Raw genomic sequence first — 144,179 nt, forward strand, 5'->3', positions numbered from 1 at the left:
CCACCACTCCCGTTGTCTCTCCAGCATCCTTGCATCAGGGTGATACTTGAGTCCTGAAACTAATGCACCTCCCCCGGGATGAAAACTGAGTCAAATTGCTCTGTTTCTCCATGTCCGAAGATTAACCAACACGCTGCAATGACCTTTCAGTCCCGTAATGTAAAAACGCTGTATTGCCTCTGAACGTGGGGAATGATACTGTTGTAGAGGCATGAATGCTAAAAGAGGGTCATGGAAACTAATTCCGGGCCCTTTATTGGTCTGCGTTTATATTAGAGATAGCATGCAGTACAGACAGCCTTCCCTTCATCACCTGGATGTCAAAGACGCCTGCAAAGGGGAACTACGAAGCGTCTGCTTTTCGTGTGTTTGCCATGTGCCGCAGACACCCAAGTTGTTACGGAGACGGACTTGTGACCGTTAGGTTGCTGGTACAAGTCTCTGGAGAGTGGGACCAAAATGCTGAGAGCACTCGACATGTAACCGTTACTGGTCCATATCGCAGTGCAACGTACCTGCCTTTGCGCACATTGCTAGTCTGAACCATAAATGAGGGGCACGGGTGCAATAAATCCCCTCCGCACTTTCCCAGCTGATATGACTTTATTTACTATTTGTTTACTGTGATGAAAACATACTCATTTCTCACTCGTGAGCCAGTAACTCTGAATTCTTTTAATTCCATTTGTCATCTCATATCTGCAGAGGGCCCTAAACAGAGGCTTTCAGTGCATTAGATTAAAGGAGGCCAATAAATCATGCATCTGTTTAAAGTCCTCCCTCGTTTTAGTGTTACTGTAAGAGGGGGGTTTAAAAGGAATGAAACAGCACATTGCTCTTTGGTGCCGCTTTAACGCTTTTCCTGTAAAAAGTGCACAGCGGCATCCATCTGCGCAACACCGAGGACCTCACGGCCGAAAACGGGGATCACATCTTTCGCAGGCTGCTGTACACCTGGGGCACAGAAAGGCTGTTCAATAAACCACCTTAAACACACGGTGTAACCAGAGCAAATCCCAGGTGTCAGCTTGGATCACAGTGCTGCACTTCAGAGTAAACACTTGTACGGTGCACATGGCTGGGAGCCCCGCCGCACTGCCGAAATGTGCAAATGGGATTCCTGACCAACGCACGTAATCGCAGGAATCGTGTGCGAGAAGCTGAGGCGCAAGCGGTATATACACAGCGTGTGAACGTCACTCTTCATCTTGTGTATACAGTGCTGCTTGAAATTATGCAAACCGTATAAGGATGGTCATCATCCTTGTATAGAATAGTAAAATAAACTCATGAAATTAATAAACGATTATGATTTACACGCCTCATTCTACGTACCTACTTGGTTCAACCAAAGCAACTTTGGCTTCACTTATTCTCACACCTGCACTACTTGCGTGTTTCTACTACGCACGTGGTTTCCTCTAAATCTATATATGGAACTGATAATTAGACACTTATTTTGTAACATGAGAAAGACTGGTTCTCATGAAATAATGATTTTATGGTAAAACTAAGGGACACAAGGGGTTCACACACTTTCAGGCAGGGCTATGAATGTAGGCTCCATGCAACATTTTTGTATAGTGTGGTGTTGAGCAGAGTTTACATTTAATCATTTAGCTGCCAGTTTTCTCCAAGCAGCTTTCAGTGATTTACCCATTTATGCAGCTGGCTCTTTTACCGGAGTAATTCCTGGTAAGGACCTTGTTCAGAGGTACTACGGCAGGAGGTGGGGCACAAACCTGGGTCCTTCGGCTGCAAAGTTGTAGCTCTAACCATAACGCCACCTGCCGCCTCCTACATACAGCTTTACTTATCTAACCTTGTTCTCCATCAAGCTGTCAAGGTGCCAGTTGTCTATTGAGACAGTAGGTGATGCCCTGATCAGGCCATCCTCTTGCAGACTGAAGGCACTTTTTGAACGCCCTCTCTAGCTAAGTACCCTTGAGCAAGGTACATACCCTGAATGCTCCAGTAAAACATTCACCTCCATAGGTAAATCCTAGCAAACTGCCTTGGACTAAGGAATCAGCTGAATAACAACAAGTGGGTGGATCTTGTGGACAACCCAGGTTGCACAGTAGTTAAGAACTTTCAGAAGGTTTAAAAATCCAAACTGGTACACTAAATATCCAGCTGTATGAACAGATAAAACTACAAGGTGCTTTGGATGAAAGAGTCTGTTGAGGAATAACCGATTTTATGTTGCTGAGTCCAGATGACTTCCATCCATCCATCTTCAAGCTGCTTATCACGGTGAGGTTCACTGCTGGAACAGGCTGGGCCGGACTCAACATACCTCCCATTTCACAGCAACAATTTCCAGCTCCTCCTGAGGGAAACCAAGGTGTGGAGATGTAATCTCTCCATTTTGTCCCAGGTCTGCCCTGAGGCTTCCTCCTTCCTCCTGGCACGCCTCCTAGTGGGCATTCTATCTCCATGTCCAAACCACCATAAGCAGCTCTTCTCAATGAGGAGAAGCAGCAACACTACTCCATGGGCCTCCGAAACCGTGGAGCTTCTCACTTTCACGTAGCATGATCTCTGCAGGATATCTGCGGCTGTCATTTAATATTTCACCCTCATAGACTTAGATAGATCCAGTGGGAAATGATGGAGAATAGCCCGGGAGTCACCTCCTTTTAGTTTTAGTAGCCAATTCATCAGAGAAGAGCACCATCATGTCAGGCTCAACCATCATTTAAGCTTTTCCTCAAAATAAATATAAAACGCTCAGGCGTCCCACTCACGCTGGACGTTATAATGAATGTGCAGTTCGACCAGAAAGAATTGCTCTTGTCAAGAGTTTGGATTTTCCACATGCCAACATTTTCAGATGGATTTTTCTTCTCCCCCACCAAAAGCTCATTTAAATGTTTACAGACTGTGCAGTTTCTGCAGGAGGAGTCTTCCCCAGGGCGAACATCACAGTACCTTCAGGAAGGTGAGAGCGCAGGACCCGAGCGGCTGGGGACACGTTAAGCACGGGATGCAAAGTCAAGGTCCCAGTGATGTGCTACTGCGGTGAGATTAGAGGAGGAGGAGGAGGATAGCAGCGGGGACCTCTTTAAAAGCGGGAAACTGCTGCCTCTCAGCTTTTTATTCAGCACAGGTCTGCATTTATCGTGCCGTATTTGTCTACGGGTTAGAAACCAAGAGTGCCTCTTCTATTCCACCCCATGCAGCAGCTAATTGGATTATTTATTAAGCCAGACGTTTGTGTAACGTCCTCACCGGCTAATCCGACGACTCGGAAATTTTAGGCTCTGGAGGTGAGCAATCCGAGTTTACTTTAGTAAACAAATCAGTCCTTTACGAGGGAAAATGATATAGCGTGTTTGGTTTTACCAGAGTCCAGTGATGGTGACCACTGTTAGAAAGTCATTGTTATCTTTATTATAGATGATGAATATTCTGCATACACTTCTTGTTTGATAAGGAGCAGTTTGCCCCACATTGTAGAAAACACTGCCCTGGATTCAACCTAATGGTTTCATATTTGTCTGGTGCTTTTCTCTAAAGTGACTTACAGTGTCAGTCTACCTACCATTACTTACCTGTTTATACAGAGGGATAATTTCACTGGAGTATCTTCTGAGGGTAAGTAGCTTGCTCATGGGTACTACAGCCAGAAGCAGGGATCAAACTTGCAACCTTTGTGTCCAAAGACTGTAGCGCTAACCACTACACTACCAACAGCCTCTGGTAGTTTGATCATGGTGTATGTTAACATTATGACATTTTGCTGTATTTCTGGAAATGACAGCGTTCATCAGATTTTTGCTTGAATAGCAATGCAATGAAATACAAATATGGATTTTTAAGGAGAAACGAGATGAGCTTTGGGACTTGGGTGCAGCTGGGTGCGATGCCGCTGTAAGAGCACCTCCTGATGGTTGGCTGTTATAAATCCACACCTGTCACTTAAGCTCCCCCATCTGACCTTTTCTGTGTGCAATGTGCGTGAGCTCCGACAAAAGGCCACCGGGCCCCGTGAGAAGCTGAAATAATCACTCAGACTATGTTTAAATATCATATCTTGTGAAAGCTCAGTCACCCAGAGGTCAGTCACCTTCACACGTCACCCGGTAGGGGGTGCGCCGAGGAGCCCTCTGGGGAGAGCGCGGTTCCTTCAAGACTGTGTAACACAATCTGTTGACATCACTTTGCATTTATTTGAAAAAGCACAGCTGGAATCCAGCTTAAGAAGCAAACTTTTTCTTTGCCTGTTTTTATCATTTATCAGAGGTGTTCAGTACGCAGATGAATAATTTGTTATAGATACATGAAAAAAGGGGAACAACAGGCCAGTATGAATTCTACCAAAACAACAGAAAGCCCTGGATTTAATTTCAGTGGCACAAAACGCTCCACAGCTGAATGTTTATGTGAAGAACAAAAAGTTGAAGTACGTTTGACATGCTCTCCAAACCCCTTGAAGGGTGGGAGAGGGGGGGAGGAAAAAAAAAGATACTACATTATCCATATTCAATAACTGAAACTATTTGATTCTGTGGGGAAGACATTTTTTAAATTTAGGAATTGTTTTTGCACAATTACTATGTGAAAACATTTGAAATATGCTGAAAAGATTAATTTTTTTGTATCCCCGTGTCAGCATTGATAATGCAGTGGGAGAACAAGGCCGAACGTTGCCGCCTAGAAGCACGTTGAATGTGTCCCGATTGAATAGGAAGGATGAGTCACTGCTCATGTTTGCAGAAGCCCCGACTCCAAGCGAGGTCTGCTTTGTGTCAAAGAGAAAAGGCGGCTCAGCAATTCAGAGCATGCCGACATAGTGCCTCAGGGCGAAACGCCATCGGCCGCGTTCAGATCCGGTCCTGCTGAGTTCGCACCTTCCCGTTTCCATCCCAGACCCGGAGACCTGTAGCCGGAGAGTCCCAGCAGAGCCCCGGGTCACTGTGCGAACTAGATCAGGTCCATGTATGGAAGGAGGGACAATCAGCTGGGGTTTGCTCCTCAGCTGAGACTCACCACATGTCCTTCAGGTCCCTCCAAGTTACTGTACATGGTGAACATGCTTTATGTTGTCTTTGATTGCTCTTTTACTGCCTGGACAGGAATTGGTCATTTAGGACTAATCTCAGTTGCTACTTGTGCTGAGAACGAGAAGGGAATCTAGAAGAACGTCTTCGGACCCCTTAAGGGTACAACGTCGGAGAACTTGGCTGCAGAGTTTATGTGAGCACACCGTAAGAACTTCCTCATATTTTCCTTTGGGGAACAATTTGCCAGGCAATGCTCACTGTTGAGAGCACCTGAAGGAGAAATCCCTCAACTTCCTTCTCCAGTAAAACAAGAGACTCCTGAAGTCCACATATTAAATCACATAACAGAGCAACACAGCAGTGAAATCCTGTGTAAAATGAGTGTGGAAAAAAGATTTTTGTGGAATTTCAGCATGAAGTACTGAAATCAAACCCTCAACCATCTAATTCACTTCCGTTCTATCCCTTAAACACAATCCCCAAAAGTTCAAAGTTGTGCTTCCAAATGCTTGTCTCTCCAGCCACACAGCAGTGGACAAGAAGAGATCACACGCACACTCACACACAGTCTGAACCGCTTGTCCCATATGGGTCGTGGGGAGCCGGAGCCTAACCCGGCAACACAGGGCAAAAGGCTGGAGGGGGAGGGGACGCACCCAGGACAGGACACCAGTCCACCACAAGGCACCCCAAGCAGGACTCAAACCCCTGACCCCCCGGAGAGCAGGACCCGGTCCAACCCACTGCACCACCGCACCCCCTGACAAGGAGAAATGGTATATATAATTAATAAATAAATAAAAAAAAGAAATACAAAACCAGAGTCAAACCTCCAGTTTGTCTTTTAAAGGTTCTCCTTACTGAGAACTGGCCACACCTGGTGCTCCTTTCTTCCCAACAAGCCCATCCCAGGTGTAGCAGTCACTCCCAGCAGGGTGTAAATGTAACCGTGTCGTTTTTTCCCTTTATAGCACACATGCCTCCTTTTGTGGGTACGTACCAGGGTGTATAAGTGCCTGCGCAGCTATTTCCCAGTGACCAGAGCTGTGTCTCATAGCACTAATGGCTAATTTAGCATCTAATAAGCAGAGCCTTTGTTTTCTGACCACGCTAATGTTTTAAAGACAGCGCATGTGAAGCTAAGCTGGGGTTGCAGGTCGACCTGGAGTAATTTTATAGCTCACGTAGATTGTGCTGATTTGTGCTGTCTTGCCTCAGCCAAGTTAAGTCGCTGGGGCAAAGGCTGGAGTGGAGGGGGATGAGTTGTCTGAGAGCGACGTGCGCTCTCGTCGCGCAGCTTCCTCAGCCATGTGCTGAAAAACTAGCCATTGTTTTCTAGTGACAGATCAGTGTGCGGAGTTAATATGCATCACTGAGCAAACCTGTAGCATTGTGCTAACTTGGACACATCCATCCATCCATCCATCCATCCATCCACCTTGTGTGGTCCAGATCCTATCCTGGGAAATTTAGGGTATGAAGCAGGGTACATCCCGGAAAGGGCACACATAGACACACCCCTCATGGCAACCTTAACTGACAGGACATTACACACACACACACACACACACACACGCACACACAACAGGAAATTTACCAATTCACTTGAAACATTTACACTGTGGGAGGACACAATAACTCCACGCAGACTAAACCACATTCGAACCCGTGTCCAGACCTTGAGCCTGGAAGCTGTGAGACATCAGCGCTACCAGCCGCACCACCCGATGAAAAACGGACTGTTTCAGAGTCATGCACATGTTTTGTTGAAACTGAGTAGGTGTCACTTTTCTTCTCCATGTGGCGTAGATTCGATATCAAATATTTCATAGAGAAGCCTTTTCCAGCAAACTTCCAGCGAACATCTCCACCCTAGAGGTGCTTAGCAGTGGAATGTCTACAGCTTTCTAAGTAACACCACAGAGGATTAAACGCTGGTTGAAATCTAAATCTAAATTCTTTCAGTTTGTCATAATGTTAAAATGAGCATCTGCAACAGCAACTGACATGCAGTGATGATGTAAATTCCTGGAGATTCAGAAAAAAGGGTTCAAACAAGCACAGACAAAGTGTCTCTGCTGTTCTAGGCATTTATTTTTCAACATCTTCAGTATTTTTCAGTCAGCATTTGCAGATATGACAGAAAAACCACTGATAATAATTAGTAACATCAAATGGCATTAAGACTTTAATTTTTCATACATAAGCATAATTTAAATGGGGACATCCAGACTCATACATTGATACGGCTCATTTTGAATAACCACACTGTAGACATCTCAAGTGGTATCTTTTTGATGACATATCCCATACATTTTTTTTTTTTTTTTGCACAAAAATGATCATGACAGCTTTTCAAAGCAGAAGAGACTGCTTCAGCTATGCAAGAGAGATGTTAATGAAACACAAATGACATCAACCATGAGTCAAAAAAAAATCAAAATATGAGAAACCTTCTGGCACTGACATTCCGTCATCAAAAATATTCAAAATTATTTGTCTCGATAACATGTGATGTACAATAATGTTTTAATAAACATTTGAAGGCATTGCAGTTCATTCAGTTCACTCATAATGACCTTTTTACAATACATGTGAAACTGTTCCAAGATGAAATTGCCAGGTGTGTAAAACTCCTTCCTCCGCACCAGTTATGCCAGAAGCTCTTATCAGTCCATAACTTCTCTCATTCTGGGGCTGGAGAAATTAATTGTGTCTTAAGGGAATGGGCTGAGAGCCACATGAATAGGAGCAATTTCAGTGACCCCCTTCCACCAGGACACGCACCTGCATACACACATACGGTATACACACACCCTCACACACAATCACAAGCTCTCAGACACACACAGACACTTCACCATACGGAATGTCACGCGTTTTCGTCAATGACCTAGACACCAACAGCACAAACCTGGGTCCAGAAAACTTACGCGGCGCAGGAGGAAACGCGACAATTACAGAAAGGCCAGTGCTGTGTAATGACAGGTTTGAAAGATCACGTCATATCAGTTTTACGCTTATGGAATGGCACACATACTTAAATAGACACATGGCCTCTGCATTTTAAAGATGAAGATGATTAAAAGAAAACTGGAGAGCCGAGAAAAATAAAAACAGAAAAACAAGTGTCGAGACATGAATAATTGAATGGCATCGCAGTGGAATCGGTAAGACACAATGTTCTCGTTGTTCTCCACTCCTTTCCTTTCCTTTCCTCTGGGCTCCCAGAGCCTGACCTGAGTGAAGGAACGCACCACTTACACCACACACCACAGGGTGCCGCAGCTCAACAACCGGCGCCTTTCTTTTATGACCCCGTCTGTCCTGTGAGAATAAATACGGTAAATAAAAGAAACTCATGACGTGCTATTTCTATAACTCCTAAGCAGTCAAAATTTCGTATTTTGTGGAAGTGTTGACTTCGTTTCGGCAACTGAATCCCGGGGTCTCTGTGACGTGTGGTCACCCGAAATAAGCAAAGCTGTCGAGTGTGACCAAGGTGAAAATGGCATGAATCTGATTCCACGTCAACTGGTAGGTAATGCTTACCGTCCGGCTTCCCTGCAGTTTCAAACTTAAGATGCATTATTCATAGCTGCACTTTCTTGACAAATTCAGAGGCTTAGCTGAAAACGAGGGACCCAAAGTCCAAAGTGTTCTCTGCAACCTTCAGATTACAAATGGAAAAAAAAAAAAAAAAAAAAAATTATGAGTTTTGCATCAGGTTGGTGTGCTCCAGTGCACGGTCCCTGGTTCCTCCACGGTCCTCCTTGATTGACTTCTCATACTAAATCCCAGGAGACCTGGTGTGGGGGGAGCGCACTGTGCACTGTGAACAGCCATGGTCTGAAGTGTCGCATCCTGGAAGAGACACAGAGCGGCAGGTCTTCCACACACCTTCTCCTACAGGTTCTGCAGATGTCTAGATGAGGCATATGACATTTCACTCAAGTGTATGGAACACAGATAATACAATCATATCATCACACAAAGGCTAAAGGTGTTTTTTTTTATTCACTCGCTAACAAGTTGCACACTACCAGCATTGTACATGCAGTTTGATTCAAACCGTTTTGCATTTTAAAAGGATAAAAGGCCTTCTGCGAAAACAATTGTGAGCGGTTCTAATGTTTAAATGGAACTGTGTCAAAATATCACTGCATTTTTTTCCCTTCTCGTTTCCCGACAATCTGCAAATATCGATATTCTTGTTTTCGTAGATGCCTTGAGTCAAACAAAAAAAAGGTTTATGTGACATGGTACAATAACATACCCATCTCTGCTTTGCTCCCCCACGTGTGTATTACACGCAGCAGCCCAAGTCAGTGTAAGGAGCTGGATTCCAAACCCATTTCCCAAACCAAAGCATAATAATAATAATAATAATAATAATAATAATGTGTGCGGGAAAACTGTGCACAACGTGGTGTGTGTCTTCAGGTGATCAAAGGCTTGCGGGAAACTGACAGAGATGGTGGGAGTCCAGAGCTTCCCGCGGTCTCACAGCTGACACTAAGCACCTGATATGCCAAATGCATCATCAACGGGGGAGGCAAGGCAAGGAGGGGGAACTGGCTCTGCTTTTAACGCCTACGTCAAACTTAACTTCCTAGCTGTCGTTCCTCAGTCTTTATTTTTCTATATTTCAGCTTCGCTGCTGTTCTCTGATTCCCCGCCGTCCGGCTGTGAGCCATCAACCGCGCGTCCGCCGATCGATAAAACGGCGAAATGGCTCTTGGTGAAATCGATGCTTTGACTCGAGAGCCCGCAGACACAGGGCATGCCGAACACGCCGAAAGTAGGTCTTCATTTACTCGTCTGCCTGTCTTCTCGCCAGGTGGACGCGGGCTCCCGTCCTCCCCGACGCGCTGCTACACGTGTCAGCAGCCACTTTGCTGTGTCATTTTGATTTGAGATAATGGGGCCTTGTCACAGAGAGAGATTTTCCAGAGTGTTGATTGATATCCACCCACAGGCCGTCACAAATTCTTATTATAAAAATCAATATGCTTGACTTATTTTTTCGTGTCACCTTTAGGCTTCATTTACCCGCTATGAGGAGACTCTGTGATATGCATAATGATAATAGCCATGATGGAGAGCAGGTGGAGGTGCTACCCAGAAGCTAAAAATAAGGAATAAATTCAATAAATACAACTGTCACAGACAAGCGCCATTGCAAGAACAGCATCCGTTCGAATATTTAAGACACCGAAGGATACTCCAAGGCATTGCTGCGTAGAGAGTCACAGGCTTGGCAATTTCATGACAGAAAACATTACATTAGACCAGATTACATTAAAGCTGAGAGAGAAATGGAGATGAAAAAGAGAGAGAGAGAGAGAGATGCTGGTCTCTTTGTCCCTTTCTTCCAGATGTTCCCTCCTGGTGTGCTCATACCGATGACATCATCACCAGCGTGCCACCTGGCTGGTGTAGTCCTCAGTGGTGACCACCGTCTCCTCGTCCTCCTCGTTCTCCCGCCGTTGCTGGGACAGGAAGGCCCTCTGCTCTCGCAGCCGGCGTCGCTCCTGCCGCCTCCTGAGCCGCTCCTGCTGGCGCTCCTGCTGCCGGACGTACTGGAAGCGCTGCAGGAACAGGTCCTTGGCGTACTCGTACAGCTGCACGTCCAGCATGTTGAGCGCCTCGATGCGTTGGCGCACGTCCTCGCCCACGTCCACGCCGGCGGCGCGCGTGCTGTTGATCTGCGTGAAGGCGGAGATGAAGCGCAGGCGGAACGTCCGCTCGAACAGGTACTGGGTCTTGCGCTGGAACTCGGTGAGGCCGAAGAAGGCCATGTTCCTCAGGTTGGTCTTGGCGCTGCTCAGCAGGATGTGGCTGCGCTCGCTCTCGCTCATGAAGGACAGGTTGTAGCAGCCCACCAGGCTCAGGTCGGCCAGCATGCGCACCTGCCGGTTGTTGGCCAGGTTCGAAGAGCAGTCCATGAAATCGTGCAGAGACACGCCCGACCAGTCCTCCCCCGGATAACAGGCAGGCAGCTCGTCCTGCGTGGGCGACCGCCCGTCGCACATGTGCAGCGAGGTCTTCCAGGTAGCGCCTCGCTGTACGTGTTTCCATTCGCTCAGGTAGCGCGACACGGGGTCCCTTAGCAGCGTGATGTAATAGAAGTTCCTGCAGCGGGACACACACAGAGCAGACAGGTACAGGGCTCAGCACAAACGCGATGGCTGACGGATCTCCCGCTCCCTCGCTCAGATCAATGACAGGAAGCGCTGCAGATCACAATCAAACAGCGAGAGAGGAACAGACTGGAAACTGCCAAACTCTGGTTAAAACACACACACACACAGAAATAAATATCGCTTTCGGCCCAAGATAAAAGAGGCTTCAGTCCACACTCCGTACAGTTCCTCAATAACATTTTATTACATGGCTTAATGTTAAAACGCTATTACTGCTTGCCCTGTGATCAGGAAGTCAAGGGATCATATAATCAAACGATTTAGTGCTCTGTCCCTCATATTCCATCATCGCATAAATGTAGGTGCTCGTCATCCTGCCGGATAATTTCCATTGGAAAAAAAAAGATTTGGTGGACATTTTCTCAGGGAGGAGGCTGCTGAATGAAACATGGCATCTCACGCACATCAGTAGCTCTCTACTGGGCTTGTCTCCTTAATCCCAGAATGCTCGAGCACAGCAACTCAACTCAGAAGGGTGGGGGAGGGGTGTTCCAGGTCCCATATTTTTGTAGCATAATACTATAGTAATACCGCAACAGCTGTAGTAACTGTGAGCACTAACATGTAGTGGCTCCTTGCAGTTCACCTCCCTGCTGACAGAGGGAAGTGAAGAGAAATGGCGATTGTGCAAACAGTTTCCTGTCAGCAATCTCCTTCATATACTGTAACTAAAGCACGCTCGCACATGCATACACTCGGCCCGTTCTTCTCTCACACATCAATCTTCACAGTGTTATTCCCACACAAGCTACAACCATTTTACTGTTCTCTCCAGTAACACAATTCAAAAGACCTGAAGCTGCCTTGCAGCACAGCTTGAAAGACCTTGAATGCTGTGGTAATACGTGCTAAAAGGATCTCCACGGTAACATGTCTGAAAGACCTGTACCTCCACAGTAGCAGTGTGAAAGACCTGGATCTCCACGGTGGCACCTTTGAAAGACCTGGACCTCCACAGTAACAGTGTGAAATGCCTGGACCTCCATGGTGATATGTTTGAAAGACCTGGACCTCCAGGGAGGGATGTGTGAAAGACCTGGACCTCCACAGTAATAGTTGTGAAATGCTTGGACTTCCGTGGTGACATGTTTGAAAGACCTGGATCTCTATGATGATCCTTTTGTAAGACCTGTACCTCCACAGTAACAGTGTGAAATGCCTGGACCTTCACGGTGTTATGTTTAAAAGACATGGACCTCCATGGAAGCATGTGTGAAAGACCTGGACCTCCGCAGTAGCAGCGTGAAAGACCTGAATCTCCACGGTGGCACCTTTGAAAGACCTGGACCTCCACAGTAACAGTGTGAAATGCCTGGACTTCCATGGTGACATGTTTGAAAGACCTGGTTCTCTATGGTGATCCCTTTGTAAGAGCTGGACCTCCACAGTAGCAGTGTGAAAGACCTGGATCTCCACAGTGGCACCTTTGAAAGACCTGGGCCTCCACAGTAACAGTGTCAAACACCTGGACCTCCATAGTGATTTATCTGAAAGACCTGGCTCTCCATGGTGACGCATTTGAAAGACGTGGACCTCCAAGGTGACATGTCCAAAAGACCTGGAGCAGTCATGTTCAGAGTGTGAACCACTGTCCCTGAATGCTTTCACTTCCTGCTCAAGATTACCGTAAAATCTTAATCAGGATTATGAAACTTTGAGTTTTTCGCTGATTTAAATATGTACCATTTTCTAAATAGTTTTCAACTTTGACACTCACGCTGTGAAATGCAGGCTTTGGTGATAGAAAATGCCATATTGCGGTACTAAAAAAGTAAAAAAAAAAAAAAGTTTCAGATGCAAAACACAGACTGCACTCTATTTTTCAGGGACTGGGGGAGCCTGTCTTGTATCCCTGTAGACACCAGGTCAATCTCTAGTAAAAAGAACCACATGTTGGCAGTGATATAATTACCACATAATGATATATAAGTGACACGCAGAAAGACACTGAGTGTTAGACAAGGCCTAGGAAAGGTAGCAGCGTGGCAAGAGGACATCACTGGAAATGATGTTAAAATGGAACAAAAGATACAACTTCAATACTGACTGACATTTTAAATGAATATGATAATTGCAAAGAGTCTGGGAACAGGGTCTGTAACAACTGAACCGCCATCAGCAGCTATGAACTGACCTTATCAACGTGCATTTACTATGCATAAGAATGAAGTAACTTCTGACACTGATATTCCACAAATGACATCCTGTCTCTGATTTGTACGTCTTTGCTTTCACAGGGGAAAACGGGATAATGGCTTGTGTCAGAAGGCATGTCAAAGGTATCCTTCAGGGATTCGCCCAAACCAGTGGCGGATCAGGGCTCCAGCCGACGCCTACATCACTTCCTCTGCTGACGACATCAGCAAACAACTTCCTGTGGCCGCCCAATCAGAACTCTGCACCTGAGGTCACACAAAGACCTTACAGGGTTGTGACAATGACAAACCTGGATAAGTGTCCAACTTGCAAATTCTTACAAACACTCCTAGACGTGACCTTTTTTTTGGTTCAAAACGCAGTTTTTCCTTTCCTATGTGTAACAGATGATTCACTTTCACACTCCCACATGCTACAAAGTTTATCCCTTAAATAACTGCTTACAGGGGGTGCGGTGGTGCAGTGGGTTGGACCGGGTCCTGCTCTCCGGTGGGTCTGGGGTTCGAGTCCCACTTGGGGTGCCTTGTGATGGACTGGCGTCCCCCTCCAGCCTTACGCCCTGAGTTGCTGGGTTAGGCTCCGGTTCCCCGCGACCCCGTATGGGACAAGCGGTTCAGAGAATGTGTGTGTGTGTGTGTGTAACTGCTTACACGCATCTTTGTACCCCGTTGGACTGGATTTTGATCAGGTGAGAGTCATAGAGCTCATATTTAGATGTCCAGCGTTCAGCTTGGGCGGACTGATTTCAGATCGACTGACAGTGATGGAGCACATATTCGTACATCCATATGGTCTCCGCTGCGCTGAATTTAGAGCTTGTGATGTTCATGCAGTGTGTGCAGCTGTCTGGCATCCGCCGGTGTACACAAGCCCCGGAGGCTAATGTTTCTCCAAAGCCCTGGTTTGAGTAAATTCTACCACCTACAGTCCACAAAGCAGAGGTGGGAGGCCCTCGGAAGGGCGTGACCAACAGGAGGAAGCTGTCTGAGACGCCTCCAAATGAGTTTGATGAGGCCAGCTGCCAAAGGCGCTAATGGAGAGCTGGCGGTGAAACAGCCAGTGATGTGCAGCACCAAGTTGTTTGCCTAAAAACCATTTTATTACTATTTTTCTTTGCATGGCTGGTACTGGAGAAATTCAGGTTAGGTACCTTACCTAAGGGTACTGCAGCAGTCAACAGTCAACCTTAAGGTCATGGGGCTACAATGTCTGTGTCCTTAGCTTAATGCTCCCTGCTGACTCAACCAAACAGGGCGATGGAGACCCCCCGTGTCCACACCTGTCTTTGCGACATCACGGCCTAGCTCTTCGAAAGAACTGTGACTCCCCAGCAAATGTCGGTCGACCTTTGGGTACAAGCCCGGTTAGGAAGGAACAGCGTCCTGGGGTACTGCAGACTGACACAGGGGAATGCGGGCGGTCACCAGTCACCATGGCGATGACTGCGGGCGGCGGAGCACGTGCTCGTTCTCTGTGGCTGTCTCAGATGATGAAGCACACGCACACGTAGAGACACGGCCGTATGCAAAAGCACTCAAAAAGTGCTGCGTTAGATGCTTCTCCTCCTGGCACTGTTATTCATTAGAGCTGTGTGGTATTAGCACAAGTTCACATTTTCTGAACATGATGGAATCTCGTACACAGTCCAGCCACATTGTAATATGCGTAATATATTTTCACCTGTGGTTAATCTCATATACTAATTAAACTGTCTATATGTTAAAAATACGCTGTCTCTACTTAATATGAAATACACTGAGTCAAAAAGAGTTTAAGGTCACACTGGGAGAAACAAGGAAAACGTTTCTATTTGATCTATTTGTATGCCAGGTGGCGATCTAGACTTACCTAATGCGTTTCTGGAAAGATGTTTACATGTTGAGCATCCAGTGGGACATATAAGGCTAACACCATATGGGTGATTAATCATGTTTACATGTACAACCTGGGTGAAAGTTTGCTCAACACCCAGGTGTGCAACCCGTGTTTAACGTCTCACTTCCAGTAGCCGGATCCAGCCGTCCTCCTGGAGCGAGTGGATGGGAGACAGAGAATGAGCAGAGGGGGCCATAGATCCCCCTCCTAAAATCTGCAGATAGGGACGTAGACTGGAACGCAGACCCCCTACACTGGCAGAGTAGAGGGGAGCTGATTCCTCCCTCACTGGCCTGACAGAGGAGCCACATGCTGGAACCGCAGCTGGCATGGACTCCGTCCAGAAAGCAGGTAGCTTCCATCCTGGAACTCCATCTCCTGCATGTGGATGTCTGGTACTGCTGATGGGGTGTCTGGGAGCACGGATTTATAAACCTGGAGATGACTGTTTCTGGAAATTAATGTGCAGGATCCCTCCACTATTAAGGGCTCCCGACAGCACAGCAACATGCGATACCTGGTGCTGTAAACATGTATCGCTCATACAAAGTACTCACATCTGGCAGCACTGTTTTTACTTAGAAACACAACAAATCTGGATCTCAGGATGCAATGAGACGATCGTCGCAACTTCAGAACAGGTTATAAAGCCTCCATTAAACTGTATCTCCTAATATTCCTGTTAATTTTCTTGCTAAATTATGTTTACGTTCACATTACCTCAATTTGACCAGTCAAGCTCATAGTGTTTTCTTTCTAGATACAAGGAATACAGAAAGGAGAACAAATGTCATTGTTTAAAAATCAGCTTTGAAATCAGCAGACAGGGTTCAATGTCACAAGTGAAAGTTCTGGAAGCGTTCAGTTTCTAAATTCCTGCCGATTTTGGTAAATCACAAATTAATAACGAATACGAGCCATATTGCGTCTCTCTGGGTTTCCGAGCGCTCATTCCAGCTCACAGGACTCAAGTGGGGTTTGCGCAGAAGACAGTGGGTTTGATTAAAACGCACAGCCTCCCCCACCCCCCCTCCCACACAACAAACTAATTGGACGTGATTTTGATTAATTTGCCACATTGCACTGTGTACAGAAACGACACATTAACATAATTTTTCATGTGAGGGCTTTCAATAATTATGTTGCTCACAAGTTATTTCAGAGTAATTAAACCAGTTTGAAAATGGCATACATTTTTGTGTGTGTGTGTGTGTGTGTGTGTGTGTGTGTGGGGGGGGGGGGGGGGGGGGGGGGCGTCAAATGCGAAGCTGGACTTGCATTTTTCACCTTGTAAAACTGAATGAGGGATTAAACTGTTCGGAGACCCCCCTTCAGTGAACAGAGTCCTCACATCACTCCTCTTCTGCAACAACTGCGTTCAGCTTCTGTGCAATGGTTAAAAACATGGTCAACACTGTGAAGAATGACCCACACAAACTCTTTTAAAATTCCAAGTCCTCCCAATTTTTTCCACTATGGAAGTAAACCAGGGGGGCGCGGTGGCGTAGTGGGTTGAACCGGGTCCTGCTCTTCAGTAGGTCTGGGGTTCAAGTCCTGCTTGGGGTGCCTTGTAATGGACTGGTGTCCTGTCCTGGGTGTGTCCCCTCCCCCTCTGGCCTTATGCCCTGAGCTGCTAGGTTAGGCTCTGGCTCCCCATGACCCTGTATAGGACAAGTGGTTCAGAAAGTGTGTGTGTGTGTGTGTATAAGTGACCAGTCCAGCCTAGTGCATAATCCCTCTGACTGGGGACGCTCTCAGCTTTCTGTCCTTCAGCTGTCTCATTCTTGATTCTGGAGCATTCTGCAGGAAACCTGGTAAAAATACTTCAGTTTTACTCTGGTCAAAGTCAACAGTGAACCTGATTTCTCAGGAAACCAGATTTCAGTTAAAGTACTACACTGTGTGTTTGTGTGAATGCTTAGTGCACTAATCAGGTTTGCTCAGTGCTTGTGAGAAAGCTTGTACTTTCTGTCCATCAAGGCTTTTGACCCAACCCCTTGTGACACCATTCTAGGTTGCGGTGGGGCGCTGGTGGCTTTATGCTTTGCTATGCTCCACCACCTCTGGCTGTGTTTGTGGTCTCATGCAGTAGAGGTCCAAATTCAGATGTCCAGATGTTCTCAGTTCTGGCTCCATTGTGCTGGAATGGATTCCCTCTGACCCTCAGAACTGCTGAAACCTTCTGAACTTTCAAGAAATGTCAAAACACATCTCTTTCATACCCACTTCTCTCTTGATCGCCTATCCTCGCCATCAACTGTTAATAAATCTGCTAAATGAATTAATGTAAGTGTAGAAGTGGAAAACAAAGCATGTGGGGGCGTCAAGGTTGGTGGGTATTTATACACGTTTTACATAACAGACAGCTGGGTGTGTCCAAAAAGTTGTTTACACAAAACTCCAATTAAACATAGATAATTAGCATTTAAAAACTGGCACGGTTTTTGGTCACAATACATAAAATGTTTGCCAAATGGACTGCAACTATATAACCTTTATGGAGAATTGTGTGTGTTACAGCCAATAAGTTGTGCTTGCAAGTTGTCAGTAATAAGAGGTCAACAGCATCACTCAGAGGCCAGGATGGAGGTGTTGGGGGTCCAAGGCTTCTAATTATTGTGTTAAATATTTAATTTCTGCTTGTGGTCATCTGGTAGGACATTTTGTTTTCATTTTCTCAGCTCCTAGGGCACCTTCTTTTTTGCAGTGTCCACACACACACACACATTGGCTGAAGCCGATTGTCCCAAGCAGGATCGCGGTGAACCAGAATCTAACCCAGCGCCACAGGGTGCAAGGCTGGAGGGGGAGGGGACACACCCAGGAAAGGATGCCAGTCTGTCACAAGGCACTCCAAGCAGGACTCAAATCCCAGACCCGCCAAAGAGCACGACCTGGCCAAACCTGCTGTGCCACCATGCCCTCACTGCGGTGTCTAGGATAGAGTTAGTTTGTGTGTAGTGCTAAAAGAGAAGGGCAGACTTCTGGGCTGTGGGTTTAGATGCGGGTTCAGATCCAGCGGAGACAGTGTGGGGTTCCCTCTGTGTTCACATGGGTATCCTCCAGGTGCTCTGGTTTCCTCTCACTGTCCAAAGATGATGTACTTCAAATGAGTTGGTGACTGTAAATTGCCCTTGGTGTATGAGTGAATGAATGAGTGTGTGTGTGTGAGACTTAATGAATGAATAACTTGCGTGTAATTATTGTTATTTATATGGACTGCAAGGGGGGCGCGGTGGTGCAGTGGGTTGGACCACAGTCCTGCTCTCCGGTGGGCCTGGGGTTTGAGTCCCGCTTGGGGTGCCTTGCGACGGACTGGCGTCCCGTCCTGGGTGTGTCCCCTCCCCCTCCGGCCTTACGCCCTGTGTTACCGGGTAGGCTCTGGTTCCCCGCGACCCCGTATGGGACAAGCGGTTCTGAAAATGTGTGTGTGTGTGTATATGTACTGCATATTAAATAAAAACTACCAGTTGATGCCTTGTTTCCGTTCACTGCCAGACATACCAAGGAGTGTCACAGTACTGCTGGGAGCAGAAGTATGTTTTCCAGCTTTGAAATACTGCGAATAGCTCGTTTCCCTTGTGGGAGCAGACTGCTAACACTAGATGCGAAAAAATCTCCTAATGTAGATTAATCTGCATATGACTCGTTCAGCGCTTTGTTTTCTGTGAAACACAACATTTTATACTAAGGAAAATGAGCAGTAAATAAGTTTTGGGGAACTCTGGTATCCTATACTATTTTGTCACAAGCCAGGGTTATAGATGGGGGCTTCGAATGTATATTAAACCTTGGAGGCGGACCTTCCATACGCTCATTTACATTTATTCGTTCAACTAACGCTTTTCTCCACACAACTTACACTGTTAGGCTACTTTCACCGATTTTCCCAAACATACAACAAGGTCATTTTTCCGAAGGAATTTAGGGTTAGGACCTTTCTCATGAGCACTACAGCAGAAGCATGGTTGGAACTTGCAACCTCCACATCCCAAGGCAGCAGCCCTATCCACTGCATTATCAGCTGCCCGCCACTCCTCACACAACTGTTAGACGCTGCCTCTTTAATCCTTTTTCAACACTTCTGGCACAAGCCTCTTCCCCGGACACTGGCCTTTTGTCCCAACAGCTCAAGAAGCCACGGACACCGAGGGCTGTGGTGCGATCGCAGCAATGGGGAGACAAACGAAGGAGGTACTGTTCTCCTGCCGACCCGGAGCAGCGATCTCAGCGCTCTAATTATTGCCCATCTTCCCTCAGTCTGCCTGTCACTTCCTCAAACCCCACCCACAAAGGCAGTTAATGGCAGAGTGAGATGTTGGAGGGGACATATGAGTCTGCTCACCGTGGCCCAGGGGGCCCGCTCTCCTCCCAGGTCAGCAGAGGTGGCGTGGGTCGGCAGCGGACGGAGAGCCGTCCCTACCCTCACGCCCAGCACAGCTCCCTGCCACATAATTGTCCATAATTATCCTTAATGACACAATTCCAGGTCGCTGGCCTTCACACAATTGCATGCTGCCAAAGGGGAAACCGCAAATTTAGCCTCGGCGAACGAGCGAGAGGAGACGCTTCGGCAGCCCGGCATGAGCCGGAGATCCATGTCCAAGGTTGAGGAAGGAGATCTTTGCGGGGGCCTTATGACTGATTCCCCCATGAGCGGTTCCCTCGCTGGCAGCTGGGCAACTAGCAGGAGGAACACATCTAACAATGCATCAAGATGCAGGAAGTTGCGGGACCGCTTTAATTGATTAATGACAGGCGTAAGTAAAACTGACATATTGCATCTCTATGGGTTCCAGGGAGCTCATTCCAGCTCAGAGGACTCAACTGGGGTTTTGCTCAGAAGACAGTGAGTTTGATTAAAACGCACAGCCCCCCGCCCAGAACGACCGCGTGTGATGCTGATAGGCTTAGCACACTGCGCTACATACATTAGCGCAACATTAAAGTAACTCCGAGTCAGACGGCAGCACTAAAGCCGCGCCGTCTGGAGGATGATGCGTGTCCTCAGTCGGATTTTCGGGACGCTAAGACTCATTTTCTGTGGCTCGCCGCACTTTCCATTCAGGCTCGCCCAGAGGAGAGGAGGCACTTTCTCTTGGCATAACACAGCCTTTCCAAATGCTCCTCTGGGTCTTCCGTACACCTGTAAGGTTAGTTAAAGTTCATTAAGTTAATTTCCCCAGTCTGCCGTCACAGCGACTCTTGAGATGTTCAGAAGACTACGTGAGCGATAGAGCTGAGTGATCGAGAACGGTTCAGCGGTAGGTTTCAGCGCAGGTCTCGGCAGCCTCTCTCTGTCATACCATCTCCACGTCAGCCTCACGAACTGCCTTCGACTTCCTTCAGCTCTGAAAAGGCTTCTTTGGAGATCAGCCCTAATCCTAGGAGCCGCACAGTGACAGCATCTCTCCGACGTTCACCCTACGGCGAGGTGTGAAGCGGGAAATCCACGCCTTTGCGTCCGCTCATTACACCATAGAGCTCAGTCAGAGATTCACGATGTTTCCTGCCTCCATAAAAATACTACACAGAAAAAAAGGATGGTACTGTATATTTGATCTTAATCTGAACTCATCAGTGCTTCGCATGTGACCCCCATGTTAAAGTCACACTTTTTAACATTACATAACAAAAGAAATGGCAACGATTACTCAGTGCATGTCACATTACAATATCATATCAATGGACATTTTCTGTCCATATCAACCCACATTTCTAAATATGTGCCAAACAGAATAGACACAGCTCCAGCGAGTATTTCGTTGTGTTTCATTATACTTTATATCACCCTTTATTTCTCCGCCTTTTTTTAAAAATTTTTTTACCATGGCTCCATGGTTTGTACAGTGCAGTTTGGTCCTCACTGAGAATACATCCAGCAGCCCAGACACTAACCTTTCGGGGAGAATTCGGCAGCTGAAGCGAGCTGCAAACACCACCTCATGCTTCTTTTGTTCTGCCTTCAATGTGACATTTTAATTGTGACGGGGCATGATGAGATGAGCATAGACCTTCACCTCACCTTCACCCCTGAAGAAATCCCATTTCGGACACTGGAAGTATCGCAAAGCTGTGACACGTTATTAATGTATACTATTTATCCTGCTAATGGGCATGGCTGTGTCATAAGGCAGTATTAGGTGGGAATGATATCGCATTTAATTAAACCGTGCATCAAACAGCAATTTAAGTTCAAAAGAAACGTTCATCTTTGCGAGTCCCTGGTGCACGCTTTCATAAAAGGGCAGAGAGTCTGACTGAATCGCCGATGTGATAATTCACTAACATCGCACCCCTGCAAAAAGATGAGAGTTTCGCAAGCGCTTGAAGGCAGGGGATTCTGGGTACTTTATCTGGGTATTTCTTTCTTGAGCAGGTCGCTGCTCGGCAGATGAGCCGGCAGGGAGACAAGGCGACGCTGCCGGCTAAGCCCCCGAGAGCCCCTCCCCCACGTCCCCGTGGCCCCGCTGTGACAGACAGCCAGCAGGATCCTTTGGACGCTTTGGACAGGAGGAGGAGTTCAGGTGACTCAAAGCGCAACACACTTGTCACACTTCCACTGTGTTAAGCTCGGTCACTATAGCATCTCTCGCTCTTTATTTATGAGTTAAAAGCAAGATCCCTGAGACTCAAATATGCACAGAAAAAAAAAAACTTCAAAATGAATGGATACATGTAGAGTTTATGAATTATGCAAAAGGCTTACATTGAAGTTTGGGTTATTTGCCATTTACAGTAGTTTGTTAACCATGCTAAACCCACTGCAGGGTGCTCAAGTAATGTGTTGCCTGTTGTGAGAAGAAGCTAACAGACTCCGTACAGAGCAAATGCATGTGCACATAGTAACACATTTTCAAGACAGCTACCAATACTAATACTAATTAAAGGTAAGGCACAGCTGAATTGACACAAACATGCATAGTGTAAATTGAGATAAATATATATTAGTTCATTTAGCTGACACTTTTCTCCAAAGCAACTTACACTGTTGAGGTTACAATTATTCACCCATTTATAAAGCTGGGTAATTTTACTGGAGCAACTTAGGGTAAGTACCTTGCTCAAGGGTACTACAGCCAGAGGTGAAGCTCAAATCTGCAACCTTTGGATCCAAAGGCAGTAGCTCTAACTGCTATGCTACCTAGCTCTCTAGAAATATACATATATATATATATATATGGTGGTTAGAGCTACTGCCTTTATATACACACACACACACACACACACACACACACACACACACACACACACACACACACACACACATTTTCTGAACCGCTTGTCCCAAACAGGGTCGCGGGGGACCGGAACCTACCCGGCAACACAGGGCGTAAGGCCGGAGGGGGAGGGGACACACCTAGGACGGGACGCCAGTCCGTCGCAAGGCACCCCAAGTGGGACTCGAACCCCAGACCCACTGAAGAGCAGGACCCGGTCCAACCCACTGCGTCACCGCACCCCCCGTGTATATATATATATCTATATACACAAATATATATATATTGCGCAAGTCACCATCAAGTGCGGCATCTACCAAGGAGATGCATTGTCCCCACTGCTGTTCTGCATAGGCCTGAACCCCCTCAGCCAGATCATCACCAAGACTGGCTACGGATACCGACTACGGAATGGAGTAAACATCAGTCACCTCCTCTACATGGGTGACATCAAGCTGTATGCCAAGAGTGAACAAGACATCGACTCCCTGATCCACACCACCAGGATCTACAGCAATGACATCGGAATGTCATTCGGATTGGATAAGTGTAGTCGGATGGTAACAAAGAGAGGGAAGGTAGTCAGAACTGAGGGGATTGTACTACCAGAAGGCAACATAGCAGATGTTGAGGACAACTACAAGTACCTTGGAATCCCGCAGGCGCATGGGAATCATGAAGAGGCCGCAAGGAAAGCAGCAACCGCCAAATACCTGCAGAGAGTAAGACAAGTCCTGAGAAGTCAGCTGAATGGGAAGAACAAGGTCCGGGCTATCAACACCTACGTCCTGCCGGTCATCAGATACCCCGCTGGAATAATAAGCTGGCCAAAAGAGGAAATAGAAGCCACTGACATCAAGACAAGGAAGCTCCTGACAATGCATGGAGGGTTTCACCCCAAATCCAGCACCCTGAGGCTGTATGCTAAGCGGAAAGAAGGAGGCCGAGGACTAGTGACCGTCAGAGCCACTATCCAGGATGAAATAACAAAGATCCTTGACTACATCAGGAAGATGGCCCCTACTGATGAGATGCTTAGTGGATACCTCAGGCAGCAGAAACCCGAGAAGGAGGACGAGGAAGAACAGGAACCATCACGGAAGGACAAACCCCTACACGGTATGTACCACCGGCAGATTGAAGAAGTGGCTGATATCGAAAAATCATACCAGTGGCTGGACAAAGCTGGACTGAAAGACAGCACAGAGGCACTAATTATAGCAGCACAGGAACAAGCTCTAAGTACAAGATCAATAGAGGCCGGGGTCTACCGCACCAGACAGGACCCCAGGTTCAGACTGTGCAAAGATGCCCCTGAGACAATCCAGCACATAACAGCAGGGTGTAAGATACTAGCAGGCAAGGCATACATGGAACGCCATAACCAAGTGGCTGGCATAGCGTACAGAAACATCTGTGCCGAGTATGGGCTGGAAGTCCCAGGATCAAAGTGGGATACACCCCCAAGGGTGGTCGAGAATGACCAAGCTAAGATCCTGTGGGACTTCCAGATCCAGACTGACAAACTGGTAATGGCTAACCAACCGGACATAGTAGTGGTGGACAGAGGAAGAAAGCCGTAGTGATAGATGTCGCCATCCCAAGCGATGGCAACATCAGAAAGAAAGAACATGAGAAGCTTGAGAAATACCAAGGACTGAGAGAGGAGCTAGAAAAGATGTGGAAGGTGAAGGCAACAGTGGTCCCCGTGGTAATCGGAACACTTGGGGCTGTGACCCCTAAGCTGGGAGAGTGGCTCCAGCAGATCCCGGGAACAACATCCGAGATCTCTGTCCAGAAGAGCGCGGTCCTAGGAACAGCTAAGATACCGCGCAGAACCCTCAAGCTCCCAGGCCTCTGGTAGAGGACCCGAGCTTGAAGGAGTAAGACCGCCCGCAAAAAGGGGGCGAGTGGGGAATTATATATTATTATATATAGGGTCCGATAGAGCAAGGAGAAAGGTACTTTAATATCGAACCTGGTACCACACCGCGAAAGAACAGACCTTGTAATGAAAGATCCTCAACGTATTCTGGTGGGAGTGACGCAGTAAATGTGTCATTAACTACAATATTCAGGAAAAAATGTGCAAAGATACAGGATAGCTTTGATTTTGAGAATCAACCCTTTTCAGCTACTTCTTCCCAAACTTTGGGTTTGCATTTGTCTTGGTTTTATCCAAATCAACATGGTTTTAATACAGCTGGATTAGTAATATACAGTACTTTATAGGCCTTGCTCAGTGGTACTACAGCTGGGCAATTCCTGGGCCTTGAACCTGCAACCTTTTGAGAGTTTCAGGTGTACAGTTTTAAAAATCAAATAGGAGAATTTTAATCAGCAACACTACACTGCATTATTAATGGTGCTTTCTTTCATTTGAACTCATAAGATGTTATTTCTCTGTAATTACCTTAGTGCATTTGGATTACATTAAGTTAAAGATGGTAACAGATATTTTGCATGATTAATGAGTTTTTTTACTGCATCATACCATTAAAAAAGAGAAAGCTGCCCCATTATCTAATTGTCACATCTGCAACATAAATGTGCAATATGTATGAAAAATATTATGCATAATATCTAATAACACTGACTACAAATTAAAACCTTTGGAACTAGAGGGGGAAAATGCAGGCAATTATTAAACCTTCCATTTATTAGTATGGTCTGCTTTAGATTAGACTTGCATGGTATGAAAAGATGTTGATACAATTACAAAGCGTAAGGTGTTACCTAATTGTACATGTTTTTTAACTACTTACCATGCACCTGGAAACATGGTACTTATGTTGGTGGCTGGTAACTATTAGCAAGTAGATAGGTAATAAAAATGCATAAATCAACAAACAAAAAAAGTTTCTTATTATACGAACTTTGCATGATACTTCAGGCTAATGACACTACTGCCTAATCCTGCAACTTCTTTAAGCAGTTGCTTAGTGTAGCTTTTTTTTTTTTTAAAAAAAAAAAACATGTTTACTGTTGTTAGGGGGTGTGGTGGTGCAGTGGGTTGGACAAGGTCCTGCTCTCTGGTGGGTCTGGGGTTTGAATCCCGCTTGGGGTGCCTTGCGACGGACTGGCGTCCCATCCTGGGTATGTCCGCTCCCCCTCCAGCCTTATTCCCTGTGTTGCCGGGTTAGGCTCCGGTTCCCCGTGACCCCATATGGGACAAGCAGTTCAGAAAGTGTGTGTGTGTGTGTGTGTGTGTGTGTGTTTACTGTTAAACCCCAGAACATATTTTTACAATGAAATAAAAGTAGTTCAGGTCTGCAGCAAGGTGTTACCTTAATCCTGAGCTGGACTGGACCAATTGTAGCTCTGTACCGCCACGTACATTAGCATATCTTTGCACGCTTTCCACCACAAGCATTAGATTACCAACATCGGAGAGAATGAAAATAAATAGACCCTGTCAGACTTCAGACTACAAAATATCAAACATCTTGATTCATTATGCAACTAAAATGGTAATAGATGTAAATATTAGTCAGAACTGTACAGCATAATGCAGGCATTTGGGGGTCATGTTGAATCATGCCCTGAAGTTTGAAGACATGGTGGTCTCTCCGGGCTTCTGTTAATAACACACTTCTAGAAAGAACGTTTATTAAAGTGTTTCCAGTGTGGCTGTTATCTGGGCTTATGGGTGCAGCAAGATTTCAATGCATTTCAGATTAACTCATTTCGATACGGTTAACTGTTGTTAATTGCAATGAAATTAGTAAAAATAAAACAAAACGAATGCACTTGTGAGAAACAAATGATAACAATCGGGAGAAAATACTAAAAGCACACACCATTTATCTGCAATGTATCCAGCATTTTGGAATATCGTAGTGAGAATGTGGATGAATAAGAAAATCATGGGGCGGCTACTGTGATGTCCATACACTGCCTTCCACAGTTACTTCTTTCTGGAAAGGTCTTGCCTCGTGTGTACTGTATTACACCCACACATATGGGGCTAATCTCCAATGACAACACTGCTGGACACCTAACCGTCCAATCAGCACTCTTCCTGAATCCCAATTTTCCAATCACAACACTGCCGGACACCTAACCGTCCAATCAGCACTCCTCCTGAATCCCAGTTTTCCAATCAGAACACCACCTGACGCCTAACTGTCCAATCAGCACTCCACCTGACTTCCAGTTCTCCAATCAGAACATTTCACGCAACCCACCAATCAAAACTCTTCTTGACATCTGGTCTACACACACACACACACATTTTCTGAACCGCTCGTCCCCTACGGGGTCGCGGGGAACAAGACTGCCCAGCCCCCAGCTATGCAATCAAAAAGCAGCCTGACAAGCCTTCAGATATGGCTCCTCCCTGCCAAATAGCTCTCCAATCAAAACGTTTACCAAACTCCAGCTTGCTATTCTAAATATTGTCTTCCAAAGAGCTACCCACCCAGAATGTTCACTTTTTTCTGAAGTGACAAGAATCAACGTGCAGCGAAATGGGCTTCAGCTGTGTATACAAATACCCAGTGTGGACCAGGGGCAGCGATTCTACAAACCTCCAGGCAGGGTGTACCTTGAAAATCGAACAGCCTGCCCTGCACATTAGTGAATGGAAGGAAATTAAAGTGCTTGCTCTTGGTTTCAGGGCTGCCGCCATGGTATTGTCCCCAGAAGCAGAACACATCTCAGCGTGGGAGCAGCAGCCCCACGCAAAATAGGAGCAGATGTGAGCGTGCAGGAATCACCTCCAGGATGGTGCAAGGAGTGCTTGTCACCTCCGGAGGTGCCCCAGGCCACACTCGACCTCCCCGCTGAACTGTCGAAGGCCTCCAGTCCTCATCGATGGAGTCCCACTTGAGTGCTGGGATTGTGAGAATGCTTTCACTCGAATAAGAATTCTGATTGTAGACCTCTTGTGATGATACTTCCATTAACCACCACAGATATTTAATGTATTTTCAATTACTAAGAGAACATTAAAATTACTCTGCTCTTTAATACAGCTTTGGGGAATCTGTAGAACCAGGTTAAAACCGAGGTCAGCGGCAAAGCTACAGGGAGAACAGTAAAACTCACAGACGAATCTAATAACAAGAAAAGCACCCGATTATGTCCTCATCACCACAAACTTAAGGCTTGGTGCCATGTCCTTCAAGGCCTGCAGGGTGCTTATTCTCCCATGGACCAGGCCTCCCGCTGCTCCACACAGGCCCAAAAGTCGCCGATATAATCATATGCAGTATAATGGGGTCATTCTAAAGATATCTAAAGAAACACAGATTCTGGGAACTTCAACGTGCAGCTTGGAACATCTCCCAGGAAGGGGCTTGGAGGCAGGCCAAGAAACGATTTTGGTATCAATGCAGCCATGTAGCCCAGGGCAAATTACTATAAATACTCACCCAGGCTCTGGTAAATGCTATAGGTCTCACCTCCAAATAGTCATGTGCTGCTTGTCTAGCAGCAGCAATTTCTCCTATTTATTGCTGAAATTAGTCTTTGACTTTCAACTATGGCTTTCTGAAAGACCTTAAAGACCAACTGCAACTCAGAGGAACTTTTGCTGCTGCTGCAACTCTGAGGTGTGACATGTAAGTATTACTCTGTCAGGAGACGTTCAATTATGATTAGGCTCATTTGAATAATTTTAGTAAAAAGCAACAAAGTCATTTTTTCCCCAGAGGTGTCTGCCACTGGTCAAAAATTCATGTCACCGAAGACACACCAACGCCCTGCAGGAAAAAATCCCGTGTATTCAGCTGAGTGAACTGCAAAGCAATATAATAAATAAAAAAAAAAAACAATGCCCTGAAAAACCCAAGTAGACACATTATTATCTTGCTTTTGTTGTGAAAAACCGACTTTAACACAAAGTAAAAGATTAACGCATGCAATCTCATAAAATCACACCGAGGTCCCCAGCGTCTGGACAGTATGAACCATGGAGGGACTGTTATGTATACCCTTCTCCAGAGCAGCAAATTATCTGGTCAACTAAATATAATGGTGGCGGAGGCCATCCGAGTCATGGAGTTTTTGTAAAGCTTGCTGTTTACAACTGATAACAAGAGAGAGGAAGTGCTTGCTTACGCTGAAATGCCCTACCCTGGCAAAAAATCAGTTTCGTATTATTTCATCAATTGCTGTCTGCTGAAATGCCAAGGACAGATCTGTATCAGCGCTTGGTTATTTCATCGCTTGTTTAGAGCAGAGGAACACTGGTCTGCGAGCACTGTGTCACTAAATGTGCTTGCATGCGGTAAAAGCTGGCATGAAAATTCATTACAAAAAACATCTTTGTATGCAAAATACAGAGGGGGTGTTTGCCGTTGGCTGGGAAATCTATCAGACGAGTGAATTCCTGCATCCTGGCCGCTGTTCCGACACTGCTGCAGTATGTTAACAGACGATGAAATGACGATCAAAAAAACCCCCCGCATGCACAAAGATGGAAATCATACAGCTCCCCCCGTCACTCAGAGAAACGATTCGCCATCAGATCTGCTTCCCTCTCCCATTCCCATCCCCAGCAGCCCAACTTCCTTTCATTCATGTTCACACATTTCAATTTTACTCCAAATTACTCACGCAGATTTCGCGAGACAGCTGACTCAACGCTATTGCAAATTAGCCGACGCGCGCTGTGACATTTTACATAATTGTACATTATTAGTTTACACGACATCAATCTGTTTATGCGGCTGATGACTTTGTGGGACCTGTTGGATTTCCGGGACGTCTGAGTGAGCACTTTAACAAACGACCTGCCACCCTGAGGGCACCTTGCCACAGAGGAGCCCTTCAAAAAACAGAGGCCTACGGAGGCCGCTCGGCTCCCGCCGCCCTGCACACAGACGAAGGGAGGAGCTCACCACCCGGCCTAGTCATCAAAAGTGTCTGCCTCTCCATCTTTACTTTTCAGGGCCCTTTCTTTGTGTCCTAACAAGTACTCCAAAGCTGTTACGTCATCTCTTTGTTGAACTAGACATTTTACCATAGCAGTTCAGGTACTTTGGTGAGGGATACTTGAACAGGACCCATTCCATTATTCTGGCTGAACAATACAGATAGTGTACAAAATCTTTGCGACAGAATCAAGAAATAATGGTAACAGGTAGGATGAGTGTTCAAGGGCACAGACTTACAACGTGAAAGTGGTGTGTTCCACTCCCAGCAACGGCCCTGTCGTAGTGCTGTAAGGGCAGAACAGTAACCGTGGACACGTTTGTATTTGGGCAGCAGACAGTGTGTGGAGCCATCATCTGATAATTGAAGGACCTGGGTTCGAGACCTGGGTTCGAAACCTGGCTCCTGCTGCAGTACCCTTGAGCAAGCTAATTACTCTGAACTGACTTTTACTTTATTTAGTTTTATAAATGGGAAAATCATTGTAAGTCGCTCAATGTACAAGCATAAATAACGTGAGTTGCTTTGGAGAAAAAAAAAAAAATCAGCTAAAGAAATAATAATTTCACTACTGGCCATTAGATTAAACAGATGCTGGAGTTATATCCTCATATGACCAGATAAATATGTTTCATCATATTAACCATAATTAGCTTTAACTGATATTAAGTGTACAATGCAACAGAGGCTGGTGATGATGAAAGATGCGAGAGCAATATTAATGCTGTTTTATATAGTGAAGAAAGAATTGGTTTATGGGGAGTTTAGGCAAGGGAATTAAAGATACCACAATATTTTTCTACTGTTTTACTGGGCTTCATTCCAGCTTAAGCCCGACTATTAAGCTTGATGGTGGATATACTCTGCTTAATCTTAATATTGCAATAAATAATTCAGGGAATAAACTTTCATGCCTTCAGAACATCAGTGGTCCAAAGCAGCTCTCTCCTTACAGCTTTGCTGTGTCTGAAAATGTAGCATTTTAAATAAATTTATGACAAACAAATTCAACTAATGGGAAACTGCATTATTCACATTGATCTTTGACTTGCTGCTCTTATGACACGGCACATGATCCACCATGGAGACCTTCCAGCATCCCTGCTACGCCTGTAATGTCAGCTGCAATAACCATCCACCACTTAGCAAAAGTATTCAGTCCTTTAGGTCTGACAGTTACAAATATTTTTTCAATTTGTATTTTTTATTGCAAACTGCATGCTTTAAAAATTTTTAGACAGAAAATTAGCTATCAGAAGGTACTTTGAAGAAAGTCAGAAACAGAAATATACTGTTTCCATAAGTATTCAGACACCAGGTATAAATATTTGGCAGAGCCACCTTTTGCTATAACAGCTTCAGTCTACGATGTTTGTATACTGTTTAAGAGTTATGCTCACCCATACTTCTTCATGGATTTACTGTAGCTCATTCATTTCTTGGAGACCACTGGTGGGCAGTAATTTTTGAGTTCTGCCAGATTCTCAGTGGAGATGAGGTCAGTACTTTGACTGGCCACCTTTTCAATCCCATGCATTCTAATGTTGCTTTGGGCCTGTTCTTGGTTCCTACTGTCCAACCTCCCAAAGGGTCTGAATACTTTTCCCGAGGCAGTGTGTGACAACAAGCACAATGCTGTCGCTTGGAAGGTAAATTCTTGCTGATAAAGCTGTCTTGCGTTCACACTACCTCTTCGCAAAAGGTGCCTATGGAGCCCGGCAACGTGGAACTGTCAGTACCGGCCCTGTTGTCACTTCGAAAAGAAGTGCAGGGAAGTACAGCAACGACGACATGCAGAGCCCATCACGCAGTGCAACTGTTTTAACGCGACGTACTTCTATTAAAACGTTACATATACAATGCCCCCTGGACTCACTACAGCGCCCTCTAGGAGAGTGGGGGTGTAACGGCAGTGGAGCGACAGCACCTTACACACATCACCCTGCCTCTGAGCTTCCATGTTTGCAGACCTAATTTAACTAATGATAGAATTTTACTTACTTGCCTCTCACAAGTCAGAGAAACAGCTGATTGAATCACAATGCTCTTTCTATTAACATGCTGGAAATGCAAACACACTAATTGGATCCAAGTGTGACACTTCCCAAATAATAACTGTGTATTGTGCAAAAGAATTATGTTTATTCACACCCCTTAGAGTACCCTTTAATTACATTTGGGAATAGAAATTTATCTCCATTCAGCTAAAAGGGTGAAGCTATGGAGTCCTGTGTCCTCGGGGCAGATGACACAGACAGTGAAAGTCAGGCGGAATGGGAGGACTCCCAGCCCCGATGGGTGCATTATTGATTTTTATAACAAATGTTTTTTTTTTTCTCCCTGGATCTCACCTACATTACGCTTGGCCTTTAAAAAATCATTTCAGTTACTCTTTGTCACCCCAGCCATTTATCAGATCTTTGTGTCTTTATTGCAAAACACAGGGAATCCGTAAAATGGGATCCTCACTGCGTGAAATCTTTACGCAGGGCAGAAATCCTGGGGAAGAAGTGAGCTGACAGCCTGTCATTTCTTCCACAGTCTTCTCTGATCCGAACATGTTATTAAGAATGTATGTTAGATAACATTTCTAGCCCAGATTTAATATAATAGATTAACCTTCTTCATTCCTTTATCCAGGTAAGCTGTGTGTCCTGTACGGCCTATTAATATGAACTGTGGCTATTTTACAATAATCTTAATCTAAGCCCAACGGCTGGAAGTTCACATGAGTTCAGTACCACTTCAAGGATAGCCTTGCTCTAATTTACTTTAGTAAGGTCAGCCCCTCCACATCACATATGTATCTTTAAATGGATATAACTGTGACTTGTTTTGGAAAGCTGCGTTGCATACAGCAGCAACAACAACAGTAATAGTAGAAATCTCAGACAGACCTGTCTGTTTGCTTTTATTTACACAGTGGTACATTGGATGGCGCTAGTACATAACAGCTCCTGAGTTACGAGTTTGGATGTGGGTTCAAATCTGGCTCCGTCTATGTGAAGCTTGCATGTTCTCCCCACATTCATGTGTGTTTCTGGTATGATCCCATAGGTCAAAGACTTATTTCAGGTGATTCACACACAAATACACATATATTGTCTGAAACCGCTTGTCCCGTGCGGGGTCGCAGTGAGCCAGAGCCTAACAGAACCTAGTCAAACCTGCTGCACCACCGCACCCCCCGTTCAGATGATTTTCTCATGGTAAATTGCTCTTAGTGTAAATGATTACAAGTAAATGAATGTGTGTGATTGCCCTTGGATGGACTGGAATCCCTTCCAGGATGTACCCTGCTTTATGCCCTCCGCCTCCAGGATAGGTCCTGGACCACCACAATCCTGCACTGGAGAATTAGTAATACTTATTATAATGTTTCATTGTAACATACGGACTTTAAAACATTGGCAAATAGTAGGGACACCATACGGGGAGTAATTCTGAAAAACATCATGGAATACAAGAGTTAATTGTCTCCAGCTACTTCTGCTGCTATATTCAACAGCTGAATTCATAATTTAAAATGGTAAAACACAGGCTTGCATGCCAGAAATAAAGATTAAAATGGTCTCCAGTCTTTTTAAGTGCACCATTTCCCATTTACTTGTGAACTCTCAGATGCTGGGCATCTCAACTTCAACTCCAGTTCGTGGTATAAAGGCAATTAAAATATATAAAGGTACATTAAAGCACTCTTCAAACCTGTTCATATTTTTGGACAGACAGTGAACATTTTTCACTAATTTATAACTGTACTGCTTGCATGAAATGCTCTAAATTACCCAGATTTACTCATTTAGCTGATACTTTCCACTGAAGCAATTTACAATGTTGAAGCTGCTTACAGTTTTTAACCATTTGCACCACTAGGTAGCTGGTACTGGGGCTATGTAGGGTAAGTACCTTGCCCAAGGGCTCTACAAATGATTTACATTTATATTCATTTAAGGGGTTGTGGTGGCACAGTGGGTTGGACCAGGTCCTACTCTCCAGTGGGTCTGGGGTTCAAACCCTGCTTGGGGTGACTTGCGAGAGACTGGCATCCCATCCTGAGTGTGCCCCCTCCCCTCAAGTCTTACACCCTGTGTTGCCAGGTTCAGCTCTGGCTGCCCACAACTCCATATGGCATAAGTGCTTTCAGAGGGTGTGTGTTATTTATTTAGCACACACTTTTCACCAAAGCAACTTCCAACAAATTCTATGTAGTGTTATCAGCCCCCTCACCTTATTCACCGCAGTGACTTACACTGCTAGATACACTACTTACACTGGGTCACTCATCCATACATCAGTGGCACACACACTCTGTCACTCACACACCATTTTAATTGATTTGAACCTACAACCTTCAGCTCCAAATGAAACAGCACTAACTACTATGCTACCAGCTGTGTTCACCTACAAGCAAAATGTGACACTATGAAGTAAACATCGTCTTTACACAAGACGCACAAGAGCCTATTATTCAAACAGCAGGACACACTCGTTCTATTTGTGGAGGTCATCTTGTTATTCATTTTCAGGTTCTGCATTGCATCTGTATGCCCAAAACAGAATTAGCAGACCCAGAGGTCTACCCAGAGGTGCGTCCCACGTGTAGCAGGAACAGACCAGCACCATCCTCCGTGAATCATATGTTCTTCTCCCGTCCCAGAATAGCAGGGTACCACAAAGGCTGAAACTCTTCCACACATTTATAAGTCTTTGTTTAACCCACATCTCCTTTGAGCAGTTTGTTGGGATAGTTTATGTGAAGAATGCACCTGTCTGTAGTTTAGGATGTTAGGTTACCTCTTTATCTAATGTTAACTGGGAAAGGGCGTGTCTTGCCATGCCTTGCAGATATATGAGATACATAATCATTTGTAAAACTCCAGAAGTTCAGAGACACCAAGTTTATGTGTCACTGCAGTTTTTCATGGCATTCTTTAACAACACATAGTGTGAATCATAACTTGAAACTTTATTCTTCTTATAAGGCCCATGTGTGTTGGGAGAGGAGGAGGTGGAAGTGTGTTTGGTGAGTTGCAAAGAGAGAAACATTTTTCTATGCCCACCCAGGTGCATCTTTCACTTACCCCCATCTCTAAATGCTGGGGAGAGAACATAAAACACCGTGCAATGTACACTGTTATACTTGTCCAGATTTCAGAGTCCTTCAGCGTCACGGTGGCTCTCATAGGGTCCCTGTCATTATGTGGCATCTCGGGGTGTGTGTTGCGTGTGTGGGCAGTGTCATTAAATGCTCGTAATTGGAGTCTCGGCTCATTTGAGCGGAGTGATATCTGCTGTGCTCCGCTGAAATGGCCCAGAATTCCGTTAACTATCTCTCAACTTGTAGCGCTAAAATAAAATATGCAAATGTAACACACACACACACATTTTCAGAACCGCTCGTCCCATACGGGGTCGCAGAGTCTACCCGGTAACACAGGGCGTAAGGGGAGGGGACACACCAAGGACGGGACACCAGTCCATCGCAAGGCACCCCAAGTGGGACTCAAACCCCAGACCCACCAGAAAGCAGGACTGTGGTCCAACCCACTGCGCCACTGCATCCCCGCAAATGTAACACATCTGAGCAAATTATGCATTGTAACCTTTACAAAGTAATGGCAAGAAAGGGAAAATGTCTATAGACAGCGCATGACTATTCTAAGAGATAAAGTAAAAAAAAAAAAAAAAACATTGACATAACTTTAATTAACATTTTTTACACAGTTTTTAGCTATTAGTATCAAAAGTATAGACAGTAACCGTTCAGTAGTATGTTTGTGTACTTTACGGAATTAGTACTATAGAAGAATTAATTGAATTTTTTATCGTATTTTTGGTTTGTAAGATTTTTGCTATTTTCTGCATGGATTAAAGGGACATTATCTGAACTGACATAATGGCATTGCAACTTTTCCCGCAACTACCACATTTTATTTTGGTACATGCATACATCTGCCTCTTCCACATGCGGGCTGTCAAAGCCATAGCTGTAGAAGTATTGGGCTTGAAGCCTGTTGAGGAACTGCTGTGGGTCTTTTGGGAAATACAGTTAACCTCAGTTGATTGACTAAAATATCCAGATGTATGAATAAGTTACAATGTAAGATATGCAAGTCAGTCTGGTTAAGAGTGCCTGCTAAGCAAATAAATAATGTAACGTAATTAATAAATCATGTGGATTGCCATCACCAAAGCATACAGGACACGTACAGTGTGCAATAAGCATTACAGTCCAACTCCTTTGCACTGATGTAGGAAAGAATCCAGTTCTCAGAAAAAAAAAAAAAAACACTCAGGATGGCAGACTCATTTTTAATAGATACATTTCTAAGAGTAATCATTGTTAAATTGCACTGTGTGTAAAAATCTCTGGTTGTAAAATTGTGCTTTTCCGAGTGCACTCAGGTGTACAGTACATAGTGAAAGAAGCACAAGTTCTTCTAGAAGTTTCAGCACCTTCAATTATGGTGAGAGTCACGATCAATAAGACGGCCGATGCCTCGGGCTGCAGTCCTTATAGCACCAAGCAGACACGAACGTTTGGCCCACTTGACATTCATACCTCAACAGTCTGCAGTCTCGCATTTGCTCAGAATCACTGGGTATAAAGGCAATTTAGCCCCTCTATTAAAAAGACATAAATGCCTCAGAATCTAATGGCATCCCGCAACTGGAACACTCAGCCTTCGTAGTTAAGCGATTAGGTTTCAAGATCATTAGCCACACTTCCAAGGCTGCCGGTGTTATTTTGCACGAACGTTAGCTTTTTTCATTATTACAATATTGAAAAAGATCTCATGCAGTGTAATTATCCTCACAGCGATTTCTCAGTTGTGAACCCACCGTACATTAATAATTACGATTGCGCTAAACTGTCTTTTCGCCAGGTTTTAATGCTCACGTTTGTGTAATGTTCTAATGAGAGCTGTCACTCAGTCATCAAACATACTTTGATCCTGGAAGTTAAAAAAAAAAAATTGCTTTCTTGGAGACGAAATAGCCAAGGTCACCTCCCTATTAGCTTCCATTTACCGAAAATTTTCTCAATATATTCAGAGTACGATGGAATTAACATCCTCTCTGTTCACAAGGGCCCACACAGACAGAGACAGCTGATCGTTCTGACCTCTACATATCGCCCCTCTGTTGAAATTCATAGTACATAAATAATTAAACAGGAAAGTGAATTTATACACATCACACAGTGGACTGAGTGTGGGAATGCCACGGTTTGAGAACTGCAGCTGAAGTCGGGTCGGAGATTTCTCTCCCTTGACGAGAATCTGTGCTTCACTTTTGAGAAGAGTGCTTCACCTGAAACGTGTCTGTAAACACACACAGCTGTACTGTATAAAGTGCAAAGTGAAGTATTTTTGGATGGTAACATCAGCCATGACATGTGTACAAACTTTTCTTAGGTTAGACACAGGCAGCATAAGCGCAGACACATCATTTCCACATTTTTATAACTCCTGGACTCTAAAAATCCTCAGCGCATTATTTTTTACACATAAATAGCTGTTGCTCGAGCACTGTGGCCATGAATCACTTTCTATAACGTCTTTCAAGACAAGCTGAGCATTCTGGAGCATGGTGTGACCTGACTGGACACAGAGGGCATCCCCGGAGTCAGTCTAACATTTGCCACTGGTTTTGTCTGAAGACGCATATCTAATGACAGGCCTCATTCCTCACTCTCTCATTCTGAGTAGTCCTGGAGCCTGTCTGACATCTGCTCGCAGTGTTTTCCAAACACCAGTTGTGAGCCACGTCATCTGCACAACGCAATTAGCAGCCAGAATAAAGAACAACTCATCTGTCAGATCGCTGCCACCCATGGCTCCCAGAAAATACAGCAACACAGGAGTCCACTCCACATGCTAGTACCAGAATTCCGTTATAAAAGGTGGTGCGTAGAGAACCGAGCAAGTCTGTTTAATCGGGAACCGAAGCAATGCGGCCATGAATGACTCAGCTAACAGCACCTGTTCCGCACAGCTTGGCAGTTTGCTGTGCGTGTGTCTTGGTACCAGCAGCAAAACAGACGGCAGCTTGCATTAACATTTATTACCTAGCGAGGGTGTCATTTTTAAAAGGCCTTCGAATGACCCCACTGCCCTCAAAGAGGAACTGAACCCTTATTCTGGAAACTGGCACACAATGCTCAATGTCAGGCCAACCAAGCAACCAACCAATGTCAACAACCGCTTATCCCAAGTGGGATCGCGGTGAGCCGGAGCCTTACCCGGTAACACAGGGCACAAGGCCGAAGGGGGACAATCTGTCCAAACCCATGTCTTAGCAGGAGGTTCTCCAAGCCTTGGAGAACATTTAGTCACATCCTGGTTTCCCAGATAACTCATTGTGGTGTTTACCAGTAGAAGAGAAGGCTGCTCCGCACCATCTCCTGAACGCCTGCATAACTTGTGCCGTGCCTGTTACGGACCGCTCTACGAGAGTGTGCTCGACCGTTCCGCTGTGATGGAATGGGGACAGCGCATCACCTGGGAAGAGACAAATGAGCGACAAGCCTCTTCATTTTCCCTGTCTTGAGGGCTCTTGTGGGGCTTGATGTGACGTGCAGACAGTAGAAGCCCACACTGGCAGGAAGTAACCGACAGAGAACCTCCACTTCAACTACAGAAATACTCTTTATCTCTTCACAGGGGAAATCACTCCATGATGTGAGGACAACTGTTCCACTGTATAAAGAGGGCATAAAGCATTGCTATGACTATGATTATTGCTACGATTATGATTATAATTATTATTCTTAATTTAGCTGACGCCATTGTCAAGGATGACATTAACTAAACCTCCAAATAGACCTTGAACTGTGTGTGGACTAACAGATTCTGGAATTTCGACTTATCCTATTAAATATCATGCTTGTGACGACTACTTTTGAGTGGGAAATTGCAGACGATTCTGACATGATTTTGGGAATACAGGTGCAATACCTGAAACCACGGAAGACAGCAACAGCCGTGGCAACAGCAGTAATACAGGAAAAACTGAAAACCTGCAGCTTTGAGATCAATATTAAGGTCATTCTTGACAGAATGACATGTGAGTCGTCCTCCGGTTGCATTTCATCCCAGGTTCAGGTTGCGTGTGAGAAAGCGCTAGGATTCCCTTTGAGATATGCATCGCATTGCTAGTGTACTTTATCTTTTGAAAGTTGAGAAAATGACAACAGATTTGTCAGAGGTACATCTTTGATCAGAGAACATGCTGACAACACTGCTGAGTGCAGAACGAAGATTCACTCACTCTCAATCAGGCGTGCAAAAAAAATAGATTCTTTAAGTGTAGTTTTGCGAGGCAAGCGGGATCCCTCATGGCAAACATAATTGATAGGACATGACAAACACACACACACACACACACACACACACACACACACACACACACACACACACACACACACACACATCCATGTTGCTAGGGTAACAAGCTATGGCATGGCCAGTAGTGAACCACAAGAACGCAATAACAAAAAGGCTGATCACAGATCCAAACAATGAAGAAGGCAGGAATTGGGTTTGCTCCAAGACATCTAACAAATGCAAGTACTGTTTAGTCTCAGGGAATTACCTAGTTGACCCAAAAGTTAGTGCTTCAGTTGCACCACCTGATGCCTAACCTGTCTCCCTCACATCACCGCTGGCCATCACAATCCTCACCACCTTGTGAATGGAACAGCCCCAATGTGCTGATTAGAGTGGAATCTTAGATTTAATCATTTAGCAAATGCTTCTCTCCAAAGTGGCATACAGCTCAGTGTAAAAAGAGGCATTTCACCAAGACTGAGAGACAAAGATGCTGACATCTGATTCACAAAATGCAGTCAATTAGTCTAATATCATCATTTTACATGATTAACTCTATACAGAACTGATAGGGAGTCAAATTTTTAATGTATTCTTTAAAGAGATAATGTTGCAAAAACTTACAGTGCACAGAGGAAATCAGAACAGAAGTGGGATGTGAGAGATATGTATTGAGACCCTTCCTGAATATTAAGAGAGATTCAACAATTCTGAGTAGGAGAGCAACATTTAATTCTGAACCTCTTGTGTGTAGGATCCCTAAGTGGCCAGAGGTGGAGGAGCAAAACAGTCTATGTGGGGCATAGTGAGTAATCAGATTCTGCAGGTATTGAGGATTAGATCCGTTGATGGTCTTGTAGGCCATAACTGGAGTCTTGAACTTGACACAAGAAGCTGCATGATACCAGTGCAGAGCTATGAGGAGAGAAGGTACATGGGAACACATTGGCAGGTCAAACACAACTCATGCAGCAGTGTACTGGAGCAACTGGAGAGGCAGATCTTGTACAGCAGATGGAGTCTGCAGAAAACAGCTACATCCTTTACACTGCAACCTGGGACTGCTTCTGATTAGTGAGATTATCACCCAACAGTTTGTGATTCAGTTGGTGGTGGTTCAGTTGGTGGTTCTCTCCATGTCAGAGAAACAAAGACAAGTCCTCAATGGGAAAGAAATGGAAGATCATCATACCATTACTCATTTACAGCATTAATAATTTTTTAACTTTATTTGCCCACTTAAAAAGCTATATATTGAACAGAGGTGTGTCACGTGTGCAGCTCAGTGGTACAAAAGCACTTCCCTTGCTGATATTATTTGAAACTATCAGCAAAAAACTAAAAAGTTTTTGGTCAAAAGGTTGGCTTCATAATATCTATGCAACCGAAAATGAGGACCAACTGTAACTAAATTCAAGAACACCTCCCACCCATCGTCAACAACTGCTTGTCCTGAGCGGGGGTTGCGGCAAGACGGCTTTGTCCTTGGACCAGAGTGAAGCCAACTGACATTATTTGTAGTCATCGTTTTATCTAAACAGAAGCAAATCTGGGAAAACAAGAACGTTTCTTGAAGCAATTGCTGCAATTAATAAAACTCAGAGACGAAGCTCAAACCCCCAAAAAGTTGATGTGTTCATATGTGTTTGGTATTCACCCTCTAAAAGAATAGTGGAAAACCTTAGTTTAGCACTGCCATCCATTACAGTGAACAGAAGAGAACAATCAGAGAACGGAAATACAAGGGCACACAGTGAAGGCATTACTCAGACTAAATGGGAAACATTTTCCAGCGTTTGGTGACTCTCATCACCATAACCGACATCTTTAAGTCGACCGCTCATGCAGTTTAAAAGTCATATTAAATTCCAGTTCCGGCCTCACGTAGGTAATTCATACCTATTTAGAAAATGGATGAAAGGGATTAGAGCTGAGGACTGCTGTATAAAAAACTGAAATAGATAAATATATATACATCAAAGAACTCACTTAAGCTTTGCTAGACAGGATACAGTATAGTGCACTAATATCTTTCTTAAAGCACTTTTTATTGTATGACAAAATCATATATCATTGAAATGGACTTAATGGATTTCTACAACCATATCTGTAGTGTTTCGCTATTGTTATACACTTAATATTCAACTTTAGCAGAAAAAAATGGATCATACCCTTAATTTACACATTAAGGTTGAGCCTTAATGTTGTTGTTTATATGGAATGGTGTCCCTGTTCCGACTGCTAACTGGCTTTCCGCTTGCTGCACTCCTTCCCCTTTGTGTTTTCAAAGCAAGACTCAGATACAGTCTGTGTCGGAATAACGGGCAAATGTTACAGCTCTGCGAGAGATGCTGAAGAAGCCAGTTCGTGTACAGGTGTGAGCGGCACTATAAATAGGCTCGGCCTGCTGGTGATAATCTGACTGTGTCTGCACATGTGCTTTCTGCTGCCTGCACCGCATTGCATTTTCACTTATGTTCTGTACAACACACATCCTTCTGGAAACGACATCTGTTAAATAAATAAAGCACGCATGATAAGCGGCAGTGATTGACAAGATGTCAATGTTTCACTTGACTGGGATGAACACTGTAGATACCACAGGTATCTAAATTCAAATAACCTGCAAAATGTCACGCATAGTTTAGCAGGAAGGAGGAAGGAAAAACCGAAAAATGCTAATTATTGAACCAAACGACCCCGCTTTAAGAGAAATTTCCTTCCCACAGTCCTTGACAAAGACATGCCCTATAAATATATAGCAATTTACACACAGTTCCTCAGTGGGCAATCTCACGTCTGAGACAGAATCGCTGGATGACAGCAGCTAACTTGATTTCCACACCTTCTTTATTTACTAAAAGCTCTCTGAGCAGGAACAAAGTCCATCATGTTCACAAGAGCTGAATGCAACAGGTGCTTCAGTGCTTCAATATGCATCTAGGGTATTAGCATCAATATGCATCAATATGCATCTACCTCACACACTCCCATCATAGGAATAATGATGCAGGAACATTCAGCTTATGAGTAAGCGAGTGTAAATACAATGTATTTGAAAAAAATCCTTGCTGGTCTTATATTTAAACATGTCTAATGACAAGGAGCCTGAATCCTGCTGCAGTGGCCTTGATCAGGGTACCTATCTTGAAATGACACAGAAAAATTAAAAAAAAAATTAAAATTTAAAATTAAAAATTACCCAGTTGGATGTGTAAAAAATTTGACAGGATCGTAGTGTACAAACTTTTTATGGCAAGTCATTCTGGAGAAAGACTTCAGCCAAATGAAAAACTAACAACAATAATTTAAGATGATTTGTGTTTGTTTCGATAGTTTTGTCTGTATGCAGTAAAGAGTCCCTTGGAAATGTTTTACCTGCTAGCTTAAAGTCCAGTATGTTTCTTTACTCACTTTTTTACTGTGTGTATTATTGATGCTTTGGACTCCAACAGTCATGGGCTCCAACGTGAACGGAAGTTATGAGTCAGTCTAAGGAAAAATCCTGCTCCGACTCCTTCTCAGCACTGACTCTAAGTGAACAGTATACTTTGGTAAATGAAACCTTTCCTTGAATTCCTGCCACAGTCCTGGAAAGGAAAGAGGAATAACTGCAGCTCCCCTCTGGGTTTCTGGAATATTCCAGGAAAACAAGAGCACGCATTGGTGTGAAATGGGAAGCAAGGTGTCTCTTGATGGTGGTGGGTGGGTCAAGCTGTGTAAAGGTGTTAATTTGTTTATACTACCATTATTTAGCTACTCACATGGCGCAGTTCGCGATGACGCACCACAGGAAGTAGACCTGGAGGAAATCCAAACGGTCCTTTGGTGCAGCTGGTAGTGGTGCGTGACTGTTTATCAATGCCCCCCCCCACAAGCCCATCAGTGAATCCACTCTGAGTCACCTTGCTGGCGCACGTGGTGCGTTCCAGCTGACCTGACTCGAGCAGAAATAGCCTCTGCTGAAAAACTATGGAGAAGGTCCTTCTACCTTCTTAAACTGCTCCTCCAATGTCATCGCTTAGCTCTCGCCTAACCTGCATTATATATAGGTCATAAAAACAGCAGTTTTTCCCTCCGACATTAATCCCCCCACACACACACCCCCGCCTTCCCTTAGCTGTGTCCTGCGCAGGCTTCCCAGTAATATCACTGAAACTAACCAAGCTAATATAACATGATTTATGCTGTTTAGAGTCTGCATTTCAGCAGTTGTTGCTGGTACGCTGCACCTACAATTCCACTGCTGTTGGAAGAAAGCTTCGCACTCAGTCATAAACAATCCCGTGTCCCTTGTTCTGCACACATGGTTCCCTCATACTTCACAGCTAAGATCCCCAGAAAGCAGGCCGACGTCCATGTGGGTAACACACAATGCTCTTTGGCACTGTGAGGAGAACACACTTTTAAACTTGTTAACACCCGATGACTTGTTCAGAATATCCCGGGTTTGGCACCAGTTAAACACGTTGTCTCTATGTAGCCCTCTGCTACTATCATTCACGTTGTTATGTCACCTGTGCTAATTAGCTTAGCTGCAGTTCTCACCGTTCTTGGCTTAAGGATATTGACATATGAGGACTGCAGGTCCACAGTTGACACAGCTTGGTTGTTGAGCGCAGGAAGGCAGAGCCTCGAATCCGGGCTCACGGTCCACAACACAGAACAATCCGTTTTTCAGCACAAACTACAGCGATGATGATAATCATCGATCATGTGACCCTCCAAATGTTCTTTCGTTGATGCAGTGCAAGCAGAAGACAGAGCATCACTTCTGCAAAAGACGCTTTTCATTTAGGAGAATTTTACTTACTAGAATTATGGGGCTTGGACATTTTAACGGTTCGGCTTGTCGGCTCGGGGTCTGCGCACAAAAAACATGCCTTAGACACAGAAAAGGAAGTCGATGGGGTAACAATCAGTAAAATCTCTCTAGCACCTTACCTAAGCACAGAGAATGGCTCCCTTGGTGGGCCAAGTAGCCAATCACTAGAAACCACTCTCTGGCTTTATTTCTGATGGACGATTATCTGTTCGGCAGCGGCGAATTCAGATGACTCAGATGCACAAAATCTTAACGCAGAAGAAGACTGAGAGAGAGGAGGAGCAATTTGCCGCGAATACGACAAGGGGGACCACTTTACGGTGAGTGAATACATTTTAGCACCAACGTTTACCGGCTATGCAGAGTGAGTGTTTAGTGAATAGGACAGACTTACATGACACTTAAGTGCCTGGCCATTCTGAAATGCTCAGTGCATTTCCTTTCCCTGTGACAGAGAGCCCGATGTTGAGGAAAAAGGTGATTTTAAAGGTTAGCCTTGTCAAATGTCAATGTCACATCATGCCCAGTGAAGACAAACAAAAACAGTAACAAATTGAAGCAGCCCTTTTTCATGATTGGTTAAAAATGACATGAATACATTTAAATAGATTGTAAGACACATAAAGGAAAAAAAAATTGCAATGATGCTTTTTTTGTGAAACTAGGTGTAGGTGGAGTGCTCTAGCCTGCAGTATCTTGTGCCTTGTCGAAGTCAACTGCAGACAGTTCACACAAATATGCAGTAACAAGTCAAATTTTTGCTGTCTTCGGTTCCTTTTCATCCTTACCGAGCCATTGGAAAACAATACGAGAAACATTACACTTCCGATCGAACAACGGACTTTTCCAGAGCCATCGGCTCCAGTGACAGCAGAGCTACTCTCAGCATCAGTTCAGAAGTGGATAGAGCTGTGATCAGATCCTATGGATGCGTGAAGAACAGGTCCTTCTATAGATTCTTGTTGTAATGGTGGCATGCCCTTTTTAAATGTATGAAAAACGTCGCATTTGTTAATGAAAGACGGACCTAAGAGACATCAGGCCTGGCGCTTGGCCGTTCTGTTTCCAGGCCTTGGACAGCAGCGCCTCAGATTAATGTCACAGATGGCCTCTTGTGTACTCATTAATAGACAGGCATAAGGCAGGGTGAGTAATAGTGTTAGTATGAAAGATATCTGCTTCGTTCAAGTGAAAGACTTCAAAATATCGACTTTGGCTGCAGTGCTGCTCCCTACAAAGGCGGCCGAGGGCAGGAAGCCACTCTGTTGTACAATATTGCTCAATGAATATGACAATGACATACTGAATATATCTTCAGGAAAAAAAACAATGAAATAAACGGTAATTATCCAAGTAATTTGAAGTTTTACTTTGACCATAAATCCAATTTAGGTCTGAAGGGATTTATCTCATCAAATATGCAATCCTTTATATTGGCTCTCGTCATTACAAAAAACCCCTCAGTAACTCATTATTGTTCTAATTGATCTCCTGTAATTTTAGCCCAAGGATGTATGCTAATGAGACAATGCTAATTCGTACCATCCAGACAGAGCAAAAGCTCCTGTCTAATTATGCCTCCTTCTTCGTTTCGAACAAAAAGATACATCTCCCATGGGCTGGTTTAGACCAACAGTTGCACATTTGCTCTTTGCACTTCATGCACTGCCAAACTAACCACAGCGACAGTGCAATTAACCACGCACAGGATGGGGATGGAACACCCACCGGAGCTTGATGACAGGTGCCCCTTCCTGGGATGATCATGAACTCCTGCTGGCCTCTCGCCAGAACACAAACTGGGACACCCTGGCACCTTTCACCTGGGCAGAATTCCCTCTACCTTCTGTTTCACAGCTATTATTAGAAGCCAGCATTTTATTACAAAACATGACCTCTGTAGACATGAATTTGTCTAAAAAACACATATCATGTCCCTATGGACTGCTTGGATGAATAGGTGCTTCAAAAAGTACTCCACCTTGGTCAGCCTCAAGCAGACAAAGAAGTGGACTAAGCGGCTTTAAGAATTGGCCTGCCTGGGTTTGGGGACCTTCTCAGACCTTTGTATTATGAATAAAAGAATAAAAGGGTAATAACTGCACAGACGCCTCCTGATAGCCACTCTGTGCCCATCTCTGAAGTGTCTCCCATTCGCCAGCCAAGTCCTGCAGTCTTTCCTCTGTATGCATTACAGCTGCTCTCATCCCATGTTGCTGACTAAGCACCGGTGGCTGATTGACCCAACGGTCTCGCTCTCCCTCCAGCTCTAACTCCCTGGGCTACTACTGCACCCCAGATCGCGATATCACGGTTGACATTCTCCTTGATGTCCAGAGCTCTTTGAGACTCCTATGTGAAAGGAAGGACACTGTCAGGACATGAATCTCATGATTCTGCACCCCAGTCTGGTCCCAATCACCAAAGCAGGCTTCCTCCTGACTATCAGCAGATCGCCCTGCTGCACCAACCCAGACTGATTCCTGGGTGACCACCTGACACTCATGATCTCAAACCTCTCATTATATTGGGAGATGGAGCAGTGACAAATTTCAGCTGGTTTAACAGCCGTGGAACAGAAGGCTTGGTGCTCTGTGTTCAAACACACGGAGGCTGTCACCTCTGATTGGACATTTGGCGTGGGAGCCACTCTCTCGTCTCTCAGCACTGATACTCCTCACGGACCTGTTGTGGAGCTACTCCAACAGCAGATATACACTGAGCTCACCACCACCACACAGCTCACAGCACCTTCTGGATACTGATACTCATCACCCAGGAGTACAATAGTGAATCACTTAGCCATAACCTTCTGAGCAACATGTAGGTATACGATGATGCAATGAAACTTTGGGCTGTATGAGTCATTTTTTTGTGCTGAGTTTAATTCTTTCAGTTTCGGTGTTCTCAGTGCTGGAACAGTGAAGTTGAATGAAGAATGCTAAATAGTGAAGAAGTCTTTTTGAATCAAAGGGAGTCACACCTGTTACTCCCGCAAGCCCAACAGCCATACCTGATGCTAATCAAGACCACGGATAAAGGCAACGTCATCCCAGCACCAGGTTGCGGAATCTTGCAACGCTTCGGCTTGCTGATTCAGCGATTCTTCCTGACGTCCTGTTCCTAGTCCTCGTGTTCATCCGGCTTTCGACCTCTGCTCGATTTTTCGTGTACCGAGTATTGTCTCGCCCCAGAAATGACTTTTGCACATCGGAAGACCCACGCCTGTTCTTGACCTTCGAGTTAGTTTGCTTCTGTGTCTTTTGAGTCAGAATAAAAGCACCCGAACTTGGGTCCAAACACCTGCCTCCCGTCTCCTGTCTGCGAGGATGACAACACCATGCGTGGACATGGGTCCTGAAGAGAAGACCTGGCCAACTTAGATACCCCAACCTCAAGTAGCCCATGCAATACCACACTACCAGTATCACACCCCATTCCTCATCCCCAGAACCCCTCTACATCCTCCCCCTACAACACCCCTCTGCATCCAACAAAAGTGATCAAGCCTCTACATATTCTCACGTAAGAAGTACAACTTATTCCTGAATTTTTCTGTGCTGAAGTGCTACACCTGCTCGTCACATATATGATGGACACGTGTTGGTCACAGGGGGTGCGGTGGCGCAGTGGGTTGGACCGGGTCCTGCTCTCCAGTGGGTCTGGGGTTCGAGTCCCGCTTGGGATGCCTTGCGACGGACTGGCATCCCGTCCTGGGTGTGTCCCCTCCCCCTCCGGCCTTACGCCCTGAGTTGCCGGGTAGGCTCCGGTTCCCCGCGACCCCGTCTGGGACAAGCGGTTCTGAAAATGAAACGTGTTGGTCACATATACTGTATGTCACATATTGCAATCCTGCATTACCACAACCTCCCCTGTTATTGGCTAACAGGACCGTACGGTTGACTCTGCTCCATGGAACTGCTGCCGAGAGCATATAGACGACAATCGAATGTAACTTTTACACCAACTGCTCTCAGAAGACAGGAGAAAATTTGCAGCTCAGGCTCAGAGTATCAAAAATCTTTACAAAAGAGTTTAGGTTGTTATTTTCTATCTTAGTGTTAACAGTGACAGGTGGGCTAACTAAATTGTGGAACTTTTTCATTTCACCTTTTCATTTTACTGATAGATTGTTTAAAGTAAAATAAAGTTCTGCTGTCCTTTCACAAAAGGGAATGGAAAAACATCCCTTGTTCCTATCTGTCTAAGTTGCAGTTTTATCTAGACAAATAGACAGTACTAATGTCTTCCCTCTGTTAATATGAATAATAAAAATGTCATTGCCAAAGTCACGCTCTTAGACTCTTCCCCTTTCTTTTCATGGACATCTTCAGGAAAGTTGTACAAAGAACAAGCAGATACACCATGGACCATACAGACGGCAGACATGCGTACCATCTCAACTTCACAGCAGCTTTACAGACTGATGTGAAGGTCTTGACCTCAGTCAGACCCCTGCCAGAGTACTTTTCAGCAGGTGCAGCCGTGATCCTGTCAGTGTGTCTCAGTGGGCGTGTTGCCTGACCTTCATACACAGTTTCATCTCACAGTTGGACTTACAGTTGGATGTCTGGTGTTGATGGAAAACGAGGTACATCCGCATACCAGAGGTCAAATGAGGAGAAAAGCTTGTATTACTTTCCTTTTTGAGGGTTTTGCCATCTCTTTTGTAATTAATATCGCTCTTACTGTAAACAACACTCACTCCTATTTTTTTGGCTGGATTCCGTTGGCCCTGGACCTCCTCCCTGCTTGTCTGTTTGCAACACATTGCACAGACGACATGAAGCACTGAGGACAGAGTGCACGCGCTCCTCTGACAGACGCCCCTGTCAGCAGACGGCTCTTCATCACAGCGCAGCACAGCGCATGTCGAGCGTGCCCACACACCCCTACCGACCCAATCAGCTGAGCCGCTCTGGCCCACTTCAGCCCTGCAATCCAAAGCCTAATGAAGCCAAGCCATAATCCACTGCTGGATAATTCCCAGTCATACTGCTTATTACCCACTCATTTGATTGTCATCATCTTTAAGATACTCGTTCTTAGGTTATCTTTAGGTCTCAATGCCTCTCCCTCAGCACTCAAAGAAAATCGACCAGCAGGCCACATTTCGCACGCCCCCACACACTTAGAACCATCCTTAAATACATAATTCGATTGCAATTATCTCCATGGCTACTTAACTCCATTGTCCCACGTCCTCTGTTGTGTTTGATTGAAAACTGGAATGAGACACATTTTCTTATGCTGTGCACACCTGCAACAACAGGTTTTTTGTTCGTCTGCCTGGCTGCTTTCTTCTCAGTACTTCTTTACCTGTTCAGAAAGGTGTCCTAAAAGCCTGGAATCGCTGTGAACTAGGTGCTCTTTTTCAGTCACTGTGTCTCACCGGCACTACTGCCTTTCGTCATTGTGTGGAATGTTATGAAGGGGGTGTTGAAGGGAGGAAAGCAAATTCCATCCGACGTGATGGAAGAAACATCTCCCGGCGGATAACCCGTCTCTCTCTTTTTGATTCACTGGCTTTTCCCATCCAATCTGGGACCTCAACTCCCTCCTTGCCCTGTGGCAGAGACCCGTCAGGGGTCGGCAGTGCCGTGATGGAGGCTGACCTCCTGACCTTTGAAATGCTGACAGGAGCAGCCACCATGGAGGGAGAAAGAGCACTAGAGAGGAGGAGAAGGAATGTCAGCCTGCAATAACCCATGAGACACAAAGTGATAATTATAACAGCATTTCCATAAACAAGCATAATGGTAACGTGGTTTTTTTTTTCCTCTGTCTGCATATTTGCAATGTAAAAAAAAAATTGCACTGGTAATATGAACAACATGTATTTTCCTCATGATAAGGCAATTTGAATCAGAACGAGAGAGATGGAAGGAGAAAGAAGGAGAGTGTGACAGGGCCTGATGGTGTGGCCCTCATGCTGAGCCGCCACGCCCCAATCAGTCCCCTGTCCGTGGGCGGCCGGTACGCTCTCTCCTCTGGCAGCAATTACCGCGGCGGGGCACCCCATTGCCTCCGAAAGGTCTTCCAAGGCAGGCGCTTAAGACAGGCGTCACAGACCAGGGGATCTGCAGTACCTCGAGAACCCATTAAAGGTAAGCGCCGCAGCACTGGATTCACAGGAAATAACACGTTTCTGATGCGAGACGCAGGTCTGAGGGCCTCTTGAAAGAATCAGGCACTGTTATCTTAAAGTGCCGCCAGTGTAAAATGAAGTGATAAAAATTATATATGATGTTTAATAATTACCTCAGTAAAAATGGCCATTGCTGCAGCTGTACAAGTAAAACAAAGTTGGCTTCCATTATGAATGCTGTAAATCAACTCAACTGTATGCATACTTTTGTATGAAAGGGAAAACTTTTTACCCTAAACCCAATGGGAATGCTTTTGAGAACACCACACAGTACATATGATGTAATTATACTAACAAATCCCCAACAAACTGGCTGAAAAAAACATGTTTGTTTTGAAGGAAAAACACACACCCGTTTGAGTGATTTGTACGAAGAAGCTCGTCTGTCACTTACTGTATGTACCTTTCTGGGAGCCTAACAGTTTAACTAAATTATGGGGTAAAGGCAGCAAACTAATGATACTAATCAAGAGCGCTCAGGGACAGACTTTAGGAGCTCCACAAAGAAGAAAACAACAACAGGAGTAAAGCAGCAGACTAAAGAAGGTCCTCTCACATATATGTGCCTCTCACATCACTTGGTAACAATTGTGAGATACACCTATGGAGCTAAAGACAAGTAAATCACACTCAGAAAATAGACTGTTACTGTAGGACAGCATTAAATGCTGAAAACAAAGAGGGTGAAACTTTAGATAGAAAAGGACACAAAAATATGCACTGATTCTGACTTCATGAAATAATAATTTTTTTAAAAGTAGCTATTTCCAAGAAGCAATAAAATCAAGACAGTAATTGAAGAAAATGTCCAGAGAAGAAGGCATTGTGAGAAATGGCTTGCACACTGTTGCACTTGCAATACTTTCCTTGCAAATATAAGAGACAACCTGTAATAGACTGGTGTCTCGTCTACTGTGTACCCCCCCACCTTGAGTTCAGTGGTTTCGGGATAGTTTCAGGAACGCTGCAACCCAGGCGAGGACAAAAGATTAGTGAAAAAGAGAGCATGACAGCGAGTACAACTGACAAACAGGTGAAGCAACCAGAATTCCAGCTCATTTTTGCGGTCGTCCAGAAATTTCTGATTGTGTGGCGAAGTTTTACGATGCACCCGCAATGACGTGAAACACACGTCTGTGGGAGGAAACCCATGTGAATAGAGGGGAACATAAACATTGCACAGACTGAGCTGGATTTGAACCCATGTCCAAACACAGAGCCCCGGTGCAGAGAGACACCATCACTGCCTGTTGTGGCACAAATGTTAAAATATGCAACACGGCAGCACACAGAGAAGTAAATTCCCTTCACTGCCACATATTGTCTCATCAGTGCAAATTGCAAGCACTGAAAACTAAATGAGTAGATGAAGACAAGGGGAACCCATCTGAAAACAAGAAATAAAACCAGCCCCAAGGCTGTGGCACATTGTTTTAATAAAACTCCTCATTTTTTGAAAATTGTGGCTGGATTAGTGGACTGACTAAAGTGTGTCCATGTCTGACTGTGAAACAGTGGAAAAATCCCTCCTCCCACTTCAGACTTGCATTGTTCAAAATGTTTAACATTTGGAAAATAACTACAGCAGTTGAACTGAATGATAAATGTTGCATGGGTAGGAGAACAAAACCAAGGGATACTTTAATGCAGTGTGTAACATGCACGGGGGGGTGTGGCGGTGCAGTGGGTTTGACTGGGTCCTGCTTTTCAGTGGGTCTGGGGTTCGAGTCCTGCTTGGGGTGCCTTTGCAATGAACTGGCATCCCGTCCTGGGTGTGTCCTCCCCCCCTCCAGCCCCACGCCCTGTGTTGCCGGGTTAGGCTCCGGCTCCCTGCAACCCCCATTTGGGACAAGTGGTTTTAGATGATGTGCATGTGTGATAACATGCATGCCAGTGTTCATCAGTATCTACTGTAAATCACCATCCTGATATCCAGTTGCTTTAAGAAATTACTGTTACTTTCACAATGTCAGCCTAATCTTAATTCTAAATGGGTTTCTTCTGAACTTGAGCAACTCTCTAAGATAATCAGTCATAACAGTAATAATTATGCTCCAATTATTTACTAGAAGATCAGTTACAATGAGTGCATCTCAAATTTTGAACTTAGTATCTCTGATTCTCATTGCTGTTGGCACTGGAATTCTTTTGGCATTAAAATAAGAAAAGTGATTAATAATTCAGAACCGATGGTTTTTCTGATGTTCGTGGAAATGCTTGGACCCTCCCCAGGATGCTTGTTCTCCTAGGCCTCGTTTTTGTGGGACCTTGAAGTTGATACCCAGCTGAACTCACAAACGAGGCAGTCGTCGCTATTGATCGGAAACCAAACTGTGGTCAGCAGAGACAGAGAAATCAATGAAAATAGCTCTGGAAAACTCTGACAATAAAACCGAAAAAGAAAAGCAGGCAGGCAGCGCCGTGGGGAGAAATGGATTATTTGAATGTGATGAATGTTCTGGCTTTTCACATTTCCCGGTGAACGATGTGCAAAAAATATCTTGCCCACATCTCACCAGAATGGCCTCAGATTCCCCAGTGGGGATGACAGCCATCCACAGCCAAGCGTTCCTCAAGGCAACGCTCTCAGCTCTTCACTGAGGATCTATGTGCTGCTCTCATCCCGGAGGGGTTCATCATGCATCAGATATAAATCTTCGGCCACAAATGAACTTGTATGAATTATTCACCACTGAGAAAGACTTCCTGGGGCTGAAAAGGGGTGCGGAGAAGAGAAGGGGATTCTCTCACCTATGTCAGCAAAGCATGATAGTTATCAAGAAGGTGCTGCGTACAAGCAACCCAGTGTGTGCTGGTGAGCTGCTTGAATCCATGTGGAAATGTTTGCTTGTTGTTCACTGCAAAATTTATCAGGCGTGTTTCTCAAGTGCAGTGTGGCAGGGTTAAAGCTGCACAGAAGAGTGCTTATGCTGCTGCCCCATGGCATGCTCAGTCCACTGGTAGTACATCTGCAGATTCATCCAGAAACGCCCTTGTACTCCCCATGCTCAAACCATCAGCAGTCCTATCTTCAAATTTGTCAAAGGCACCTGTGTACCTACGCCACTCTTTTCAGCGAAAAGAAGGAGTTCTTGTCCATTTTCTCAAAGTCAGGAGATCTTTCTTTTCTGCGGCCCATTTACGTATGGGAAGGAACAAAGCCATCTCGCCCGAATGGCTGAATGTCCACCAATTACGGCTGAATGACGAATGAAGCGGGTCGGCTGCAGTCCTGTCTCTGCCCCGTCAGAAGTGCCGTTCAGCCCCATTAGGCAATTGCTTAAATGAGCTTCTGAGCTTGCCTGCAGACTCAGGAGCATGTGGTGCTTTGAGGATGTTCTCTATGCTGCTGGTTTGATGGGGCAGAAGAGAGGACCCGCTCCCTTTGGCATGCACCCTGACTTGGCATGCCCTGGAGGACCTATCCCACCAAGCACAGAGTACCGTAGAGGAGAGTAGCACCATCGATTTCCCTTCAGCCAACCCACAGAATTTACCTTCCAACACCCCATCGATAGAAGAGTGTGACCGTGGTGTAATTACTGCTTGATCTCTCGCGTCCGACCAAACTGTATCAGTCACTGTCCAAAAGTCCTCACTGGCCCCAGGACTTGGCCAGAATCACTGGCTGAACAACCTCAAAGGTGTCCAGGACCGATTTGGAATTGCTTACAAAGAGACCTCATTGGCCTTCGGACAGGCACCTTGCAGAGCGCCCTCATTAGCTGCTTTTCCACCACGCTACACCCCAGCCTACCAGTGGCACCTTCCTGAGGTCTCTTCTGGTACAGTTGCTGACAGTGGCTCTGCCTCAGCTTCAAGGCTGTCTCGGTAAATGTTCTTATCCTGTGGTCTTGCCGGAGGACAGGAGTAAAGATGGGGGTCATTGCAGTAAAAACATGAAGGACACAGATGAACAAACTGCCAACATATATGACTAGTATAAATAAACGTAAAGGGGAAGAATTTTCCTTCACTTGAAGGTGTAGAGCAGCCCTTCGAACAGCATATGTGGTTTATTAGAGCTGAAAGCAAATTGTGATTTAACAAATGTGAACATAGTGCAGCTACATGTACCTACCTTGCTTGCTCAAGAAAAGTCTGCCTGCAGCTACTGAGACCCCTGTAACCCCAGTGACTGGAGCACAGCAGCAAACTCTCTCTTACAAAGGCACAAGACTAAATAAAGAGTTCAGAGAAAGAGTGACCTAAAAAGAAATGATGAGCACAGTCAGTAATGGTTCTACTTGAGTTATCAATACACATTTTCTCCTTGTTTTAACTCTTTTATAATAATAATTATATGTATAGTTTATATTATGATGATTAGCGGGGGGGGGGGGCGGTGGCACAGTGGGCTTGGTCCGGTCCTGCTCTCTGGTGTGTCTGGGGTTCGAGTCTCGCTGGGGTTGCCTTGCGGCGAACTGAGGTCTTGTCCTGGGTGTGTCTCCAGCCCTGCGCCCTGCATTGCGGGGTTAGGCTCTGGTCCACTGTGACCCCACCTGCGACAAGCGGCTTCAGACAGTGTGTGTGTGTTATTATTATTATTATTATTATAGTTTGTCTTAAGGATGTTAGTCAAGGAATATTGTGAGCACCATCTTCAAATGGTTGGTATGGTGGAACAACAAGTAGCATTGCTGTCTCAGAGCGCCCGGGTTGTCTAAGAGGAAACGGGTTCGAGCGCTGCTCAGTCTGTATGGAGTTTCATGTTTTCCCTCGGTCTGTGTGGGTTTCCTCCCACAGTCCAAAGACATGCTGTTCATGTAAATTGGTAACTCTAAAATCACCCAGAGTGTGTGTGTCTGAGTGACAGAGACAAAGAGTGTTTCATTGGAATATGGATGAGTGACTCATTATAAGTTGTGTACCCATCATTGTAGGTCACCTTGGAGGTGTGGGTTCGTCCCACTATATAGTGTTCATTGGATGCTTTGGCCAAAAGCATCTGCTAAAGGAATAAATGTAAATAAGTCTGAATCTATAGCTCTTACACTATGGATCTTTAATATTTTATCATAAATATATCATAACCTATCTTTAATATTTTAAAAATAATATATTTAAAATGATTGTTATCATATGTCCTGTCCATTATGTACCCCCCAAGCCTATGTAAATATTTTTTAATTTTGAAATGCATGTCAAGAGCGTGTGGCTTTCTGCGTTTGTTCAACACAATATCAAAACTAGACATTTAGAAGAGGATAACGTTGTTTCATAAAATCCCTCATAATGCACAATACCACAACAACAGAAAATGTAGACTAAATACGATACACTGACTTTGAAAAACACCTCGTAAATTAACATTTTTGGGTTTGATTTAAGTGTCACTGTGACATTTAGCACCAAAGGAAAGTGGGACATTGTGGAGTATGATTCCTAACCAGGGAAGCAAATGCGGATTCCGTTGTGGCCGAAGGCATGGAGATTACAGTATACAGGGCCTTCATGTTTGTCTCCAGCCTGCGTGTCCGAAAGCAGCTGTTTACCCCAGTACTGGTCCAGGACCACAGTCTGAGGGTGTTCATTAGCCCTGCAACTCCGGAATGTGCCCCCTTATACATCCCACAGTAAAGTCCGTATTAGACAGAGTGGGCTGTTGTCTGAGAGACCCACTGCTTTTTGCATGAAATTAATTAAAAAAGAATGTAACAATAAGTATCTGTGTCAATGCAAAATCAAGTATTAGAACTATTCTGTGATGTTTCATATTGAACATGGGGTGAAACTTGAATTTCCTTTAAAGCAAATCATACAAACCATGTCAAATAAGAAGAAAAAAGAAATGATTTAAAAATGTACAATAGCAAGGACACTGTGAATTCCTTAAAGAGCTTTCGCATCTCTCTGAGGACAGAAAAGCTAAAATCAGTGTGTGATTATGTTTCAACAATCCAACAGTACGACTGAATGCTGCCTGCCTGCCTGGGTGTAGCCTTGGGGTGGAATGCATCTGGTTCGAGTGAACTGTGGGTGTATTTCTCTCTCATTTCTGCCATAAATACAGCTCAATCAGTGAAACACATACAGTTTTAGGCAAACTTATTCTTGCAGATGAAAGCACCATTCTGGGGGAATAAAAATCATTTTCTCTCTGTTTTTCAAAAAGCAAATTGGGAAAGACTCCTGGAAGAGATTATGTCATAATCTCTCTTGTCACACCGCTGCTTCCGCACACGTTGAGAGCACATGTGAAAAAGCACACAGAGCCTCAAAGTGGTAAAATTTCTTCAGCATCACTGAACTCCAGCATCAAACAGTGAGATAAGCTGTGCCAAGCACCTGTGTGTACGGTACACTCCCCTCTTCAATTAGAGCTCTTTGTGTAACATAACAATCGGCTGCCAATCATTAAAAAATACAGGCTGGCAGAAAGTGGGTGGTGACGGCTGCTATCTGCTATGGTATCTAAAGCGCTTTCCATCGAGCCATGTGACACGTGCACTGAGCCCTTTGGAAGGGATTAATTTCCTGGATCGGCAGCAAAATGGGAAAAAGATCGGAAATGATAGGGCCCGGCAGCAGAAGTCGTATTAGGCATAACAAAATGGCATACATCATACAGGTACAGCAGGTAAATGCTGAATGAATGCTCTACCTACCAGCACCAACTGATTTTGCACTTAAAGAAAGAATTTACGTGTGACAGATTAAATCTAAATTCACTAAGTACACATGAAAATGAAATGTGCCTGTTTTTTTCACCAACCCATATAGACCTTGAAGATAAAATATTGGCTTCCGTCTGAATGCTTCGTCGTCATACCGACATTCCAGCCAGAGCACAACGTCTCAAAAGCAACTGTTCCTCTGCGTAAGCCCACAAAGGGCACTTCCACCACCAGCATGTTTTCAGGGAGCTACTGTTTCAGAGGTGATCACTTAAGCCGCATGAATACTACTTAAGGCAAGCCAGCTGGGTGTACAGTGGAGTCTGGCTGCTGTTCCCTTTCCACCCACAGGCTATCTGAGTCATTTAGGGCAGTAGCTCAAGATGGCCTTTCCATGGCTAAATGAACAGAGTCACCTTTATCTACTATGTAAATAGGATCCTATTGATTTCGGCAAGTGTGGAGCAAACCTGACGCCTGTTCTGTCCACCCCTATGAATTTTTTGCTTGCGCAAAGATTCCTGCAAGAGGAAACGAAGACCTGGAAATCAATACGCTCAGATACAATTTTCATTCATTATGATCAAGGACTTTGGGCGTAATTAAGAGCCAATTCCAGGAAAATGGCCATTTTGATAAACATTCCATAGGGATGCTGCATAAATGTAAGCACTTCCAGGGAAATGGGAGCAACCGCGGTGCTGCGAAATTAATCACGACATGTGCTGATGGTTATGCTGACTGGCAGCATCCCAGGCAGACGGTGTAAAAATGCCCCCACATTGTCAGCGTGCCTGGGTCACATGCTGACCTCAGAGTTGGGCTTGTACCGGTCCTGTCAGCTGGCTACATTCACCGATGAGCTGAGCCACTGGCTGAGGGCAAATCCTGGTTCAGGCTCTCTGGGACTTTATGCAATACAGGAGTCCCAACTCCTCTGTGGTTTCAGTCACCTGTGGTCAACCACGGTCCAAAAATATTAAATGGAAAATTCCAGAAATAAAAAATTGATAAGTTTTAAATTGCTCGTCGTTCTGAGTAGTGTGATGAAATCTTGCATCGTCCCACTCGGGACGTGAATCATGCCTTTGTCACTTTACGCTACCTGTCCGTTCGTCACTTAGTAGCGTCTCGGTTATCAGATCGACTGTCGCAGTATCGCAGTGCTTGTGTTCAAGTAACCCCTTTTTTTTAATTAAAAAAAACTTTATTTAAAAAAATCAATACTTATGAGGACCTGGGCATTGGTCCTTAGTTTTCTTTCTTCCTCTTCTGTATAGTAAAAAGCAGTATATAGCGTTCAGTACTATCCACGGTTTCAGGCATCCGCTGGGAGTCTTGGAACATATGCCCCATGGATAAGGGGAGACTACTGTAAAGCATTTCAAATGGAATGCAAACATTTAGCATCCATCTTCAAGTAAACAAAATGCCCATAAAAGTAAATTCTTGAATTCTCCATAATCCGTCATATATTTTTCCGGGTATGTTTTTCGGCCTAAAAAGAGAGCCGTTTACCCTTTTGAAGCAACCTAGTGTAAAAACAGCACCCCAGTGTACTGGGGAGTCAAATTTACAACTATTCACTCACATGCTCACATGTGTGCATACTTAAAATTCATAACACATGAAATGTCAAAAGAAAACATCTTAGGTACATATACAGACACTCGAGGCAGTTGATAACATAGTAATTAGAACTGTTGACTTTGGATTTGAAAATTGCAGGTCTGAATTTCTTGCATTGCTGTAGTACCCTTGAACAAGGTATGTACTCAGAATTGCCCCAGTGAAAATTAACACACTGTATAACTGGGTAAATTGTAAGTAGCTTATGGTTGTAGGTCACTTCGGAGAAAAGTGATGGATAAAATTAACCAAAATTACAGTGTTAACTGTAATAAATGTAATACAGTGTTAACTGTAATAACAATAACTGCAGATTTACATTACATTTATTCACGTAGCTGATACTTTTCTCCAAAGCAATTTACAATAGGTAAGTTATTTACTCATTTATACGGCTGGATAATTTTTACTGGAGCAATTTAGGGCAAGTACCTTGCTCAAGGCTACTACAGTTGGAGGGGAGGCTCAAACCTGCAACCTTTGGGTCCAAAGGCAGCAGTTCTAACCACTACACATCCAACTTCCCAGTGTACAAATTCATAACTTACACATTTGTGGATGCCATTTGAACAAAATTGCAGAAATGGAAGAAATTCGAAAAGAAGTGCAAACCCTTCGTTTTGGAGAGTTGTTTGACCCTCAGATTTATTTATGCCTGAGAACATCTCCATGTGGCTGAGTCGACCTGTTTCCCTGGGAGACGGGCAGCTTCCTGGAGTGGAAATAGAGAGATAATCTGCACCATCCAGGCCGAAGAGTGACAGACAGCATCTGCTGGACCAGTTTAGTAACCCTTTTCCCCCCACACCAGGCATACTCACACACTCACACACAAGTATCTGTTCCCAGTCCCACACACCAGCCTGGCCAGTGGTTGCAAATGCATTTCTCCTGGACTGCAGATGAAGGCGTTGACAGCTAACTCCTCTGAGATACGGGTCAGACGTGTTCTCGGTACAAACAGCGTCCCCCTGGATCTGTAGCTCCTGGATATTGCTGCACCCCCCCAGTCGAAGCCGTGGTGTTTGTCCTGCTCGATCATCGCGTCCTCCTGATTCACAGCTGGCATCAAAAAACTCACAGCTGTGCAGTTTTTCTTTACGAGTCACTTCTACAACAGCAGCACAGGAACACAAATCTGTTATATCAGCCATTTCCTGCATAACTGCAAGACCTTCTCCTGAGATTTTGGGTTATACAGGACTTTTGGAATTTTTTTGTAATATAATCCAGAGAGACGAATGTAAGGTTTCCAGCTCCTAAACAGTATTGTGTCAAGTACTGAGCTGAGATGTGTGAAATTTTGCATAGAAGGACTAGCCTGTATACATTTCAAATGGCAAAGTTTTCATGCTTAAATACATAACATACATATTCTAATCAGACACAGTAAAAAATTCTTTTGGAAATATTTGTCATATTTCTATGGAGTCATCGAAAGATTACCATCAAACGTGTGGTATCATTTAAAGGCACGAAATGGTGTCTACGCTAGCAGTCAGGATATGTACAGTTGGGAGATACTCTTGAAAACATGTGCTCTCTGGAAAGAATAAAAATCACTGTCTGGGTTTCAAGAGGACACATATTTAACAATGATAATTGTAAATATGTCATTTAAAAGTTATGATAATACAATTAACACATTAATTTTTCTTCAAGTCAAACACCACTTTATAATTCACAGAAATTCACAGTCGGTTTTGTAACGTTACAAAGGTGCTATACAATGAAAACCAAACTTTGGAAAAAGTGTGAAAAAACTCTTTTTTGTGTTTCTTTGTATTTTCTACCTTCTAAAAAGTCACAGGAAAACCACAGCAATGCCTCTTGACAAATGTGTCTATAAAAATGGTTGTGTGTCACACTGAACAGCGATGCTTCTTTTGCTTACTGTCATCACGATTCAGAATCTTAAAAGACTGCAATAAACAAATGAAATAGAAGTTAATCATCTTCCTTTGTCTCAGAGCATCTGCATGGATTGTTGCTAATGAACAAAAGAAATCCTGGATTACATTTTCTTCAAAAAGTCAAATTACTACTGAGGTAAATGACTTTTCTTTCTTCTGTTTTTCTTTGCATCAGCCAAGGTCCATTCTGCACAATTATGGCAAAATTTCTTGCCTTGAACTCAAAACTGTTCTCATTCAATGTAATGACCAGCTTTTGAAAAGTAGCACACAGATGTCTGATGGAGTGGATCTGGATCAATAGGAACTAAAAGCTGGTGAATAATTTGTAGTAATCTGAATTCTCAATGTTGCATCTTCCTTTAATGGGGACACATATATCTGGACTCTTTATTACACTTATTAGTCAATGTCTCACAAGGTTTTTAGATCACTCTCTTGCGTATTTATTTGTTCTGTATCTTATTTTGCAATTGTTTTCTGAGGAGTGGAACGTGTAGGCTACACAAAGACACTAGACAGCAGGTGTTTGGCCAAAAAATTGCCTTTTAATAAAGGAATGTTGCTAGAAAACGGGGCCGTGGCACTATTAAAGCCAACACAGGATCAGTCCTCCAAACAAAAAATGAAAATAAGAACAAGAAATGTACAAAAGAGACCAACAAAGTACGTGACATTAAAACCTGCCTTCAGCCTTGCCACTCTTTCGTTACCGTTTTCTGTTTAATCTTACCTGATGTGTTATATACAGTAAGTCTTAACTGTTTCCTTAACCGAAGAGTAGACAGGTAGACAGGTGTATTGTCCAGTCCAAACCCTCCCTGCCTTCTGCCCCGTGCTTCGGGGATAGGCTCTGAGCCACTGTGACCCTGCACAGGATAAGCGGTTGATCTAAATGTCAAGAAAAAGGTGGTCATTACTATTAGAACTGGCACAGGACAGGTATTGGGAGCTATCAATCATGTGTTGCCCTCCCGTGTACCACTGTTTAACCCCCTGCCAGGTCATAATAGATTAACAGTGGCTTAAGGGTGATTAACAGTGGTTGAAAACTGTACATCAACTTTCCAAATACAGTCATCCCAGAGATATAAGATACAAGACTTTTTCAAGAACAAATTAACTTTGTAAGGTAGGGGAACAGAAATATTTTATTATATTTTTTATAATGTTTTATATATCCTATATATAAATGTATACACAGAGTTTTGAAATTATGATAACCCTAGAAAGATATTCATTATTCTTACAAAACTCCCAGTCAGTTCATTATTCTTGTATGAAATATAAAAATATAAAACACTAAAAATAAATGTACAAAATCTAAATCTTAAACTTAAAATTATACATATATATATTTAGATTTAGGGGTGTGTGGTGGCCCAGTGGGTTTGACCGGGTCCTGCTCTCCGGTAGGTCTGGGGTTCGAGTCCTGCTTTGGGTGCCTTGTGACGGACTGGCGTCCTGTCCTGGGTGTGTCCCTTCCCCCTCCTGCATTATGCCCTGTGTTGCCGGGTTGGGATAAGTGGTTTCAGTCAGTGTGTATGTATTTAGAAATGAAAAATAAGTCAACTGGTTGTAACAAACATTTTTTCATTGTTTATCTAGATTATAAATAGGAATATGTACATTGTATTACCTGTTAAAAATTTTCTGAACACAAAGGGATGACGCTGAAATTATTAGAGTGTCAGTGGCTTGTGATTCTCCAGGATAGCTACTTTTTTGAGATGATATCTAAGTCTCTACCCACGTGGACCCTATCTTGACCCTGATGCCACTTTTAGTAGCCATGCAATCAGCTATTGCAATAGCAAAAACTCTTTGGATTCTCCGAACATACCTGAAAAATGTACTCTTAAACAGTCCTGAAAGACTCTGAGACCCGTCATCCCCACATGAACTGTTGCTCTACAACATGCGATGCTTCCATGAGCTCTACAGAGCATCCTGGTGCTGACACCTGCCTTCTTGACCTCCCTCCAGCACAGACAAAAAAAACAAGCTCAAGAATGTTCCCTCAAGCTAGACCAAACCAGCTCTGCACCTACTGGGATAGCGACTGAAAGATGCCTGGAGACAGGCCTCAGTCAGCTGGGTACACTAAGTAACCTCATTGCTATTTCCTTCATCACCACCTCCACAGCAGTGTTATCCAGCTCTCCGCTCTCCCCCCACATCCACCAGCTGTGATTATAGAGCATTACTATCTATTTAAATGCATGAGTGTCTTCAGCAGAATGGCAAATTTCCGTCAGGCTGGTAACCATTCGCTGCCTCACGACGTTTCGTTCGCCGGATGAAAACGTTTCGCCACAATTATATCACGATTGTATGATCCACCACTTGAAGCCATTCAAATACCGGCACAATCGAAAAGACAGCGGCGCCTTGAAAAAAACACGAATGACACGAAGGTGCATTGATGTGATATCCGTTACAGATGGTCAGTGATGCTTTGTCAGTTGTTAAAGTTGTTACCTTACCATCCAGATTCGAATGTAACAACCCCCTGCAGACACTGTAACAATGTACACTGCAATGTCTAATCATTTTCGACATGTAAACACCTGCCTAGTACATTGTTATCAAGCTAATTATGACACACAGTGTACAATTCAATTATGTTTAGAACCCAAAGACAGCTCACTTTCATGCAAATCAACTTACCCCAAACACCCCGTCCTTAATTCTCATCCTTACTCAGAACAAACCACCTTTTTCATATGGATGGCTGTATCATTTTTAAAATCACCGGTGATTCCAAAAGAATACAGCGGCCGCAGTGACACCAGTAACAGTGATAAGTGGCTCCACACTAAGTCAGGCTGAGCCATTCGTCTCCCGGTGTGGACGGACTGCTGCTCTAATCACGCTGGAGGTTTGAGTTATGAGGGGAACAAGCTAGCATGACAACCTTCCATTTGTGGGGGGGGGAAGGGGTGGGGGTGCATTTGAAATACCACCTATATCGACTGCAGTCAAAACACAGCCGCGGCATGTCACAAGTTCATTAAATGTGCTTCTTCATCATTTTGTTTTTGCCTTTATGCATAATCTCTGTCAGCACTTCTCTGAAATGTTCTTTATACTGACTTAGACTGGAATTCGGGCAAAACAAAGAAAAAACTGCCATTTTTAGCGTTGTTGAAAAATCATCCTTTCACAAAGAATTTGCCGAACTCGTGTCATTACAGAAAGTGCTACAAATACAGCATGCTACGGAAAAGATATCTGGTGACGGAAAAATTAGTCATTTCTTCCATGTGTTCCTCCAACAACACATTAAGATATTGCGCCTGTTGATTTTAGCATCATCTGCACTCAAAGAACCCCCCTTGAACAGAAAGAAATACTCCACTGTAAGAGCCATATGATTACGATTGCTCCGGATGGTAACATATCCTGCTGCATTAACTGTCTTCTAATGGAATGACTGAACTTATGCCATGTAAGAAAAAAATGTTCCAACACAATTATGCAAGTACCAGGACCACTTACCCCTGGAAGTAGGAACTCAGGGTGGTGCTGATAAAATGTAAGCACAGATCCATTGTGGCACACGTCTGTGTGGTGCTTTTGTTGTAAATCCAACATACAGTATTTACAACTGTAGATCCAGTATTGCTAATATCCATTATATTTTGCACATTTCTGTGATCACCTTGCAACCATTACTTGTGACCAATATGCTTTTAGTATGAAATTATACTAAATTGTTAGTTAGTCAGTCTCCTTCCCCTTAAACTTGGTGAGGGTTGCAGTTATATTACACTGAATGTAATGAATGAATGAATGAAAATTAAAAATTATTCTGTGCTATTTTTAATGTGGTGACATAAGACATATCGACTAAAACACAGAATAACGAATGGACTGGAAACCGTTTAAAGCAGTAACAATTTGAAAAGAAGAATGTGCCCGTGTCAGCTACTGCTCCTTTATGATGATGTCTTCCTGTACAGACACTCTGGCATTCTACCCGACTTCTCTCACTGAACCACATGCGAAGGTAGCACCTACAATCATTCCTGATTCACAGTCACTAACATCTCCTTGCATGATGGCTCACGCGAAGGCACTAGAAGTGCAGCCTGCTTATATACAGTGTATTTTTGATGAGAGAAGCGCTGAGAGATTTCACACTCAGTCATGCATGTATGATGTACACGTATGACCTCTGTGTGATGGCCTACTTTGTCCCACCTCAAATTACACAGCACTTGCAATAGCTTATTACGTAATAAGAACTTGGGTTCTTGCATGTAGTATGCTAACAATTTCATAATTTTATAATCCGGTCCCGAAATCCATTGTCACAGTAGTTTAGGAAGCTGCAACGGCTTTGAGTCCATGCAGCATCCACATCTTTCGATATGAATTCCCACAGACCACTGTAATACTCTTCCCAGGTGTGCATTTCCACATGGCCTTTTTCTACACCCTTTCTGTCTCTACAAAATGGGTTTTGGATAGGTGTACATGATGCAAAATTCAAATATATCTTTTCAAGCATGCAGGTATAAACCTATAATGGTGGAAGTGGAAGTGATTGCACAGAATTGCACTCCGGACCTTGAATGCCTACTGATCAAATGCCGACCGTTCTACCTGCCCAGGGAGTTCTCAGCTGTGCTCATGGCCGCAGTTTACATCCCACCCCAAGAGAACACACACAGCGCGCTGAACGAACTGTACCAAGTCATCGCTAAGCATGAGAACAAGCACCCAGATGGACTGTTCATTATCTCTGGGGACTTTAACCAAGCCGATTTCAGGAACGTGTACCCCAAGTACCATCAGCACATCTCCTGCCCCACCAGAGGCTCAAACACCCTCGACCACTGCTACACTTCATACGAAGGTACGTACCACTCCCTGCTCCGTCTACACCTCGGGCAGTCAGATCACGCATCGATTCTGCTGCTCTCGGTCAACAAGCAGAAACTCAAGTGAGAGGACCCTGTGACACGCACTGTGCAGCGCTGGACACCAGAAGTGGAGGAAAGGCTCCAGGACTGCTTTGACTCCGCAGATTGAGACATGTTCAGAAACTCATCCTCCAGTCTGGACGAGTATGCCACGGTGGTCACGGACTTCATCCGCTGCTGTGTAAGTGTCTGCATACCCCATAAAACAGTCCGCTCATTCCCCAACCAAAAACTGTGGATAACCACCGAAATCCGAAATAAGATCTGCACACAAACTTGCGCATTTCATTCCGGAGACACGGATGCGTACAAGAAGAGCAAGTATGAGCTCCGTAAAGCCATCGCCAGCGCGAAATGGGAATATAGCAGGAAGGTGGAAACAGAGTTTAACTGCACTCAAGATCCATGTAGGCTGTGGCAGGGAATCCAAACTTTAATAGATTATAAACCACAGAGGCGGTCATTGACAGGTGCCGCTGCGTCTCTCCCTGACGAACTGAATGCGTTTCATGGCTGCTTTGAGTTCGAGAACGAAGACCCCCAGTTGCGAATCCCCACAGTACATGATAACGCCGGTCTCACTGTCTCTGTGGCACAGGTGAGAAAAACTTTTAGCCGAGTCAACATCCGCAAAGCTGCTGGTCCGGACGGAATTTCAGGGAGAGTTTTGAAAACATGCAGTGAGCAACTGGCTACTCTCTTCACGGACATATTTAACACCTCCTTAAAAAGCTCAACTGTACCCACTTGTTTCAAAAAACACCACCATTATCCCTGTTCCTAAGAAAAACAAAGTGAGCTGCCTTAACAACTATCGCCAAGTGGCACTGACCCCCATTGCAATGAAATGCTTTGAGAGGCTGATGCTGGGACACATTAAGGACACCATCCCAGACACTCTGGACCCACTGCAGTTTGCCTACCACCACAACAGATCCACTGAAGATGCGATTTCACACACACTTCACCCCATTCTGTCTCACCTGGATAATAAAAACTGCTATGCAAGGCTATTGTTTGTAGACTATAGCTCAGCATTTAACACTGTCATCCCAACCAAGCTGATCCAGACTACTAGTAGGGCTGGGACTGAGTGCCACACTGTGCAATTGGATCCTGGATTTCCTAACCAATAGACCCCAGTGTGTGCGGATTGGCAGTAATACCTCCTCCCCACTGATCCTCAACACTGGCACTCCACAGGGAAGCGTCCTGGACCCAGTGCTATACTCCCTGTTCACACATGACTGTGTGGCCAGTCACAGCTCCAACACCATCATAAAGTTTGCTGACGATACCACCATTGTGGGTCTGATCACCAACAATAATGAGACGGCCTACAGAGAGGAAGTGAGGCTCCTGGCAGAGTGGTGCCAGGACAACAATCTGTCTCTCAATGTCAGTAAAACTAAGGAGTTGGTGACTGACTTCAGGAAACAGGATACTGTTCAGGCACCCATCTACATAGGAGGGGACATTGTAGAGAGGGTCAACAGCTTCAAATTCTTCGGGGTCACCCTCACTGCCAAACTCACATGGACTGAGCACACGGCATCGACCATCAAAAAGGCCCATCAACGCCTCCACTTCCTCAGGCGTCTGAAGAAAGCCAGGATGTCCACTACAGTCCTCACCACTTTCTACAGGTGTGCTGTGGAGTCCGTCCTCACAGGGTGTATTACATCCTGGGGTGGCAGCTGCTCCGTACAGGACAAGAAAGCCCTACAGAGGGTGGTTAAAACGGCTCAGGAAATCATCGGCACACAGCTACCAGCAGTTGAGGACAACTACACCACACGCTTCCTCAGAAAGACGATGTGCATCATGAGAGATCATAGTCACCCCACAAGGGCACTTTTCTCTTCCCTGCCATCTGCAAAACGGCTTAGGTCTATTCGAACCTGCAGAGCTAGGTACAGGAGCAGCTTTTACCCCACTGCTGTAAGAGTACAGTACAGTATACAACACTAACCAATGTGCCACCTTTAGTAACTAGAGTTGGACTGCTCCACCCAAGCACATCGGTAAATTATACTGCCATTTTAAGCATTCTCATTCTCTTGTTCTGAGTTCTCTGACTGTCAACTGGTATTATTGTTACTACTGTTACCATTATTTATTGCTATTGCTGTTACACTACTCACTATCATTGTCATTGTTTTGTTTGTGCAGTATTTCTATTATCTTTGTCCAAAGTCTGTGGAGAAGCGTTCAGGAAGATTTTCATGATACATGTACATGGTACTTGTATCTATGATAATAAACTTGAAACTTGATAATCTGCTGCATTCAGTTCCTGATTATTGTACTTTAGAGTATGAAGAGCTGGAACTACCTGCAGCTTCTGAAAGAAGTTCACTACAGGGAAGTTGCTGTTCCTGGGGACAGTCACCACAGAGTTGCTAAAAGAACTGGTGATCCATGTATGGGTGGCACCAATCCTAGCTGAAAAAGAATAAGTCCTAACTCCGTTTTCAGCCCATCGTACAAGTAGATGAGCAGCACAGGCCAAAAACAGGTTATTTAATTAGGGTGCTAGTCATCATCTGACTCACAAGTATGCGCTCAATTGATTCCTTGTCAAGACTGAGTGTGCTATACACTCTGAATGCTGGATGTTTCACTGTGGCCTTAACCTCTGATTTGACCTTTCTGGAACCTTATTAAGCAATGTTCACAAGGTCTACAGAGAAATGGCTTCCTATAACTTCTGCCGTAACGGCATTGATATAGCATGTTGAACGTCAGTCCTGCCGAAGACTTACTGTACATGTGGTTGTCTGCTTCCAATTAGTCATAACAACAAATTTTCAAATACTGCATTTTACAAACTATTTGTACGAAATAGCATCGCAGTACATTGTCCAGGGGAACAAAAATGGAAAAAACCCAATTTATCAGTTATGAGTAAACTAAAAAATTATTCTCTGAGCCTTTCATAAAGACAGTTGATAATTTTCTTACAAATGCACTGTCTAGTCATAGGTTAGTTTGCAGAAGGAATATAAGAATTATCAAGAGTGCCATGAGCAAAACTGTTACTGGGTACTGGCTATAATGTTTACTGATCCTTTTGTTGAAAATGGGGCTCACGGGGGCTGGATGCAGCGCACTGGATCATTGCATTTTCTGAGTTCATTGATATTATACTACTGATCTCACACAGGAAGATAATACAATATACAAAATACTTGTTGCTTTTTATTTATACCTCCCTGACATAATATAGGCATTCATTTAAGTACCAGCACAAGAGGCTTCTGCCCTACTTTAAATTTATGACTGATAATCAGTACAAGCCTAGAGTGGAATTGGCTCAGATCTCACCAATAAAATGGGAACTTAAGCAGGAAAAAAAGCTGAATCTGAATACTCTTCTGTACTAGCTGAAGAAAAACTGTTGAACCAGGGAGACATAACTCCCGAAGACTTAAGGACTTAAGCGGGAGCTGTCCAGCACAAAGTCAAAGCTATCCAGTGATGAACCAAGGAGACAGCGCTCCCAAAGACCTAAATGGGAGCTGTCCAGTGCTGAACCAGGAAGACGGCGCACCGAAAGTGGGAACTATCCGGTGCTGAACCAGGATGACAGCTGCAAACATTCGGCTCATCCCCAAGGTGTCTCTCATTTGCTGGTTGCAGAAGGTGTATAAAGAGGTTGAAGCTTTCTTCGAGCAGGCAGCTGACACACATTACACACTGTGTACACTGCATACACTGCAACTAAACTGCAACTAAACTGCTATGCTGCCTCCTTTTGTTTACAGAATGCATGCCTGCACCTGGAAAACCTGGGAAGCAGCTTAACTTTAAAAGAAAGCAAACGCATGATGTTCCCATCTTCTTTGCCCCTTTAGAGAAAAGTTGCTTTTTTGGTAACTCGCAACTGGGAACCCATCCAGGCTGGCTCCCAAGTGCGCCAAGGAGAGTCCCTCTCACCACAGCACAGGCAGTGTCCTTGAGCCAGGCAGGTGTCAGCTCTCTGAGTTTAATTACAAGCGAGCTCTTGCTGCGTGGCCTGACACAGCCCACTGAGTCCAGGGGTCTGCTCAAACCTCCAGTCTCTCCTATTCACCACAGTACAGGCGGATAGCTGAGAGACGGGAAAAATCAATACATTCTTGTGTACAGGATTTGCACAAAATATTTCAAGCTTGCAGTAATCAGAGCAATTTTGTATGCAAAAGCAATTCTGAGCTACCTAACAACAAAAGGATACAATCTTATCTTATATCTTCTGTTCATGGCAGAAATCCCAGAAAAGTTGAAGCCCTTACAGCCTTGAACACACATACTCAGTCCCAATGAAATATGTCAGCATAGCTTTAAATCATGCTGTGATACTAGGGTTTGGTAAGAGCTATTGAGTCAAAGTCAATGCTTGGCGACTACTTCCATGTTATTCATGGTAGGAGATGGTACAGAAATGGTTAACCACTGCCTTCTTTTGCATATGCCTTTGGACTGTGGGAAGAAACCCATGAAATCTCGGGCAAAACATGGGAACTATGCACAGGCTGAGCAAGGGGTACTGGATTTAAACTGAGAACTGAAACCACAGCTGACCAGCACAACCTGCTACAAAAATAACACTTCTGAAACTGGAGTCACATTTGTTAATTCTTGTCAGTGAGAAACACACATTTGAAAACATCTGAAGGGCTTTCACTCAACAGACAGTCAGCAGATTATGGAACCTGGTGGGTCATTGCTGACCTGAAGTCACCTTCACTGCCTTTCAGTTGTCTTTGAAAATGTGGGAGGGACTGACTTTCATCTCCTCGCTGACAATGCGGAGCTGCATATCGTGATAAATGCTGGATAAGTACTTCAGATATCTAAATTAGGATCATATCTCATGGAAATCAAAATGTGTACTCTATCTAAGTTGCTCTTGCTTAACTCCAATAAAACCCGAGTTTTTAATGCCCATGTGATTTCTAAAGCCTTTTCGGACAGATTGTCTGGCTCTATATCTACATTTTGATGGGTGTTCTGCTGCTCCAAATCTGTCTTTATCCTGATCTCTCTCAACAAACACTACAGCGTCCTCCAAAAAGTAACATTTCACCCAGCAAAATACTGCAAAAATTTGTCTTTGGCTAAAGCAGCCAAAAAACTGTGTCCGTGGATTTGCTATATCAACACTGGATTATCACAATGTATTTCTTTCTAAATGGTTTGTTAAACACACTGCTAACTTTAACAAAATGCTGAAGTGTGTTTACTCTACGTCATTAAAAAATAAAAAACAAAAACATCACACTAGTTCTAATGAAACCTTGTGTGCTACCTGCACAGTTCAGGCTTTCCTTAAAATTTCAGAAAGAAAAATATATTTCTATAAGGATGTAATTAGGGCTCTTCTAGCTTCCTAAAAGTGAGATACTTATTCAAAGAGGTTTCTTTTCACAGACCATCAGTGTGTGATTGAGGAATATGTTATAAATCTTACTGCTAGAATAAGACTTAAACGTTCTTAGCTTATCTTGTTGAAAATGAAATAGATGCTGAGTTGCAGAGATTATTAGTTACATGAAACTGGTCTATGAAATTGAGTAACTGAAGGTATCAGTATGATCAGTATGTTTACTCATGTTCCTCGTGTTCACCATCACCACCAGCAATCACTTTCAGATTTTTTTCCACACTATTGGATTGTTTTTTTGTGTTGTTCATTTTTATCTGAAAAGGGTTTTTGGGAAAGTACACGTGCAATACACAGTACACCATAATCAATGTTGCTTACGAATACAGCCCTAGAGTTGTAACCATATATGTACCTGTACAGCCTCATCAACTAATCCGGCCAGCATCTGACTTGAATACCTCAGTACTGTGACTTTGAGACTGCTGCACAGGATATCATTTACTCATCATGCATTCAGCCTGCACTCCATAACAGCGATATGTTATGTGATTCATAATTAGTAAGCGTATGCAGATAAAATCTACACCTGGAGAGGTCCTGGTAGGACTGAAAGCCAAAACATCAGCCCAGGTGACCCCGGCGGTCCTGAGGGAATGAGTGATTTAATTTGAGTTTGATCCACAGGCAAGCAGCTGTAAATGGGATTATTGCTGTTGACTTTGTGGACTGAGGCAAAGCAGTAAAACAGAGCAGTTAACACCAGGATTCAAAGGATTGGCAAGGCAATGCCCTTGGGCGAAGCCCAACAAAGAGGAAACTGGCAGTACAGGGGTACTGCAGTGATGCCATATCATCACTGAAAATCAGGAGAAAGATACAGGGCCAGAAACTAAACATTCGTTATAAATGCTAAATACTAATAAAAGCAACAAATATGAAACAATTACTAATTATTTTGACTTTTTACAGTAACTTAAGTAGTGGTAACACTAGTCATACAACATGAAGCATGGTTTAATGAAGACAGATTTAAATGAGTACAAACACCTTCAACAGAAGGTGGCACTTTACATAATCGTTATTTAACAGTACATCTCCTCTGTGGAACAGCAATTGCTCCTGACTAAATGCACAATAATGTTCCAAATGTGTCTTTTTTCTGAACAAGTTGAAACACAGTAGCGGGCACGGTTGCCTTGGTTTGCTCTTCTGTCTGATTTACTGCAACAAGCCATGACACGTCTGTCCTCCTGTCAGACAGCCGAGCGCTCACACAGAGCCCATCTCGTTTGCAGCAAATGAGATGTCAGACTGGACCCCAAATGACTTGGCCCCCGAGAACGCACCTCACCTGTCTGTCACAGGGTACGGAAGCCATGGCGCCCAGGGAAGGTGGGATGGAGCAATCCCAGGCAAACCGAGGCTAGACATGACAAAGCTGAAGGGGAAGTGGGGGACGTTGGGGTATTATGTGAGTGGACAGCAGTTACAGTCAATCTTACTGCCCGTTCCATTGTTGAACAAATAAAGCACACAATTAAAAGAGCAAAACTCAACCAGGGCAGGTTCCAAGTGCAATTTCATAGGGATAACAAAATGCTGGTATACATAATGTAGGATTTCCCTTCTGAACAATAGGTGCAGAAAACTCTGAGATTTTGCGCAAAAAAAAGCTAAATTGTAAATAGGTGAAATTCATGGTGGGCCTATCTGCATTTGGCAGGGAATTTCTGTTTGTCAAACACAGAGGTTCCCCCTGACCCCTTGGCTGAATATACCAGCAAACAGAGTTGCACATTGCCATGTTTGAACATTGCAGAGGATTGTGTCTCCATTGATTCGTTAGCTATGAATGAGCAGTCCAGCTTTGATGTCATTATATTAGCACTCTATGAAAGATTTCAGATTAAATGAAAAGAAGGTTTAACTCCTAAGCTTGTTATTTCAGGGGATTTATGGGGATGAATTAATATTTTTATTCTTTTTATTTCACAAACCGGATTACTTCTCTCAGTATTTCAATAGCAGCACCAAATATCAATTTAGAGTTTCCATAGTGGGTATGAATTCACTTCGTCCCTGGAGCTGGCCAGTGTCAGTTTCACATTGTGTGCTAGGTTTAAATGGATATTTCTCCATTGTCTCATTGTTCATTTCTAATAGGTTAATGGAACTCATCTATACAAACATTGCTAAGGGGCTACAAAAAACAAATCACTAAAACTGGTTTGTGCATTTTAATGATGTGGACAACAGCTTCAATCACAATGCAACCTTCAGTGTAAAGATGAGATTAGGCAAGACTTAAAATTTGTCATTTGTAAAGTAATATGAAATTTGTTCTGTGATATAAGATTTCCTACATATGCCTAAATAACCAAGGAATTGCACATTATATAAATGTGAATTTCTTGCATCGCGTTATTCAAATATTGGACTAAACGATCAACGAATAACTTCTCAAATGTGTTTCAGCTGATAACACACAACTGTTATCACCTGGGATAATATGTTCATTGCAACAGTACACACATATTTTTTATTACTATAATAATGGAAGAATTGTGTACAGTGACCTTGTGAGTCACTGATTTATGCCCATTTGCTTGTGAATAAAATAAACAGGATCCAGAATATTCTGAAGGTAACCAGTCGACCAGTCACAATCAAAGCCTCACTAGGCTTGCTGGGACCTCAGTGAGAGTAACTTGCAGTGCTGGCAAGTCCATGCTAATGGAAGTCATTTGTGGAACTTCAGTCTCATCTGCATGGCTGTACACAGAGGAGAGGTGTGGGGTGGTGCTCCACACTTAGGGTTAAGGGTGCACCATTCAAGTCTCATTTCCAGTGAGGCACACTATGTGCAGCCCACTTCAACTCATAGATCTGACACACACACACACACTCACTCATCAAACAAAAGGAGTAGGAAATAACATTTTAATTATTTAGTTATTCATTTAACTGACATTTTTCTTCAAAGCAGTTTACAATTATTTACCCATATATCCCGTTGGGTAATTTTTACTGGAACAATTTTGGGTAAGCACTTTGCTGAAGGTTATTACTACAGCACTAACCATTATGCCATCTCCTGCTCATTTTTTCCTTTCCGCCAGACTTCTACCAATTTCACTGAGTCTAATTTGGTATGGCTCAACATTGGCTCTACACACTGTTCCCAAAGTCTACCAGGAGGCAGAGACCAGATGATGTACACTTTCCCGATTAACGTTCCTGCCAGCGCTTTTCTTTTCACTCTGGGTAATCTGACACACTGAGGACGGGATAAGTGCTGGTAGGACGAGGGAGGCACCCCTCACTGTTGGCAGCCAGTAACCAGCCAGCATCTGACTGTGTGAGTGTCCTGAGGGGCAGGTACCAACCTATTATCCCTCCCTCCAAATTGGTTTCATTCTGCTGCTAGGAGACCCTGTCACCCAGTCACCAGGCAAATGGCACAGCTCAGATTCAAACTCTGATGGGACTTCTGTGATCTGTTCTGCTAAAGGGGAATATGCCTCAGCTAACTAAAAACTTGGGAGACCTCATATTTCCTCTAAGACAATTCCTGCTCTCATGCCGTACACGGCAGCTTGACACACTCTGTAATGAAGCCCTGATACTACCAGTTGCTTGCCCATACCACGTGACAATTTTTTACAATGCTTGAAATATACTTTTGGAAAACCTCTTGATTTTTACCTATATTATGGAAGAATAACATTAAAACCTAATAGACATATATTAAATTGTTATTTAGAATTCCTAGCTACACCCCTGCTTCCAAACATCAGGTGTAACTGAACTGCCATGAGAATGGAAATTGAGTCAGATATTATGCATAATTAGCAAAAACATTTACAATGTCAAAATTATGGTAACTTTGAGAGACCACAATTTTTTTAAGGGACGGAATAGTCCTTCATTAGTCTTGTACAACAGAGCCAAATAGCTAAGAAATACAGAATGTGATCAATACGTTTTGCAATATCTTTAAATACTGTAGGGAGTAAGTAAAGGGGTGCGGTGGTGCAGTGGGTTTGGCTGGGTCCTGCTCTCTGGTGGGTCTGGGGTTCAAGTCCTGCTTGGGGTGCCTTGTGATGGACCGGCATCCTGTCCCTGGTGTGTCCCCTCCCCCTCCAACCCTATGCCCTGTGTTGCTGGGTAAGGCTCCTTCTCATCGCGACCCTGCTTGGGACAAGCAGTTTCAGCCAATGTATGTAGTGATTTAATTATTATTGGCTCTTTTGACTCACATGGTGAATATGCATGTTTTGGAGTTGCGGGGTGTTTTTTTTTTTCCAAGTAGGAGTGACAGATCAGCCCAAGAAGTTGAGCAGCTCTGATGTCAACATAACACTGTTGTTTTGATGCTGTTCACAGGACCCCACAGGTTTGAGTGCCCAATTCCCATCTTTTACAGCACGGGCCAGGATGGAGTGCTCATGCCTGTGCAGTCCCTGCTTGTTTTGTAAATGGACCCAAAGGACACCAAACATTCAGTTGGAGCACACACAGTTAACCATGGTAACCATACAGACATCCACTCCAACAGCACTGCAGATTTGCGAGGATGGACAATTTGGCCTAAGGATGGAGGGAAGTCATGGTGGGAATGACAAAGGAAGCATACTCCCACTGGTTTAAAGATACACCTCCTGCACTCAAGCATCCCTGAACAATACTATGTTTTTCTACTCATTAGGTGCTCTGCAGATGCTTTTGTGTATTGACTTACTTAGTGTCTATTTGATTTAACACATTTACTAATTCAAAAGGATGTGTGCTGACTGAAGCAATTCTAATTACATGCTTTTCTCAAAGGTAAAACAGTATGTTCCCCTCGTGTAATTGAAACCTGTGGCTGTGCTTCCCAGGAAGGGGAACTACTATGTACTTGCCTACACAAATTCAGTCTTCTTCAATATAGCATATATGTGAAAAATCCTCTTCACTAAAGTTTACTTCTCTGTAAAGGTACTGACTACACTTTTCATTGGGAAAAAGGTTTTACTAAGCAAAAACAAAACAAATTTTTGTACCAAAATAGAATGTATGATTAGGTTTGCTATGACTGAGTCATCAGCCATAATCATCAGTTATGCAAGTCAAAACAATAATGCAAGCAGACGTCAGCAAAGTCCATATTAGAGAACTATGGGATAAAAAAAAAACCTGAACTGCAGTGCAGACTGTGCGTTTACATAGTCATCTGTCAGGACACAGAATGGGCTGGTATGTATGACAGCCCCAGGGCAGAGCAAACCTGCATGATTCCTGCCTTTTCTCCTGTGTGCTGGAGATAATCTGGGCTCCTTTTGGAGAACCTGGCTGATCCTCACAACCCTGCAGAGCCGGGAATAGGGAGGGGGACCACAGCTCCCTAGATCCTCGCCTCCCGCAACCCTGAAGAAATCAACCTGCCCGCACACACAAAAACACACACAGAGGAATGAGACAAATCCACAGGGGAGGAAAAAAAAAAAAAAGAACAGCAAAATCATCTGCAGTGTAGTGCGGCATTCAAAACCAGGACAAAACTTTTACGGAAAAACTGCCCTCCTTTCAGAGGGAAAACAAATAGAGGACACATACACACAATTACTGTGTGCAGATCTGTTGCCTTGCGTTCCTCTGACCTCTTGCTTCCTCGGCCTTATATTTCCTTCACTGTGAAAGCTTATTCTTCCAAGGGAGAGAGAGGCAAGCCTTTAAAGTGGTCTGCAGCAGCACTCTTAGTGTCCTCCCATGTCCACTTCCCTCATTAAACTAATACACCACAACACTGGCGCGCTTCCTCAGTGGATACTGGCCAAGTTAACATCACGGAAGAACCTCTCACTTCCACTGCAGCTTCTGGATCTTTTTACTTGTCTCCCTTTCATTATCCTTATCAGACTTCAAGTTTATCTTGCGCTTGTCACCATCTTGAAAACATATTTTGAAAATAATGTTACTTTCTGCAAAACCACCTACAAATTAATATTTACTGGTGATTTTGCAGAAAGTAACATTATATTAATATATTAATATACTTCTTGCTGTTAGTGGCATGGCACAATAACACAGTACACTGCACAGCTGAGGACCGGTTCTATACACTTCATGGATAATGGATTTGGCTGTGTCATCTAATTATATATTGCTGTCTTGCCAGTGATTACTATTAAAAACCAAGACAGCAGCTGGAAAAGGTGTGCTTTAATGAAGAAAGAGATTTTAACCCCCATGTTACACAACCAAGGGGACGTGGTGGCGCAGTGGGTTAGACTAGGTCCTGCTCTCCAGTGGGTCTAGGGTTCGAGTCCCGCTTGGGGTGCCTTGCGGCAGACTGGCGTCCCGTCCTGGGTGTGTCCCCTCCCCCTCCGGCCTTACGCCCTGTGTTGCCGGGCAGGCTCCGTGACCCCGTCCGGGACAAGCGGTTCTGAAAATGTGTGTGTGTGTGTTACACAACCAAAAGGCTTGCTGATGTCATAAATCCAAATTGTGCCAACGTGACCTTGTGATTCACTTCTTTATGCCCATTTGCTTGTGAGTAAAACAAATAGATCCAGTATATTCTGAAGGTAACAAGGCAGGCAGCGACACTTCTTTACTGTCAAATAGTAAGTGCACCACTAAGGCAAGTGTTTGCCTTCCTTAGTCAGCAGGAAACCAGTCAGCCGTGCAGTCCTAGTGCACTGTCACTGCTGATCCCTTCCTGCAGTTTGCACACATTTAACGTAGACATAACTGGACCACTCTGGATTTCTTTTGATGAGAGCAGGAGCCAAGATTTGATGACAACTACAGGAGGACAGTGGCAATTGGCCATTGTCAGAGTTCAGTGGTCAGAGTGGGGTCAATCTAGGACAGGTGTCCTCACCAGGGCCCTGTTCGCAAATGTACACTGTGTCTGTTAGCTACATGTCTCAGTGTCTCTCTGCGGGTCTCATTAGGGCAACAGATAAATGGTCACCAGCGCAAGGTCAAACTACCCCCCCAAGCACCCTTGAACCAACTATCCTCTGCAACTGTGACCACATCCATGGCAAGACAGCAGACAGAACAACAGGCACAACAATAGGCCACCAATGAAGTGTTCAGAAAGAGAGACACTTCAGAAATATAAAAAAAATACACAATGACAGTTTTGCATGTAGTCTCCATCATTCTTTACCCTTAGATATTGCCATATAAAAAGAAATCTTTCGGAAGGTGTTACTAGTCACTGTAACCCAGAAGAAATAAAAACCAATAAAAACACTTTTGTCTTATTATGACAGCAAGCTGTCATGAACATGTCCCCAGACCTTGATTTTTCCTGGGATGAGCTTGTTAAGCCAAAACGAGCCCAGATGCTGCCAGCTAACACCCCTGGATGAACACTGGAAAAACCTCCCCAAATGAACCTGCTAGCTCAGAAAAGTGCAGTACTTAAATGTGTGAAAAGTTGTACATGAGTGTATGAGCTTTCCTTCAGTTTACAGCCTGTGAAAAAAATACGTATTCAGTTGATTTTGAAGAGAAAAAAATGCTTTGCACTCACCTTCAACATATTTGCCTCCTGGACCAGATGGTGCTGCAGTCTTTCACACACACATTCATTTCATAACAATGGTCATAAGTACTTTCTCCTTCATCATCTTCCAGAACACACACACACACACCTATCATGTGAAACCACTCGTCCCATATAGGGTTGCAGGAGCCTAACCTGGCAAGACAGGGCAAAGGGCTGGAGGGGGAGGAGACACAGACAGGACAGGATGCCAGTCTGTCACATGGCACCCCAAGCTGGACTTGAACCCCAGACCCCCTGGAGAGGAGGGCCCAGGCCAACCCACTGCACCACTGCGCCACTGCCCCTCCTCTTCCAAAAAACAACAGGATTGAAATGTCTCGTATAAATGGTCTATGTGGTCTATGACTGGTCCAACCTGCCCACATTCAGCTTTGTGAGCAGCACAGTTGCTGAAGTATGTAGTGCCCAGCAGACTCCAAATCCATAATTATGTTTATTACTTTGTAGTCATACTTTCCAGGTTATTAATGGAATTTTTATTACTCATTCTGCTTTTTGGAAATAATGATATGTCCAGTGATCGTTTTATCTTTAAACTAGCCAAACATTAGCATCGGTACAAATCAGGGGACGAACATATAGCAAAGCTAGACTGTGGCACATGTACAGTAACACATGTGATGCATGACCTCACAGTAGCGGAACAGCGCCATTTCCAGTTGATCCGAACTGCTGGTTTGGTGAATATGTATATGTGCTGCCTGTCACGGCAGATGGGCCGCACAGATGGATCCAGTTATGTCTCTCTCAGTCCCACATCTTGCACTTCAGCCACAACTTTGTGGTGAGGCCCATTCATTTCAGTGCCATCCTGGAACCACATCAATTCAATTTGGAAGCCCTCTAATCACAGATCTAACTTTGTGCTGTGGGACTTTCAGGTCAAAACTAAATATGACAAATAGAAACCTGGGTTAACACACCTAACTGCATGCATCAACTGGACTTTCCTAGACATTCCTGAAGTCTAACCCTATGTGCCAATTACAGCTCAAGATGATGAGCGCTGCTCGTCTTTCAGGAGAGATGCATACATTTTTGTTCTTAGAAAAGCAGCCAGTGTTATAGTCACACTCATCAACCTACACAAATACTATCTTGCCGTAATCTGCAGGTATACACAGTTTGTCTAGCAGCTGATCTACTGAACATTGACTGACATATACCCAAGATAAAAACAAACCAATCACATTATTTGTTTGCCTACCAGATGGCTTTAACCAAAGGAACACATGCATATAATTTTGCACCTTTTCCCATGTATTCTGCTGGGTATTGCTGAAGTGATTCAGATGAAACACCTTGCTCAAGGGTACACCTGTTCTTCTGTGATTTGAATCTGGAACATTTTAGTCCCATCACAGTTCTTTAATCGCTAAACCAGTTGCCACTCTAATCAGTTGCTTCCAGACATGATTTCCATCCCCCTGGACACAGCGACAGCTTCAGCATCTTGCAAGCCCAGCTAATGTAACAACCACATAGTGTTTTTGCAAATAACAGCTTTATTAGAAAAACAAAACAAATAAATAAAGAGAAACAGCCACGAGCAAAAAAATAAATTATTTGGCATTTACAGCCACCATCAGCATCGGGGTCATGTTTCCAGCTGTGGAGGTCTTTGCCCTCCCTAGCCTGGGGAGAAAGGGTCTGCATCTGTGTACTTCAAGAGCTGGTTTTAGCCGCTTTCCTGGGGCATGGTGCATGCAGCTGAAACCCCTGCATTTGGCAGTGTCCCCATGCAAAGCTGGAGTAAAGCTCTGGCTGGAACCAAACTGATGTGGCAGCCATCCACAGCACCTCCTATCCTAAACCAAGACCTTGAGTCAGAGCTGTGACCCTCAGAACATGCTTTTTCCATGATGAGTATTTCCATACTATTGATATTGTTGTCATAGTCATTATGACACTTAGATGATCATCATGAAGAACTCTTTGTTATTACAGTGAGTTTATGAACAAATTACATTACATTCATTCATTTAGCTGACTCTTTTTTCCAAAGCAGCTTACAATTATTTACCCATGTATACAGCTGGATAATTTTACTGGAACAACTGCATGGAAAATACCTTACTCAAGGGTACTATAGCTGGAGGTGGGAATCAAACCTATGACCTTTGGGTCCAAAGGCACTAGCTCTACTACACCACCAGCTACCCCAACTAGAAGCTACCATATGAGGCTTTTTTTAAAAGTTTGTTCGACAGTGTAGGGTCACAACATCATACAGGCAGAGACAGTATACTGAGGGATTTAAAACATGCCCACATACATATTGCTAGGGCTTATGGTCAAAAATTTACAACAGATCAAAGTTAAGTCTGAAGAGTTTGTGCTGGGTTGTCCAACAGCAATATAACTCCTAGGCTGAGCTGTTCGTCATATAAAGGAACGCAACGTGGCTTTGGGGCACCCAGCATATAGCTTTAGGACACCCATGAACTATGAACTGCCTTAAAGTCACTCATTAGGTTACATACTAACCTAGAGCACAGTACATTGCAGCTTTAAGGCACCCTCTGAGACCAGTGTCTCAGCCCTCCAGGTCCCTTGTCAGTGAAGAAACAACATTTTAGTCAGTGAATGCCACACATGATTGAATTGTCCTCTTGAAAAGCAAGCTGCCAGGCACCCCCTCCCTTCCTTTGTTCTTTTCTATTCTTCTCCATCTAGGCGAAAATATGAGGAACATTTCCAAATGTGGGTATTACAGATGTAAACTACTCATTGCTCCTGTGGGGAGGGGAATCTCAGTACTCACTGACTTTGTCAGACTTCCGCTGGCTTCTTGCTGCTGGTAATGGACAGATACTTTCTCCCGCTTTGTGACCAAAGTGCTGACCTTTCGAAAATGCTAACAAGAAAAAAAACTATCCTAGTTATCATTTGTAGAGCTTGTGTCAAGGTTTGACGAATTACACTGCAAACTCTAATTGTATCTACGTGATGAGATCGGTAATGAGTTGGTGTTTTCGGGGTGTTTTTTCTTTAAAAGTGTTCATAGTTTCGGATGCTAATACCTTATTGAGGGAAAGCACTATTAGTACTTAAGCTGCCTGTGTCAAGTTTTGAGCAATTGGAAGACAAACTGTAACTGAAGCTCTTTAGTGAGTGCAGTTTAGAAGACGGGTGGGGCACACTCTTAACCTCATCCCTGCCCTCATCTCCCTGCCCCATCACTCTGCCTCCTCCATCAGAGGTTTTATGGACACCGAACTAACTAACAAGATCTGAAGAATGACAGGACTCATCACTGTACTACTTCCAAATGTTTAATTACAGACCACTATAAAAGTTGCTATTTTCACTACAGTTCGAGGGCTCCATTCTCTCAATAACACCAAGCAACCACCCTCGAGACTTCAGCTGTCATGTGGTTGGCACCCAGAATAAGGTAAAACTTTACATCTATCTTATTTCTCCTCTGAATTACATCTCCAGGCTCTGAAACGTTATTGGCCATATCGATTTCTGTGAATTGCCATCCATTTGAATTGTCCTACCTAATCTTTTCTGAGCAGGACGAGCTTGATACCTGAGCTTTACTGTTTTAATTATAGGCAAAACGTGCCTAATCCTACTTCAAAAGCAGCAGCAGGTTCAGGATCTTGGGCAGCAGGACTGCAGAGGTGTTTGGCTAAACTACTTAGTCTGCCAGGCGACATACCATGGTGCTCATCACAAATCCATCGCTGTACTGAAATGGCAAACTTTGAGCCTCAAAAGTCTAAAGCAGGCAAATCACATCCCATTCCTAAAATAGTTTTTTCTTTAGTTTAGTATACAGCAGACCTTTCTTATTCAGTCTGCTCAAGCAATTGGATTTTTGGGTACAGTGTCACTGTGATTCCCCTTACAGGATGTCAACATCTCGTTCACAATGGCAAACAATTCGCTTTGCTTCGAATGGCACAGTTTACGGTTACCAATTACCTACAGGCTCTTGTTCCCTCTACATTCTGCTAAGGAATGTATATTCTGTTTCTGTCAGGTCAGTCAAAAATGTAGAGGTTAACTGTCCCTGCTAGCTTTCACTATCCATGTTGACAGAAAGGCAGTAAGGAGGAGGAACACTGGAACAAGTAAGACTATATCCCCATTTGGGGAAAACAGTGTTGGTTTTATGGCATGTTCTCACAATGGGTTCTGTCTACACTCTCTATTGATGACTGAAGTCCTCACTCTCATAACAGCGATGACAAAAAAATCTGTCACAAGTAACTCACTCAAGCGTGACATTTATTTAGTAATAACAAACATGCGATTTACTCCTTCTAAACCGTTAATCAAATCATTTCAAGGAATGCAAGGGGAAGACAAGAGCAAAATCCGTTAGCTTCCGCAGCTAAATCAAATTCAACACAGTCCTGTTGTCCCATTAACCCAGAAACCTGCTCAATAGCTAATTAAGGCAATTACTCTGGGAGTGACATGCCACTTAATCACGAAAGACTTGCTTGCTCGCAGCATTGCCTTCGTTAACATGGCCAGTCTTCAGACGTTTGCTTGTTGTAACGCCTGGGCTATGGTGATACTGTAGTTAGAGTCCAAATCACTGGCACCGTTTCAGCTTTTCCTGGAGAACAATCTGACAAAAGTGCAATAAAAAAAAAAAAAAAAACAAAAGACTGACAGCTCCTTTCCTTCACCAAGTTCTAAGTATACCCATACAGCGGTCCTTGTAAATACAATGCATTTTGTTTTAAAAAGAAAACAAGTTGTTAATCAACAAAAAAGAAAAGAATGAGTAACAAATAAATGTATTTATTAAAAGTGAATGCTGCCATTGTTTGCCAGTAAGTCATGACACTTGACGGGTGTTTGCTGGTTTATAGCAAGGTGAAGACTGATGAATTCTTCTGGGTTTAGTGTTTGAGGGGGGCTTCCAGTGCTTCCTGAAGGCCACACAGAGTGAGGAGGTGCTCTTCTCTTATCAGCAAAGGCTACTCCTTTCTCATTCTTTGGGGGGAGTGACTTGGTGAGCAACGAAGAAAGCTTAAGAACGTGTGGTGGTGAGTAGTACTGAGCAGGAGTATTTACTTTTTCTCAGTTTGCCCCTGCTACCTGCTGAGACACTGGACAGACAATGCATCCTCCTGTCCTTAGCAGCCCACACGGAAAGTGCTCTCTGCCTTTTGTGGTGAAGGTGGTGATGAGGAGGACTATTCTGAGGACTGGAAAAAGTTTTGACTGTTAGGTATTGCGGTGCTCTTCAGCTGTTAAATTCCACTGCACCCTCACATGAGTAAAAGGTGTCCATTCAGCAGAACCTTGCCTTTTTCGGGCACTGCTGCTGTCTGCACCTCAGAGTGCTAATTTCAGAATTATCGACAGGGCAGCCAGAATAGGAAATTTCCACACTGACTGAGACCCCCAGCATTGTTTTTTTCTTCTTCCAATGACAGGATCGTGTCTAATGGAGCCAATATGCAATTTTGCCTTTCTACGAGATAACCGTGTCAATACCCAAAGTGACACCAAGAACAAAAGGTTTACCTCTGCAACAGACTGCTGGAAATTTTTTTTTTTCCTGACTTTGATCTGCTTTCATTAGATCGAAGCAGGAGAAAAGTTTATAACTGTGATTGCACATGACACCTAAATTAAAATCAGCAGGCCTTGCCCTCCCTCTGATGCCATTTGTCTCCTTTATAAGGGAAGCAGAGTCATTTATCAAAGCCGTGTACAAACAAGTGCCAGTTTGTGATAGCTTATCAAGCACTATGCTGTTCCTCCACCCTTGGGCCGCTGGGAGCATCTCACTCTACACTGTCTCAGAGGAGCTCTTACACCATTAACACAGCCGCTGAAGACAAATCCAGCAGGAGAGATTTCGGAAAGGTTTATCAGTTTAAGAGATCAAAAAAGCATTAACATGTCCAAGTCATAAGAGCTCTGTTTTGGCAAAAAAAAAAAAAAAAAAATCAGAGGCAATAATTAATCTGTTCTATAAGTGTCTTTGCATACTCAAACAGACACTGGAGGTCTGGTCTAAATAACCACTGCAGAAGAGAATCACAAACATAAAGTGAAGGGAAATTCCATTCCATTTCCTTTCGCAGCGCAAAACCTCGATGTAATTTTTTGATCAAGTCAATGTTTCTTTTTCTGCTGAGACAAGATACTAAGGCGGGATTTTAAGACATACTAAGACATCGAAAATGATTTCTTTCCATATTTGGAAAACAGAGATATTTCTGGTAAGACGTGACAGTATAACAGATGTTGATGCACACACTTCCCAAAAAGACTTATCAGTCAGTTCAGCCTACTTCATATCTAAAGCACACATTACAAAACTGCAGTACGTGTTCAAAATCACTGTTTCTAGTGCTTTTGTGAATAATTATTTTGACTAAAAATCTTGTGTTTGCTGTAAATAAATCTCATAATGCCCTCAGATCCGGAGTTCTAATGGTATAGGAACATTGTCCAAGGAGCATCTGGCTGCAACTGTGCCAATAAAATCAAAGCGAAGCTCAACCAAATTACTTTGCACGGGAGCCTTTGGTGCAGCCCATGTCCAGCAGTTTTCTTCCACTCCACTGACTGTTATTTTACTTTGAGGGAAGTGACAGTCAGAATGAATTAAGATGAAAGAAGTAGCCTCATGAAGGCACCACTCCTAGTGTACCATGTTTCTCCGCTAAGAAACTCATGCTCATGCTTGCACCAACAACCCAACAATCCCTCTCTCTCTGATGTGAGTTTGGATCAGTTGAGAGATTAAGCGCATGTATTTTAATGGGCCTCACTCCCTTTCCAAAATACCATAACACACACACACACATTTTCAGAACCGCTAGTCCCATACGGGGTCACGGGGAACCGGAGCCTACCCGGTAACACAGGGCGTAAGGCCGGAGGGGGAGGGGACACACCCAGGACGGGACGCCAGTCCGTCGCAAGGCACCCCAGGCGGGACTCGAACCCCAGACCCACCGGACAGCAGGACTGAGGTCCAACCCACTGCGCCACCGCACCCCAATACCATAACAATTTAATATAAATTTATTTCAAAATTTGTTTCAGGTTTTCCATCCTTGTACATGACTGAGCCTTTGAGGTAAATGCCTCCCAGGGAGCCTGTCTTTGTGAGAGCAATTCCTCCTTTGCACAGAACTCTTCTTCACACAGTCCCAACACAACAGCAGCCCCTCTAGTCTTCTTCTCTATGAGGCTGCCCCCAAAACACAATACTACGCTCAAGAAAACAGCTGTACATTAATACAACAGATACATAATTCAAAAGGAGAAAAATTACAGAGAAGCAGTGCTGATAATAATCACTTCAAAATAAAATAAAAAAAAAAATACTCCCACACAAAAGCTACAGAAGAATAAAAACTGTGAAGGGTAACAGTCTGAACTTGTTTCTTACTTCTTTATCCTTTGCATTCAACAAAACAATATGCATTTAAAGAAATACTGATAAGTTAATATGACCAACTTAACATGAAAATACCCAAACAGATAACTATAAACAGGTTAAAGTGATACTCTGTGTATTTCTGGAGCACCATTAAGCAACTGTGCTGTCAAACATGTATTATTAAAGGTTCCATCTATGAGGGAATCCAGCCAAGGTGAAGCTGCAGCTGCAGAGTCATGGTCATTCTGTGGCCTGGACATATTCGCTCACCACCAGTGGGATATGGTAAAATATCCTCTTTGGACCATTAATGCTGTATGATGGATGGAGCAATACAGAGGGTGCACTAACCTACCCCTCAAGGCACCCCCCCCGGACACTACTGCCACCCCCTCAGTGCCCCACTTGAGGCAAACCTGAAATCATTCATCCACCCAGGTAACTTACGTCCTCGATTTCCCAAGTGGGAAATTACCACCAACCACGGTGTGTCCTGTTGTTCTTGTCCTCCAGATGTTTTTGGCTAATTTCTCATTGTAGTCCAACCACAAGGGTAAATTCTACATTGCTCCACTGCCTTCCACAAAATTAATCCTCTGTACCTATATTTGAGCAGCTAGAAGGAAACGCATTTCAGGATGTAGAGAATTTTAATCAAAGCCTTGTTTTTCTCTGTTCAGACAAAAAGCAAGATTTCATTTTGTGTGAATGATAGCGAAACACACTCACCTAAATCTTTGAAAAGACTCATTATTATAATACTTTATTGTTCCCATAAACAGTATGTCAACCTCCTCCTTTCAGGATATTAGATGGAACCTAGACCCTCACCACTGATATGTGGATATGTAAATGTTCCTGTTGTCTGCGTTGTCTGGAGGGGCAGTCCTTAGCTTGAGGAAGAGCTCTGGCTCCAGGATGAAGTTATGCAGGATCAGAGGGCCTGTGTTGCCTGAGTTAACTGAAATACACTGCAATGTGCCCTGGCACTGCATCCTGGAACACAGTTTCCGAACTTTCAAAAGCCTTTCTAACGTACCTAAACATTTCCTACGCTTGATACCAACTCTATGTCAAACCCAGCCAGTGACAGCCACATTCTGATACATACAGGATTAGGTAAACACTTCTTTTATATATGGCTCTTTTTACTTTATAGCGAATTTCCGTACAATTTAACGTAAAATCTTCTGAAGAGGGGGAGAAGTTCTTTTCAGAGCCAGTGGCTTACTTTCTGAATTTAAAGATCTGTAATAAAAACCACATTACTTGATCAAATTGCATTTTGGTGGCCAACAGGAAGAGATACTGAATGTCATGAAGAGCAAAGAATATCATTTTATAATAAAAAAATCATTTTGCAGAGGTCACAGTAATTTGAACATCAAAGTAAATTGCTTGGCTTTCCGCTTGCTCAAGTTTCTGATGTCCCGATAGATAATTTATGGTAGCTTGTTTTGAAACCTCCTGCGAAAGGATGTTTTATAGACACGGCAATGCGGCTAAAGTTTTTGGATGGCAGATTATGGCGACGGCGTAAACAGCAACATCCATCACTGCGCTGTTCTCCCCAGTCGACGCTTCGCCCAGGTAAGGGCCATTCGTCAAGTCCACACCCCTGCGGGGGACTGCGCTTGTGAGGGGAGTGGGGGTGGGGGGTGAGACCTCCATAGTGTGGGTTTGCTTGTGGAGGTCAACCCGGCAAAGACAGATGAAGCCCTGGCTTCAGGAGGCCCCTTTCTTGGGCAAGTGCGGGTGCTCCGAGGAACTCTGGCTGAGTCGCATTGCGCTTCCCCAGATACCCGGTGCAGTCAGCTGGATGTTATATAAGGCCTTTGGTCATCGTGGGAGAAAACATGTCGAGCAAAAAGCAGGAACAATGAAGCAAACATAAAATGTGTGAAAGTTTAAAATTGAAAAGAGGTAGAACAGCAACAGGATTTCCTTTGATTAACTTTGAAGAAACTTTTTATCACAGAAGGAACCATTGTACTTATAGTTACACATGGTTTTGTTCCAAGAAACTCTCACAATTTCTCTTTAGTACTTTTTGCAGTTAGTTGCTAATTATGTTGTTAATCACTATGACTCGAATGCCAGTGCATGGTGCAAAATGTAACGGACGCTGATTTAACGGACTGAAAATATTGATACGCGAATTTGTTTATTTGTCAGCTACAAGAATAGATACAAGCCTAGATCTTCACTACAGAAGCTTCATTAATTCAACCATCTGTCTCTGAAAAAATAGTAAAATTGTTCTCCCACATAACATGACAAAGCCTTAGAAGAAAGCCATCAACAGTTTCAGTGTCTACCGCAGAACACGACGAAATAGTGTACAGCACGTGTCACAGTGAGTTTCTACGTTGGCTGCACTGGAGTCCTGGCCTACATACTGTGCAGATGTATTACAGCCTTTGTTCTGAGATGATCTTCATTTATTCCAGAGCTATGCACCCAAATAAACACTACCCGGAAACTAAGAAATATGTTACTTGTATCAATAATCATAAAACAAATACCTCACAAGCACAGTCAACGTACATGGGGACCACATGCAATAGCCCACAGGTCAGCTGCAGGCAGCATAACAATTCAGGGGCTCATCCAAGAGAAGGACATCATTCTAAATCGCTCCTCCATGAGGTCAGGGTCTTTTAATTCCTTTTTTCGTTATTGCAGAAGAACTCCTGACATGTAGCCTTAAGTTAAACATGGTCTAATGGTGTCTCAGTGGGGCCTTTTCATGCTGGTGTATCCAGAATCCTTGTCCTGAGGTTAATGTGCTGTACTAAAGGCCCAGTGTTGAGACACAGCATTCACTCCACACCGCCACTTGGCGATTAAGCAAGAAGTTACTCTATTTTCCAGCTTAATTTCATTCCCTCAATGGATTTCAAATCAATACTTATTACACCAGAGATTGGGCCCAATTTATCTTGCAATACTTGTGCATGCTTGGGGAATGGCCAACTTTTCCTCATCAAAGAAATGTGATATTTTTACGGTGTTTATTTGCACTTATCGGAGAGAGTGAAAAACAGCATGACTTGCTATATATACAGAGCTTTTAAAAAAATGACTTATTTTAATGCCAAAATCTGAAATGAAAATGAAACAAACATCTTGACTTCAGGCTGTTGCTGTAGAATAACAGGGTTTCGTACATTCTTAAATAACATTGTCAGATCTAACTGTAGACTTGTACATCAAACAATTGAAAATGATTTTGACAAGGCACAAATGAGAATGTCAGTTTTCTCAACAAAACATGGATTCAGAAAATTCAAATCCCAAGAATTAAAAGGTTTCTTTTTACAATGAGTGTAGTGAAATGCTTACAACTGTGTTTGCCAACCACTGCATTTAAATGACCATTCAAGGTGATATTTTGTGAAACTTTCAAACACCATGTCAAAGAAATCAGATATCTAAAATGATCATGTAAATTTCCCAGAACACACATAGCCTGCTATCTAAAAGCCTGTCAGTAGTTTAAAAGACAATATGGAATACAATCTGTTCAGTGTTACCATGGTCTCCCTACCTGATTTGGTTGTAAACATATTTAAATTAGGTAATGTCTTCGAAATTTCCTCCAGGCAAAATTTAGGGTGAGGCGCATTTAAATTCATTTCCATGGGGAGAAGTCCTGTGATGCAGTGAGCACATGCTCTATAAAATTCTAAATCAAAATTATTGTTAAATAACATGCCTTAGGTCCTGTCTACATGTATCTGTGTGACACTAGTGCACCCATCTCGCAACTGTCACCTACACCAGTAATATGATTATGTTAACACTGAAAGATTCAACTGCTATTTTACCTTTTCCCACTTTTTATTTTAATATAAAACATGTCTCATACACAGCCTTCCCCCTCCTTCCAATGGCAATGTAAGTCAACCTTTGTAAAGTGAAATCTCATTAAAAAAAGATGAAATTACAGTCAGATTCAATCTTAACAATCTTTATGTGTTCCTGAGCCCCAAAACTGACATCCATTTATGCAAAAATATCACCAAATCGTATTGAAAGGAGCAACATTACTTCAGTAGTTAACATTAGTTATCATGATACAATATTACAAGGCAGTTTCCCTTCATGAATTACTCTATAATACTATATGGCTTGAATACTGCGTAACTGCGCTGGTTCAGCTGTTTCATGGCAATTATGTACCTAAAATACGTGCACATATGTCAATGAATGTTTATATATTAATTAAGAAATGTAGGTCACTTTGGACAAAGCTTTCCGCTAGATACTATTTGGTAAGCACTGCAAGCCACTCAGGAGAAAAATGTCTGATGAGCGAACGCAAGAATATAAATGTGTCGCATCTCCCAGCTGTCAGGAGGTACACGAAATCCAAATTTGATCCTCGTACACACAAAAAAACTGCCTTCTAAGTCAAAGTAGGGGTGTTGAATGAAACTCTTCGTAAAGTCAAATTCTCAGAACATGAACTGGCGTATCTTCGGATATGACTGTATTGTAAAAATTCCACGTATTGCCTGTTTACATTTTCACCCATTTGTACCATTTTAGGTGAAAGATACAAAAGAAACTACATTGGTGTACTGTAACATGCTTGTGAACTACCCCAGAGTGACACAGAAAGAATGTAAGCAGCCTACATTACAACGCAGCATATTATGGTACTACAATGTAGTGAACAGCAGCATAAGGCCACTTACCGAATGGTGCTGATACAGCAACGCATCTACAATGTGACCAGAGGCTTCTGAAGGTTACTTCACTACACTCCTCCACTGGATCAAGAAGCTGACCCACTCCAGAGAGACCCATCTTTGCTGGATCAACACCTCAGGCAACCTGGCAAATGCATCGCTCACCTGTCACCTGCATGGCCCCAAATAGCGGTACATGACCTCTCTCCAGTTAGATGAGATAAATCATGCCTACAACCAGTTAATTCCTGTACTGGATAACCTTGGTCAGGGCTCACTGGTGTCAACTGAGCGATAACACAGATGCACTCATTGATCATTCAGTGTGTTTTGCAAATAACCAGTAATACCAATTAATTTTTTCAGATTTTTTTCTGATGCATGTCAAAATGAGCAAGACCTGAGACATTGTCATATTTGTTTTAAAAAAAATGATGAATCAATACAAAACAAAAATGTACTTTTCACTTAATATTGTTTACACATAATGTGAATAGGAAGTTTCTCATTCAGTTTAGCATGATTTCCATATTTTCTTCAGTCAAGCCTCTTTATGAGGTTGTGCTTTTTGCATTGTGCTTTATGCCTCTGGACATGAAACGAATGTCATTACGCTTTATCAAGATCTATAAAAAACTGAAACATTTTCCAGAGGAAATTCACTAAAGCAAACGCTCCATCTGAAAGCTTCCCCTCTCTTTACTAGAGTAAGGATGGGTATTAAAATTTAACCTTGCTCTGATCTTGGGACCTACTTCTGTCGTGAGTGTGAAAAGATGTAAGGAACGTGTTGGGAAGAGCTGGGCCACATATGACAGGGTAGGTTTTCACTGAAAGCTGTACAACATTAATGCTCAGCCAAGATGGAAAACTGCACTCAGTGTCTATAACAAGAGAGCCAGAGCAGGAAGAAAACAGGGAAGCCGTGTCACTCGATACAATATATGGATTGGTTCCTTCAAAAACAAATGGCACCGTTACTGTATATCATGGCTTATCACAGTATACATAAAACAAGGGAAGGCCTCAGAGACTTGGTTTGGAGACAAAAGTAACTGAAAATATATGAAGGATGTAGAAGAAGGGTATGAGTGTTTTTGTGTGTGCTGGCTTTTGTTCGTTACTGAGTCTGGTCAGCAGGGATTGTGAGATTGATCAGCTCATTGGTTCTACGGCTGCAGTATTGAAGATGTTGCACCGGACCGTGGTGATGAAGCAGGAGCTGAGTTGTCAAATAGAGTTCCCAATTCACAGTTAGTCTGTATCCTCAGTCTCAGTGGTTTTCAGGGTTTTGTGCAATGATAAACGGAACAAGGCTACAGGTATGAGAGGCATACAAGAGGTTCCTCTGAATGGTGGCAGAGCTCACAGATGAGATAGGGTGAGAACCTCAGCGATCAGGGAGGACATTTGGCTTTTCTGGAGTTAGCTGGGTATCTAGTATGGATGCCCATTTATAGGGAGGTGTGCTTGGCACACACTATTTGAAGGGAGCAGCATAGCAGACCCAGGACATGCAGGGGAGAATATATCCTTTGTCTGCCCTGGGAACGGTTGGGGATTCTGGAGGCTTTCACCACAGAAAGAGTCTATGTCTTCACTACTCAGACTTTTGCCAGTGTGACCCTCATCAGGATAAGCAATTTTGGAAAATTAATGAATTATATGCCTGAAAGCCATAGGTTTGTGTCTCTATAGTTCTGCAGGCTGGAAATCATTAGGACACACTAAATGAAAAGTTGTGCTAATATATCAGCATAAATGAGGGTAAAAGGCTGCTACCCTGGAACAGTCCAGAACAATCAACACTGCATTTCCTGTTCATTACAAGCCAATGTATAGTTGTCCAGTATGATGAATAAAAACTTATGTAATATATTAGCCATTATCTTGCCGATTTTCCATATAGAATGTAACCTAAGCTTCATTATGAATTCTCAGGTTACTTCTTTTATGCAACCACTGTTTGTAAAAAGCATGTATTATAGTAACCACTTGCATAATCAGTATATCAGTATATGATATAATATAGTACTATATTATATTATAGTTACAGTTTGCAGGGCCTCTGAACTCAGACTGGATGGTGGTTATGAAGAGATACTTATATGTCAAGCATCTAAAAGTCAACTGAAATACCTTTCTGTAACATTCTATTGTTCACCTGGTAGTGTTCAGTTATTGTTTGTATTTCAGTAAAAACTAAAGGGAAACATAATTCAACCATGGATTTTAGTTAAAAAAAAATTTGAAAATGCAATACAAAAAGATGGTTTATTTTGCAAATTGATTCCAGCCCTTGGCAATTTAAATTAGTGATGAATGAATTCTTTACAAACTAAAACAGCGAACATGCACATGTCCTTAGTCAATAAACACACAGTTTTTTTTCAACAAGAAGGAACAGCAAAATGCAAAAATGAAGAAACTGTGATGAAGCTCAAAAGAATACAATGGAATTTAGAAGCTCCATCACTGTGAGGACGGTAAACACCTGGACAGGGATTTGTAGCTATTAACTGGTATAGTGATAAAGGAGAGAAATTGTTAATAAAACATTCCTTTAAGGTAATACAAAATGCTGCATTTCTCTTCATTTTAAAAGGATACCCTGACTGTTTAAAGGCTACTAGAGCACTTGACTTTTCATCTTCACAGGGAAGCAAACAGCTGACATCTGGAATCACACACTTTCAGAACCACTTGTCCCATACGGGGTTGCGGGAAACCGGAGCCTAACCCGGCAACTCAGGGCGGAAAGCTGGAGGGGGAGGGGACACACCCAGGACAGGACGCTAGCCTGATGCAAGGCACCCCAAGCGGAACTCGAACCCCAGACCCACCAGAGAGCAGGACCGTGGTCCAACCCACTGCGCCACTGCACCACCGTGCCTCCCTGTATCTGGAATCACATTCCAGCATTAGACTTATTAACCAGGGCTATGGATAGCGAAGAGGTGAGAGCTGCAGCTTTACGACTCTATGTCCTTGCTTTCAGTCCTCACTGCCATTCTCGTATAGAGTACTTATCCTCAACAACTCCACTACAAAATTACCCAGCTACCTAAATGGGTAAGTAGTTGGTTCAAACAGATGGTTCAAAGCCACCGTGAACAAAAGAATCGACTAAATAACAGTTAATATAATAATATCCTTTTAAAATGTAAATTTTATTATAATAACAATGTGGGGCCGTGGTGAAGCAGCGGGCTTGGCCGAGTCCCACTCTTTGGCCGGTCTGGGGTTTGAGCCCTTGTTGGGGTGCCTTGCGGAGGACTGGCGTCCCATCCTGGGTGTGTCCCCTCCCCCTCCAGCCTTGCGCCCTGTGTTGTCAGGTTAGGCTCTGGTTTACAGCGACCCAGCTTGGGATAAGCGGTTTCAGACTCTGTGTGTGTGTGTGTGTGTGTGTGTGTGTGTGTATTAGGTTAAGTTGATGCCTAATAATTCCTGTGCTGCTTGTTGGGCATGGGGTTGATATGTTTCTCCTTCCAGACATGCATGGAAGAAGGTGCTGGTACACTATGTCTTTTCCTCCCTTGCCTTGGAAACCATGTGAGTGGTTTCTATGAGTTGTAATTTACTTAACAGCCTAGCCAAAGGTTTATTAAACTGCATATTGCAGATGTTAAAATTGCTAGGTGGTTTATAACATTAAAAAGCTTGATTTTAAACTAAGCAACTTCAGGATTGGGGGCTCCTAACACAGTGGACAGAGCTGTTGCCTCTTTTTCTGAAGGTCATAGGTTCAAATCTCACAAACTACTACAGTACCCTTGAGCAAAGGTTTACCCTAAATTGGTCCAGTAAAATTACCCAGCTATATAAACAGGCAAATAATTGTAGGTGGTTTAACATCATAAGATGCTTTGGAGAAAAGTGTTAGATAAATAAAATAATTAACTTCCCATCCTGGCTGTGTCCCCTCCCCCTCCAGCCTTGTGCCCTGTGTTGCTGGGTTAGACTCCGGTTTGCCGCGACCCAGCTCGGATCGAGTGGCTACAGCCAGTGTGTGTGTGGTAATTAATTTATCCTTCCTATACATGATAAACATGTGTTTATGGTTCATCTTTTTTTAAAGAAATTGTTGAATAATGGATAAAACTTTATGCAGCTACTCGTGTGATGTATAGTGGTTCATATGGTAGAATGTGACAAATTGACTGTAATCTAGAATCGCGTGTGCATCCAAATCTCTCCTTCTATTGATGTAATGCACTCGTATTTTTCTCTGAGAGGTATGTCACTTCGGAGAAAAGCATCTGCTAAATGAATAAATGGAAATGTTCACTTAGGAAAGTATGTTCCACCAATTAAATTAAAGTGAAAGTAAAGTGAAAATGAAATTAACGACAAAGATATTTTCATGATTCTACATTAGAATCTGCTAAGCTAGATCAGCTATGAACCTTCTAAGTGTGAGCCAGTCTTTTGAAAGGTGCTTGTATACTAAAAAATTAAGGAAAATGTGAACACTTGAGCAGAGAGTTCACAGCAGACTTCCACACAGTGGACGAAATTTTATTCTGCTGATTTCATATACATACATCTATATGGCTATATATTGGTTAGTGCAATAAACAATCACCTTGCAAACACATAGCTGGCGAGGATCACTCCAGCTTATCACAACAAGAATGCAGCTGAAGCAAGGATTCACTGAGGATTTTCCACTAAAGGTCTAATAATGTTTATTGACTTGAGGGCTCCCCATTGCATTATGGGGCACATAAACTGGATCAAAATACTTAGAATTTATAGGAGCCCTGGATTACACACTTTCCATTCCCATCCTAATGTATCTTTCCCTTTGTTTTCTTCTTTGGTTCGGAAAATGTTGCTTAGATTCAGCTTCTTGGGATTTTCCTTTCCATACCAATGTAACATTTACACCGTGCTTCCAACCCAGGAGTCAACAATAAAAGTCTCACAGAACTTGACAGAGAAACGTAGTGCATATGTCTGTTAATGAAAACCAGGCACTTTTACTTTCCTACAAGGGATGAATTGAGCACAAAACTGATGTTCAAGCATCAATTAGAAAAAATACAAGCCATAATAAAAATTATCTGACCATTTGAAGCAGTCCATTCAAAGTCCTTTCAAAATTCTGACAACGGGAAAGAAAAAAATAACACTTTGAAAAGTGGCTGCTACAACAGCCCTCCATTTATGACCTAAATTTAGTGTGATGACATAACTTGTAACAATTTAAAAAAGGGAAAAACAAACTTTTAAAGAAATCCTAGCTCTTCCAGATTCATGGCTGTTTCCACTTCATCAGATACACTGCATCACTGAAACTCCACACCCACAAAGTCAGTAGAATGACGTTACTTATGGCTGTAAAGTAGTGAAGCCCCTGAAAATCATCTGTGTTACAGGACTGTCACCTCCCTAATTTAATGAGGCAGGTGACAGTGATGTTATGATAGGTATGGGGACAGCTGGCAGCATAGTGGATAGAGCTGCTGTTGCCTTTGGATCCAAAGGTCGCAGGTTTGATCCCCACCTCCAGCTAAAGTACCCTTGAACAACGTTACTCTAAATTGCTCCTGTAAAATTACCCAGCTGCATAAATGAGTGTATATGTAATAATTGTAACTTTAACACTGTAAGTTGCTTTAAACAAAAGCATCAGCTAAATGAATACATGTAACAAACTTCACAAAGAGCTTCACTTCTCAATGGACACTTTTCTAAAAGAAAGTTTTAGAATCAATCTGTAACCTTCAGTATTGAGCCATTTAAAGCATAGACCACATAATTCATGCACCAATGCTTTCAACAAAATTAATTTGGCACACAAACTGATTTCAATCAACATGGTTTCTAATTCATATCCCTTCTGAGATGTTACATACATCAGACTTTATGCTGGAGGCTTTTGGATTATTGTTCTGAGATATGGAGAATGAGTTAAACTTCTTATGGGATTTTCTCGAATGCAAGCTATCTGCAGCCTTGCTGTTCTCTCAGCGCGTCTCAGAGATAAGCAAATGTCAGTCTCTCGGATAGGAGAGCTGTTTGCGTGGCCTTTCTCCAAGTCACAAACAAATCTATCAGAAAGGCCATCGATTCTGCAAGTACTCCAATAACAATGCATTCACATCTGTTTCAGAGCTACAAACCGCATCACTGGCAGATAACAGGAGAGCTAACAATACAAACGAAATGTCAATTGTCAGTTGTATCTTTTTTTGCACTTTGCAAGGAATTATATTCTTTGACAACATTACTGCAAACTTTAATGCGTTAGTTGTTATCATGCCTTTTGGGATTGCCATAATGCCTTCACATTTGGTTTACATGCCACTAAATGATCCTTATTACTTAATCAGTTTTATATTTCATTACAATGCACAGAAACCTTTTCCCTTTGTGAAAAAATTACAACCATGGAAACCTTCTTACTTCAGGTACCAAAATCTAATTTCTTCACAAACCTTTCAACCAAGCTGACTTTACTGCTACGTTGTGTACATACACACAAAAATTGTAAAAATTTGTTATGAAGCCTTCTATTATGAAATGGATTCAGTCACTTCAAAGTTCTAACTTGAAGGTAACTTATTTCCATCTATGCTACAATTGGAAAAGATGAACACTGTACACTGCAATCCTGACTACAGTGAAAATGAAGTGAAATTTCTTTTAAGGCAAGACCATAGCAACTGACTACAAATATATGCTATAAAACACATTTTATCAGACAAACAGAACATTTAGCGGAGGAGAATTTTTATACATTTGGCAGTGGCAGTCAGGAATTAGTCGTACACATACTAATATTACAGCTTCTTGCAAAAGGATTTTTGTACAGCAGCCAAGCAAAAGCTTGTTTAAAAATCATAAAGCTAAATAAATGGCTTTATAAAAGCAAGACTAACTTGACTCAAGGTGTTTTATACCAAACATAGACTAAATTATGCTAAATTTACAAGGTAACATTGCCTCTTATTTTTGGAATATGCTACTTAATGAAAACTCTAATGGGGGCAATTTTACCTGCGAAGCTTTGCTAACTTCTTTGGTGTTGGAGCTTTTGTCAGAAACAAAGCACTTCCACTGCATCAATAGTTGTCGTGAAATATGAAAATAAAATCAATAGTTTCAGTGCACCGATCAATAAATTAGAGATGCTGACACATTGGAGAAAGCCAGACAGACCTGGGCCCAGAACCCATTCCTTAATCATGGAACCATTGAATAAGAGCTGAATCAGTGTATCAGGGAAACATATTTGCTCTCCCAGCAACTATTTGACAGCATCAGATGAGCTGTGCACTTGTTTGGCTAACTCATCTGATTATACAAAGTGGCTTTCACAATTATGAATCTTACAGACTTTTTTAGAAAAAACTAAGTTTAAAAAATGCAGAATACAGCTTGCTTCATTTTCACAGCTGTTAATATTGCTTAGGAAAAATCTCTAATCTCTAAAAGCCCTGCTGTTTCATCAAATAAAGGGACAAAATAAATCACATAAGCTACGTGTGGGGTTTGAGACACACTGCAACACGCCACTCGTATGAAACCACAGATTTTGGTATTAATCAGGATTCTAATCTCCCCTCTGATGAAAATAATTTACCACGTGATGTCTAATCTCCCTTATAAAACCTGGAGATTACAGATCAACTCAGAATTCTTTATTGGAAGGCTTGTTATATCACTACTTGCCCTCAGACATGCTTTGTGTTTGAAAGTTTGTATTTCAGATCTTGAGGTTATTGCATAAAAAGTAAAGTGAAGAACATTTAACTCAAACTCATCTTTCTGTAAAGGACAATATGCATACATTTTAAACAAATTCAAAAAAATCCATGAGCAATGCAGACCAGAATGCACCAGGCTATAACATTACTTCATGTAACCTTGTTCCCTTGTACCCTTGAACCCTTGTATCCTTGTACAGGTACCCTCACCAGTAAATCCAATGAAAGTTGATGAATGACTGGTGAAAAAGACAGGATTTGAAAACTAATGATACAGTACTAATGAGTGTTTAAAGCTAATCACAAACATAACTAAAAAAACAATTTTCATCACTTTAAAGTACATTCAAATTGTTCACTTGTTATATTAACCTTTAAGTAGGAACATTGGACTTGAAAATGTTTACTGATGCTACACAGCAGTGGAACATACTGTATACAAAAACCATCAATTTGACAATGAGTTTCAATGTAACATGGAGCAGATTTCTAGTGGTCAAAAAACTTGCTTAGCTCCTGTCTTCATGCATTTCTGCAGTTGATGGTTTTGTGCCAATAGCCGCAACTTTCCGAATTCACAATTTATTGTACAAAAAGTGCACTCAGGCAACACACACATAATCTATTCCAATGGGCAATGGATTCCCTCTAAATGTGAAGAATGCAAGGGTACCCAAGCTCTTGGCTATTGAAGATGCTGAGGGTCTGAAGCCCATTCTGAGGACTAATGATCCTCCACAGTGAAGTTTTCATTTGTAGACATATGCACCTGTCAATCAGAACCTTGAACCCACCCGTCTCAAGCATTCACTTGGATTCTCTTCTCTTGGGAAAAAATAAGTCCAAGATTCATATTCTATTCACTAGTCCTCCCTCAAGATTAGGTGAACATTCTTTGGTCATTCACCAATCCATAAAATATGTTAGGTCAAGATTCACCTACTTTTAAAGTTGTCCTTCTCTCAGTAGCCATCTTTGCATCTTTTCTAAAAATTTGTTATTGCTTCAAGTGGATATTTTCAAGGTACCTGACTGTACTACAAATTTAAACAATTTTTTTGAAATACTAGCATATTTTTAATTTATACATTACTAAATATTCAATCAATAATAGTGCATTATTTCTAGAATATTCTTGAGGACCTCCATGAACATGCTAATATTTGCTTTTATAGTGAGTACAAAGAGTTGTCTATAGTACCGTTAGTTCATGATTTGATGAGAATTTGTTTCCTTGTAAACCTTGTTTGTCAACATTTCATCTTTCAAAACATTTGAAAAGGTCAAGATTCATTTTGTTTGTACAATTCCTCAGTGAAGATTCGGTGTCCAGTAAACATCGAATCCGAATCGGTGCTTGAGGGGGTTGAGCTCAAGGTTCGGATTGACGGGTGCATTAAGTCCAATTAGGACAGTGACTAGGTCAACTATCCTTGTATGAGGTCTAAGAAAACTGTGAACCCATCTATCACTGCTTATCCCGAGCAGAGTTGCAGCGAACTGGAGCCTTACCCGGCAACACAGGGCAAAAGGCCAAAAGGGGAGGAGACACATTCAGGACAGGACACCAGTCCATCGCAAGACTCAAAAACCCCAGACCTGCAACACAGCGGGCACTGGCTGAACCTGCCGCACCAAATGTAAATCCTAGTTTTCTTATTTAAACATTACCCAACCATAATATACTCAGTAATGATGTTTCTAATGGACCCGTGAAAACGGTGTAGATTGCATTTATGTTAATTGAAAAAAATATTAACTGACTACAGTTGTGTACAAGGTGTAGTACCTTCGCTTTAAAAACTGTCAAACTTATTTGCACCTCTAAATACACATAAGCTAAAACAGATCAAAACAATTCTTAAAGTATATAAGTTATGTGCGAGTCCTTCGTGAAAAGTAGCATCACTGTGGGTATTAGGTGTTTAATTTTAATGAGGTATTATGCATTCGTCAGATCTTTGTTTTTTCTATATACTGTAACAATTGCAGACCAAAGCAAACCATAATTATACCACTGGGCTTTTTAAAGAAAGAGAGTAAGCATATTTCACAAATTGCATACTGTCTAAAAGGCAATAATAACACAAATGTGCACAGCTCAATGAAAAAAAGAGCTGCTTCTGTATAACAGGTTCAGCACCTCAGCTTCTCCTTTTAGACATTTTTTTTAAAAAAAGCGTATACAGACACATGTGCACACACTGTTCTCGGTAATGCAAAAGAGAAACAGGCCATGTACTGGACTCCATGCAAACAATGGAAGCCAAGGTCAACCCTGACTAATAACACTTATAATTCAGCACAGAGAACAAACCAGGTAACCAGACCAACAGAAATATTGTTATTATTATTTTTATTATCACAATCATTATATTTTTCATCAGATGCTTTTATGAAAAGTGATAAAATTTTATCAGTTTATTTACTGGTTATTTTATTGGCACAATAATATAATTTAGGTGTATTATAGCCTCATCTGTGAATTAAACCAGAAAACAAATAGGTTACTAGTGCAACTCCTCCACCATCATGCCACTATGTCAGGACCAAGGCAGATTAGGTAAGGAAGATGACACAGGTGTGGCCAGATGTGCTGTAGGTGTATCCAGTGGGATGTCAGAGAGCAATGAGTGTAGGGCATTGCAAATGTGCATAAAGGATAAAAATCCAATAGAGAACATTGTCCTGCCCTAAACACGACAGCAGCAGCGTGTTGCTTCTAATTGGTCGCTATCACTGCAGCAGAAGGTGCTTTGTTAATCTGACTCTCCTGGAATCTAGGAGGTCAGGAATCCATCCATACTGCATGTTTGGGGGTGCAGGGGATAAGTTTTGCATGGTGCTGGCAGAAGGCTTCATGAATGGCACAGGACAGCAAGGTAGCAGTTTTCCTGGAGGGACTTTCAGTCAGACCTTAGTATGAGCGGGGCAGGTCAGCATTACAGTTCCCAAAAGGCTTTCCGACAGCATTATACTACTTCTTTCAACCCATTGTTTCTCTAGTTTTTGACTCTTGTCTTCACGTCAGTTTTACTTCTTGTTTATCAAAATACGTTTGACCTATTATGTAGTGTAAAACAGTATGAAAACTTAAATGAAGGAAGAATAAAATTAAATTGGAGGCCCACACAGAAGAGAGAACTCAATTTTAACTTTCAGGAAACAAGATCATGATGTAAACAGCATTAACAAGTCGCAACAAAACCTTAGAGAAAATATACTACTAGAGTTTGAAACACATAAATGAATTGCTTTCTGAACTTCTCTGTCATTAATATATTAAACTCCAGAAACCCTGAGCTGCTAAATCAAAGGCTTTTATTTCTCTTCCCAAGCGAATCAGCTACAAGTCATGTGGATATAAATAGCCATAGAAAACCGCGCCGATGTCCCTGCGAAAAATGGTGACGTAGCCACAGATGGGACACCATTCTACTGTATCACACAGCGGCAGAAAATTAATTACCTACTCTAATTATTCACATTGTGTTGGTCTCGGAAGTCGGCGTGACGGCAGATCTCCGCCTGGCACTCCATAGAGTGAGATTGGGGCCCCCCAACTAGGTCGGACGAGTGCAGGACGCCAGACAACGAACAACTGGGGTAGAATCTGTTGAAGCTATGCCAATCAAGGTGACTCTGAGGGAGCTATGCTGGAGCAAATCACTCCATTAGAACCTACTGCAGCCAACCTCTGGGGGGCTGGAAGTGTGCAAGAAGAACTGCACATGCATGAAACCAGCTGACTGAAACACAGTAATGTTTTATAGACTGTGAGACTATTTTTTATCATTCTGACTTCAGGCTATGAGACAGAACATATGCCCACAGTTATTCATTTCGCAGATGCTTCAATTATGTTCAGAAGGTATGCCTTGTGGTTGCTGAGCAAATCCATTTTGTTATTTAACAGAGGAACTTGATTCTGACTGAATCAGGCCTGACGTTGAACAACTGACACAGACTGGATTTAATTGGCTGTATCTGTCTCTAGTTACAGTGGAAAAACAGGGGCAGTGGGGTTGGTGGTGAGGATGAAAGTGTGTAGAGAAATAAAGAAGGAACTGCTTTGTACACTCTTGCTGCCTCACGCATTGACCGACACGGCTTCCCTTTTCAGCGCAGGAAGTGTTGAGAAACTCAGAGGGAATTCCACAAGAGTATGCCATTCTAAACTTACAGAATGTCTTCCAGCACCCTTCAGTTTCATCTGGCACAGCAGACTTTTTATGCCCTTAGACGATTTGTACAAAGCTTGGCTATTTTTCAATTCAGGAATCACCATCACTGCTGAAACACACTTCATATTCTGCATAATTTCAGATTTGCTGTTTGTTGTGGTAAATCTAAATTTCATAGGCCTTAGATTTTCATATACGTTTTATTTATTTAGTTAATACTCTTATCCAGGGCAACTTAAGCATTATACCAAACCCAAATAAATGTTAACAACAGGACAGGATTACTACATTGGCAGTATAGTCACAAATAAAATACCGGCGCGTCATGCTGTACTGTTACCTTACTTGACGAATTCTGCACAAATGAAAGCTTCATAGTTACCCCGGGACAAAGGAAAACATGACTGACGATCTATCTCCTGCTTTAAATATATATTTTTTCTGTTTCCATATTATGTTACATTACTCAAACTCCTCACATGATGCATTTCAGTTGTTTTCCGTTTAATCAGTCAAGACTACCTTTAGCTGCAGGCAGGCGCCGCTGTGCAGAAAATATGGGTCACCAAGAATTATTTGCATTTTTTGTAGCTCTGCTCGACTTCAAACACCAAGTCACAGTATGCGTGCTTCTCTCTTTCCCAGCTCTCTGCTATTTAACAGTCATGTCTCTTAACGGAGGCGGGGGTAACAGTAAAATTAGGGACCTTTTTATTGAATTGTGCCGAAGCGCTGTTCATTAGACAATTCATTAGCAGGTGGCAAAAACAGGCTTATTACCAATCAATTCCAGCTTTGCATGATGCAAAAATTGCTTGCTGCGTTGCCTTTAATGCAGTGCAGTTACGTCTTTTTCATTTAGTTCCATGTTAACACAATATTGTCCACACGGGTTCTGGGTGATTTTGCTTTGAGGCTGGTCTGTCCAGAGTCTACTCAGTAGAGAAATGCAGTCTCTCTAAGGGCCTTTATAGTTGTTCTTGGTGATCACTGCCCTGGCCCTTTGCAGCATCTCTAGCTAGTATCTTCAAGGGGCTGCATGGTGGATCTAGCACAGAATCTCCTGTTGGCCTGGCATGGTCTGCAATGGCACCATGACTAATAGTACATATGGACAGGACCCCAAACAGGAACAGTTCTCATGCATTCTGATATGTCTGACCTTTCATAGTGAGCCAGATTCTCCCAGTTGGTCCTGCAACTCTACAGAGGCCCCTTTCTACATTCACTTTACCTAAGGCTTGTGCAGAGAGATGAAGATCACCAGTATTGGGTGGGGGTGGAAGGGAGAGAAACCAGGGTGAGCAGACACTCATATGTTTTCCATACCATAATATTTCATACACATGCACACCCATAAGACACACTCATAACAACGTACATACACCCAACACACATGCACAAACACACACTCACACGCACAGTTTCAGTAAAGTGTTTAAATCCCAGATTTGTAAGTGGCATCACAGCCTTATCATCTGGCAGCAAAAACAATTTTCCCATCTTTCCAGACGAGAGAGCCTCATTATTGATACTGGCACACTGCAGTGACCTGCACGGCTTGTTTTGGGGTACATTACGTACTACAAAGCATCTTCCTCTTCGTCACACATTTTCATAGCAGGAAAGCAGCATTTACTACACTGGAGAGATCCTCCTTCCAACACCCAAACCTGTAAATTGTTCTTGATTTTCTATAGAGGCTTAATAAATAGAATGTTTATTCCCAACATGGGTGCTCACACACTGTAACACAACTGCATAAAATAAACCGCCAGAACCGACAGGAAATAGAATCTCGCTCCATGCATCAGGGACTCCAATATATCTTAGTAATAACATGCTGACCTCTTGAATGTACTGAAATAACATGGTCCACAACTAATGCATTAAGACGACACATGCCTTGCAACTGTAATCATTTCAGTTAGTTACAAAAGTAAAAAAAGAAAAATGTTACAGCCACCATGCTGATCCTGCACTCAAAACATCTATGCAGCTTAGGAAAGAAACACATGTTGTGATCCTATGCATTAAAGTGCACTAACAAGTCCTGTCAAAATTTATTTATTTGTACCCAGTATTCCCTGCTTGTATGCAGCAGTCCCAGAGGTGATTATGAAAAATGTATGCTAGTTTTGATGTACCTACAATTTTGTGGAGAAGACACAAGAATCACCAGCCATTGGTGTGACCATCAAAAGCAATCACAGTAAAGGCCTGCTTTAGAAAAATAGGTGCAAATGGAAAAACGCAAGTGTTACACTGCTAGGACACAGAAAACACTGCTAGGACCTATAAGAAAGAACGTGCGATAGGCCCAAGGTACACCACTTCTAAAACACCGTGCTTTAAGCAAAAAGCCACATTTCATTTTTGGGTGGATAATATGAAGCGTGTCAGGTGTTAGTCCTCTTGAAATGGTAATTCTTTAACCCTGAGTTTTGATATGATTAAATTCTGTCCTTAGACTCATGGTTGATAAACCTGAGGGAACTTCACTCTTGAAAATATCTTGCTGTATGAAAGGGTAAAACATTTAATCTTAACCTACATATCTTTTAAACCGATAACAACTACAGAAAGCAGAAATATGAAGGTGCAAACATATCTAATAATTTACCATGCATTGGAATTTGAATCATGCAAAAATTGTAAAAATATTCCTAAAATTAAGCAAACTATTCCTTATTTATCATAAATGACAGCCTTGACTAAAGGGAATTGCTGAATACCACAAATTAACTTCTGGCTGCATTATCTACAACAGAACAAAAATTAAATGATAACAGAGAGATCATGATTCAGCAATATGTAGTACATCTTACTTTTTACTATATTTATACTGCCATTTATAACAAATAAGATTTTCATATGAATTTAAAAATGAATAATTACTCTCATTATTAACATAAAATGTAGGAGGTGAAGCCAAGCCTGGATAGATTAACCTGTCAGAGCCTAAGCATTAATCCAGGCAAGGAAAATATTTAGCCTTCCCTTGGCAGTCAAATGGGTGAATACACTCAGTGCTGCCAAAGCAAAACATTCAGCATCTTCCCTTTCCCTGAATGGCCCCCATTCTCTCCATTCAGATCACCCAACATTATGAGGCGCGTTAGCTGTCACGTGAACAGTGCCCTTGAAATGACACCTGCAGCAAACCCACTCTTCGAAGCCAAGTCGAACCGCCAAGTCTGCCAGGGCGTGCCGGCCCCCGTCCCGTCTCAGCAGCCAGCCCGTCCACTGCCGGTGGAGCTCTGACAGTGTGATGGACCATCTACACAATTCTGTTCTTCATCAACAACTTCTCATCAGAAAATGTTGCCAAACATTTTCAGGGAACGCTTGTTTTAACACAATATCAAAACACTGCTACAGAACATACCCAGACATATTAAAAGATTCAAAGTAATGGAAAATGAAACAGAACTTTTCCAGTTTTCTTTTGAAAGTATTTCAGTTTTGGGGTAAATTAAGCTATTTTAGCATACCTTTAGTTTTCATTTATTCCTGTGCATTTCACCTGGGACAGTTAGTTCTGTCTCCTGTCTCCTGTTACGTTTCTTTGGACTTGGATAACTTCCACCCATGTGTTGCACTGTGTTTCTTATAATACAGAACAATTTTGCAGTTTTAAACAGGCCCAAATATTACTTCAGTTACAAAAACTTAATTTCCAGGAACATATCTATATGGCAAAACAATCTGTACTAAATCAGCTCTGAGAGATAACTGAACACTAAGAGAGATGCTTCTCGCATCAACACCATGAACTCTATAAACCCTATAGCCAATTTACTTTAATCAGTCTTAAGTTATTTTCTGGTGTTACACCAAAGGTAGCCTGTGTAATTAATGAAAACATGTTCAAGTAGGTTCATGTAGGAATCCTTCCGTGAACTTTGGGTCAGGGTTTCCATGTAGCGAATTACTATGGCGGGGACTAATTGGAGTTTTGCTACTCCTAACTGATAGAATATAGTAGCCTTAAAAGTTTCTCACGAGAAGAAAATTTGTTTTTTTTTTTTTTTTTTTTTTTTTTGGTAGATACAGAACCTACCTATAACCAGTCTGTTAGGCTATTATTTTCTTTGCATTTTTTGGAACTTGAGCCTGGCTCAGATACCACCAACTGTGGTGTTTTTTTTTAGCTTAATTTTAAATAAGCTTTCTTCATCAGCGCAAATATCTTTATGTTTCAAACACTTTCTGAGGAGAAATGTTGTCTTTAAAAGTCCCTACCGAAACCTGGATGAACACGTAAAAACCGGAAAACCGGCTATCGTTACCACAGGCGGCCGCTACCGCGGGACGTCTCGCGCCGAGTCTCCTCACCTGCGGCTCCGCGCGGCCTGTCTCTTCTCCATGACGTCAGGCACGCAGTTGGTGAGCTCGGTCCAGTCCGCGTGCAGTCCGCAGCTCCAGCCTGTGGAGAAGCGCGAGAAGAGCCAGGACTCCTCTTTGCCGGGCCGGTAGCACGTGCACTTCTTCTGACCCGGCTTGCAGTCGCACGGCTTCTCGAGGCGGATGTTCCGGACCAGGTGTCTCCCGAACGTGGTACCGCCGGTCTTCTGGATGTGCAGGAACACGATGACGTCGTCGCCTCGGATGTCGAAGTCCACGTGGCGCTCCAGGTCCCTCTCGGTGAAGTTGAACTTGGGGACGAATCTGGGAGGATAGTCATCCTCCAGCTCCTGATCCCTGTACAAATCCTCAGCCGAGGAATAGTCGACGGACGGAGGACTCACACCCCGCAACTTCTCCCCTGTCCTGAGCGGGCAAGAGTTACCCCCAGCAGGGCAAATGTACTGATACCCGATCATGACGAAAAGAACAGCTAATACGGGAACCAGGATAATTTTGTTGGATCTATCATCCATGTTAACAGAGGGTCTTCTTCATGCCATCAGTGTCAAAGAATAAAGGGAAATCTCTCTAACAACTTAAGTATAAACTACGTGTCATTCTGTCCCTTCCGCAGTCCAAGTTAATTTGAACAGAAATACAAGAACGAGTCCTAATCAGTTTCTGATCATCATGTAGTCAGAAATCTGATCTTTCCGGCCCCTGTTCATGTCCCCGTCCCCAAGGCACTCGCGTCGAAGATGTTCAGTGTCGAGCACAAGTTGCATCGAATCGCACTGTACTTTTCACATTTACTCAAGCAGCCGATCAAGAAATCAACGCAGTTCGCGCGTTACTTATCCCGCTCTTTGTCCGTGGGTCGGGATCTCACACCTGGAGCGAGTCGTTCAACATCCCGCGCGGGCACCTCGAAGAATGCGTTATGCAAACAAATTCCCCTTCATCGTGCACTCCGCTTCGCGCATCCAGCATAGAAAGCACAAACTTCTTTCATCTCCGACATGCCGCCTTCCTCCGTCCCGTTAATTTAAAATCCAGCGTGCGCGCGCAACAGAGGGGCGATTGTGTGGCTCCAGCCGAAGGATCAATCCTCAAAAGTCCGACGTGGAATCACCGAAAATGTTATTCACGGCGCTTGGCGTCGCATTGCAAGGCTGGCCGGGCAAGTCGAATTGCTGTCCGTGTTACCTGTGTTTTCAGATGAAACTCGCGGCAAGTGCTGCAGCCGAACGGCCGTGGAGAGCTCTCGTGTCGGGAGGAAGGCTGTGAAAGTGTCGCGCGCCGCAGCACGCTCCGATCCGCACAGCATCGCCGGTCGGTGCAGACTGGTGATGCGCCACGCGCAGCAAATTCGCCAGGAAAGAAGCCGCACGCTCTCGCAAATTAAAACCACTTATCAGCCGTAAGTAAAAGAAAGCCAATGGCAGTTCGCGCGTTAAAAAACACCCAATGACCTCACGACCATATAACGTGGAAAAAAATGTAACTAAACCCCTATCAGCCAATGGAACCGGCGAGCCGTGAAACGGCGTCCAATGGGGAGAGCAGACAGAGGCATCAGAAGTCAGCGAATTTAAGGCGGGCAGCTGCTGTCCGAGTTGAGCGACATTCAGCACCTTGGACAGCGAAACCCGAGCTGGAAAACTAGCGTAACACTACATTTGTCACACGTAAGGATTCCATTATTTCCATCATTTTTTTTAACTAATAAAAGGCCGGTAACGCTCAACAAAATAAAGATATGTATGCGTTTGAAACGGAGACAACCGAATTTATTTCAGAAATTGATATTAAGATTTTTTTTTTTCTGACACCTTTGTCCAAAGTGGCTTCTAAAGCTGCACAACTGAATTTACAATGATTTATCAATTTATCCAGCAGGGCATTCTTACTGATTTGATCAAGAATACAAGAACAGGAGTGATATTTAAACAAATGACTATCAGAGCACAAGGATGCAGCTCTCTCTCCTAGACCGCAGTTTAGTTACTATGCATGTGTAAAGGGAGCACAGCCTCTGAGTGCATGAAATGCTGTCATTTCATTTACATTTATTCATTTAGCTGATGCTTTTCTCCAAAGTGACTTACAATGTTAAGTTACCCATAACTGTAGACCCATTTAGAAAAATGGGCAATTTTTTCACTAGAACAATTTTATAATAAATAGCTTGCTCAAGGGTAGTACAGCATGAGGTGGGATGCAAACCTGGGACAGTGGAGTCCAAAGTGAGAAGCTCTAACCACTACATTATCACTGCAGTTTCACAGATGTTTTAGTGGGCTTTTTGGCTTTATTGGGCACAATGTGCAGTTACCGTGAGACATTTAACCTGAGCTTCCATTATTTCCATATGTAATATTTTGTATTGTATCATAAGGTATTGTTTCTACTGTCACAAATTATTTATTGCAGTGAAAATATTAGTTCATCCCTGACCCATCTAGAAGGGAGTGGAGTGAGTGTGAACAGTATCATGCACTAGCCCAAGGTATCAAGTGCACCAGTTTTATAAAGATGAAGTTTAAAAATAAAGTTTTATAAATCTCCTGCAAAGGCTCTGTTTTCCTTTAAACAAGTGCCAGCGGCCCTAAACTGAACTCAGTATCTTACATTAGTATTAGCAGTGTAGCACTAATTCCTTCTTAATTATTTTAAAGTAATTAGTTCATTGCTTGGCCCAAAAGGCCATGTTTCTCGAAATAACAAGCTGAGTAAGTGCTTAATTAATTAAGGACACAATCTAATTTTGTTTATGTTGAACAACAGAAAATAGTACTTAACACAGAATGACCGATCAAGAACGACTTCTTCATCCTGCACAGAGCCTACATTTTACCCCAAAGCACAAATGATACTCATGTATTGCAGGAAATGTAACTTTATTGACAAGTTCTTTGAAAAGCGAAGCCAAAAACAGACAGAAAATGTATGACAATATTTGAGAGAAGAATTGCAAAATTATTAGGCCCATTATTACTTTTATTATTTATATATTTCACAAATGCTTTTATCCAGAGAAATTTAAAGGGTTTACAAATCGTACAGTCAACTCCATTGCAGTGCCATTGTTACAAAATGAATCATGGATCAATTACTCAAATTGCTCTAATTATCACAGTGACTGGCATGAGGCACACGAATGAGGCATGTGTAATGTATAAAGTGGAAGCTTAAAAAACATGAGAGTGAATTGCTCAACAATATTAATATGAATAAGCATCACTTGAATTAATTGATTCACTCATTTGGACAATGCTAGCACTTTGCAAATTTGTGCCATTTGTATTGGTTTTAATTATCGTAAATGACACTGGAAAGTAGAACATAATGTTTTAAGTCTGAGTTCTCATTCGGATTATGTTCAAAGTTCATGGGGCTGAAATCAACATACCCACAAAACAGTCTTATACATAAGAAACAAATGAAATGAAATAAAAACTGTGGTACATGATTAGATGAAAACATAATCCACCTTTAACACAAGAAGCAGATCTTTGTCTCAATGGACTTCCCAGAGTATCTGCTTCCTATTGTAAAACAAGTAATTGTACATATTTGTAGCTGTGTATAATAATGCCTTGGGTCGGAAAGTGCCACCATGCCAAAGCTGACTCCTGGTACCCACTTGCTTGCTTTTGACAATAGGAAGTGTTTGGAAGTGGTTCACCATTACCTTCTTCTGTACATGCCTTTGGAAGGAATAGTGCAAGGAAACCACCACAAACATGCAAACTCCACTCAGTCATATTAGAATCCAACTCTGAAACCATAGCCCAGGAGGTGTGAAGCTCCAGACTTACCTGCAGTGTCACCTGTTTACATGCAGGCATGTAAACTCTACGTCTGTATAAAAGAGCAGGAGACATGCAGAGCTCTTGTGCTTATATTCCTGAAATTTATTAAGGTGAAAAAAATAGAAGTTAGAGGACCCAAAAATAGCACTGACAGACAATGTAGTTGGGCAGTTAACGTACTGTAACAACTCAAAAAATTAATAACTTTGATAAAGAAATGTTGACATAGATCTCATTGCACATTATTCTTTCTGTACCATAATCACAAAAAACGTTACATTTATTTACACACACAGTGGCTGAAGCCGCTTATCCCAAGCAGAGTCATGGCGAGCTGGAACCTATTCTGGCAACATAGGGCATAAGGCAGGAGGGGGACGGGACACCAGGCCATCACAAAGCACCCTAAGTGGGACTGGAACCCCAGGCCCGCTAGAGAACAGGACCTGGCCAATCCCACTGCGCCCCCCTACATTTATTTAGCAGATCCTTTTTTTCCCCCAAAGCAACTTCCACTGAACTCTACATAGTGTTATCTGTCCACACACCTTATTCACCAAGGTGACTTCGCTGCTAGATACACTACTTGCAATGGGTCACTCATCCATACACCAGTTGAACACACACACTCTCTCTACATCACTCACACAACATGGGGAACCTAAACAGCATGTCTTTGGACTGTGGGAGGAAACCCACACAGACAGAGGGAGAACATGAAAACTCCACACAGACTGAACAGGGATCAAACCTACATCCTCTTCCACCACCCAGGCCCTGTGAGACAGCAGCGCTACACACTGTGCCACCATGCCACTCCAGGTACAGTCTAAATTTATCTAAATTAGCCAAATAACACAGAGCAAACAGATTGGACTATGCTGTTAAAAAACATTGATACTTATTTAATCATTATTACTTATAATACATGATCAGCTCCATGAGTTTAAAATATTATCCCTTATATTTTACCTAGGTCATTGATTTTTTTTTTTTTTTTTTTTTTAGCATTTTTTAATAGCTCAGTTCGATAGCCACCTTGTTGTGATTTATTTTGTACTGGTCAAAGTGACACAAACAACTCCCCAACAATGAATAGTGCAAAATAAATCACTGAACTAATCTGATGAAGTCTATTAAATATTTATATATATGTAAACATTACTCCACCTGTCTAAACCAACCCAGTGATACCAAGTCTAATTCTGCACAGAGAAATTAGATCATCGGCTTCTCCTTATGTTACCGCAGGCAGTTTCAAATGGCACAGCAGAACTGTTGAAGTAACAGCTTCTGTTTTTGATATTTTTACAGCTTTGAGCAAAACTGCAGTTTGGATGGTGGCCATTTTTAGGACGAGTATATCTTTAATCAGAGAGGAGAATTTACTCACATTTATGCAGGATACTTAACAAGCAGGTAGTTACTGTTGTAATCAGGAACCTCTTTCTTAATACCAGATGGCCCAAGAACCTCTGGATGTTCAACATCTTTTAAAGAATGTTATAAAGATGTAATACTACAGGATGAACTTCAATCGGCAGTGTTTGCAAGGACTTTCTGATGAATTTTCCTTAATGCTATTAATTAATAATTTTGGGACAGTAGGAGGTGCAATAGTGAGGAATCTGTATTGTCTTCACAGGGGAAACTCCACACACACACGTTGTCTGAAGCCGCTTGCCCCGAGCCAGAGACTAACCCGGCAACACAGGGTGCAAGGCTGGAGGGGGAGGGGACACACCCAGGACAAGACACCAGTCCGTCACAAGGCACCCCAAGCAGGACACGAACCCCAGACCCACCAGAGAGCAGGCACAGGCCAAACCCGCTGCACTACCATGCCCCCGCAGGGGAAACTACCATAGAGCAAATGTACCCATTTCACCCCCTTGTATAAACAATTAAAATTTGTGATGCTGCTCTATGCTCTTTGCTTTGGATTCAAGTATTATACAATATGTGTTTCTAAGTTACATTAATGGAGCATCAATGCTGGCTTAGGGATTGAAAAGCATCCCTTCTGGTCCAAAGTTTTCAGTGTAATATACTTTTCTTGGAACTCCTGTGCAATTTTGGATTGTTTGGTTCAGTGGCTTTAATTAGAATGGCTGGAATTTGTTTTCATGAGCAAAATGTGAGGTGCACTGAGGAGTGTGTGATGCCAAGCACAGGAGAACAATCATCTTCGGGTCAGTTGTGTAGTGCAGTGCACAGAAGGAGTCGTATAACAGGTGTGCCTTGTATTGTTCAATGGGCTTCATCAAGGCAGCAAGCTGCAAGCCACTTTTGCAGAGTTTCCATTCTGTCATAAAGTTTGCATACGTTAAATGTAATTTTCATCTCCTTGAAAGTTGAGAATTTTTCCTCAACACATTTACATGTATTTATTTATTTTATACTTTTTCCAAAGCAGCTTACAGTTTGTAGTTACTTACAGTAATTTACTTATTTCTAAAGCTGGGAAATATTTCCTGAATCAATTTGACAATAGTTCCTTGCTTAAGGGTTCTACAAAAGGAGGTAGGATTTTAACCCAGGCCCAGTCTCCTGTCAGACATGCGTTGCTTAGAGACGGGGATATGTTCTGAGAAATGCATCGTTATGCGAACACCATAGAGTGTACTTATACAAATTGAGATGGTATAGCCTCGATCATAGAGTGTACTTATACAAACTTAGATGGTATACCCTCAGTCATATAGTGTACTTATATAAACCTAGATGGTATAGCCTCGCTCACAGAGTGTACTTATACACACCTAGATGGTATAGCCTATATCATAGAGTGTACTTAAACTAACCTAGATGGTATAGCCTCGCTCACAGAGTGTACTTATACAAACCTAGATTGTATAGCCTCAATCACCTCAATCATAGAGTGTACTTATATAAACCTAGATGGTATAGCCTCAATCATAGAGTGTATTTATACAAACCTAGATGGTATAGCCTCGAAGCAGTCAAGAGACGTGGTAAACACAAGATTTATGATGCTGGTGCCGGCGTAACACAACATACTGTTTTATAGTCAACTTTTTTTTATAAGTTGAAAAAGTACACTGTAAAATAACGATAAATAGTACAGTGTAGTAAATAAACCAGTAACATAGGTGTTTATTATCATTATCAAGTATTATGTACTGTACATAACTGTATATGCTATACTTTTATCCTACTGGCAGCGCAGTAAGTTTGTTTACTGCAGCACCACCACAAACACGTGAGTAACATGTTCCACTACGACATTACGACGGCTATGGCATTGTCAGTCGACAAGAATTTTTCAGCTCCATTACAATCTTATGGGACCACTGTTGTATATGGGGTTGGTCGTTAAGCAAAATGTCGTTAAGCAGCGCATGACTGTACTCTTAATAGGAGACACCATCTCTCAGATTGGGCTGTAGAGAAATGATTAAATCAATATTTAGGCCTTTATTTTTCCTGTCTTGTTGCTGGTTGTTTTCTGGTGGATTTTCTCACATTGCAGATGTCTCTGATTTTACCACAATCAATCAGCGTGTACAATCTGATAATAAAAATTTCAAAATTAATGAGTCGTGAACACCAGCTAGCAGTCACTTCCTGCCCTGCCAGACACACAATGGACCCCATGAATAGTAATGAGATGACAGACCATCCCTCACAGTCCACAAAACCCTTGCAGAGGAACACCCATGCATGTTCACCCAGAACACACAAATGTATGTGTTTCTCAGTTTTGCAACCACTTTGGAACAAGATCCAGAAACAAACTGGCAAGGTATTAACCTTTCAAGCTCTCCATTTATCATGAAGCTGACCAAGAAAGCATCAAGTAGTGAGGGGGACCACGACCACGAGGTCCAGTGGTATGCTGAATAGAAATACTTCTCCTTCAGCATTTACTTCTACATGTCCTGCCATGAGTTGAGGCTCTTTTTTTTGAAAAGAGAAAGGTGTAGTGGGTTTGATGTTTTTCTACTTTTTTTGTACTTTGGAATTTTGCTCTTTCACGCTTTACAATAGAACCTATAGTCACCATCACTCATCTGCTAAAGCTGTATCACACGTGGACTAAATAAAGTTCTGTGCAGCTACAGTGAGAATGAGGTAGCAGTTTTCTTCACACCACTTTTCAGTGCTTGACACAATATCACCTTCAGGTGAAAGTTTAGAAAAACAGTATAGCAGAAAGAAGAATATTAACAGGAGCTCAATGATGTAGATGCAATGTGCAGTATTTTAGTGATTAACAGACATGCAAAGTGTGAAAAATGCAAATAGAACTACCTGCTGCATAAAACCATTATATGAGCACCTTATTCTTCATTCTTTGCCAACTCCATGACTCCTACCATTCTTTTATGCGAATAACATAAGCCAATAATGCAAAAGAGACTTCAGGAACTGTTTTATATAACTTTGAATCTTGCTCCCCAGCATTTCCACCACTTTAAATAGGTGACCTGACATAGGAAGCAGGAAGCAGTCTGAAATTCACCCTTCGAGTTAGAAAGTGTACATTTATTATATACATACAGTATCTAAAATATTTATAATTATATGCATGCAAATATGATCTATTTTTAGTTATGTTAAGAATATGGCTGCTGCCACAGTGTGGACTGAGCTAAGTTCTTTAAAAAAGCACTATACAGTATCTCTTTAGAGGCTTTTGCTAGTGCTAGGGGGTCATCTATGGGGACATCCTAGGGCTGTAGTGACTCTTCTGCACTGTGAAGGAAAAGTTCACTTACTTGCTGGAACTGAAAACGTAGGTCTTTTTCCAAAGGAATCAGTGACCAGTTATTCCTTGGTGTATGAAATGACATCGTACTAATACATCCTGAAATCCTGCTCCTGATTTGATTTACGTTACCTTACTCTGATGAGCAGGAAAAAAAAGTGTGCTGGTGTCATACTGGATTCTAAAACAAATGTTTGCCCCTTCCATGAGGGAATCTTAATGCATATTAATACTACATTTTTAATGCTCGCTTTGAAATCGTGTTTCGAGATGAAGATTAATTTTATTTGATCATTTTCCTTCAGAGGATAACATCTTAATTATAAACCTAATAATTAATTAATGACTCATGGCCTTTGAAATTTTTATAGTGTTGAGCATAAGGTAATATAGCATTACAGATTTGTACAATAATGTATACTGTGAGCCTCATACCGCTCTTTCAAATACTAAAACCCTTCATGTCGCAGTTTGTTTTATTAATGAAGGAAATTATTCATATATGTTGAAACTGATGATTATACATCAAGCTAACGTAAGTGTTTGCCAAACTTGCCCTTTGTGTACGAGATGTGAGCAGAATTATGTAAGTCAGGCTGGGTTGACAGCAATAGGATACAGACCATCCTAGCTGGGGACCACTTGTGTTTCTGAGGACTGAGGAGATTCTCTTCATGTTACGTTGGGTCTCTTTCTGTGAAATTTACACTGACAATCCAAAGTGGACATCATGGTCGAGACTAAGATGCCTCCATCCTCTTAAGGCACCAGTCAGCAGCTGATCTATCTGGTTATTTATAAATTTGTTTATCCTCTAATGCAATATCAACATGTTTCTATATGAATGTTTGATATTGTTAACATTAACATATGAGCAACATATTACGTAACACTACAACTGTGTTTTATCAAATATTAAGTACAGCTTACTAATCACATCAGAAAACCTTAGATAACTACAGCCAAATGATGATGACTTCCTAGAAAGTATTTAAGATACAAATTTCAGATCAGGAAGTTTGTTATTTGGGTAAAGTCATAGGTTTAATTTTTGCATGGAATGATTTGCTTCCAGTTAAAAATGTATGATTGTCTGAATCTCAGCATTTCAAGTAATTCTGACAGTAAGGTTTCCTTGGAGAAGTGGACATGCTGAAGTGTTTTCTGCGCTGTTGCTACTCATTCAAGATGGTCCCCTCACTGTGTATTCTGATCGACTCCTGTTCCTGTCACTTTAACATAGCAGTGCTTATTCCCTCTAGGGCCATGCTCCTTCAGCGTGACGGGTTTAATGGAACATCGCTGGCCCCTTTTAACACAGGGGGCTTTGAGTGAAGACAGTGTGCTCCATAATGAGGAGACACCCGCTGCTCCTGTAATGCTGCACATTTTTCACAAAGCGGCACTTTGCTGACATTATGGTGGCCGGCCTGCCCATGGCATGGTAATTCTCTTTTTGGAGCGAGGCCACCACATGTGTCAATACATGATGGAAATTTGAATCCACAATGGTTATTGATTATACAACCTGGGTCAATGTGGACCTTTTCTTTGAGGATGAAACACTGCATAAGTAAAAATTGTATTGTTAAAAGAAAAACAATTTGGGCCTCACAATGTGTGACGCATACAGAAAGAATTTATGAATGTAAAATCGGTACAAACTTTAATCCCAACTTGAAGTAAAAATTTACAGAAAGGCAAAGATATATTACTTTTGGAGGCAGTGCAGTTTACAGCAGCTCTAATATGCCCCACCTTCGATTTTATTTTATTTTTACTTGAGGTATTTCAGCATCACAATTTAATAGCACATCTGTCTCTAAATTACATTTGTTTTGTGATTTTATCCAAGGAAAGGTAGGAAATGAAATTCTGATGTTAAATGTGCACAAGGTATTACTGAATCGTTTATCTAGTGTAGTATCGATTGGCCAGAATTGTATGTGAACTTGGGTCTGTGTTCAGAATATATTGTTATGGATGAAACATTTGGAGCCAGCGTACAGTATATTGAATCTTTGCCTCTGCTCTTGACTGTAATCTTTGACTCGTCTATTTATGGATTCAACAAGCTTCCACCAACCATAGGCAGTGTGCAATATGGAAATAATGGGCTCCCACTTTTAATGTTCTAGCTTTGAGGTCCCTTGGATACTACATCATTATAATTCTGTGATAATTAAACCTTTCTAGTACCGTGCAAGTCAGACCTAAACTTCGCCCTGTCTAGCAGGAGTTCTTTGTGTGTCAGTGTGCTTAACTTACTCCTCCTCTTTGCATCCAGAATCATTGAACTGTGGTTTCAGTGCGTATTGCTCAGGAAGGCAGTGTGGTGTTTACCACTAAAATTTTGATTTGAGCTGGCCTAATATGAAAAGAGATGTGTAGAAATAATTGATTTTTTGTGAATGCATTCTTCATGAGGTAGACAGATCACTCAGAAAGCAAAGAGGTTTGACGACTGACTGAGACTCACATCCCCAGCCTGTTTGCGGTGCCTTTGAAGTGCAGCAGTTTCTCGCCAATGTGTTTTCATTGTTGTGCTACCATTTATTCCGCGGCCCTTTGCGTTGCGGGAATAACCGCTGCCTGGCGTTTGCAGACCTTGCCAAGCGCAGCTTTTAATGGTGGATGGAAGGAGAGGATCGCGTTGCAGGAGTGTTGCAGCAGCCTGGAGAATGGCATCTAAAAAAAGGAGGGCGTCAGTGGGGTGTTGGAGACAGGGACATGGATAACACGGGGAGCTGTGAATGCAGAAATGACGGCCTGACACGGTCAAGAGTACACCCTCACCATGTTTTCTGGAGCCATGGGGTTCAGCAGGCGCTAAAGACAGCAGTATCATACTTTACAATAACCTTGGGGACTGTGAAGCCTTATACACTGGTAGATAAATTCAAAGAGATATGTTATACGATGCTATAAATACATACAAATAAAACATGTTTATATCATATATCTAAACTTCTAAATTAAATATATAAACAGTGAACTTTACACTCTTTTATCACCTTTCATCAGTGATAATAACAATTTGTTGCCACTGTTATCCAAAGCAATATGATATTATATGCTCACAATATTTGTCCCTAATATAAAGCTGGGTTTTTCACTAGAGAAAACCAGAGGCAACCTTCACCCCAAATCATATTCATGTTAAACTCAGAATTTGCTTCTTGTGGAAGAAGCCCCACTCTGAACTCCCAGAGCATTTGGGAGAAATTCTAAAGAATTTGCAGGAGAATTTTTTAAATTAATGTGGGTGCGCTCATTTTAAAGGCTGCCTTCATTCGGCGGTTAAGTCCTGAGACACAGACAAAGTTTATGCATTGTAATATACAACAATATGTCACTTGAATACTTGGTGAAAGCTCAACGTGAACAAAAGAAAAATACCCTGAAAACACAGACACAGCTGGGGTTCAGAATCACAGGACTGAAGCTGTGTCTCCACCATACTTACCAACATCATGGGCAGAAGAACATTCTCTGTCTCTCTGTGGAAGCTGACAGTTGGAACCTGCAGACAGCAACCAGGTGGGACTGTCAGTGCTGCTCCGACAGGCAACAAAGCAGACTAATCAAGCCCGTCCATTTCTGTGCTGGATCACCAATCGTTTGGTTAATGGGAGAGCATTGCACAGCAATATGCCATGTCTCTGAACGATGGCACGCAATCACACTTATTGTTGTGCCGTGGAAGTGGAGAAGAGGGGAGCTAAAAGAGCCTAGGGGTTGGAGAGCTGAACCCCTCTGCTCTTAGTTGTTTGATTGGCCAGGATGATAAGACTTCACGTAATACCTGGTAATCACGGTCATGTTGAAGATAAGAGCAGAAGCATGCACTCAGGACCCTTGAATAAATGAAAGTGACCAAGAAAGATAGTGAAGTACTGGGGGCTAAAGCTTGACACAAACCTTGAATATAGTTGGAGGTATGGATTGAGAGCATTGGCGCCTTTACCAGCTCTCACAGCCATGAGCAGAGCGCAGAACGTTAACCAGAGATGATCAAAAATTCTCTGCAGTACCCTTTGTTTTTACAAACGAGGTCTTCGTCAACTTCAACATCAGTGGGCTTCCGGATAATGGCTTGCCTTTAATTTTTTAAATGAACAGCCTATACTCAAAAAACAAACAGCAAAACTACATGTTGAAACTAACAACTCATCTTTGAATTTTTGCTAAGTGCTGCAATTTATATATACTGTATATATTATACATATGATTTATAATTTAAAAAATATATATAATTTATAATTATTATATGTATGTATACATAATTTATCATACTGCACGAAATTAAGATTTTCCTTGAGTTATTTAGTACTTTGAAATTTGGAAGCACAAACAACGAGCTTGTTCTGTAGAGACAATGTTTAACGTACTATGTGACTTGTACATGACTTTTTGAAGAATGTGGTTTTTAATTTTTTTTTTTTTTTGTCACGGTGCAAAATCAAGGTCATCATAATTTATGCCTACTGTATAGGCTGAACCTAAAAGAAATGTGCTATAAGTTGGAAAGTGCTCTTGGGATGCCACACCAAATCCAATCTGATTAGTCTAACCAGCACTCTGGAAAATAACTTGCTTTTTATATCTTGAAGTGTAACATGGATTAAGCACAGGCTGGATGTCAAGAAACATTACAGCAGTATGATATCCCTTCCAGCACTTGATTTTATTTTAACATGAGAAGAGTGTGGAGGGTGAGGATTGTGCAGTCATTAATATTTCTAATATCAAGATAAGACTTCAAATATTTTTAACTTATTAAACTTTGCAACTTTGTTACTTATGAGCTGGACTTGTTGGCAACGGATATACATCAGTTCTTCTCACCTGTACCTTCTGACCTTATCATTCCTTTGCACCTCACAATATGAAATAAATAAATATTTGATTACCTCTTTAATAGGAGAGCCTTACTGTTACATTAAAGGTTCTGAGTGAAGGCTCTGAGAAGAGACTTTACTGGGAGTGCTTCTTTTTACCACCTTCAATCCTGTCATAAACACATCAGAAAAGCATGTCACAATGCATCATTCCATCCCCACAGGAATTATGTCTATGGCTGTTTGTACAAAGCGAGGAAATGCTTTGAAATTGCCGTTACCGTCTGTACACCACATATATGCACACAGTGATGAACTGAGTGTCTGTGAGGGTTTATACAAAGAGTGCTGCCATATTCATAAGCCATTTCAGCTGATTTAGCTTTCTTCTTTGACAAACATACCGTACAGTATATGTGTTTGACCTTTGACTTTTAGCCCTTTGTTCCTTCAGTGCTCTGCGGGGGAATAACACAGAGAGGTCTGCTCCACACCACACCTCTCAGCACGCCAGCTACAGATATACGATGTCAAGGCCCGCAGGTTTGGGAAATTAAAATTGGATTTTGCTGCCTGGCTGGGATATGGAAAGAGCTTATGGTGACTGTGCATGTTTTACTGTTCCCACAGATCACTGACAAGAGCGGTTGTAAACCAGGAAATTGGAAAAGGGGCTGAGGGCAAGCAAAAATGGTAGACTTTTTACTTGCTTCTCTGATGCTGGAAGGCCTTAAGACCCAACAGCATGTTTAATGAAATCAGCCCTGAAGATGACAATTATGCATCGTGCAGTTAATTTTTTTCCAGTTTATTACACTTTTATTCCATATATATGAAAAAAAAACATGAATCAAAATGGACATTTGATGAAAAAAATGATACAGATATAAATATAACTCATGGAAAGCCAATCCTTCCACTGGCGTAATCATTTTTTTTTTTTTTTTAAATTCATATGCTCAATTACGTAATGAAGGAAAAATTATCCACAAATATTTAGTATCATTGTTGAGTTTTTGCCATGTGATAAAGGACATCTGATTCAGCCATGGTGATTAAATAAAGCAGGTTAGGGAAAAAAGTTTCAGAAGAAAGATATATTTTTATTTCTCTCAGGGAATCATTCTGTAAAGCTTTTGGTTTGTTAATTGATTTTTATATTGGCTATGCTATGAACATGTATTTATTCACTGATTGATGTAAATGTAACAAATTCTGTGTCTATGCAGATGTGATAATTATGGCACCTTTTAATTCTTCTACTTGGTTCTCAAGGAGTGCATATAAAAACAGAAGGAAAGTAGAACAAGAGCAACACTTCCCTGAAAATATGTGATAAATCCATTTTGTAGGACCTTGCATTTATTTGCGATAAAGCTGGATTTTCACAAATACATGAAAATGTCTCTCTTCATAAAAGCTTTCACATCTTAGTAATTATAGCAAAAAATAAACATCACAGTTACATGATTTCCTTTGCTCTTTCCTCCAATTCTTTACTTTTGAAAACCTTGACTCATTGACACCTTCTAACTATAAAAATCAATCAAAAGTGATGCACCAGAAAGGACAAATACCACAAGCTCTTTCGATATTACAGTTTGTAGCAGAATTTTCATTGGCCATTTATCTGTAACGCACACTTTACAGTAAGGTGATAAGTGACTTTGTTATGTATGGCATGTTTGTCATGTATGTAAGTTGTTTTTACTTGTAACATTCATTCTGGAGCTCCCTTGAGATTAAAAAAAAGATGAATGTAAACCTCCTGTAATAAGAGATATTTTAGTAGTTGGATTTTAAATAACATTTAAAAATTAACTTAATATAGACTGTATTATGCCAGTGAATATTTTCTCATGGTTAGAATTAGAATGATGATCACGGACAGAAATGAATATCAACTTCCACAATCTGACATCATTTTAAATCTGCTAACTCACTTTCCATAACTGCCTGTCCTGGTTAGGGTCATGGAGGTCTGGAGCCTATCCTGGAATTGTTGGGTTCAAGGCTGTGTGCATGTGTGGGGTTGCAACCTGTATGGGGCATCCATACATCAGAGGGTAGCCACAAACTAAAGGTAATTTAGAGTAACCAACTGAGCTGAAGTGCATGTCTTCGGACTGCGGGAAGAAACCAGAGAACCCAGAGAAAACCCATGCACACAACAAGAGAACATGCAAACTCTTCACCCAGACTGAGCTGGACTGAAACCTCCCAAACAGCCTAGGTAATATGAGGCAACTGAGCTACCCGCTGAGCCACCATGCTGCTATTTCAATTGTAAATCTCCTCATTCAGAAAAAAAAAGAGAAATGTATTCCAAGTTTGTATAAGGCAATGCAACACCGGAAACTTTATATAATGTTTCAATTTATAACATAAAATTCAGCATACAGTGATGTCAAGAACTGTTTCCCCCTGTCCAATTGTCTCTGCTTTTGCAGCTTTTTGACATTAAATTGTTAAATTAATATAATAGCTTTTTGTCAGTATATGGATGGAACCTGAGGGAAAAAAATACTGGTGTTACTTATTCTCTCTCAGGCTTCATTCAAATTCTGCTCGAACTTACAAAAAGATTAATTCAAATTTTAAATCAAAAAGCTGCAGAAGTAAAAAAGGGCTCTTAGGTGATGTGCACTATTAATGTTGTATCCTGCTTACAGTTATTCACCCATTTACGGAGGTGAGTAATTTATTCTGTATCAGTTCAGAACAAGTGTCTTGATCACTACCACAGCAAAATTTAGATTTGAATTCAGGTTCTTTGAATGAAAAGCAAAGGCTTTTGCATTTGACTCCATTCATCCTTCAACATTAATTTCTGTATTACTCTTCTGTTGCTTTTGAAGGCTAATCATCCCTGGTGTACACTTTCTTCAGTAAGGAAAACATACATGTCTATGTATGACTGTAAGGACATTTTTTGAAGCATCAAAAGTGACCTATATCCTTATACCAAAAAACACAAAATGATGGCAGTCATGCTGAGAAATGATTTCATTTACCATTGAATAACATACGCAGATTAATATCAACAACCACAACAAAATCAGAAATCTACATATTGTTACACTATTATATTTTATATATTCTGCCCTAGAGTGGATTTAATGGGTTGAGGTTGGTTTAGCTTGTGTAACTGCACACTTAATGCATAATTTATATGAAATGCACTTGGGACTGAACACAGATGTGGTTTTGGACTAGACGGAACCATCTCCCTCCTTCCACTGAACCAGTGCTGACTAGCTGGAGCCATCTGGATGACCAACCACCTGACCGCGCGCCCAGTTTCCGCCGCCGGCAGCTTAAGCTGCCTGTGGCAGCATTCCCTTTCTGCTCGCTGCTTGGCCTGGCTCCATATGAAAAAAGATTCCCTCCCTCCCTGCAGTGAAGGGAAGCGTGGCACGGAGCCGCCGCTCCCACGAAGCCACTTCCCACTCTCCCATCCGCTCAACAAGCCTTGCCCTTCCCTCAGTCCCAAATCCAACCCCCTAAATTCTGAAAGGAAGCAAACTGATTTCACCTCCTCCAGAATTTCGGGTATGCGGGACCTGTGAGATTCACGTACACCCCATCTCCTACCATGTGAGGGCCCCAACCCCACAAGAGCCTGAAATCCATGCCTGCTGTGCACAAACGTGATCCACTTTCCAGTAGGGCACTTGGTTTATGAGGAAGTGCATGTTAACTGGCACACCAAGGGGCGTCATTTCTCACGTCTCCCTGGCAACAGCCCGAGTTGTTGTCGCCTATGAGCTTCTACGCTGTGGGATACCAGAGCACTTTCTAGTGTATTGCAGAGAGGCAAGAGTTCTGAGCCATTTGCTAATGAAAAAGTAGGATTCGTTCCGTAAGAAAGCATCAGTTTATGAAACTATTGCTTACACTCAGGTATTAATGCAAAAGGAAGGCACCCTTAACATGATAAAGTGAAAGCTACAAAGAAAATTAGATTTCACTTTTGTTTACTTTGCTATCAAAACAGAAAAGGCTGCACAATATCTTGAGTACTATGAAGTGAATGGCAGCACAAACATTGCTGTGAGTCAGTGTAAAGAATTAATCATCAGTTTGATTTGGACAGTGCAATATTACAGTAATTACACCACAGCAGCTTTAGAGTATGTTATTTTGTAAAGGAGTTAAAACTCTGACAAAGACAAGAACTAGAGAGCTCATGGCCCAGTACAGTATCACAAGTAATATCAACCTCACTATGCCACAGCTTGAAAGTCATTTAGTGTCTGCCAAATAAATGAGCGCACACCATAAATACATAAAAACATTAAATGGAATCCCTAAGCTCTGTGAATAATATATCCAGTAAACTTTTTGCTGTAAACTTTTTGGATTTTTTTTTAATTTACCCTCAAAGAGTGTGCCAAGTTTTTGGCACATCCAGGAATATCCTTTGTTGCGGAGGCCGTGAACCGCTCTTTAGTATGCAGGAGCAGGGACAAAGCTGGGCTTCCTGGACAGTGGTGAGGATGACATGGCGTATTACTTGGGGAGAGCTGCCTTGTGGGTCTTCACTGCAGGAGGGGATGACTTGGCTTCTTGCTCTCACTACTTATCCTTGTCCCCCATCGCTCCCTGCAAACCAAACTCCTCCCCTTGGGAGTTTATTTAAGGTACATTTAAAATACCACGGGGGAGTTTCTAATTGATCAGTAGGAATGGTTTATCTACAGTATTCTATACTAATATAGAATACTTGTAACTTGTTTACTATTCCATCCATCCATCCATCCATCCAATTTAAAGAACCACATGTCCTGAAAATGTCTGTAGTGGACTGGAACCTATCCTGGAAACACTGGGTGCAAGGCTGAGAGGGGTATACCCAGGACAGGATGTCAGTCCATTCCAGGGTATATACTCATATATTATACTTGAATTGTTGACCCATTTATGTAGCTGCATATTTTTACTGAAGCAATTTATAGTAAGTACCTTCATCAAGGGTACTAACGCAGGAGCAGGAATTTCAACCAGGAATTTTTTCATTGCAAGGCGATGGCTCTAACCACTACACTACTACATGCTGTTTTAACTTCTGAAGTTCTCATTAAGAGCACTAAATGCATCAGTACTCACAGAGTCACCGGGTGCTACTGTTTGTGACATTCATTAATACCAGTAGGTAGAAGTGTACTTCAAGTTGCTTTTAAAAAGAAAAAATAACACAGAAGTACTCGTGGGTAAATTCTCTGCAGAAGGGCAGAACAGTGAAGTGTGAAGGTGGGAACAGGTCACTGTGTTCCTTGTTTTTTCTTAATGACACGGAAAGTTACCCCATTTCAGCTTTTAAGAGGACAAAGGACAACTTTTGGTGTGGCTTTCCCAGTTTTTTTTGTTTTGGTTTCACATATGATCTTTGTGCTTTGTTAATTCTGCATGCCACAGTCACCAAAAGCCCTGAGTCTGTCAGGCTGTGTCACTTTGCAGTCTCAAGATGTGAGATGTTTTCCTGTTGTGTGGTTCATCCTTGGCCTCTTCTCAGGGACATCGCAGGAGTAGCTGACAGCTTAGACAATTCGCCTCGGGCAATAGCTCCTTGTCAGGCAGGGGAGCAGGTCACAGACACTGCTTCAGAACAAACAGAGCACCGGACAAATCTTGCCAACCTTTTTTTATGCACTGAGTGGATGAATGCCAGGTGCATATGGAAGACAATCTTTTAGTCTGCACAGATACTGGGCACATCAAAAAAGTGTTTCCAAATTGCATGGGTATCCACAATTCTGTTTGATGATAAAAGAAATAAAGCCCACACGAATAAGGAAACAACCCTGCCTGTGCTGTCCTCTCTTTAACTGAGGGGAATGACTTCTTTGCCCGAAGGTAGAAACCTGTCCATTGTGAGACTTTCAGTCTAAGGAGAAGACCATAGTCAATAATGTAATTTCAATTTGTTCTTAAAGATCTGTTCTAAAGCGTAAGTAGAAAAGAGATTAAAACCCCTTTTAAATTAAACCAAAAAAGGGGATTATGAAGACCTGGGGATGAGGCAGAATCACAGATCCACAGTAGCACAGATCCAAGACACAAGGAGCAGGCCGGGGGGTTGGGCAGGAGTAAGTGCAGCTCAGCAAGCCAGCAATTCATGCCAAGTACACACAGATGCACAGTTGTTTGCTTGAAGTGAAAAGACAGTGAGTCAGTGTAAAAGCACACCATAATCAAACCAGCCCGCCAAGCAGCTCCTCTGAAAAACCTAATGCCTACTGCGGAGTGGGAAATCCCACTGGAGCAAGAGACTCCCAGCCTTCAGAAATAACAATATCGATGCTCCCACTGAAGCCGTTACCCTCTTTATCAACAGTAAGTCAAAAAACAAACTGCTATCACATCAGCACCAATTACCCAACACATTCTGAGAAAACCAAAGGCATGCAAAGAAACCAGAAGACCAAAATTCAGTAAATGGTCATTAGGAGTGTTACCTGTAAATAATGAAAAAAATCCTTAAGACATATCTACTGATGTACAAGACTATAAAATGTTACTTGATTCAAGATGAAAGAATCCCCTGGGCCTCATACATTCCAGTCGCTGTCATGTTTAAATTAACTTGGTACTTTACAGCACTAGGTCAGGCACTCTATAGTTAGCCCTATACAAATGATCTCACTAGCAGAACATCCCTCCACTAATGTGGAACAATGATTTCAGCGAGAACGAAGGCACAGTTACAGTATGAAATGAGCATGAAATGCACATCATCCTCTCAAAATTCTCTGTAAATTGGAGCCAGTTCCAAAAGTAGCAGCTGTAATGTCAGTGCCTAGTCCTGACAATTTCATCATTAACACCACCACAGCTGTGGAAGATACCTTCCCGAACTACATTTCCATGACTGCCGTCACAGAATTTCAATCCAACATTATTTTTATTCCGCTTCTCACTAATGTTTAACTACAGAACATTTTATGTTGTTTTTTTTTAATTCCGCAACAAGCAAATTCATACACGCTCAAAAACACCAGTTAGAGAGTTTATAATTTTTGAGTGAATAAGTGCTGAATATTGTTTTCAAGCAGTCAAGTGGGAACTACCAAGGTGGATACAAGAAGAAACTGGGTGAAGATAATTTTCTGGATTAGGAAATGTTTAATGGGTACTTATATAGCTTTAAGAAGTACGGTTAACAAAGCTCATTTGTGATGGCCTTCAAGAGCACGGCAGTCATGTTTATTTGTAAAGTTATACAATATATAGTAAATTACTTTCTAAGCAATGACAGTCAGGGGCCTGATTAGGTAATAAAGGTGACTGGATTTAGTGAGACATTCGTAAAAGTGGAAAACCCATTTCCAATACCTCATTATGTTCAAATCATAACCGGCAAGCAAGCTACATAGTTAACTGATGTCAACAAGCTAATACTTTATCTTACATTCAAATTGTAAAATTTAAAAAGTCATGAACATTTCTCAGAAGAGTTTCAAAATTGATTTACCAGATTGTCGGTAAAATTCACATTTATTCATATAGCAGATGCTTTTTTGCAAAGCATTTTACATCAAATCCTATATTATATTTAGCTAACACCTTTGCATCCATGGTGACTTACTATGGTAGATACATTACATTACACTATCCACTGTCAATTTATACATCAGACCAAAAGACACGCACACACTATGGCAATTGAGAGTCACTGATTCACTTGAAACACACATCTTTGGTCTGTGGGAGGAAATGAGAGGGCCTGGAGAAAGCTCACACAAATAAGGGGAGAACATGCAAACCCTACGTAGACTGAGCCATGTGACCCATGTTCTCTCATACTGTCCAGGCACTGTGAGACAGCAACATTACTTGTATGTAACAGTATTTCTGTGCCAGCCATTTACCTGAGAGATGGTAGCTGGCAATATGGTGACATCACTGGAAGAAATTTTTTGTTGTTTTTGGCTGTACGTGCAATGCAATCAAAAACTTTTAAATGTTGACTGAGGCATATTTTCAGGGGACAAACTCCAACTGAGTGAGTGCACATGGGCTATTGTTACAGTAGAAAATAGCTGAACTAGGGGACAAACTGAAACACAGCCTTTACTTAAATTTTTCATTTTTGTGCCATTACTAAAAATTGATACATTTTATGACTGCAGCTAGACAATTGTATTAACTGTAAAATACCATCATAATTTCTTAAATTGTTTCATGTTCCCTTTGAGACTCCTGTGTTTGAAAACATCAGCATGTTAAATATATTCTACTCTCAGAATCCATATAAAACAGTCTACTAGCAGGAAGTATCACAGACTTTTCCCACAGGCAACCTAAATACTGAAACAGATTTGCTGGCACAAAGTAAAATATCACTGCTAAAGGTGGCAAACATTTCCAAAATATGAATCCACTGGAGTAAAATTAAGACTGGATGCAAATGTATTCAGTTTATGGTTGCTTATTTCAGAACTCAGAAAGAAAAAAATATTTAATATACAGTTCTTTATCGAGAAAATACAGATGAATGCAGAAGCGGTGGTTTCCCATGTCCTGCCTTCAGGAGAAAGGTCAAGAATAGACAGATATGTTAAATTAATTGACATGCTTCCGTTAAGCCACTGACTTGAAAGGGTGAGGTTCAAAAATAAAAATTATTAACATCCTGATGGTTAGTTAATCTTTATCATTAACAAAGGTTGTTTACAGACCAGTGTTTTTAATGATTCTATTAATTTTCTACTCATTTTCTTATGATTTAGATTTGTACTGAATCTATTTACTTTCCTTTGGAACCTATAAAGACCAGTAAAGTAGTTACTTTTATCCACTTATTTTTTTGCTGTGACTATTGATCCTTTTTTTAAATTAATTTCTTTCAATGCACATTTGGAGAGTAGCAGTGTTGAATTTCTCTGTAGATCTGGTTTTCCAGGAGTGTAAAGGTGACATTGAACAGATGAAAATAACACACTGAAAGAAAGACCAGTAAATGCATTTAGCTAACATCTGGAGAGAATCCTGTCCTGAGGAAAGAATCAAATAGCAAAATAACAGCCAGGGTCAAACTTCGCAGTAGAAACAGGCAATTTAAGTGCACTATTGAATGAATGAATGTTTCATGCATGTGTGTTTGAAGTACGAGGATGTTGTACAGGAAGAAGCGAACTGCTGAACTGTCCTTGGTGAGTCTCTGGTAACATTGAATTTGGCGGTCCTGCTGGGACTATAGAAATGACGACCACAGCAATGTTCCATATGACCTTTTCGTTGAGATGTAAGATGTTCTATTAGTGACAGTGAATATGACTGCATTCAGTTACAGCTTTCAGCAGGTCAAGAGCTGTAACATGCCTGATCATTACCCAGTACATCCTTGCTTCTGTACCACAAATCCAATTTAAATTAGCAGGATATAGCGTAATATTTTGATTGTGATGATGTAAGTTGTCCCAGATTTGGACATCTGCAAAATGAATATAGTAATGATGTTATAAATATATGTGATATCTCTGTGGTTTGGCTTTGCTCTTATTTTTGGTTTTGCACAGAAGGAATCAAATTAAAATCAAAGTGCTTTATTGGCATGAAATTTATAAAGTAAATGTTGCCAATGCATATGAATCGCTTGGTTTATTTTTGCTATTGTAACGTATGAAAACTGCACAAAAATCCTACATTTTATAATTGATTCTACCTATAGCTGAGACCTTATTTTATAGCTTTGGAATTTGATATGGAACATGAACACATCCTTGTCATTGTGGACTCCAGTAGTTTTTTCCTTGTACACATCAAAGAAACAAATGGAAGAAATCAGACTTTGAAAGAACACGAGTCAAGCTCAGCAACCCAATTCAGTCCTATGAAATAAAAGCACTCAATCACATGAATTTCAACCTGGGGGATACAGTACAGATATAACAATGGAAAGTAAATTACCAGCGACATAGCATGGACCATATGAAATGATCGATAATGCTGGAGCAATAAATGATCTAGTAAGACAACTAGGCTGTCAAAATTGGCATCAAATATATCATTTTAATTTGTTTACCTTGCTACAGAAAGGGACAACCAACAGGAGGACACTGTTGTGGGACCCACACTCTCAGCACATGAAATGGAATTATAAGGATTACTCTATCAAACTTTCATTGTTTTTCTTATTAGTTCCAGGTCAAACTGTGGAAATTAAAGATCACATCAACCCTCACATCAAATATTTACAAAAATAACTCATCAACAAGAAATAACAAAGAAACCCAGATCATAAAAATAAGCTAAAAACAAGATATATCCATGACTTACAAAGTGAATAATAATGTCCAGTCCACTTTGAGCCAGTTTATTCAGATACCTACAATTTCAATGTTTCATGATGAGCAATTTACGGGAACACATAGTCCCTACACTTGTGGTAATCAAGGGATGTTGGAAGGCTTTACTTACTGTTAAAACAAGGGAGAAGACTAATTCTGGTTTCTTTTATTGCTGCTTCCTTCCCTTTGGACTGTGCAGTCCAGGGACTGAAGGGCTGAAAGCAACTCGAAACAAGTTCAAATGAGCTCTAAACTTCTTGATGGACTATTGAATTATACTGAGCATAAGCTTTTGCATCAGGCCTTGGAACTGACTCAGAAAAAACTAAACCAACATTCAGTGAATATAAACAATGAGTATAAAAAGGAATTACTTTTTTTATTATTTTGAAAATTGCTTAGGAGAAGTCATGACAACAGCAATGTGTAGAGGATAAGCTCAAGAACAGAAACAGGCTTTGCTTCCATTCTTAGCACAGTAGAATTTTAAAATAAATACATTAACCACTGAAACACCTTATTTCTTTTCAGGTTCCTTTAACATTCTTTTTACATCATAATTCTGCAACTGACCCCTCTGACTGACACCTAACTTCTGGTGTCAGAAGTTGTGTTATTCCAAGTTTGGCATGAGGCTCTTCTTTCATATTGTTTTCCATTAACTGAAGACCAGCTTCTATTTGGTTTTGTTGCTGAGGAAGCACTGGGAACAACATGATGACCCCTGTGAACCTGTCTCATGCTTGATAACTTAAGGTTTTTGAAGCACTGTCTCTCTCTGTAAATTAAGGCTTCACCAGGTTTCAAGTGCATGTCCTGCTGCCATCATCACTATCAACAGAAAACTTTTTGAAGAAAATAGCAAAGGATAGGAATTAATGTTGAGCACTATCACTGTCTGACAATAGAAATGGATTCTTAGATTATTTCCTGATTTAATTTAATATTTATAATTACAAATTGCAGTTATTTATTTCAGAGTTAGGAGCCCAAGTACTTTACAGGAAACATTTTTAACATCGGTAGGGCTATACCAGTTGAATCAGCTGGAACAATCGAAGACCTGGTCACATTCTTTAAATCTTAAATGTGACGTATTAATAAAATGTTAGTCATATTTTGTATATAGCAGATCATTTCTGTTTACAGAAAATTAAACTGAATGTAGGATATTGTCTTTTATTAATTATTATTATTATTATTATTAAGCTGATGCTTTTCTCCAAAACATCTTACAAATTTAGGCTTGTTTACCAAGCTAGTTACTTATTAATGTATTTTTACAGCTTTATAATTTTTACCTGAGCAATTCAGAGTACATAACTTGCTGAAGGGTAATGCTTCAGAAGCAGGGACTCAAACCCAATTACTTTCACTGCAAGGTAACAGCTCCACCAACTGTACTATCTGCTACCCCTGCCCTCTCCTATGGCAGATGAGAATGTTACCACTGAATGAAGAATTCATTCATGCTGGATTACAAATTGTTACTGATTAATGATTAACAATTAATGAGCACTCTAATCTTTACCTTTTCTTAAAAATGTATCAATCAATCAACGTCCTCCACCCCTCCTGGGGCATGGGCCGCCAACAAAGGCTCTCCAGGCATCTCTCTGAGATGTCTTGAAGTTTCCTTGTTGGCGTTTCTTTAGCTGGCAAGGTTTTTATGGTGTGGGGTAGCTAACCCCACGACCAGCCCTCCTCCTTTCTCAGCAGGGCTTGGGGCTGTCCATGGCAAAGTTTTAAAAATTTATAAGAAACTTAATTCAGTTAATCTTTGATCTTACATGTATGGGTCTCTTTCTTACTAGTCTTTGTTTCTTTTGGTTAGAATGCCTCCATTTTTACACACATGCCTTAGTTTGTATTTTGAGCAATATCGTACATTACTTGGACAAAACACCAGACATCCAGTCAAATATTTGCTTCTAGTCTGTGGTCTGGGAAGGACAGAGCTGTGAAATCTGTGCTGGCTGTAGAAGATCAGTATATTTTCCCAGGCTGCTGCCTTCCTTCCAGTGATCTTCCATCGGTTATCCACAAAATTTGTTTGCAGTGTTATGGGTTATTTTTCTGTAGATGGGTACATGATTTATGGTGTGACCATCTGGATTACTGTGGATTGTGACAGGCCACCGGGGAGTGGACCGTTGTTGAAAGCTATGAAACACATGGTGTGCAGCGGGTAGATTCTCTTTTTCATTTCTTATAAATCATTATCTACAGTAAACACATTGGGGACGTTTCCCAGAGGAACTCTCCACATGATTCAAATAACTGCTTTTTTATTGAACACCAAACATACCTACATGCAGGGAGAAGATGGTCAAGAGAAAAAAGGAAGTGTTTTCTGAGGTTCAGGTAAATGCATTAGACAAGCCTAAATAGGAGCTAAAAATTCGTTGTTACTGAAATACTGGAGCAAAGAGCATATTTAAATGGTTTATATACACAATTCACACAAATTCAACCATACAACACCACAATCTGGAAGACTAGAACTGTGAATTGTGACTTGGTATTTTGTTGGGTGGTCCTGAGGAACAAAGAATGTAGAAAAGCAGTTTTATTTAGTGCCTCTCTTCATGTGCTGCAGCTATTCAGTTACAGCACAGGAAGGCCAACTGCAGCATTATCATCCAGCTGGGCAGTGAACCCCCAGAGTGCACAGTGACAGTTCACAGTGCACTTCTGGATTAACCCCCTCAACTACTGGTGTAGGGTGGATTGGAAAACTTGCAAGACTCTAACATCCAGGTCCCTGACTTGAATACCCACACTTCTGCACATCAGAGCCTTTGTTTTTGACATTGTAAGAAACACAAACACAAACACAAACACACACACATACACACATTTTCAGAACTGCTTGTCCCATACGGGGTCATGGGGAACCGGAGCCTACCTGGTAACACAGGGCGTAAGGCCAAAGGGGGAAGGGGACACACCCAGGACGGGACGCCAGTCTGTCGCAAGGCACCCCAAGCGGGACTCGAACCCCAGACCCACAAGAGAGCAGGACCATGGTCCAACCCACTGTGCCACCGCACCCCCACATTGTAAGAAACAAAAACAAAATTTCAAACATTTCCAGTGACGTGAATGTTTATTGCAAGATATATATTATAATATAATCAGCATGTGTCAGCTACACATGCGTGGTGTGGTGGCACAGCAGGTTTCACCAATGCCTTGCTCTGTGGCTGGTGTGGGGTTTGAGTCCTGCTTGGGGTGCATGGCAGTGGTATACTTATCCCTGTGTTTCCTTGCCTCAGCATGCAGAAGAAGGATCTGGCAACCCACCTCTCTTCCTCCCTTAATTTGCCTTGAAAACCACACAACAACATGGTTGCTATGGGTCAGGTTTGACTTGGCACCTTGCATGCATGAAGCTATATATATTATTTACACACGCATTTTTGTAGGAAGGCCTCTATCAAGAGCATTTTTGCCACTGAGCTTTGGGTGGAAAGGAAAGTGCCTTCTTGTGCGAGTCCATCTGTTCATCTTTCAAAATTGTAACTTAATTTAGACATTGATTACGAGGCGTACAGGTTTTTCCTTCCTCTAAAGGTTTGTGTTTTGAAAGCATGAAAAAGCTCAAGTAGCAGGGTTAGTTTAGAGAAATTAAAAATGCTACATCTGTACTTATTACCTGCTAAATTAAGTAAAGAGGTTCACTGAGAGCAAACGCCAACACAGGTACGCACAGTAATTGCCATGTGACTGATATCTGGTTGGAATGTTATGTGAATTTCTGATACTGCAGTTTTTATTAGTGCTTCAATGTGAAATGCCTTGACTTGGAAGATGCCAATCTTTGGGAATATGAGCTTTTTAAGAGTGACACCCCCTGCGGCTGAGGAGGACAGCTCCCCGATCCGCACAAAGATGCCGTCTCGTTATAATATGACACCTGTCACAAGCCACCAAGTAATAGGTACAAGGTGAAACACCACCCGATTCCGTCGGTCATCAGCGGCTCATCAATGACACTGTCCTCACTGCCTTTTAAAGTACCTTGAGCCCAGGCGACACCCACCCTAATTATTAGACACATTCATTATTGATACCTCTGCAGCAAACGTGAACCACTCATTAGAGAAGGAAAATGCCTGACTGTCTACGTTTGTCACTAGACACTGTGTTCATTGGTGTAGATAGCAGATGCCCTAGTCAGTGGGGCGTACAGCTAATGTTGCTTTTGTCTTTACATTTGACCCTGTTTCTTCATCTTAAAAATGCCCCCTGGTGGCCTAAGCATGGTGACATCAGGAAGCACAATGTTTGGGCAGCTCTCCCCCTCTACACCTTGGGCATTCTCCCAGACCTTCACTGCAGTCCATTTTAGAAAATCTCATTTCAATGCTAATTCCACCCATGTGGGGCACCTGTATTCATTACTTACCTCATACTACTAAAGGAGCAGCCAGTCTTACAGTAACAACTGTATTTCTGTTACTATTGCAAAGAGTAAGAGGAATGGATAACACCACATCATTTACCTATCTTGTATAAAAGAGGGTATTAAAAATCCATGGGGTGGACTGGAGCAGGGGGTTGCAGCTTGACTGCTTCAAGAGGAGACAGCAAAAAAAAGGCTAGCAGGTGGCACAACTACTAAAAACATTGCCTTGTAGCTTGAACTATCAGCAGAGGACCCCAGATAGTACACTTAAACTGAGTAGGCTGCTTAAATGGAATTTTTTCATCAAAATATCCATCTATATCAATATGTAAAGATGTTCAGTTCCTTTACTTAAATCTGTCAGTTAAGTAGCAAAACCACAATAATACTATTAATGTTATGAGCAAGCCTCATGCTGGAATGAAACAGAAGGTTTCCATATGGACGAAGAAGGAACAGTATGATCTGCCTTGTGCTATGCTACAAATGGCTGGTCCCACAAGGCCTCCATACAAAGCCCCATGAAGCCTCCACAGGAAACCCCACAAAGCTTCCATACGAAGCCTAATGAAGCCTCCATACGACAACTAATAAAGCCTCACCACAAAGCACCACAAAATCTCCATACAAAACCCAAGGAAACCTCCCCACAAAGCCTCAAAAAGCCTCCATACAAAACCCAGGCAAAACTCCATACTTCTTAAAAATAGACTTGATGAACACATCATCTGTCTAATATCACAATGAAGACATGAATTCCATAAAGGAGTGGGGGTGATCAAGCAGAAGGGAGGACAGAAAGTGCTTCAGTACCACTAAGACTCGATATGCAAACACCGGAAGAGGAGGGAAAGGGTAAAGGACATTGATCTGCCATGGGAATGTTTGTTTCCAGTTCTGGTCACTGAGAGGACAAACAGCTTTAAACTCCAATTTAGGCTGACCCCACACAGCAGTGGAAACAGCAGAATGTCAAGGCTCTTTTTACACGTCTGTCATCTTCTGAATTCCTAAAATTCAAACAATGCCATTGTGATCAATTTTAACAAATCGTGTATTTTCAAGAGACATGAATCTGATTGTAAAAATTACTGGAAGATTTCTGCACACTCTTTTTAAAAAGTAAAGAGAAATAAAAATCGGATATGGAAAAGAACCTGTAAAAAAGCAGGTTTGGCCTGGTTCTGTTTTTTGCAACATTTCAGTATTCATCATTCAGTGTTCTTTTTTATACAAAATGCTACATCTGTACCTCTGTTCTGTTATTTCTTATAATGTTATTTGAGCTTTCTACTTTCAACATTCAACAGCAGCTGGCAAATTTCCTTCAGTCTGCCTTAATTCTAAAGTCAACCGAGCTGCAGATACATGATATTTTTTATGAAAGCAACTGAAAATTTAAGATGGCAAATTCTGTGGATCATCCCGGTAGCAGAACAAGAGGATTTTCTAAGAAAATACACCCACTGATATTATTAAAATGTTCATGTTAATATTCATTATCCACTATAATTAAATGGGTCTTGAAGAACAACATTTACTAAGACTCTGAATACTACCATTTTTACCCATACACACTGCATTGAAATGTGAATCAATACTCTTAAGCGTTAATGAGGCAATTTGTTTTAAAGTCTTACTGTGTCCAAAAGGATAACCCTCAAGAGTCATACATTGTCAGTAAAAAGAAGCACTGGACATCTAATCATTTAATAAATTATGACCCTGAGCCAGACTAATTCTGTCTTTGCTTGTTCCAAAAAAGTGTACCTAGTTAGAGTCTCAGAAATGCAGTTTGTGTTTTTGAAAATGGATTAAAAAAAACTGTCCAACTGAGGTACTGTGAAACATTCTGTTTAAATGCTCTTAGATCTCTTTTGATGCTCCTCTCAGAAAAATTGACTGACAAAGCAGGCAAACCAGATATTATTATGAACATCATATCAAAATGATATTGTATCAAAAATTTGCATTTACATATATTCATGTAGCAGAGCCTTTCCTTCGAAGATTCTTTTGGTTGTTACCATATTAACATTATAGTACACGATTCATTATTAAAACTGAACAACTCATATGTCAAGATATCATACTGAAGACAGAGTCCATGTACAAATATTGCCTTTTAACCTCACACACACACACATTTTCAGAACCGCTTGTCCCAGACGGGGTCGCGGAGCCCACCTGGCAACACAGGGCGTAAGGCCGGAGGGGGTGGGGACACACCCAGGACGGGACACCAGTCCGTCGCAAGGCACCCCCAGCAGGACTCGAACCCCAGACCCACCAGAGAGGAGGACCCGGTCCAACCCACTGCACCACTGCTCCCCTGCCTTTTAACCTCCCTTCTCATAAATCATAGTTAATACATCTTGTCATCAATATCTTCCCTGTAGCACAACAAATTTGATGTTGAAGTTCACTAGATTTTTATGACTGGAACTCATGTTTAACTGTTATTCTTACATGTTAAAACAGCAGTTTTTTTTCATTTTAGATAAAATAACTGACTTCCACACTGTATTTATACAATAACAAATCACCTGCTCCTGAAAAGGCATTGGCTTCATAATTATGTTCTTTCTGAATGAATAAAAAAAAAAAAGATGCTATTTTAAGTGATGTTTTCACCTTTAAATGGTATGTGGCAATAGAACTACTGTTTTACTGTCTAAGGAATGTCTTTATTTTAAATGATGGCTTTCTGTTAAAACCATAATGGGGGGTCAAGCTGGACATTTGGACAAAGCAGTGACACTGTATGATTGGCTCACAGTTGTCATTTCCCTTGTGCCACATCCTATGAGCATGTGTAAGTTCTAGAAGACAGCTGTGTATCATTTCTCCCCCCCCCGGAAATCTTCACCAAGGTGTTTGAGTGGAGAAGATCTTCACTGCAGCTAAAATTTAGTATTTGATTCTTAGCTTGCTTTTCATTTCTTGTCTCTCTAAACGTTTTTTGGCATCTGTGATTTTGACCATGTTTGACAACTGAGTGGATTGTCAATAGAATTTGTCATCCGAGGAACTGAAGTGTAAGTGTGGTTTGATGAATCTTTAAATAAAACTGCTCTCCCAGATCAGGCCCCCAGCTGTGGATTCCTGACCTCCGGCTGCATGCTCATGGGCGTACGGTTCTGACATATATGATTAATCTTGATGACTTGCACCTCCAGTCGCGCTTTCTTCGCTCTAGCAAAACCACAGGTGTTCCCAATGATTTGTCTCATAGGATTTCATTATGGCGACTGATAGACACAAGAGCGTTCGCAACAGTCCTCTTGATTTAGAGGATTGATCCAGCCAATTAGCTGTCAAGGCAGCTGCCTCCTCTCCTGCAACTGACGACCAAGTGGATCGGAGCTCCTTCACAATCATCAGCCAAGACACTGGACAGAAGAGCCTTGTTATTTTTCTTCTTCTGTGAAAGATGATCTGAAGGGGCTGGTGGTGATCTGAGAGATGGGAAAGCTGTAGTTTGCGATTTCATTCCAGGGTGCCAGAAAACCACTTGAATCATGCTGACAGAGATTATTAATATTTCACTTTTTTTCTTGTAGAGAAAAATGCTGGAAAAGCCAGTAATCTGCCTCAGCAAAACTCATCCCTGTCCAAAGTACCTGGGTTTGATATGTTTGAGAGAGACTACTTTTTATTAAAATTGTAATAAGAATCTTGTAGAAAAAATGCTGATTAATCCCATTGGATTTTCAGGCTATGGCTGTTTTAAAGCCTTTACGTGTTACCCACAAGATCGGTACTTTGAAGGACTTTGTCAATAAACAGGCAATTTTCTGTCTGCAGGTCTCATATGTCAAAGTCCTCTGCTTTGTGTTGATCAGACAATACAAGGAGCACAATCCCATCAGAAACATTGCCCTGAACCTTGGCTGTTCAATAATGCTGCTGTAATTATGCATCACCTGTGCCTTAATCGATAGATGATAACAGCAGCACAGAGCCTGGATGTGAACTTCCTCAGTGGACTGCAGATGTGATATTCATACCTGCTTTTCGATTATCCTGCTTTTATGGATTCTGTGGCTTTTTCATTTGTTCAGCAGGATACTTAGGGAAACATTTCAGGTTAACATTCCAGCACTAGACTATGCGAGCAGATCTCCTGCTGGGAGCTCAACCTGCAACCTTTGGGTTACATGTCCAGTAGTGAGGAAGAGAGGGCTGCACTCAGGAATGGCATGCAGAAGAAAGGAGGGATGCACTGGATTATTTTTTCACAAATGTTCCCTAGACTGAAATTACTTTTCTGTGCACCTTTATTTTTTCTTGGGAAAGATTTTGAAATTACTTTAGGAATTTCTCCAGTTGAAATACAGATCTACACTCCTGGATCAGATCGGAAATCCAGTTTTTATGTAAATTGTTGGAGGTAAAAACACAAGTTACTGTTGAAATGGAATATTACATATATTATTTATAATATTATATTATACAGTATATTTGCATAGCACCCACACAGGAACAAAATTTATATTAAAAATTTACACAGTTCCTATAATATTGAAATTTGTGCAGTAATATTATATATATTTGTGTGTGTGTTTCTGTATATATTTTTCCTCCAGACAGCTAAATACTCATGTACTGTATACCTTATGTTCTAAACACCAAAGTTATGATTTTTCAAAGATACAGACATTTTTGAGTCTCTTTGTTTTTAATAAAATTTTCTCCTATTTTATTTTCTAATATTTCTTTGAGGCAGAACCACACTAGCCCATGTTTTTGCTTTCAGCCACTTGTTAGCATTAAAATGCATTCAGAAAGAGGAGAGGCTGAGAAAGTGGGGAGGGGGGGTAACAAGAGGCAGAAGGTGGTTTGCAGTGACTTTTGATTTTCCAAAAGGATTTCATTCAGTGTAGTTTTATTTATCCTAGCTGCATAAAAAACTTACCAAAACTACCCAGCAAATAAAGAGAAGTAAATGTCTGTTATGTATTTTGACAGCAAAACTGAAAGTGACCAACAGCTGACAAACATATTTATACGATGAATCGGTTAGTTCTTTGCTACAAACTAAAATACAGTTGGCATTTTATCGTAAAACATATTTTAATACTTTTACCAACTCAATCTCCTTTCTCTACCCCAGTCTTTCTTTCTACTGGGACACTTGAAATACAGAAAAAGAATACGTGAAAGAAACTGGTAGAGTCATGTGCGTGTAAAATTATTTATTTTTCTGTAATCTTTAAGTACACTTCATTTTAATGCTACTTCATGTTTATGAAATAAGCTGGCGTCCCATTAAGGAAGTTCTCTGTCTCATGCCTGAACAACAATGAAGGAGTACTCACACACACACACACTTTCTGAACTGCTTGTTCTATACGGGGTCGCAGGAACCGGAGCCTAATCTGGCAATTTAAGGCGTAAGGCTGGAGGGAACACACTCACAACAGGGCACCAGTCCATTGCTAGGCACCCCAAGCGGGACTCAAACCCCAGACTCACTGGAGAGCAGGACCCGGTCCAACCCACTGCACCACCACGCCCCCACTGAAAGAGTACTGAGATTCTTTATTGGGTGAGCTGAAGAAAAATAAAATTAAAGTTCTGCAGCAAATTTTTTACTTCATTATACCTCTATCTAACGTAAACTGAGGTTTAAGTCTGCGTATGTGTGTGTAAAAGCACTCAGTGGCAGGGCAGGTTATTGAGGAGCACCCCTGGAGTAGAGCATGTGATTGATGCCACAGCAGAGGACAGAAATGGGGAATTTCATGCTGACATCCACCGTAGGGATCACTTCATCAGATTCGCTCCGTTACGGAAGCATCAGGCTTTCAGTGCAGGGGGCTCGCAGTGGCCATCTGCTGGGTTGACATGAAGCATGCCTTCACCGGGCTACCTCAAGATTAACCACTAAAGCTTGCGAATGGAACAAATCAAAACTTCTGATTGCTGATGTGAGAAACACAGTGGTCTCGACACCAGGACAATGAAGAATCATCCCCTCGCAGTGAAAGAGTACTTGTGGCCTGACAGATGGCTTCAGTCCCGGGTTTAATATTGTCCTCTACTTCTCCCTGAAGTGGACCTCTTGTTTTCCGATGCCCTGAGACAGCCTCCTCTTAAGCACATACCCATTGTGGCCCTGGAGTCCTTATGGCTAGAATTCAACACACCGAATTGACTCAGAACCCCTTCAGCTAGCTAAAGCTGTCAGATTTTAGGCCTCACCTGTACACTACTACCAGTACCAAGTACCTATATTCTGCATAGATTCAAAGTGTGAACTGACAGAAAGTGAATAGCTTTTACAGCTTCATTAGACTGACTTTCCTGCTTCCCCCAGGTCCAGGAGATGATGATGTGTGACTTTTCCTTTTAACCAAATATTTAGCATATATTTCTTATGCAGACTGAAAATGAAATGATTTACATTTCGGTTTTCAACAGTAAGAAATATTCTTATTCTTGTGAATTGAAAACTGCTACCGTCAGACTAATTATAAAATTCTGAGGTAAACAGTAATTACACGATGATATATAATTTATGACAATGTAGTAAAAATGAGTAGAAGAAACCTGTAATGTGAGCCTTTGTTAGTGCAACACAATATGTTACTTCTGGTGTTTTAACTGTAACTAGAAGCAAGAGTTAATTTTTTAATAACAAATCAGGAGTTTGATAGCTGACAAAGTTGCATTATTACACACGCTGAAACTGCTTGTTCCAAGCAGGGTCGTGGCGAATCGAGGCTGGAGAGGGAGGTGGGATGCTAGTCCGTCGCAAGGCACCCCAAGCAGGACTCTAACCCCAGACCCACCAGAGAGCGCCAAACCCACTGTGCCCCCTACTGTATTATTAACGTATGCTTAAAAAGTCATTTTTTCTTTGTAAAAATCCAACAGAATTTGAAAACTACCAGCTTCCAAATAGATTCTAGAGAAATGTGTGCTACTAAGTGTACACATTTGTAATTTGTCAAAAATTCTCTTTGTATATTTTCTTTTTCTGTTACATTCTTTGAGAATATACATTTCTTGAATCTGACAACAGTGAACAGTGAAGCAGGCAAGATCGGTGAACAGTCAAGCAGATGGGAATGCAGACGAGACAGTATGTTCCCACCCTTTTCTGCTAACATGCTGCTTAACTGTCTGTGACAATGCCCTGTTGTTTCTCTCTCCGTTATTAATTTTGCACTGCGAGGCATGAATTATGATGAAAGTGCGTATAGCTTGATTTGTCCACTGGAACCAGACACTGAAAACAGTTTAATATTGTAAACTCTGTTGTGATTTTTGTGCAGAACAGTAAAGAGCTGTTGTGAGACACATTCTGGTTATGAGACTGATGCTGTACATCTGAGGATGTTGCTTAACCTTTATCAAATATCCAGGAGAATAACCAATTAGTGCTTTTTGAGTCCATATAATACAGAATGTGTGCTATGCAAAAATACATTGTTACTCACATTTAAATCTCAGGATATAAAATAGTACACAGTGTAAATGAAAAGTCATGCATTATTTGAATTCAATGAGCGCCTCTGCAGACAGCACAACACTCATCACTGTGACTAAAAAATCCATGTCCCGGCGGGGAGCCTACTGTTGATGTATTTAACTGCAATCTCACCTTAATTTGCTTAAGGTAAATATTTTAAAGAGGCACCGGTCTTCCTGACAAAATCAAATTCTACCTGCTCTCAAAACAGCGCCATGGTAGACATTTGAATGTCATTGTGAACGTTTGCCTTAAAGGCCCTATGAATTACTACAGAATACCATGTTCCTGCCAGGAAGGTTATTCACATAGCATCTCTAGCACAGGAGAAGATATTGTACATCACATGGACATGAAGGTTAAAAACAAACAAATGGCAATGAAAGCAGAGTGGAATGTCAGAATTATCACTGAAAGATGTTGTACAGCCTTCTAAGCAATGAACAGCGGGCATTTTTGAGTCAGATAGCGGCAAAAATGTTAGATGGATTGCTTTCTTGTTCATGCTCACCTTTCTTTGCAAGCTTTTTTTATTCTCTTTAGAATGTACCTCTCTCAGATTTTAATAGCATTCAGTACAACAGCATATGTGATAAAGTGAAAGTGTTGTTTACTTTAGTGGATAGATGCTCTAAATAACATTTTAAAATAACGTGTTTATCCTGAATATCTCATGTGACCTTGTTATATATTCTAGAAGGATGGAATAAAATCGTGATCTAAAGAAATTTCAACACCGATACACAGTTCCTAGTTACTCCACTACCTGACACCAAACATTGTCTGTTTGGGTGGAACTGACTTTCCTGTGGTGTTCTGATCACTAACAAAAGCCCATGCAAATTGATCGTTTGGTATATTTGGGCAAATGGATCAGTCCTGTCCTCTGTAGTGAATGACAGGTAATTATGGTCTTACAAATAGAACTTACAACATTAAGCTACTTACAATTATTTACCAGCTTATGGAGGTAGGCAATTTTCACATGACCGGTTTAGGTTAAGTACCTTTATCAAGGGTACTGCAACAAGAGGTGGGATTCAAACCAGGGTCCTTTAAGGCAGTAGCTTTAAACACTATTACCTATTGTCACATTCCAGCATGTGCTGATTATGACAACGATTATGATCAGTGATCATTTGCAGTCACTAAAATTTTCTGTGTTATGTGCATATTTAGACAGCTAAGTAACAGCCTTGCCACCTTTACAAGTATGATGATGTCAATGTTTGGTGACCAGAACTATGCATTTCTTACATGTTATATTATCTGGATGATTTCATGGTGCTTGGTAGGGCAGAGCATGAAGCATTGGACTGATAGGAGCCAGTCTTGCCATGGCTCAAAGAACACAGTTTAAAACTGGCTCTGAAAAAGCCAGTTCTTGGGCCACATTGTCACAGCAGAAGGCATCAGTACCAATCCTGGAAAAGCGTCAGCAATTAATGACGTGACAGCAAAGGACCTTATGGAAAAAGATGGAATAGTGCCATCTCCAAGCAAAATTTGATAATTTCTGGATATGGCATACTACTATTCTCACTTCACAGAAAGGTTCTCCAGGCTAGTAAAGCTGTTGTTTCACTTAACTGTAAACCCAGAAGGTAAGAGAAAGGAGGGCAGAATAAGCAATTCACCTGCCAGATGAGACGATTAACACCACAAGACTGCACTCCTTATTGCAAGGAGCCACTACAAAAGTTGTTAGACAGTGTCACGTACGATCATGTTGGCTCACTCTGACTTTGGTAACCCATTCCTCCTGTCTACCAGCATGCCAATGGATGGGCTGGGAGCAGTGCTTGGCCAGGTACCTGACGGAGAGAAGAAACCTAAACCAGTGACTTTTGCTAGCATATCCCTTTCAAAGTCTCAGGCTCAGTACTCAGCACATAGATTATGTGAGCAAAGACAAGTTGCAAAGCTTGCACACTTTGACTTTCATTTGAAATACTTCCTTTGCTCCCAGAATGTTCTTGCAGATTTGTTAAGCAAACAGCATGTTGTCAGAGGTAGAGCAGAAACCAAATTCTCAGGTAACCAAGAAAAGTGCAACAGAAGAGGCGGAACAGGTCAGGTGCTCACCTATGGGTGACGTTTATTTAGGGATGTGCAGGAGAGGAGGCAAAAGGGGGGAATGGGGGAACTGGGGACGGGTAGACCGGGGCAGTGTTTCGGGGTCAGCTGTGTCTTCCAAGGGCTCGGGCTCGGGAGTGGGGTCATGGTGGGGATAGGGTTTGTGGTTGTGGCTGTCTTGGGTCGCTCTCTGTCTCTCTCTGCTCCTCCGTCTCTCTCTCTCTCTCTCTCTCTCTCTCTCTCTCTCTCTCTCTCTCTCGCTCACTGGCGGGTCCGGGGGAAGAAAGAGAGGCTGTAATTAGTCCCAGCTGTGGCTGGCTCACCTCGGACTCCTCCCTCCTTCCTGTCCACCTCAGCGTGTTACACCAGGTATGTAACTGCAGAATCAACTGAAGAGTCATTAAGACAATTAATTCTCAAAGATTTCACAAAGAAATTTGGACATGTCTGTGAGGATGGAGCGAAGAACCCTGGAGCAAAGTAGATACAGAAGAAGTGATGGCCGTTCTAGAGCCATGTCTGGAGCAAGATT

General features: G+C 42.3%; 1 protein-coding gene across 1 annotated transcript; it reads right to left on the bottom strand.

Moving 5' to 3' along the window:
• Positions 1-10,423: 10,423 nt before the first annotated feature.
• Positions 10,424-106,542, bottom strand: LOC108942683 (heparan-sulfate 6-O-sulfotransferase 3-B-like). The gene is made up of 2 exons (XM_018766144.2): positions 105,989-106,542; positions 10,424-11,144 (listed from the first exon to the last, which is right to left on the bottom strand). The coding sequence occupies exons 1-2, from the start codon at positions 106,531-106,533 to the stop codon at positions 10,424-10,426; spliced, it is 1,266 nt and encodes a 421-aa protein (XP_018621660.1). The 5' UTR covers positions 106,534-106,542.
• Between the last annotated feature and the right edge of the window lie 37,637 nt (positions 106,543-144,179).

Source organism: Scleropages formosus, chromosome 14, assembly GCF_900964775.1.
Source record: "Scleropages formosus chromosome 14, fSclFor1.1, whole genome shotgun sequence".
Taxonomy (NCBI): Eukaryota; Metazoa; Chordata; class Actinopteri; order Osteoglossiformes; family Osteoglossidae; genus Scleropages; species Scleropages formosus.

What these genes read in the sequence shown, in the direction of transcription:
- LOC108942683 (XM_018766144.2), bottom strand. Translation starts at nt 106,533, where the DNA reads ATGGATGATAGATCCAACAAAATTATCCTGGTTCCCGTATTAGCTGTT. An exon ending in CAGGCCGCGCGGAGCCGCAG is followed by an intron (nt 11,145 to 105,988) that starts GTGAGGAGACTC and finishes GTCCCGCTGCAG; the next exon opens with GAACTTCTATTACATCACGC.